General features: G+C 43.0%; 8 protein-coding genes and 2 non-coding genes across 18 annotated transcripts in view; 5 read left to right on the forward strand and 5 right to left on the reverse strand.

Annotated features, from left to right (window-relative positions):
* Positions 1-195, reverse strand: part of LOC114700049 (zinc finger protein with KRAB and SCAN domains 3-like) — a 12715-nt gene extending 12520 nt beyond the window's left edge. The window contains exon 1 of the mRNA XM_028879469.2: positions 1-195. This exon is cut by the window's left edge and continues 712 nt beyond it. The gene's annotated coding sequence lies outside the window, so the exon portion shown is untranslated.
* Positions 196-10788: 10593 nt separating this feature from the next.
* Positions 10789-15396, forward strand: Nkapl (NFKB activating protein like). Its single transcript, XM_028879459.2, has one exon. The coding sequence runs from the start codon at positions 10881-10883 to the stop codon at positions 12084-12086; it is 1206 nt and encodes a 401-aa protein (XP_028735292.1). The 5' UTR covers positions 10789-10880; the 3' UTR covers positions 12087-15396.
* A 6617-nt stretch (positions 15397-22013) lies between these two features.
* Zscan26 (zinc finger and SCAN domain containing 26) lies at positions 22014-34231 on the forward strand. Of its 2 annotated transcripts, none has more exons than XM_028879437.2 (6): positions 22014-22170; positions 26947-27022; positions 27130-27189; positions 28012-28329; positions 28579-28843; positions 30969-34231. In XM_028879437.2, exons 2-6 carry the CDS (start codon positions 27008-27010, stop codon positions 31868-31870), a joined length of 1560 nt encoding a protein of 519 aa, XP_028735270.1. In that variant the 5' UTR covers positions 22014-22170; positions 26947-27007; the 3' UTR covers positions 31871-34231. The 2 variants fall into 2 exon arrangements, with proteins under 2 accessions (XP_028735270.1, XP_028735276.1); XM_028879443.2 differs by having other exon boundaries at positions 22015-22123.
* A 3436-nt stretch (positions 34232-37667) lies between these two features.
* Positions 37668-47423, forward strand: Pgbd1 (piggyBac transposable element derived 1). The gene is given in 9 exon segments (XM_037206454.1): positions 37668-39910; positions 39912-40113; positions 40116-40144; positions 40963-41084; positions 45218-45272; positions 45275-45380; positions 45383-45495; positions 45895-46254; positions 46256-47423. Coding segments are annotated over 9 exon segments (2109 nt in total). The 5' UTR covers positions 37668-39712; the 3' UTR covers positions 47180-47423.
* A 6066-nt stretch (positions 47424-53489) lies between these two features.
* LOC114702242 lies at positions 53490-53594 on the forward strand. The gene has a single exon (XR_003735944.1). It is a non-coding gene; the product is annotated as a U6 spliceosomal RNA (small nuclear RNA).
* A 5137-nt stretch (positions 53595-58731) lies between these two features.
* On the reverse strand, positions 58732-63756 carry LOC114701973 (zinc finger and SCAN domain-containing protein 31-like). Its single transcript, XM_028882197.2, has 3 exons — positions 63432-63756; positions 61867-61931; positions 58732-59433 (listed from the first exon to the last, which is right to left on the reverse strand). Exons 1-3 carry the CDS (start codon positions 63754-63756, stop codon positions 58732-58734), a joined length of 1092 nt encoding a protein of 363 aa, XP_028738030.2.
* Positions 63757-75038: 11282 nt separating this feature from the next.
* LOC114702245 lies at positions 75039-75141 on the reverse strand. The gene has a single exon (XR_003735945.1). It is a non-coding gene; the product is annotated as a U6 spliceosomal RNA (small nuclear RNA).
* Positions 75142-76881: 1740 nt separating this feature from the next.
* LOC114699987 (zinc finger protein with KRAB and SCAN domains 3) lies at positions 76882-89346 on the forward strand. 8 transcript variants are annotated; one of them, XM_037205912.1, is made up of 7 exons: positions 76951-76966; positions 77383-80155; positions 82771-83248; positions 84362-84509; positions 84808-84872; positions 85135-85258; positions 87625-89346. In XM_037205912.1, exons 3-7 carry the CDS (start codon positions 82832-82834, stop codon positions 88530-88532), a joined length of 1662 nt encoding a protein of 553 aa, XP_037061807.1. In that variant the 5' UTR covers positions 76951-76966; positions 77383-80155; positions 82771-82831; the 3' UTR covers positions 88533-89346. The 8 variants fall into 8 exon arrangements, with proteins under 8 accessions (XP_028735241.1, XP_028735257.1, XP_037061807.1 ...); XM_037205913.1 differs by lacking the exon at positions 76951-76966 and adding an exon at positions 77012-77245; XM_028879408.2 differs by lacking the exon at positions 77383-80155 and having other exon boundaries at positions 76882-76966.
* A 13852-nt stretch (positions 89347-103198) lies between these two features.
* On the reverse strand, positions 103199-111581 carry Zscan12 (zinc finger and SCAN domain containing 12). Its single transcript, XM_028879320.2, is given in 3 exon segments — positions 103199-105188; positions 106766-106910; positions 110439-111581. Coding segments are annotated over 3 exon segments (1821 nt in total). The 5' UTR covers positions 110844-111581; the 3' UTR covers positions 103199-103917.
* Positions 111582-128459: 16878 nt separating this feature from the next.
* On the reverse strand, positions 128460-129404 carry LOC114701600 (olfactory receptor 2B11-like). Its single transcript, XM_028881721.1, has one exon. It carries the CDS (start codon positions 129402-129404, stop codon positions 128460-128462), a length of 945 nt encoding a protein of 314 aa, XP_028737554.1.
* Positions 129405-143246: the final 13842 nt, after the last annotated feature.

A 143246-nucleotide genomic window follows, 5' to 3' on the forward strand; every position in this document is an offset into this window, starting at 1 on the left:
GCTCTTCTCAGTGGTTCTATTCGAATTAACTCATTAGTGACTCTATCAGTACCTCCGCTTAAGGGAGGATTGTTGAGGAAAGGATTATAGCCCCTGAGTCCTACAGGAGTGGAGGTTTAAGCCCGGGATGTAGTGGTATTTGCAAAGTAAGTTACCAGAAATCTTTGATTCTTTCCAGTCTAAAGCTTGCCTTCATAGTTGTCACAATGCTGACACGAAAATTCGGTTGGGAAGTACATTTGGCAGAATGCAAAGGTGAAACATGGTAGGAAATTTGGTACCTCTTAGAAACCACGAAAAAAGCAGGGCACTCACTTGTCTGGAGAGTATGCCTACCCCTGGTCCTGCCCTCTTCCTGCTGCTCTCTGTCCTGCCTCTCCAGGCCAAACTACCTGAGAGAAAATCATCTAGACCCCGACTTTAGACGCCCCCCACCCACTTCCCGCCACTTCATAACACACTGTAAGCAGTAAAGCGCCAGTGCAGCGGCTGCTATGGCACCTGCCCAAATAACTAGAGTCCCGACTCTTCTGAGCTCTTCAGCAACAAAGCTTGCACGTGACAAGCATCCAAGTTGCCTCTGTGCACTTCCAGAAACTCTCTAGTCTCCAGCCTCGGGGACATCCCCTTCCTACTTCATTCCTTCCTGGTTTCTCTGCAGCCCTGACCTACCGGCAGGCACAAGTGTAAGATGCAGAGACTCCCTAACCTGAGAAAGGCAGACTGTCGTCAGTTAAAAGAAACCCAATAGACGGATCAGCCAGGTGCTGATAAAGATGATAAACTTTATTTCGACCCTAATTCGAACAAAACAACTGCTGTGGTGGGGGCAAGATAGGGCATGAGTTCCTCCATCTTAAGTTCCTGCTGAGGCCGTTTCCAGGTGTAAGTAGAATCTGATCTCCTGGGGGTATCCCAGGAAACAGTACCCACCTCTGTTCTAGGAATCAAAGGTCAGGATGTCCTATCTAACTTACCTAACCTTTGTTGGAATTCCTTGTTTGTGCGGAATCTTCTACAGATAACTCTGTCTTAGCTGTTTGTTTGTGCGGAGTCCCCCTCGGGTGGCCAGCCGCTTAGCTTAGCTTCTGTTAAACGGCTGGCTTCAAACTGCTTACTCTGCAAAGTCCCCACTGCAGCTGCCCAAGGAGATGCCTCGATGAGGTCTCTGCCCTTAAAAACCTCACGTTCTGGACACGACGGGCCGTACCTAGGTCCCAAGAACACTTGGGCATGGTCCCAGCTAGCTGAATAAAGACTTCAGTTGGCTATAGGCTGTGTCTGAGTGGTCATCGCTGGTAAGCTTCCCATAATACTGTAAAAAAAAAAAAAAAAAAAAAAAAAAAAAAAGATACAGCCTAGACAATGGGGAAAACTAGAACTCAGTAATAGTAAGCAATTATTGGCAATTTAACTGTTAGAACGATACTATCATTTTTATAAGATTTACTTTTATTTATTTGTGTCTGTGCATATGCCATATGTACGCTGGTGCTTGTACAAACCAGAAGAGGATGTCAGGTCCCCTGGAGCTAGAGTGACAAGCAGTTGTGACTCAAACTCAGGTCCTGTCATAGTTAGGGTTTCCATTGCTGTGATAAACAACATGACCAAAAACAACTTTGGGGGGAAAAGGGGGTTATTTGCCTTACAAGTTCCAATCACAGTCCATCGTGAAGTCAGGGCAGGAACTCAAGCCAAGAACCCTGAGTTGAGAACTGGAGCAGAATCCTTGGAGGAATGACGTTCACTGGCCTGCTCTCCTGGTATGTTCAATTTGCTTTCTTATATACCCCAATACTACCTGGCCAGGGATGACACAGCCCACAATGGGTTTAGCTCTTTCACATCAATCATCAGTCAAGAAAATGCCACACACACTTGCCTACAGGTCAGCATAAGGGCATTTTTTCAGTTGAGGTCCCCTCTTCTTAGATGACTCTAGTTTTTGTCAAGTTGGCTCAGTAGTTAAGATCATTTACTGTCCTTCCAGAAGACCTAACTGCTGTGGGTGTCCTTCTGTACAATGTGAATATGTGTTACTCTCATTGGTTCATAATAAAAGCTGATTTGGCCTATAACCAGGCAGAACAAGGCTGGGCAGGAACGCCAAAGAGAGATACAGGAAGACGGGCAATCGAGAGGGTCGAGAGCCAGATGGAGAATGAGTCAGACATACAAAATGGGATAGAGGTAAAGGGTACGAGCCTGGGGCAGTACATGGATTAATAGAAATGGATTAAGTTGTAAGAGCTAGTTAGTAATAAGCCTGAGCTAATGGCCAAGGATTTATAAGTAATATCAGCCTCCAGGAACTGGCGGGCAGGAAAGAACCGTCTGATTACAACTACCCAACATAGGTCCTCTGGAAGGACAGTAAATGATCTTAACTACTGAGACATCTCTCCTGCCTCTCTATCATTTTTAAAGTCCTTCCTTAGAACTTTATATTGAAATACCTGTACAGATGGATGAGCCAATACAATGTCTGAGATTTGTTGAAGCAGATACTTAGCAAAAAAAGAAAGGAGGAAAGAAATAACACGAACATGGTAATTGTTGAAGCTGGGTGAAAGGCATATGGGGATCCGTTGTAATGTCTCTATAGACTTACAAAAACAAAGTTTCCAAAGTTATTTTCTTTTTAATTAACTCTACCTTCCTTCACTAGTGAATAATTCAGCCCAAAAACTATTATGTAGATCTAAAAGAGATGGGAAAGTCGATGGCAATTCAGCCCTGAGTGACATCCCATTCTGGCTTAACCAGTTGTGATATTAATCTTGTCAATTTGAGTGGATTCAGTGTGGGGGCCCACATGTGACTCAGTTTGAATCTGGAGTCCATTCTGACTTACAAGTCAAAAGAGTTCAAGCTTGATTGCTCCATTCTCCTTGAGAGCTGTGAGAATGTCCTGATTAGCCCATGGGAAAGAACAAATTATCTAGCTAATGTGCAACCCTAGGCAGGCTGCTGATGCTAGCAGGAGGCGCATGATGAGATAAGGAAACTGCCTGTTCCTTGACTCCAAGGACAGAATAGGGATATGGCTTTTTTTTTTTCTTAAGATAGAGTCTGACTGTCTGTGCTGTGCATTGTTCTACTTCTGCCTTTCAGTTTGTATGTAAGCAGGCTGTGAAATAAACTTGAGACTGTTCAGCTTTGACTGGCAGTCCTCCCAACTCTGTTCTGAATCCTTGTCTCTTCTTTAATCTGCACGCCTCTACCCAGCAACTCAGTGGACCCGTGTGAAGGCTCTGATGATTCAGGAAAAGCTAGGAGATTAATAAAACACACGCCTTCTGGACTGTGGTCACAAAGGCTAAAACCCCTCAAGCAGTGTAATGTCTTGATGGATTCGTTAGAAGATGATATAATTTGGGAGGAGGTAAAAAATCAGAGGCAAAGCCTAACTGGAGGAAGTAGGTCTTGGCGGTTTTGCCCTCAGGGGCCATATCTTTCTCTGGCTCTCTCCTGTATTCCTTTCCTTTGCTTCCTAGTCAGCTGACATGTGAAGAGCCCCAGCCTCATACAACTGCCATCATTCCTTCCCTGCCACGATGGACTGAAATCCACCTAAACCCATGAGACAAAATAAGTCTTTCCTCCCAAGCTGTTTCTGTTGGGGATATTGTCACAGTGTGACAAAATTAACTAATATACCAGTGTTATTAGTTAGTTTCTCATAGCTATGATAAATACCTGACAATAAGAAGCAACTTAAGGAAAATGTATTTGGGCTCTCAGTTTAAGGGGATAGTCCATTCTGGCAGGAACATGACAGCAGAGACCTGATGAAGCTACTTGGTCATGTCTATATCTTGGCATATCAGGAAGCAGGGAAAGATGAATTCTGATGTCCATCTGCCTTTCTTCTATTTCTCAATTTATTTGGTCTAGGATTCCAGCCTAAAGAATAGAGCCACCCACAATCATTGTGGTTCTTTTTCCCTCAGCTAATCCTTTTGTGAAAAGCCAGTACAACAGACACATCCAAAGGTATCCTGTATCGGGGACTAGGGGGTCCAGCCCCTCGACAGTCCCCTCCCAGGGTCCAGGAAGAATGTATAACTAGCTGGTGATTAATCTCTGATGAAAATCTATGTGCACGAAACTCCTTAGTCCATACACTTTATTATTCTGTGTCGGTTCTCTCTCAACAAGCTTATACTCTGCTCTCATTTTTAGTTCCTTTCTTGCCCAATTTTTCTTTACATTTATCTGTTGTCCCCTCTAGGTTCTATCTTAATTCCTTCATCTAGTTCTGCCACTTCTAGGTTCTCATCCATCTAGTTCTTTCCCATATCAGTTCCTCTCCCATCTCCTTCTCTCTCATCTTGTTCTTCCCCATCTGGCTCTTCCTCATCTTCTGTCTTGTTCCTCTAGTACTCTCTTCTGGCCTTTTAATCTAGTTCTTCCCATCTCATTTTCTTCCTCTCAATTTATTACCCATCTAGTTCTTCCATTCTCTCTTCTCTTCTCTTCTCTTCTCTTCTCTTCTCTTCTCTTCTCTTCTCTTCCTCTCTCTCTTCCTCTCTCTCTCTCTCTCTCTCTCTCTCTCTCTCTCTCTCTCTCTCTCTCTCTCTCTCGCCCTGGGAGTCCTAGTATATATACACTTGTATATATACCTAGTATATATACAAGCAGTAATCCCTTGGCAGTGCAAAGTCAGGCTTCCAGGCTCAAATGGAGAGGTGATAAGAATCACATAGAGGGGCAATAATCATTAATTATCATTTGCAACCCCAAAGGGAAGTGACCAATGGGGAAATGAATTAACTAAAGGCTAAATTCGGGTAATATCTAAGAAGAGGGATCTTATATGCTCCACTATAGTCTTAAACATGATTGGTAAAAAAAATGTTAAGAATCTATGTTACTAGGTCAATGGGAGAAAATAAAACTGCCTTCTTTTTTCCTGTGGCTCCTATCTGTCCAAGCTATCTGCCATTTTTCTGCAGGGTTTCGAAAGTGTGTTCGGTCACTAGGCAACCTGTGTACAGCCAGATGCCTCTGGTGATAGTTAAAGTGAGATCTGGAACTAGAGGTAAGGTTTGGGAAAGGAGGAAGTTAAGCTTAATTGGCACAGCCGCCAGGCCTTCTTAAACAGGTAGTCTATGCTGCGAGTCTGGACGCTTAAGTCTGTTCTTAGAGAGTACAGAGGTATCGCTGATAAGGTACTTTCCTCTATCTGGGGATGGACCTGGCCTCCTCTATCTGGGGATGGACCTGGCCGGATGCTGCCAATGATGATAATTACAGGGAGACTTGAACTGGGGTTCTGGCTGAGCATAGCTGTTAGTGCACAGGTTATCTAAATATTCCTAGAAGTGTTTAGGTAAGGAGTTAGAGGTCTATAAAGTTAGTAAGGCTGTAAGAAAGGAGGGTCTGAGCTAAATTGTGTAAAGCTATTACTGAACATCCACCTGACCTAGGCAGTGTCTCCTTGTGGAATTTGTCTTAAATCAGGAGACTTGCATGTGGACTGTTATTACTGTTAGTCCTTGAAAGTGGCCAAGGGAGGTGTCTGATTTCAGAGAAAGCCTTTCCTGAGGCTGTTCTCCAAATACCTGGAATGTGTATGTCCAGAGAGTGATCAGTCCACACTGTTAGCTCTTCTTAGGGAAAAGTCAATTGGGAAAACCATGAAGGCACACATGATTTTCATAACAGAATACAGCTGATATATAACAAGCCAAATAACACCAAAAGCTCCTTGGAATTTGGCTTCCTTTGGAGGAATTCCTTGATCTCTCTGGGTAGTGACTTTGCCATAACCAGCTGAGTTCTTATGATATATTCCTGCGGCCTGCAGCAATCCTGAATTTGTACCACAAGTTATTTATTTACTTGGGATAGGTGTGTGTACACATGCTTGAGCACATGTTCCGGGGTGTGGAGAGCACAGAAAAACCTTGGCATTTAAGCTCTGTTGGTCAAGAGCTCACCAAGTAAGCTGGGTTAGCTGGCCAACGAGCCTCAGGGATCCACCCATCTCCACCAACCCAGCACGAGGATTACAATTATTTTTACATGAGTTCTGGAGATCAAACTCAAGTCCTCGTCTTTCACAGCAAGCGCTTTGCTGACTGAGCTGTGCTGACACCACTCACACATACATGCATGCACATGCAAATGTGGTTTTCTGCACAGTTTTAACCGCTGAACAGACATAAGACTGATTCAAGGTTTTATCAACTTCATATTCTAAACATGATTCAATATCAGACTTTTTTCATTTTTATAAATAATTCTCATTAGCAAATGTCTCAATTGAAATGTAAAACATTGCCTTTATAGATTTTTGTGAGAAAGTATATTAAATTTGCATATTTAACATAATATATATTGTATAATAATATAATATGTAGATGTTTTGTGTGCAAGCATATTAAATTACATTAAATATACCAGTGAAAGCAGTCTAATGCAATTTGGAAAGCTGAATTCCAGCTTGCCCTTGCCCTTGCTATTAATTTGTTCATTAATTTGCTTGTTAGGAATTTCTTAATGAATACATAGTCAGATAAATTTGTAGGAGATTTTACACAACAGTCAGCCTAGACTACTCAAAGTTAGGTGAAGAAATGAAGTTGAGTCTTTTTTTTTTTTTTTTTTCTGAGACAGGGTTTCTCTGTGTAGCTTTGGAGCCTGTCTGGAACTCACTCTGTAGCCCAGGTTGGCCTCAAACTCACAGAGATCTGCCTGCCTCTGCCACCTCAGTGCTTGGATTAAAGGCGTGAGCCACCATGGCCCGGTGAAGTTGAGTCTTTTTGATTGCTATAACTAAGTATCACAAACTGAATGACTTATAAACAACAGATATTTATTTCTCATGGTTCTGGAATCTGAGAAGCTGTAGGCCTTTTTCATTCTCAACTGAAGGTATCATCTAGCTACAGAAAGGGCGAGGCAGCTCTCTGAGATTTCTTTTATGACTGCACTGACTCCAATCATGAAGGCTAAGCCCTCATGCTAACTTCCAAAGGCCTCACCTCCTCAACACCAACACATTTGGTGATAAGATTTCAACATATGAATTTGAAAGGACAAACATGCAAGCCATTTATGGAGGTACAGGCAGAGAAACTGTTACAGATTAAAGAGATTATATGTAACCCACAATCATTAAATGCATTTTCAATTGTTTTTTATTTTTACAGTTATTATTATTTTATGTGTATGGGTGTTTTTCCTACATGTATGTCTGTGTATCAAGTGAGTACCTGGTGCCTGAGAGGTCAGTAGAAAGCATCAGATTTCCTGGAACTGGAATCACAGGCTATTGTGAGCTACCAGGTGAGCACTGGGAACTGAACTCAGGACATCTGGAAGAGCAGCCAGTGCTCTTATCCACTGAACCACCTTTTCAACCCCTGATTCTAGATTGTTTTTTAAAAAAAAAAAAATTATTTGAAGGATATTTTTAAAACAGACGTCCTGTCCCGTTTCTATTCAGTTTCAATTTATTTTATTGTCTAAGAGTCCTAGTATTAGAGCTGTGTGGTGACATATGCTTATAATCCAAACACTTCGAAGGCAGAGGTTGGAAGATCAAGAGTTCAAGGCTAGCCTCGGCTACTTACTGAGTTTGAAGTCACTCTGGACTATGTGAGACTTTGTCTTAAAAAAATCAAAAACAGAGGGCTCAGCAGTTAAGAGTACTTGCTGCTCTTGCAGAGGATCTGAGTTGGTTCCCACATCTGGTAGCTCAAAACTGCCTGTAACTACAGCTATTGGGGAGGCCCCTGCAGGCACTCGCTGATGTTATACACTCACACAGACACACACATAAATAAATAAAATCCTTTCTGAAAGAAAAAACAAAAACAGGTATCGCTTCAGCAAAGCGTCATTCCTAAATTTTGACTTATATTACTTGGGGAGTTTTTCAGCTGAGCTTGTTGTACCCACAGTCCCCCAAAGACCACCAAGAGACTGAATCCGATGCAAAAGCAAAGAGTCTCTGTACTATTACAAGTTAACTCAGGACTCTCCATCTGTCTGATGCAGTAGCAGAGCAGGAGAGACCCTGAGTAGCAATGGGGCAGGGTTTTTAAAGCAAGGGGGACTTGGGTGTCTATAGACTATGTAGGAACAGACTCAGGATTGGTTTATACGAATGGCAATCATATTAGTAACTTTTAATTGGCTAAGGTTAGTTGGAGGTTACAGTTACCATTTGGGAGCAGGCCTGGACAAATTTCAGGCTTTGTCCTTGAGCTGCCATGGAGACTGACTGGTGTAGCACTTACTGACTGTGGGGGCCGACTCAGGGGCCCAGGCTCTGTCCTTGACTCATGCACATAGCTCTAAGTTGGTGAGGAGTCCCAGACAGTAAACAATTGGCTGAACCTTGAGCAGTCAGAGTACGAGCAGAAAGGGAGCTACTGCAAGGACTGTGTCTTTTGTTCATGGCCCTCCCAGAAACTGCTTGCTCAAGTCTCAGGAAACTGAAATTGAGGCCTGATCTCTGAGAGAAGACTGAGCAGCCTGTTATGGCGTCTGCTGGGTCCTTTCAAGCTCAGCCTGCTAGACTGCAATGGCTGTTTGCATTTTCAGATTAGGGAATACTTATCTTACATGAAAGTTTGCCATTTCAGATTATAGGATGTAAAGTGGTCTCCGGAGGTAACTCCAAGTGAAGAAATGTCCTTAAATAAAGAAGAACCTTCCAGACTAATGTGTCTATATCTCTGGAGCAGAAGTCTGTGAACCTAAGTAAAACAAGACTCTGGAATTACCTTTTACCTATTTACTTATTTATTTTCTATTATCAGAAACTTAAGCTCAAACTTTGGTTCTAGAAGCAATCTGGGTCTTGCTTCTAAGAGGGACAAACAGGACTGCTTGCTGAGTCACCAGCCACTGAGCCTTCGGCTATGTGAACACCAGACATACTCCACCGCTACTGAGCAACACTCCCAATGCTCTTCTGCTGTTTGACGCCAGATCTCAAGTTGCCCTGAGACCCTGAACCAGCCATCCTCTTGCCTCCGTTTCCTTGGTTGCTAGGATTGTAGGCCTGCCACACCAGGCAGCTGACAGGTGCCTTTGGAGCGGGCAATAGGAGTAAATAGGAATCCTTCACTAAGCAGAAAAAGTGGAGGCAGAAATGAAAGTGGTATGGTGAGCCCCATGGCGGTAAAACACAAAAATCCGGGGGACGAGATGGATGTGATACAGAGTTCGAATCCTCTGAGAAAGACTCAACTACCCAAATTTAGATTAAAATCAAATGATTTATTCTTCCCTGTAGCAGGAAGGACGACTGCCTTATAACCAAATCAAGAGCCATAGATGGCTAGGGGAAGCATATTTAAGGTGGGCATTATGATGATCTCCCTTCGATGGGATCCACGGCTGCATGGGAAAATTGCTCTGCTCCCCTTAACTGTCTCTCACTTCTGCTACACAGGGATAGAGAAAACTGCGTGGTTCCCTTTCCCACCGGGATAAGAGGGTTTACAAAAGCCAAGGCAAGCAGTTATCTCACAGCACACTCACCATTCTTTCATTCTTATCTCACGGCAGTAACAGCATTCTGGGGAGGACTCAGGCCTCTAGGAGACCATGGGAATTTTAGATCAACAACTATTGAGGAGGTGACTGGTACAGAGTTAAATGTTATTAGCCATCACCGGTGTGGTGATGAAAACTTATAATCTTAGTGCTTGAGTGGTGGAAACAGGAAGACCAGAAGTTCAAGATCATCTTCTCTGCCTAGCGAGCTCCAAGCCAACTGGGGCTGCATATGCTCCACTTACTAATAATAGAAAATAGGCAGGCAATGGTGGTGCATTCCTTTAATCCCAGCACTCGAGAAGCAGAGGCAGGTGGATCTATGTGAACTCGAGGCCAGCCTGGTCTACAAAGTGAGTTCCAGGACAGCCAGAACTACAAAAAGAAACCCTATCTCAAAACAAAAGATAATAATAGTAATAATAATAATAATAATAATAATAATAATAATAATGTTATGCCCAGATCACAGGGACCCCCAAAAGACCACCACAGAGACTGAATCGAATCCCACATGTAAAAGCAAAAAGCCTTTATTCTCTTCAAGCTCTGAGCTTGGTTGGTCCCTCTGTCTGTCCAATGAAGTGGTGAAAGCAGAGAGCCCCGAACCCAGGCAGGGTAGGGTTTTTATCATAGCAGTGGTTGGGGTGAAGGGATATCCAGGGTTCACAACCCTGATTGACTGACAATTGTCTAGGGGTATCTGTAAAACAAAAACATGTGTGTGCTAGACCCAGGGACAACTGACCACCTTATCCAATGGTTGGAATGTTTGGGATGTCAGCTACTTCCTCATCCCTGGGTGGATCCCTGGGTGGTGTCAGCTTAAGGCTTTTCCTGGATCTGGGGTTGCCTGCCAGTAAGCCTGTCACAGAAGCTGTGTCTAGGCCCCTAAGCCTGTCATGGTGGCTGTGTGGTCACGCTGTTTTGGGGCCCCTCCACAATAGAAAATACATACATACATACATACATACATACATACATACATACATACATACATACATACAGCAGAAGGACTCATTAATTCCTTTTGTTACCCTGGCGGCTCAATGGAGGGAATGTAAATCAAGAAAAGTGGAATGAGTGAGTGTCCATCTCCCAGAGGCGGAAAAGGGTTCTTGAGCAGCTTCCCGACCACTTCCGCTTCCCTCAAAGGCTCTGCGCCTAGGAACCGACTAGGACCGCTCTGGGCCACCGGGCGGAATTGCGTCCAGTGGCAGCCGGCCAGGCCGTTCCCAGTGCGCAACCCGCGCGCGTCCCTGTGCGCCGGCGTGCGTGGCAGTGGCGTGTGTGGCAGTCGCGCTCTCCGTGATGTGGCTTCCGTAGTAACCGCGCTGCTGGCGGTTTGAGGTCGGCCCATGTCGCCTGTGTCCCGATCCCGCCCTAATGAGGACCCTCTGGGCTCTCCGAAAGGCGGGCGTGGCTCGGGCAGCCCACCGTCGGCGGCGTCCCAGACTCGACGATCCCCTCGGGGAGGCGGTTTCGGCCTCGCCCTCGGCGGGAGCGAGGGGCTCGGGCCTCCCCGGGGTCCAGAGGGGCCCCGCTCAGCGCACGCCGTCAGCCGCCCCCGGTCTGGAGAGCGGCCGCCGCCGCCAGGGATCTGCACGTTTGCCCCTTCGTCTTCCTCTTCCATCTGTGGCGGGCACCGCTACCACCACTATGCGGGAGACCGTTTGTGGGCCGAGGACCAGGAGAAGGAAAAGGAGGAGAGCTATCGGCAGAGGAGGCTGAAGGAGAGAGAGAGGATTGGAGAGCTGGGAGCGCCCGAGGTGTGGGGATTGTCACCCAAGTTTCCTGAGCCAGATTCCGATGAACATACACCACCTGAAGATGAGGTGAAGAATCCGAAGAGCAGCGGCTCAGATTTCACCAATGAAGAAAAAAGGACAAAGACCAGTCACTCGACAAAGAGAAAAAGGAAGAAAAGGCCCTCCAAAAGGAAACGTAGGAAGTATTGTGATAATGACAGCAATTCAGACTCTGACGTTTATTCTAGCTCTGGTGGTGATAAAAACAGAGCTAAAGCCAGGAAGAAAGAGAAGAAAAAGAAACACCGGGCAAAACAACCCAAGAAGAAGAGGAGGACTGAAAAGGAATACAGTGACGTAAGCTGCAAAGCTTTAGAAAGGGAATTGCCAGAAGATGCGTGGATGGAACAGTCGATGAATGCAGATGCCATGGATTTAATAGGCCCAGAAGCACCCGTGATACATACCTCTCAAGATGAGAAACCTTTGAATTATGGCCACGCCCTGCTTCCAGGTGAAGGTGCAGCTATGGCTGAATACGTAAAGGCTGGGAAGCGTATCCCACGGAGGGGTGAAATTGGGTTGACGAGTGAAGAGATTGCCTCATTTGAATGTTCAGGTTACGTCATGAGTGGTAGCAGGCATCGCCGAATGGAGGCTGTGAGACTGCGTAAAGAGAACCAGATTTACAGTGCTGACGAGAAAAGAGCCCTTGCATCCTTTAACCAAGAAGAGAGGCGGAAGAGAGAGAATAAGATCCTAGCCAGTTTTCGAGAAATGGTATACAGAAAGACAAAAGGGAAAGATGACAAGTGAGAACTTGTTTGTTGCAATGCAGGACTTTTAATAACAAAGGTTTTGTATGACAAAATAATAGTAAATGACTTTACCATTTACCAGTGATATTGTACTTACTGTGTAACTAAGTACCCTAGAAAAACACTTTTTGAGATGTCATTAGAAATTTTTACAAACGTTGCAGGAAATAAGTAAAAAGGTGAACGTCACTCCAGTCCCTGATTTACACCCCCCGCCCCCCCCCACCAAGAGCAAAGTGTCTTCTGTATCCTTCCATGGTTTTGTGCATTTACAAGGTGCCTGCTACTAAATGGGAGTGTGCCCCACCCCATCTGCTACTGTGATTTTAGCCCCCTCGCAAGAAGATTTTACCTTTTGGAGTCATTTGTCCCAGGAGGATGAAAAGAACTTGAGCACAATAATACCCAAGAAGGCAAACATTTGGATCTATTTGATTCAGTGGACTGTTTCTGCTGGCTGTAGTTAACAGACTTGGTTAAAGACTGCAGTTTGTAACTGAAAAGCCGGGGAAACTGTTTCCAGCATAATGTTAATCGAACTTAGGACTTTTCTCTATCTTCCTTTTCCACCCCTCCTTTTCTTTAGAGTGGTTTCCCTTATAGAAAAAAAGAGCTGCCAACTCTCTTGAAAGAATATTTCTTTTGAAGAAGTTGGACATTTTCTTACTTTGATACAATGCTATTTCTTCATAGTACAAAGTAGCACCATCAACTGCAGTACATTGTAAAATTAAGATAGTATTGTTCTTCATCTGACCCTAGGCCAGTTTCCCTCTGCTCCCACTTATTGCCAATGGGAAGATCGTGGTTTGGGCCAAAATGGGATGCATATAGGCAAATTACACTGGTATACAAGGCTAATGATAACAATATCCTGGTAATCTGTTAATATGTACTGTTGCTGAAATTATTGATGTAATAGAACTTTCATAACCAGTTTTTTAAAGTGATGTGTTCATAAATTCTGAACATCAGAGCCTAGTTTAGTCTGAAAATAGATACAAAAATATGTATATTGTGTTTATCTGCAATCACTAGCAAGTTGAGGTATTTTCTCCCAGTAGCAGTATCTGAGTTATTTCTGCTCTATGTATATTACTAAATGTTACTGAAAGTTTTATCCATTATTAATTTAAGACAATCATATTGAAGTAAGTTGCTTCACAGTAGTTTAAGATGTCATATTCATTTCCATATTTTTGTGTGTTTCTCATATGTTTCTTCACTGAGTTCTTCTAGTGAACAACTTAGAGCCATCTTTATGTGAAGCGTTTTAAAACAGGATCTGCTGAGACACTCTGGGTTTTCTGCAAATTCTTCATTAACTACAGTTAATGAAGAATGATAGAGGATAGAAGAGCTCACTGGCAGCCTTCACATTTTCCAAAGCACCATCATTTTAAGTCAAGTCCCAACTTCCGGTAGACTATAGTAAACATCTCCCAAAGATTGCTCTGCAGAACTACCTATTCTCACCATTTTAATACCATTTTTGTTTTCCATGTGTTTCGTCACAGTGAGAGAAGTGTGTATCTTGTGTAGTTTCCCAAGGGCCCCACCCTCAGCTACCAGCACCCAGTGAGCACACCATAGGCTGTATAGTCCATGCTTCTTACCACAGTGCCACATTTGTATGGCTTCTGAGATCACTGTCAGGAAAGAATATTTCTGACTTGGTATCCTTAACAATATTTTGCCTTAGTTGGATTAGTGTAGATAACATATCTGCTTAAAATAGTACTGTTGTCTGATGAACAGAATAGCTTACCCTGGGGTCAGTATGGAGGCTACATAGGAGGACATGACTTTCTTAAAATGCCATGTTGGACAGGGAAGATAGACAGCCAATAAATGCCTGCTACAGTTCTGAATTTTAAAATGTGTGTGTTCATAACATGTGCTGGTAGTTTTCAAAGAAAAGCTTGATTTTATCGGCCAAATCCTGATTAAAATGGATGCAAGTTTTATCCATTGGTCAATAGAGAAAAGCTGAAGATCCAAGGTGCTGAAGTCTTCCAAAGAGTAGATTAGGGCCACCTAGAAGGAAAAAACACTTACGGAGATGCAAGGAATGAGATGCTTGCAAAGCATGTGAAGGAAGACCTTGGAGTGAGCTGCCCTTAAGATCTACAATAAGGCTTTTTGTTGTCCATTGGGATGATGATATTTACTGACCCCGATATCTCAGCACTACCCAAACTAACTCATCTCATTTGAGAAACTTCCTTTACAAGGCTCAAAACACTAGTAAGCCCCATAGAATTGACAGCATGGAGAGAGTTCCAGAATCTTGAAGGACAGTATGGTATGGAAGGACACCTTCATTCAGTGTTGTAACTTGCTCCAGGCTGCCCCAAAGGAGGTTGAGGGAAATTAGTGAAAGCTGTTCACATTCCATTTATGGAAACTTTACCTCACTATAAACAGGGGTGAACACTTTTTTTCACTTAACAGTAAATAATGAAAATGTTTTATATCAATAAATATGAATCTAATTTTTAAATGATTTTGTAATTTCCATTGTATGTAAGAGTTTCTGGACATGTGGGACTCTTCTGACTTAATGTCAAGAGAAATGAACTCAAGCCAACAAGACCTGTTGGTTCATGACATGGGTATGAGGAGAGCACTGAAGAAAGTCTGAGCAGGCTGGTGCCTCCGGCAGGGCCAAGGACGGTGGAGGCTTTCAGAAGTGGGTCATGGTCGCTCCTTTTCATCAGCTGTGAGCACCAACCTTGAAAGGTATTTTCTCTGTACAGATATTTATTGGGTAAAGAGGAAAATAGTGCTTTGTGTGTTGTAAGTACCGTAGATAAATCTGTAAGTTAGCCTTAGCCACTGCCACCATGGAATTTATGATCAACTGGGGTCAAACTGGAAAAAGTTAATTGCAAATTGCAGCACACTATGAAAACATATAAGGCTAGAAATCTAAGAAATTGGCTTCCTTGGCCAATTACTAGTGAAAATCTAAATGACACATTTAATCTCCATACTTTTGATCTTTAGGTTAGGGGATACTGCAATGGTGCTTTCTGGGAAGATTGACAGACCAACATCACCACCAGCATTGTGCTTTTCAAAAAGCTTTATGTCTTTGTTTTTCTGGTCAATGAAAGTGGCTTTTCACTGTTAATTTATTTTCCCTCTTCAAGAGTAAGGTAAAGCATCTTTTTCAGTATTTCTGATTTTGTAGTTCTTTTCATATAAAGTATTCACACTAATGTTTGGTCGATTTATTTGGGGAATGTTGACTTCTTATTCATCATAAAAGCTCATCAAGTAATAAAAAGTTAACTTCTTATCAATTGTCTTGCAAATGTATCTGTCACTTTTCTTTTTACTTGGTTTTCTGATCTTTGTCTTTCTCGCTTGAGAAAATAAACCAACTGGGCAACTACCAATTTTTTATTTATTTATTTATTTTGGTTTTTTGAGATAGGGTTTCTCTGTGTAGCTTTGCACCTTTCCTGGAACTCACTTGGTAGCCCAGGCTGGCCTCGAACTCACAGAGATCCGCCTGCCTCTGCCTCCCGAGTGCTGGGATTAAAGGCATGCACCACCACCGCCCAGCCCGCAACTACCACTTCTAAGTGTGTATAACCTACTCACCATGGGATGTTGCCATCATAGAGAGACCAGGCTAAAAAATCTGCCTTCAAAGAAATGTGAAATTTGGTTACATATCACATTTGCCTCAGGGGACTATGATATAAACAGAGAACAGCTTTTTCTTTGAAATGATTTTTTTGAGGAATTATGTAATTGTGGGTTATAGAATAAAAATAGGACAAAATGTCTAACATTTTGATAAATCATTAGAATCACACACACCTTCCCTGAGGCAGAGTTTAATTATATAGCCCAGGCTTACCTGGAGTCTTGAACTCACTCTATACCCCAAGCTTGTAACCAGAGGCTTTTCTCTGTCCTGCCTGTCCTGCCTGTCCTGCAGCCATTTCCAAATAATCACTCAGAGGCTTATGTTAATTGTAAATGCTTGGCTGATGGCTTGGGCTTATTACTAGCTAGCTCTTACATTTAACACATTTATATTAATTTATGTGTCTCCACATTGCCTGTGGCTTACCGGTTCTTTCACATCTTGCTTTTTGGGCAGCTTGCAGCATCTGCTCTGGCTCTGCCCTTCTTCACCTACATCTTCAGTTCGAATGTTCTGCCTTGCCATTGGTCAAACAACTTTATTAACCAATGAGAGCAACAAATATTCACAGCATACAGAAAGACATCCCACACCATATGTAGGCAGAAGTTTCTGTCTTGCCATCAATTCCCAAATACTCAGCAGCTGCTTCCCAAATTACCACACAGAGGTTTATATAAATTTATAAATGTTTGGCTGGTAGCTCCGGCTTATTACAGATAATCTCTTACACCTAAAATAACCCATAATTCTTATCTACGTTTAGCCACATGGCTTGGTACCTTTGTACCTTGGTACAGCATTCTCATCTTGCTTCCTCTGCGTCTGGCTGGTGACTCTCTGCCTTTGTCCTTCTTCTTCCCATAAGTTTGGCTTTCCCACCTAACTTCCTGTCCAGCTACCAGCCAATCAACATTTTATTAAACCAATTCCAGTGACAAATCTTTACAGAGTACAAGAGGATTAGTCCATAGCACAAGCTAGCCTCAAACTCAAGGTGATCCTCCTGCCTCAACCTTAGCTTTTAGAATCAGTTCATCACTCTGACTCAGCCTTAGCTTTTAGAATCAGTTTATCACTCTGCTGATACATGAAGTTGATCAAGTCTCCAGAATTATGCTGAGTTTTAGTCAGTGTGGAGAAACTAAATTAGTGTCACTACTGCTGATTAACTTATAATTTGAAGCATAATTTCTCATAGACCATTCATTATTTTATGAGTTCATAAAAATACAGTATTTCACAAAATATAAAAATCACATAGGGTGACCTAAAACAAGTGTTTTGTGGTAGGAGTGTGTGTTGTGTGTGTGTGTGTGTGTGTGTGTGTGTGTGTGTGTGTGTGTGTGTATTTGATTTGCTTTTTTGAAGCAACGTTTCTCTGTGCATTCCTGGCTCTCCTGGAACTTACTCTAGAGACCAGCCTGGCCTTGAACTCAGAGATCCACCTGCCTCTGTCCCCTGAGTGCTGGGATTAGAGGCATGTGCCACCACAGCCAAGCAATTTTTTTTTCTTTTGATATCTCAAGCATTAGGCTGGAGAAACGGCTCCACGGTTGAGGGCACTAGCTGTTCTTTCAGAGGACATGATTCAGTTCCCAGATCCACATGAATGCTCACAGCTGTCTGTACCCCAGTTCAGGAGACCCAGTGCCATCTTCTGTCCCCTTCAGGCACCAGACACAAACATGGTGCACATACATACATGCAGGCAAACACACACCAAAAAAACCCATTCTTTATGTATCTACATCACAGGGAAAGGTATTTCTGGTCCTTGGCTATAAACAGCTTGTTAAGAATTGGGCCTGGTAAAACATACATGTAATACTAGCACTCAGGAGGCAGAGGGTCAGGACTTCTCAAAAAAACAAACAAGCAAACAAAAACAAAAACAAAAAACAAACAAAAAACCCCACGAATTTGGTAAAATTCTTTCTTGATTTTTTTTTTTACATTTATTTATTTTGTATGTGTATGTACATACAAGTTTTTGTTCTTCCTTCCAGAAGTGGGTTTCAGGGATTGAATTCAGTTCGTCAGGGTTGGCAACAAGTGCCTTTAATCCCACCCCCACCTGCCACGGCCCCCTGAACCATCTTGCTGGCCCAGAGTTGTCAAAATTCTTACCTTAGGCCTGTGGCAGGTAGAACATCGTAACAGGAGAGCCTGCTTTTCCAAACCTGTCCCTGCTGCTTCCCCTAACAAAGCAATTCCAAAGGCTTCTGTACCACATCATCAGGAATACTCACAGCAAGTCTATCCCTCATTACCAATGTTCTGCTAGATTTGCGTGGCGGTGACAGATGCCTAAGGCAGCTTAGGAGTAGGAAAGATTTGTTTTGACTTACTTTCCAAGGTTTCTGGCTTTGGGCCGCTGACAGGCCAGAGCATCATGGCAGAGAACACTTGGCAGAGGTGTGCTCCCTTCATGGCATCCAGGAGACAAAAACAAGTTGAGGTCCTAGTATGTCCTCAAGGGAGTGCCCTTGGTGACCTAGATGTTTCCATTAGGCCCTTCATGAACGTTTTAACACAACCCAATAACACAGGCTGGGAACGAAGCCGTCAGCACATGAGTCTTCGGAGAACAAAAGACAAACCCCTGTATGTTCTAACAAGTTCAGCTGGATTTTTATGTAGGTGCTTTTAATACTTCACCATCAAAAGGGAGCGTGGGTTGACAGTGTATTTATTTTTGCTTTATACAAGACGTGTCCCCTAATTCTTACTTTACTATTTCCTCTTGGTCATAAATGCATACTGAGTTTTACTAAAAATTTTAGCATGAGAGAAAGTCACCCAATTTTATTTCATTTGTATGATGACTTAAAGTTACAGATTTGGTAATGTTTAACTTTGAACTAAATGTATTAGGCTCATTTGTAAGATTTTTACTATTTATGATAATTATGGGTTCCATAATTTTCTGGGTTTTACATGTATTTTTATTTATGTGTATATGTTTGTGTGAATTTATGTCATGTCTGTGTGGGTACTTATGGAGGCTGGAAGAAGGTGTTGGATCCCCTGGAACTGGAATTACAGGCACTTGTGAGCTGGCTTTTGGGAACTGAACTGATCCCTCCCCTTTAAGATGTATTTATTAATATGTATGTTTTTGTGAATATATAGCAACTTTCTTTTTAAAAATTCAGAGTATTGGGGGCTAGGGAAAACAGTCCACTTGATGAAGAGCTCACTGCCCAAGCATGAGAACCTGAGTTCTTACCTAGCAGTGGTGTAGAAAGCCAGACATGGCGGTGTACTTTTGAATCCCAGCACTAAGGAGGCAGATCCCTGAGGCTCACTGGCCAGCCTGCCCGGCTTAATTGGCAAGCCTCAGGACTCGGTTATAGACCCTGTTTCAGAAACCAAAGTAGACAGCTCTTGAGGAACAACATCTAAGGTTGACCTCTGTTCTCAACATGTACACACACACACACACACACACACACACACACACACACATTCAGAATAGTGACTGAAATACTGCTGTATTATAGAAGTTGAGAAGACAGAAAACGTGTGGCTGGCAGTGCAAGGTAGTGCCTGGTAGATTTATTTTTAGCTTTTTGCGAATTCTCCCCCACTGACTTGACTCTTCACATCATGGAAAGGAAGAATGGACTCTGCAACTTGTCCTCTGACCTCCATTTGCATGCTGTGGCTCACATGTGCTGATCTATAACAAGCCAAGTAACACCAAAAACTCCTTGGGATTTGGCTTCCTCTGGAGGAATTCCCTGATTCCTCCAGGTAGTGACTTTGCCATAACCAGCTGAGTTCTTATGATATATTCCTGCGGCCCGCAGCAGTGTAGGACAAGATTAACAGCCATGGGGGTATCACTAAGCCCATACACTCCTTTCCACCTGTCACCTCCTGAATTGAAAAAACTCAGGGCCATCTTACTAGGAAGAGCACACAAGAGGGCTGATTCCCTTAGCTACATTTTGCCCTTCTTACTTTTGCTCTAATTGGGCAGGCATGCAGGCCCTGCTTATCCTCTCAATCCGACTTGAGCAGGCTGGTACTGGATAAGAGCAGAAGAGGAAACTGGATGCCTGCATCAAAACAACCTGGTCAGGACTCTTTCTCTAGCCTCGAAGACAACTGGAATTTAAATCGAAATGGGCAGCAACATTCAGAAAGATATTGGAGATGTATCCTCAAAGGACTTAGACGGGGGTCCCAAATCTGGGACTGAACAGAGTTCTGATGTTACAACAAAAATCCAATGAAGACCAGGTTCTTGAAGCAACTGTATGAATTGTGTCAGAAATTGCCAATATGGATCCTAACCTGCTGGAAATTGTCATGATTGTGAGTATGATCTAGATTTCACAAAGTATCCCTGGTGTTAGAAAGAAATTACAAAAGGTAGGTTCTGGAAGAATGGCGAGGTTCCGACTGAGGTAAATCCTGAGGTCTGAGCATCCGAGGAGCTAAGGGCCAATGGTACAGCGAAGGAATCAGTCTGGCAATTTAAAATTTCTTGCAGTAGGATTTATTAGGTTATTTTCTGAAATCAGACTTATTGGAAATACACCCACACATTGCCAATAGTATCACTAATGGAGAAGGCCCAGTCTCATGAGTGCATTTGTATAGACCTCAAGGCCATTCTTGATGTTTTGCCAACTATACACTCGGCCCTCCTTTCCTAAGGCAGTCTGATGAACCACATTCCCTGAGACGACTCCCATTTTTATTATTGGAATTGGAAGATCCTTTTCATTCTTAAGTGGTAAGACCAGACTCAACAATTTACAACTCTAAATTGTACAGCTGCTAGTACTTTGGGGGATTCGGTGGGGTGACTTAGAATTCAATGATCTTTGGAGAGATTCTGGGTCAAGATGTGCCAATTTCCGTGTGTGTGTGTGTGTGTGTGTGTGTGTGTGTGTGTGTGTGTGTGTACTGATTCCTGCAGGAGGTCAGAAGAACCACTGGATCCTGGGCAGCTGGAGTTACAGGCTGTTGTAAGCTGAGAACCAAACTTGTGAACTGGGTCCTCTAGAAGAGCATCAGAAGCTCTTAACTGCGCGACCATCTATCGAGGATAAGATTTAAAGGCCTAATATTGCAGGGAGGCATGTTACAGCATGCCATTCTGGTAACTAGAAACTAGGAGACTTTAAACCATTTACTTGGACTCTTAGCCTGCAAGGCCCAAATCTGTCAGCAGGCTGAGAAATTATTGGGTTTCCTCCTCCAACCTGGAAAGAGGAGCCTGTTTGGAAATCAGTAACAGACAATGAGACAAATGGAAAAAAACTATTGCAATTCTCAGGCCATTAAAAGTATTCCTAGGCATGGCAGATTACTATAGAATTTGATCCCAAATTTTGATCTCACAGCTAAACCCTTTATGAAGTTTTCAATAGATCCAGGAATATTTGTCGGTTTTTGAACCTTTAAGAAGGGCATTGACATCTGCTCCTGCTGTGAAAATTACAAGCTTGCAAAAGTCTTTTCGGTTATATGTTCATGAAAGAGGTAGAGTCTTATTGGGAGTTCTTACTTTGATGATTGGAGATGAACCTCAAACTGTAGCCTATTTATCAAAGTAAATGAATAATAATGGGGAATGATGGGAAGAAGAGGATGGTAGGGGACTTTGTATTAGACACCATAGGAAGGACTCTGCACTTACACAAAATGGTTTGTTTGTTCTGAGTTAATCTGCACACAAGCCATCTTAATGCCCTGTTTGTTCTGAGTTGACTTTACATTCCATTGGTCTGGAAGACTGTAGAGCTCGTATCTAACACCACGGGACATTAACCAGACTAAAAGCATTGTTGGGTGCCTGGGTTCAGAAGTCAAGCAACGAGGAAGGCGCACATAGAAGTCTTTGGAACTCGGTAGTGAAAAGGTGAGGAATAAAGAATAAGCTTGAGCACTAATAATTAACTTTGTATGCTTCACTAGGAAGCTTCTGGTTTGAGACGGGGTATTAAGGTGACTTCTTTGGAGTGGTGGTATTAAATCCAACCTTCCTGATCACACCAGCCGTTGACTAAAGTCCAACTTAAAGTGTCAATTCCTGCCTCTGTTCGTTGGTGGCTGGAGTTACGGTGCGAGCTTGGTTGTTCCAGTGAGAGATGACGCTGTACGTGAAAAGAGTCCAACGGAATGAATGGCCTGTTTCGTGTAAATGAAATGTTTCAACTAGACCCCGCCAAGGCACCATCGAGTTGAATCGTAGTCCTCCCACTGTCCTAGAGAGGAGCCGGAAGCTACTGGGCTGGAACGCGGAGGGGACATGTGACTGACCCTGCAGCCAGGGCGGGTGGACTAGGGTGATCGGGTGTCTGCGGGGTCAGAACGGCAACCTTGGGACTCTGGAGCGGCGCGCCTGCCAGGTACACAGAAGCCGTCCACACCTCGGAGCGGGGAGAACCAGAAGCGGGTGCGTGGCGGAAGCCCGGGTTCTCGGGCATGGGAGAGGGATGCCGCCGAGGACGTAGTGAGCTCGCAGTTTGTTGTCGAGACAGTTTCGTACTTACCCTGGAACACACTATGTAGCTTAAGCTGACCTCAGACTCCTGGATATCCTCCTGCCTCAGCATCCCGAGCGCCGGGATTACAAACGTGAGCCAACACGCCTGGCTTCCGTTGGTTTTATTTTTGTTGTGGTTTTGTTTTGAGAGCGTTTCGTGAAGCCCAAATTGGCGTCACTCCAGTGGTGGAGGACAGCCTTGATTTGAACGCCTGTTTCTCCTTCTTCCACCTCCAAACGCTGAGCTCATAGGCCGGCGCTCCCACACATGGTTGAAATGGTGCATGTTAAGTAGTTTCCACTGTAAGTAACCAGAGTGTTTGAGTCGATAATCTGAGGAAGATGGATGGACGCAGGTGGCTTTAAGAGGCATGCGCGAGAGAACGGCGAGCACAGAGGCCCGGAAACGAGAGCTTGTTTGTCTTATTTAGGGAATTACAAGGTCACCACAGTGTTTCGAGTACAGTAAGATTGCCAGAAAGAATAAGTGTGTGGAAAAAGAAAAAGTGGGCATTTTGTTGTGTGAGAAAGTTGGTCTTGGGGTGAAAGACATAGTATGACATGTTTTAAAGCGTTTATAATTGGAAATTCATAATAGGAATAGATGGGAAGGCGAGCAGAAATGAAATCAAGAATAATTCAAAGTTGGGTGCAATTAAAAACCTGCATCTGAGCATGGTAGCTAATTTCTATACTACTAGCACTTGGGATACTGAGGCAGGAGGATTGCCTTTAGTGGCTACAGAGGGAGGCCCTTGGAAGGAAGAGGAGAATTGGCAGGAATTCTGGTGGGCAGTGAAGACTGACTGTTGTGGTGGTTGTGGGTAGGCAGAGCCCACAGCATTCACTTCTGGATCAGATGCACACCAGCAAGAGAGAAGGGGAAAATAAATTCAAATTTTTGGGTCTGTGGATTAAAAACAATTTTTTTGGACAAAAGATCTAAAGTTCAGCTTTAAGACCTTATGTAAATTCTTCTCTCCATGTCAAGTTTCCTCTGTAGTATATGGTTAAAAGTAGTTGGGTTTTTTGTTTGTTTGTTTTTGTTTTTTCGAGACAGGGTTTCTCTGTGTAGCTTTGCGCTTTTCCTGGAGCTCACTTGGTAGCCCAGGCTGGCCTCGAACTCACAGAGATCCGCCTGGCTCTGCCTCCCAAGTGCTGGGATTAAAAGCGTGGGCCACCACCACCCGACTAAAAGTAGTTCTTAATAGGCTTCTGTGGAGATAGAATTAACAAGTGAAGAGCAGGTGGAGCACCTCTGTTGGACTGTTTATTATGCTGGGACATGAGGCATGAGTGGTCATTAGTAAGAAGAAAAAAATGGAAGGGGTTTTCCATTAAGAGTGAGATTTATATTATAGCCGAGTGGAGGTGGCGCACGCCTTTAATCCCAGCACTTGGGAGACAAGAGGCAGGTGGATCTCTGAGTTCAAGGCCAGCCTGGTTTACAGAGCGAGAGGCGCAAAGCTACACAGAGAAACCCTATCTCGAGAAACCAAAAAAAAAAAAAAAAAGTGAGATTTATGTCAGGCGGTGGTGGCGCACGCCTTTAATCCCAGCACTCGGGAGGCAGAGCCAGGCGGATCTCTTGAGTTCGAGGCCAGCCTGGGCTACAAAGTGAGTTCCAGGAAAGGTGCAAAACTACACAGAGAAACCCTGTCTTGAAAAACCAACCAAACAAACAAACAAAAAAGAGTGAGATTTATAAGGACCCAGGAAGAACAAACAAACCAAAGTATTGGAGAAACTGAGAGTAGTTCGTTAAAGCATAAGAAAAGTTTTGAGCGTATGAAATGTTTTCAACTTGATCTTAGTGGTGACGGCCAGTCATTATGTGCAACAGGCACGATGGAGATATGATTCATTTCCTCCCTAGGAAGATCACAAGTGCAGTGTGGGAAATAGGTTGGTGTCAGGAAGACCGTTCAGAGCAGTGGGTCTCAACCTTCCTAATGCTGCACCCCTTGAATACAGTTCCTCATGTTGTGGTGACCCCCAACCACAAAAGTATTTTAAGTGCTACTTTGTGACTGTAGTTTCACTACTGTTATTAATTGCAATGTAAATATTTTGGAGATAGAGGTTTGCCAAAGGGGTCATGACCCATAGGTTGAGGATTGCTGGGTTAGAGTCTTCCAAGTAGAGCATGTCATCAAGAAACATGTGTTTTCTTGAACACAAGAAGGATGTATTTATTTGAATGATATGAAGCTGTGGAATCGAAAGAACTGGGGCTGCTGGAGAGATGGCTCAGCAGTTAAGAGCACTAGCCAATCTTCTAGAAGACCCAGATTCAAATCCCAGTGCCCACGTGGCAGCTCAGCCATGGGTAATTCCAGTTTCAAGAGATGTACACCCTCTTCTGGCTCTCTTGGGGCACACATGCATGCAGACAAAACACCTATACACATAATTTTTTAAAGGAACTTGATTAATTCTATACATACAGTATGAAAGGAGGAGGAGGGAATGGACCGTTTTCTGGCTTAAATGTCAAAAGTAGATGAACCCTCCCAAAGACCGGTTAAACCACTGCGTATTGTGTTGTTATGTTTAACCACATTTTTAATACAATTATTTATCTATTTAATACATTAACCCAATTATTATAATTAATCTAATTACTAATCACATATTTAATCTGATTAATTAAGAGTCACCGTTAATTTATGTGTTATGCCTGTACTAGAGTTCTTAGTGCCTTTAAATTGTCTATATATGTCTGGGCATGTGCACTGAGTACAGTTGTCCTTGGGAGCCAGAAAGGTATTCAGATCTCCTGGTGTTGAAGTTGCCAGTATTGTGAGCCACCCAGCAAGGGTTCAGGGACTGACCCTCAATGGTACCCTCTGTGAGCCATCTCTTCAGCCCCTTTATTAGAGTTATTTAAAGAAATGGGACCAAATTTTATATTAATTTTGGTCAGTAGATGTCTAAAATGAGACTTATTTTAAAAAGTGAAAGTAGAAGGGGGCTATTGGGGAACAGGATCATTGGGGGGGGGCAGTTAATCAAAATACATGTGTTTGACATGCCCTGATGAGATCCTTTGTTGTGCATAGTTAACCAATGCTCATTTTAAAAAGAACAGGAAAAAAGTCAAAGATTTATTACAAAGGTTACCTCATGATTATGGCAGCTATCAAGTTCTAAGATCTTCAGGAGGAATTAAGCTAACAACAAACTAGCAAATGATTTCATTTTAGTGTACACTGAAGACCTCTGAACCCCCAAAACTGATTATTTAGTTCAGATCTGAAGACCAGAGACTTTGGACCCAGAGGAACCGAAGTCTCAGTCCAGAGCTGAAGGCAGAAGGAAAACACTGGTATCTGCGTTTCAAAGCTGTTAGAGAGGAAGTCTTATTCCCTTACTTGGAGAGGATCAGTCTTTCTGTTCTCAGACCTTCAGCTGATCGGGCGAGGCCCACTACATTATGAAGGACAATCTGTTTTACTCAGCCCACAGTCTATTAATTTAAATATTAAATCTCATGCCAAAACACAGAAACATCCACAATAATGTTTGACCAAATATCTTCACACCATGTGTCCCAGAATTGACATATAAACTAGCCGCAATAGCAAACCATATTTTATGGCTAATAATCATCACTTTCTTGGACTTTTTCAAACCTCTACTGATAGGACAGTAGCCTCTCACATCCTTGTTATTTGAGAGGTTGAAATAGAGAGCCTCAGGCACATGAGGCTACATTGAGTAACATAACCAGACTATATCAGAAACATACAAAAGACGATTACTAGTAGTGGCTTTTACATTTAATCACGTATTAATGCAGGATCCCGTTATGTAGCCTAGGTTGGCCTCAAAACGTGTAAGCCTTCTTGCCTCAGCCTCTGGAGTGTTTGAATATAGGCCTGAAGTACCACCTCTGGTTTTAGATGTTTGGTGTTTTGTTTTTAATATAAGCACCAATTCTATATGTTCCCTTTAGTTATATCTCCTTAACCTAGGCAATGATATCCTAGCATCTGCTTTTTGTGTGGGGGAAATTGGATCCATGCCTATTGTAGATGAACTAGAGTTCTGGATTTCTCAGAAAGTTTCCTCAGTAACTTCATGATAAATAATATTTATTAAAGTGTTCTCTAGGTGATAGGATATTTGGTGTTGTATCCTATCACCTTACTATTGATGCTGCTAAGTTTGATCATGTGTTTACCTTTGCAGCTGCCAGAAACCTTTATTTTCCCTTCATGAATGTACAGTGTGGTGGTTAACACAGAGAACATTCTGTTCTTCCCTCTTTTACCACAGTGGTTTTAGCATTCATTTGTGCTTCTCAACTGAAGCGTTTATTTTGAGATTTTAAAAGTGGTGATTTTTCAAGCCAGGCCTTGGTGGTGCTTGCCTTTAATCCCAGCAATGGGGAGGCAGAAGCAGGCGGATCTCTGAGTTCGAGGCCAGCCTGGTCTATAGAGGAGTTCCAGGACAGCCTCCACAGCTACACAGAGAAACCTGTCTTGAAAAACAAACAAACAAAAACTGGTAGTTTTTCAGATTTCTTACTATTGCTAGGCTGTATGGCAACCTATAAAAGTTTTTTCACTTTGTTTATGTACACTTAGAAATAGCTGTTTTAGAGAAAACAACCTAAGGAAAGATCACTTGTTGCTGTTATTACTACTAGCACTGCTGTTTCTGTGACTCTTGTGTTCTTAGGAGTCCCTCAGGATACGGTGGAGAAAGTTCTCCAAAACAAAGTGCCTGAATTCAGCAAGGGATGGCACTGGCCTTGGTGAGTGTGTATCCATGTGCATTCTTCTTCTTTTTTTTTTAAAGTTCTTTGAGATTTTCAACAACATGTTCTGATCATATTCTATTCCCAAACATACCTCTTCCCAGATCCACCCTAGCAAGCGTGCATACTCTTTGGCTCCCCTGGGTCTGAAGGAGGAGCTTCAGGTAATGAGGGGATCACTTCTGTTCATGGAATCAGAGGGCTGACCTTGGGGGTCCTAACAGACTAAATTTAGTGACTTACCACTCAGTCCAATGAGGGAGGTGAGTGGAAGTGAAATAAGAAAGGAATTTATTACTTAGCATGTCCATATTGTAAAGCAACAGGAAGAGAGTGTCCTAAGCCCTGTCTTAGGGCCCTGACAGGAACTCGAGGGTAAATGGGAAAAGGACAGAAGCTGACAGGAAGTGGGGCAAACAGCATACATAGATAGTCCTTGCCAATCTGACTTGGACAAATGGATCAGTCGTTATTTCATGCTGGTTCTGTAAGGTCCTGATAGCTCCAGCGAAGTGGTTACTGCTGAGGCAGCCAATGCTGGTACCTGTGGATCCCATCATGGGTGATCTATCTGCAAAGTTCTTGGTCTCTTGAAAATAACTTAGTTATTCTTACCTTGGTGACATTAGCCTTAAAGGGGGACTAGAATTGTGATTTAGGACTTTAATCCCAGCACTCAGTGGCAGGTAGATTTTTGTGAGGCCAGCCTGATTTACATACCAAATTCCAGGCCAGCCAGAGAGCTGCATAGTGAGGTCTTGTTTCAAAAAGAAAAAAACGAGGAGTGGGGGTACTAGCAAGGCTGGATAAATGAGGAGCTATCAAGCTTTGTTTGCCAGTTGTCAGAGAGACACTCCTTAAATGATTATCTGCAGAGCCGAGTAGAAATCTGACTCAGTTTAAGTTTAAGGTCGCAAAAGAGATTATAGTTGCAGATCCAAGTCTGTGATTTGAGCCACTGTTAAAACTACTGTGCTTGGGAACAGGGATTCAGAGTTCAAGGAAACAGAAAAGGCCTTGGGCAGGAGCCATTGAGCAAACAGTTCAGGCAGCTGCGCTATGAGGAAAGCACTGGACCTCGAGAGGTTTTACGCCGACTCAGGGAGCTCTGCAGACAGTGGCTGCAGCCTGAGACCCGCAGCAAGGAGCAGATCCTGGAGCTGCTGGTGCTGGAGCAGTTCCTGACCATCCTGCCAAGAGAGCTGCTGGTCCGGGTGCTCGAGCACCACCCAGAGACTGGGGAGGACCTGGTGGGAATACTGGAAGATTTGCAGCGAGACCGTGGAGAAGCAGGACAACAGAAGGTAAGGGGTATAGGTGTCCTTCTGCAGGAAAGTAAGAAGTGAGCCCCCAGGTCACAAAGGTGGACATGAGCACAGCAGTGGGAGGGCACTGCTCACTGCTGGTCATTCAGCCTCACCTCACCCTTCCGTCCCCTGGTGTGAGGAGGCTCTCCATTCCTCTGCCTCTGTAAAGTTCCTCTTTGTTCTCCTTTCTAATACTGAGATAGCTTCTTGTAAACCAGTTTCCTAATTATCTGTACTTATCTCTAGGACCCAACCCAAGGAAACAGACAGACTGTGCTGGTCCTGCCTGAGCGGGAGGTGCGGAAGCCTGAGCCTGAGGTTCGGGCGCCTGAGTGGGAGGTGAAGAAGCCTGAGCAGGAGGTGCAGAAGTCTGAGCAGGAGGTGCGGAAGCCTGAGCAGGAGGTGCAGAAGCCTGAGCAGGAGGTGCAGAAGCCTGAGCGTGAGGTGCGGACGCCTGAGCGGGAGGTGAAGAAGCCTGAGCGGGAGGTGCGGAAGCCTGAGAAGGACAAGGGTAAGAACTAAATGGAATTCTTTTGCATTTGAGTTAGGGGAGGCCATGCAGTGCCCTCTGCCTTGACACTCCTAGCTTTTTGTGTTTTGATTTTATCAGATCTGTTGTGGAATAATTTATATACACAGTCCACACCGTAGCCTCGCTAGTCAGTGAGTTGTTTTGTATATACAATAAACCTAGTCAGTACCACAGTCAAGATTTAAAAGATGAACCACAATTTAAATAAACAGCATGCCAAGGAGAAGTGGACCTGGACCTCCCTTCTTTTCTTATCCAAGGCACAGAAAGAAGCTCAGGCACAAGTTTCCTCATTCATTGTCTTATCTCTTGCACATCACTATAAATGGAAGTGGTAAGGGTGGTGACTCAGCCTAGTGTTTGTTTGTTTGTTTGTTGTTGTTGTTTTGGTTTGTTTTGGGTTCTCCTTTGCTGCTGTTCTGTTCCTTATATTTTTCTCTGTAGACCCTTGTCTCTCTCCCTCCCCTACTTAGTGTCCTTTTTTTCTTTTGTGGAGATAGGGTCTTCTTCCTCTGTAGCCAAGTTGATAGTTGATCGCAACTGCAACTATGTAGACCAGGCTAGCCTTGAAATCTCCGAAGTGTCTTCTTGATACTTCCACTAAGTTACCCTCTGTTCTTTTCTGTTGCTTAAATACAAATGTATGTTTCCCCCTTCCTGAAAACTCATAGTGAATTGGGTAATGCTCTTCTGTTTTTTCACATGAAAAACTGTGACCATGGTGGGAAGAGGAACAAAGAGATGCAGCTCACCCCCCAACTTCAAAAACAAGTTGTCCCCTGCCTCCCATTCATAGGTATTTCCATTGTGCCCCATTTCATTTCCTGTTTTCTCCTTCTAGTTTCTCTCTCTTCTGGGTCTCCCCTGCCTCATCCCTTCTGTTCCCTGCTTTTCCAAGTCCCCTCCTTGCTCCCTTTATCCTTCCTCTATCTGGTCAGTGTCCCACGTGTGCTCTCTGTTACATTATGTTATTATAGTTTCTGCCTGGCTTCTCTTTGTCTTTCCATAGTTAAAGGGCAGGGTTTTGTATTGTGCTCTGAATCTGTTACAGCCCCTAACCTTGAGTAAACAGTATCTATTGATGATTGGCTATTCTTATTTTTAAAGCTGACCTCTGCTGTCTTCTCTGTTCAGTATTTTAGAAAAACTTGCAGTATATGAATAGGTTAAGGAACCTCTGTTCCCCTCTTGGAGGGCAATACTTCATATTTCAACAACATGATGTTTTTGCAAATTCATTATTCTCAGGGTCTTGTGGCCCAGGTGCTATTGATTTATTGAGAAGGACTTAAATTACTTTTCTAAGATTACATTTAACTCAGTGATAAATTGTCACTATGCCAACACATTTTCATTTTTCAAAGTATCATCCCTTTTTAATGTGATGGTCCTCGGGTGACCTAGTTTTATGCTTTTTGTTCCCCATGTGACAAATTGTGATCAGGAATGTACAGTCATGCTTAGTAGCTTCTGTGTGTGTGATGTATATCACATAATAAAACTTAGAACATTTAAAATAAATTGCCTCCTACCACGACCCCTATGCTTCCATCAAGGCAGTCATGGTTAACAATTTTTTGGATGTCAAGCTTGGTATGTTGACACCTGACTAATCTCCGGACTTGAGAGGCTAAGGGAATAGGGTTTATGTTAGGCCAGGTTATTCTGCATATTGAAACCTTACCTCAAGAAAAAACAAAAATCAAAACCACATTTTCTTATAAATCATCCCATATATATTTTAAATAATCATAAGCAAGCAATTTTTTTAAACTTTGTAGGGATTAAAGAGAAGGCTCAGCTGTTAAGAGCACTGGCTGCTTTAGCAGAGACTGGTTTCAGTTCTCAGCACCCACATGTCCACTCGAAACGTTCTGTAACTCCAGTTCCAGGGAACTGGGCACCCTTTTAGGGTCTCCATGGGCACTGCATGCATGTGGTACACGTGCAGGCAAGACACTCATACACATAAAAGTTTTTCTTTTAATCCTTTTAAATTTGTACACATGGTTTGACTTAAATATTTCTTCCTATTTGCAGATTCCTTTTCCTGAACATGAAAAATTAAATAAGTGGTGATGTATATATATATTTAATGTTTCAGGTAAGGAAACAAGGAATGGGAGTGGGAAGCTTGTTATAGTGACAGACCATTGTGGAAGAATCAAATCATCTTGTACAACATCTAAACCCATGGAGGCCCACAGTGAGAACTTGCACTTCAAAAAGCAACCAACCATGCCCAAGGAGAAAACTAGCAGCCAATGCTTGGAAACTAAGGAGGGACTTGTCCAGCACTCAGCCCTGACTGAACATGAAAGGGCACATGCAGGAGAAAAGTCTCGTGAATCTGTAGTGTGTCAGAGTTCTGTTCCTACTGAGCAACAGGAAGTCCTCTCTAAAGAGAAAGGTCACCCCTGCCATGAGTGTGGGAAAGTCTTTCAGAGGAGTTCACACCTCATCAGACATCAGAAAATCCATCTTGGTGAGAAGCCTTTCAAGTGCAAAGAGTGTGGGAAAGTCTTCAGCCAGAATGCAGGCCTTTTGGAGCATCTCAGAATCCACACTGGAGAAAGACCCTATCTGTGTATCCATTGTGGAAAGAACTTCAGAAGAAGCTCTCATCTTAATCGACACCAAAAAATCCACAGTCAGGAGGAGCCCCGTCAGTGCAAGGAGTGTGGGAAAACCTTTAGTAAGGCCCTGCTCCTCACCCACCATCAGAGAATCCACGGCCGTGCCAAAAGACATTATTGTAACGAGTGTGGGAAAGGCTTCAGTTTGACTTCCGACCTTATTCGACATCACAGGATTCACACTGGAGAAAAACCTTTCAAGTGTAAAGTGTGTCAGAAAGCCTTCCGTCTAAACTCACATCTAGACCAGCATGTCAGAATCCACAATGAAGAAAAACCCTACCAATGTAGTGAATGCAAAGAAGCCTTCAGGCAGAAGTCAGGTCTCTTTCAGCATCAGAGACATCACCACAAGAGCAAACTGGCTTGACGAGGTTCTCTGTTTGAGATATCGGAACGTTACATTGACAAGCAAACAGTGCTTTTTAAAAAGTCACCTTGGCATCAGAGTTCTTGGAGGCCAAATTGGAAGCCATTTGCCTCCATTGTTTTTCTCTCCTTTGTTTTAAAGCCATAATGAGACTATAATAATTTCACTTTAGGTGGTGGGATCAGAGTTAAACAATTCTTCACTAGAAGACTTCTCAGAGCTTTTAATGTGATAAGTACATGATTATTTATTTCTAAGTAATAGCCTCATGTATGAATGAAATCTTTGAAATCAGCAAGTCAAGTGCCTACAGATTTATATAGAATGAGAGCAAGCTGATTATTTTTGCAAGTACTATAGCAGCAGGCTCCTGTAAAATAAAACTAATGAGGGTGGGGGATGGTTCAGTGGTTAAACCAGTTGCTATGCAAGTATAAGGACAATATTTTGGATCCCCAGCCCCCATGCAGAAGTCAAATGGGTATAAGTCAAATGGGTATGGTGGCCCGCATGTGGTCCTACCCCTCAGGAGGCAGAATGGAATCTTTAGAGCAAGTGGATTAGCCAGACTAGCGTTATCAACAAACATGGATTCAGGTGGGAGAATTTGGAGAGCAGTTGGTGGAATGATCAAGGAAGACTCCTGATATTAATCCAATTGCACGTGCACCCACACACATGTCTACCCCACACATGCACACTACACACACACACACACACACACACACACACACACACACACACACACACACGAAAAAACAAAACCCCAAGGGCTGGAGTAGTGACTCGGCAGCTAACACTGCCTGCTCTTGCAGAGGATCCATCCGTTTGCAGTTCACAACCATCTGTAACTCCAGTTCGGGGCATCTGATGCCCTCTTCTGGCCTCCTGGGACTCCTGTACACAAATGGTCCACATAAACTCACACAGATGCACACATACACAAATAAAAAAAATGGTTAAAAAAAATTAAGCCCAAAATAAATCTAATAATGCTTGGAAATAGACGTTCTCAAAAGTCTAACATAGGTTAACTAAACGTTTTCCTACTGGTTTCACCCACACACTGACCTTGTATCCACTTTACCCATGAACCATCAGTGAGTGCCCTTCAGAAAGCAAAGATAGTTTTTTTTTTTTGTTGTTTTGTTTTGTTTTGTTTTGTTTTGTTTGCTGTTTAACTATGGAGCCTGCCCCTCCTCGGTTGGCTCCTATCATTTTACATTTCCTACCTATTTTAACCACAGTGTCACACTGTTAAAGTTATAAATCAAAGTTTTACGTGAACTATGCAGGAGACTGAGTCATTTGAGTGACCTGTGTTGAATTAATCTAAACAGCAACTTTCTTGCTTGGCAGTTTCTAGTGCCATTTACAGTGACTATTTGAAAAACACTTTTTAATGAATGTCCCATGGGGGAAAATGACTTTTTCCCTTTGATACCAATGATGACATTTTAAATGATATTTATTTTGAAATAATTTTGACCATTAAGATCATCTTGGAGAGATGATTGTGGTCATTGTGTCATTGACTGTCTTGCTAGGGATGAAAAGTGAGCTTGGAGGAGTCTTCCCAGGCACATTACCAGAATGGTAGACTTGCTTCTGGGTTGGGAATAGCACAGGGTATAGTTCTCCAAACTCTCCTTCGTAAGTTATGCCACTCTGGGAAGAAAAGTGGACCCCTGTAGTGAGTGATTCCAGCTTGGGGTCATACACTTGTCCAACAGAGAAAGCTGGAGTCAGTCAAAGACTGATCCATGGTATCACTACTGTCTGAGTCTCTGGCCTTTCAGCCCCGTCATCATAGTCACGCATCAGTTTTTAAGGCCATGTGATGGCTGAAGTTGCAACTGTCATGGAAAGTGTGGACAGAAGAAGGTTAAAAAGAGGCTCCTGGTTAAGTCGGCCATGTTGAGCAGCTTTCCCCAAATTTGATTAGCATGTATATCTTAGGCCAAAACTTTGGCAAAGGAAGCAGGCGAAGGTCTTGTTTTGTGCAGAGCTAAAACTGTGGCTGAAGGGATAAAAGGGAAGGTAGATGTCAGAACCGCACCTGCCAGTCCCTGGCCTGTTCCCTCCACTTAGATCTGGCTGGTAGCAAGCTGACTAGAAGCGCAGCACCGTTTTCTATGGGGAGACCAGATGTGTGAGCAGTAGATGCGGCTCTTTGAAACACTGAAAACCTTCATGCAAAGTCAGTCCTGCTGCCTATAAGCTAAGAAACCTAGTTTTTCTTCTGCCTTTACAAGAAAATTAAGTTGAGGTCATGGGTACTTTTCCCAAATAATTTGAGGGCTATACTGAGATCAGTGCCTAAACACTTAGCTCTGTGTTAAAATTTAAAAAAAAAAAAAAGATTCTTTTCAGTTTAATGAGGAAGCATATAGATGTCTTGTTCTTATGGAAAAATTTAAAATCTGAAGCCCTGTATACTCTGAATTACTTGGATATTTGGTCTAGGCTTTCTCATATTTGGTCAGGAATTTCTCTTTGGGTAGTATCTGTCCCTTTAATATCCAAATACAGAGTGAAGTAGAAGACTGGTTGTCGCCACCCACTCAGTTCTCCCATTTATAGAAGATAAATGCAGTTATATGGCTTACCACTACAGAAAGAATATAAGCAAATAAAAATAGGAGGAAGTTGCCAGGCAATGGCGGCAGCGGTGGTGGCGCCCGCCTTTAATCCCAGGAGGCAGAGCCAGGCGGATCTCTGAGTTCAGGGCCAGCCTGGGGTACAGACTGAGTTCCAGGAAAGGCGCCAAAGCTACACAAAGAAACCCTGTCTCAAAAAACCAAAAAAAAAAAAAAAAAAAGTAACTGGTTGTCTACATCATATCTTCATAAATTCTTAATTAGCTTATCTTTACTTCTGCCTCAGCCCCTCCCCCAACTCTGGGATTAAAGGTGTTCACCATCATGCCCAGCACTTGTGATAGAAGATAGATTTGTGATAGAAGTTTATATTGTATTTTTTTAGTAATTTTTAAAGATATATATCTTTTTTAAATAATATGGTGTGGGGGGTGTCCAAGTAGGCCAGAGTTGTTAGATCTCCCTGGGAGCTGGATTTATAGGCAATGAGCTACCCAATGTGGGTGTTGGGAATTGAACTCTGTATGTTTTGCTAAGTCATCTCTCCAGCCCTATAACAATATAGTAATATAATACAACCAGAACACAGCCTGGAAGCTGACATTGTGTTGCATAGGAGACTGAAGCAGGGGGATCACAAGTTCAAATATAGCCTGAGCTACTTGTTAAGACCCTGTCTCAAGACAGACGCTAAGGATGTATCTCAGTGGTAGGGCGTTTGTGCAGCATGTGTATGGGCCTGGCTTAGGTCCCCAGCACCACCAAGTTAAGTCTTAGCATATGACGAATCTCCTTGATGTTTAACTCTTACATCCATACAAAAACCTGCATGTAGGTATTTATAACACTTGTCATTCCTCAACCTCAGAAGAAAGCTAGCTATCCTTCAGTAAATAGAGCCTATTTTAGAACATGCTTTCTGTGTCTATTGTTGAACATCGTTTACATGCCGATCAGTCATTGATCACTGGTTGTGTGAAAGTGATGGTCTTCTTCTGGCTTTTCTATTAACATCTTCTATTCCTAAACAGCATGGCCCTTAAAACTTAGAGAACTATCAAAATTTTAAATGTATATTACTTTTTGTCAGTTTGTGTGTTGTATTTACACAACAAATATATTTAAAACACTGTAAAAACATAATTTAATTATTGATAGTATAAAGAATACTTTCTTATCGAAATGGGAATGTTGACAGTACTGTGAAGAGTCTATAAAGAGTTTAAAGTTTCAAAGTCATTTTTAATAAAATTAAGCTTTAAAAAGAATGTAAAGATTTTTGAATGGTGTTTCCTATAGCATTACTTATAAAGAATATAACCTAAGCCTACGTTAATGAGGATATAGTAAGTATATATTGTAGCCGATACAATGGAATACCGTTGTTGTGATGTCTATAAACTAAGCTTATGGGGCTGGGAGAGGCTCAGTTGGTCAAACGTCTGCCACACAAACATTTGAACCTGAGTTCAGATTCCCAGAACCCATGTAGAAAGGTAGAGATGGTAATGCACAGCTACAATCGCTCTGGGGTGTGGAGATCCCTGGAGCTTTCTGGCCAGCCTGTGAAGCTGCATCGGAGTTCCAGATTCGGTGAGAGACCTTGTCTGAAAAATAAGGTGAAAAGTCGAGGCTTCTGGCCTCCACACCCACGTGTGCAAGCTCATGAGAAGGCATACAAAACACTATTTTTTAAGAAGCTGCTATGGAGAAATTCCACACTATCTCAGAAAAAAACTCAAGTGCACAATTACATTGTGATTTCCATAAGTGCTTCAAACGCTAATATACTGTGAACAACACGTTTCAAGGGGTGTCCTGAAAATTTATAAAACAGGGAGGCTGTGGAAATGGGTCTGCGAGTGTCTAACAGGTAACCCGAGTTCAATCCCTAGGACCTACGTAACAAAAGAAGAACCGACTCTAGGTTGTCCTCTGACCTCCACACGACCCCCAATTCGAACACCCACATAGGAAATAAATGTAAATATGGATAATTCTCGAATTCACGCTACCTGGGTTTTTGTCACCCATATAAAATCTGTATATTTACTTATCCGGCTCGCCGCGCAAGGCCTGGTAAAGGCCGACCTGGCGGCTGTCTCTATGGATGCCAGTCTGGGGAAGAAACTCCTTCTCTTGGGTGCTGGGGACTGAACCCAGTAAGTTCGTCAAGCAAGAGCTCTCCCACTGGCGCATCCCACAGGTTTGGGGTTGAAATGATTTATTACGCGTGATTGAGCGATTTGGAACCACCAGGAGAGGCTAGCTCCACCGGAGCACCAGAGACTGGGACCGTGCTCCTGAGGTGCACAGCGGCAGCCGGAAGTTGCCTCTGGGTCTCCAGCTCCGTCTACAGGAAGTGCCCCCTCGGTGCCCCGCTCCAGCTGCAGGAAGTGCCCCCTGTCCCTCATCCCGCTGAACTGCACCGTCGCCGGCTCTGCTAACAGCAGGCACCACCAGGCTGTGGCGCTCTGGCCTCCTGGCTCCGGTAGCAGCCTTTCCTGAGCTCGGCACATCCTCGTTGCACACCTTCCCTAAACTTTTGAGCAGCAAATAGACACACTTAACTGCTGGGCGCTAGGCGCTGGCTTATGTGTCTTGGCATAGATTGGGCACGCTAGAGCCCTGGCTATTGCACCCCAGGCACATCTATTACATTCGTCAAGAAGTCCATCAGTCTTTGTGGGTACCAGGTAGGGGCTGCGTTTGAAGAGTCTATGCAGAGGACTGCGAGGGGCAGGGATGGCTGTGCAGTGATCTGTAATAGAACCCGGAGAACCCGTGTGGCTGAGTTTTCCCCATCCCTACATTAGGTTTGAGGGTGACCCAGAAAGATTATGCACGTACAGAGTAGGTCGCATGCCAGTGGGAATTCACATTGGAAGGATGGCCCACTACAAAGCGGGGAGGGAAGAGGTCAGAGCGTGGTGAATGAGGAACTGGGAAGACCATGGTTTTCTTGTAGGTGGGAACTAACTTCTTTTATTCCAGGATTAACTTTACAAGTGGAAAATAATTAGGAGCTTAATATAATTGGTGGTAAACTAAAAGTAAGACGCAGGTAAAATCGGATTCTGGGAGTTTGAAGTTAGTTCAAGGAAAAGTGTTTGAAACTCGGTGGTGGTGGTGGTGGCGGCGGCGGCGGCGGCGGCGGCGGCGGCGGCGGCGGTGGTGGTGGAGGCGTCTCTCTCTCTTCTACCCACCCCATCCCAAACCCGTGTTTAATGGCAGTCTGTAGGAAGAAACGATTTTTCACTCCTCTCTCACACTACAACAGTGTGAAACGCTCCTGTGACCTCAAAAGGTCATAGAGATTTGTCCCCACCAAGCACAAGCAATTGTTTGCTGAACACCATTCGATGTCCCCTAAGTCAGTGCAGATGGATGGATCCTATATGTTGAAGCTCAAGTATACAAGACATAAGACTGGTTCCCATTTTCAACATCAGTTGTAAGCTCCAGTTTATTTTACCTGTGCTTCTGACCCACTGGCTGGAAAGCAGGGTTTTTACTACCCCTCCCAGAGCTCTCACAGAACTCAGGAAACGTTCTTACTGGTGTGTTATAAAGTATATTGCAAAGGATACAGATGAAGCAGAAAGTGTCTGAGTGTTGCCTAGGATAAGGTTAAGGGGTGTGGTGCTTCCATGCCCTCTGTGGAGGGGTCAACCTCCAACTGTCTGGAAGCTCCACAAATCCTGCTTGTTTGGTTTTTGATGGAGACTTTATAATATTGGCATGATTAATTACATAATTATTCAGTTTAACTTACAGCTTATCCCACCCAAAGAATTTTAGGAGTTATGTGCAAGAACACAGTAAATAACAAACGTATTTCACACTAACACCCAAGTCATGTTGAAGTATGGTCAAAAGTGTGCTTTAGGAAATATTAATCCAATGATGGGAGGTCAGAAGTAAGAAACAAAATGATCGTAATAGTGGATAAAAACGGTAACTAAAGGAACGGAAGGAAGGGATAGCTGTGGGAGGCATTTTGTAGAAATAATTAGCTGAACTCGATAGTTATATGGGACCTGATGTTAAGCCTGAATACATGGGAAGTGCTGACGTCCATAGAAACGGAGAAATATATAATGAACACCACTCTGAGGGGACTCTGGTTTCCTTTCGATGTGTGATGAAATGTTGGTGCAGGACAGGCGTGAAGCTGGAGGCGTCCTGCTAGCCCGGGAAGATGTGGGTCTGGAGTCAAAAGGCAAGTTGGAGCCAGTAAAGGATGCACATGTCCTTGAAACAGGTATGCTGAAATTGAGGTCACCAAAGGAGAAAGTGAGATGAGGGAACTAAAGAAACTGCTGTGTGTCTGCTGTCTCGGGTGTCTGTTGTTCTAGTCAAAAAGACAATAAAACCCTAAGAATGGAAACTTGGAGTTACTCATGTCGCTGTGTTAGCCAATAAATTATCAAGGCCCTAGGCCCAGGTAGGCTTTAGCTTAGGAGCCCTGCCTCCAAGTGACCTCTACATAACTAGCTTGGGTTTCCTCACAGTGTGGTTGTCTTGGGGCAGTGTCTCAGGAGCTAGAGGGATACTTCCTTATACTGTGTCATGTCATCATACTCTGTTGACTGAAGCAAGTTATGGGCCAGCACAGATGTGAGAAAGAATTATGGGAGGCATGCCTGGCAAGGTCTCACTACAGAAGGCATTTGGTGATCAGAAACTTTGGAAGAACATTACCGTATCTGAACATAAAGTGAAATATTCAATGCATATCGATAAATGACCTTCAAACGGTACTGTGTTTCTGCCAAGACAGCTCTCTGGTTTCTCCGTGTGTCAGCTTATCCCTCCTCTCTAGCTTAAGAGTAATACATTCAAACATCCTTACTGTTTATTAGTTTGGGAGGTCTTGCTGTTTTCGGTTTCACTGAGACAGAGTCTCTACATTTAGCCCAGGCTGACCTTGAACTTGCTAAATAGGGCACACTAGCTTCTGCTCCTGCATGCTAGGATTTCAGGCATGCACCACCATGCCTGGGCAGTCATTCTTATTGTTAGCCTTTCTCCCCTCGAGGTATATCCCTTACCTCTGGGCTCAACTCCTTTCGTGTTCAGGATATGATTTTGGTGCATGGAACCCTATGTGCACAGCATACTGGAGACAAAAATAAAAATATGTTTCATAGGGTTTTGAAACTCTTAGCTTTATGTGTTCAATTTTTAGACTGTAGAGGTTCGTTTAGCAGTACATTTCTGAAGCACAGACTTCAGCCAAATGAGCCTTACTGCACCTTCTAAGTCGGACATGTATGGAGCTTTGTCGGGGTCCCCTGCTGACAATGAAGACAGCCTTGTGACAGTGAAGGTGGAGGATCCCACCTGGGAGCAGCCAGGCAGCTCACAGACGGGCAGGACCCATGCTCGGGAACTTCACCGCCTGAGATTTAGGCAGTTCTGTTACCAGGAGGCCCCTGGGCCCCCGGGAAGCTCTGGCCCAGCTTCTGGAACTTTGCCATCAATGGCTGAGGCCAGAGACCCGCAGCAAGGAGCAGATCCTGGAGCTGCTGGTGCTGGAGCTGGAGCAGTTCCTGACCATCCTGCCCAAAGAACTCCAAGCCTGGGTACAGATGTATCGTCTGCAGAGTGGGGACAAGGCAGCGGCATTGCTGGAGAATCTAGCCTCGGACATGGAGACTCAGGACAGCAGGTGGGAAAGTAATGAATGTGCTAGTGTGAGAGAAATAGGGGGAGGCATGTGCGTTTGCTAGTGCTTAACCTTTTATTCTGAATTAATTAGAGAGGGACTGCAAAGACAGCATAGAGCGCTTTGTCCTCTTCACACAGACGTAGCTGTTGCTAACACTAGTTCCATGATATGCCCCACCTACCCCATCCATTTTCCTACAAGCCAGATTCATTATTTTTGCATAGGCATGCACATTTATGCAGACCTTTCCCCCCTTAACCAACTGTCAATTAATTGTAAATATGTTCCTTTACCTCCAAGTACTTCAGTATATATTTATGAAGATCAAGGAAATGCTTTTACAATCTGAATATGACCACCTCGCTGTCCACTTTGCTCCATATCTTCCACAGAGGGCAGTGCCTTCTCCTGTCAGTCTTCACAGGCACGGAGGGAGGATTTTGCCCTTTCCTCACAAGGTCTTCTCTAGAGAATTATCATTTTTCCCTTTGTAGTTATTTTGTAGTGTGTGGAAGATATTTTGGGATAGTGTACAGACCCTAGTCCTCATTACATTTTTGCCTGTAGCTCATTGTGTGTTTCTGGGGACAGGTCCTTTGTCTGTCTTGCCTGCCTTGATTGCTGAGTCCCTGGATACTGAGGAGGGCCTGTCTGAGTGAGTTTGCTGTGTAATTTGCTGAATGAATGTGTCTCAGTTCTTCTTGCTGGAGGAGTAAATGGAGCTTGTTCTCTGTTCCCTTGAGAGAGTCTCTGGCTCCCCCCCCCCCCATACTTTTTTAAGGTCAATCTTTTGTCGCCAGGCCACTTTCTATGTTCAGGAACAGGACATGCACCTAGTGGTGACCGAGTATCAAGGTGCCTCTTTGGAGTTTCAGAGCCTCCAGTTCCTCCAGCCTGGGGTCCCTTCTCTGGCATGTGAACCTCCAAAGCTCCCCCAGAAGTGAGCGGTGAGTGCTAGAGGGTGAGTTTGCTGAGGACACTGGAAAGAGGTCACTGATGGATACAAGGTTTCCTCAGAAGAGAACTGATTGTCTCTAAGCTCAAGGACTTCTTTCTTGTTTTTGTATACAAAGTAATTTAGTATCAAATCATGCTCCCCACCGTGTGTGTGTGTGTGTGTGTGTGTGTGTGTGTGTGTGTGTGTGTGTGTGTGTAAAGTATTTAAGGGCTGAGAGATGGTTCAGGTAAACATGCTTGACCCTCAGCCTGACAACCTAAGTTGGATCCCCAGGACCCACATAATGGAAGGAAAGAACCAACTTTTGCAAGTTGTCCTCTGACCTCAGTGTGCATGCCTGAATGCATGCATATAAACACACACACACACACACACACACACACACACAAATCCAAAGTTCAAAGTCTCTTCTGAGACTCCAGGTAATCTCTTAACTGTAACCCCTGGAAAATAAAAATAAAAAAGTAGATCTCACACTTCCAACATATTCACACTTCCAGCAACTTACAATGGCACAGAATATACATTACTATTCCAAAAGGGAGCAAAGGGGGTATAGTGAGGAAATACTGGGCTAAAGTAAGACTAAAAACCAAAAGGGTAAGCTCCAAATTCTGCATCTCCATGTCTGATGCCAAAGTGCTCTTCAGATCTCCAACTCCTTTCAGCTCTGTTGACTGCAACACATTTCTCTCTCAGGCCGTTTCCACAGCCAGTCTGCAGCTCTCCTTGGCAGGTATCCCACAGCTCTGGCATCTCCAACATCTTGGGGTCTCCAATGAAATCCAGGTTTCATCTTCACAACTTCACACAGTGGCTCCTTGGGCCTCTGTGCAGGGATACCCCTGACACATGCCTCAGCAGACTCCCCAACCCCCTTCTTGTAGCCTTGACTCTAAAGCCAGAACCACATGCCTGAAGCTGGCAAGTTCTTCTGCTTGCTGGAGCTGGGACTTGGCCTGTTTGTTCAAATACATCTTCTCCAGCTTTCTGCTGTCATGGTTCCTCTCACTGCCTAAGCTTTTTTTTTAATTCCTTTTCACAAGTTGGAAGCTTAGTTGGATGGGCTTTTACTCTGAGGCCACCACTCCCTTTATTCCATTTAAGATCAGGTTTTTCTTTAAACTTTTTAGCTCCTTGAGTACTGGACTTAGCTCCATTATACTTCCTGGTGCTCCTTTTCTCCTCAAATTATACATTCTGTGTTTTTCCTTGCTCCGTTTGTTCCTTTTCATTATAGATCTGCATAAGATCTATAATGAAATCTGAAATCACTAATATATTTATAATCACTATAATCACCACACAGCAGAGTCAGTACTAGCCTGACTTGAAATCTCTCTGCCAATGCCATTAATCCAAAACTCTTCAATGTAGCCTCAGGCAGATTTTTTGGACAAGGGCAGAAAGCAGCCACATTCTTCACCAAGATATCAAAAGAACTGTCTCTAGGCCACTTATTAATCTTCTCCACTGGAACCTCTTGAGCTAGGCCATCATAATATAAATTGCTCTCATCATGACTATCTCCCATGACCCTACTAGAATGTCCCATTAAGCCCCACTTAAATGGAGAAACCAAGAGACAGAATTTAGACAATTGAGAAGGAGCTATCAGAGCTGTGAGGGACTTAGGGAAGACAGCCAGGGCATTTTCAACCTCCATCAGGAGGCCTGAACAAGAAAAGGATCAAAAGGAAGTCTGATAAGGAGAAATGATTTATGGGATTAGGTGTTTCATAAGTGTTGGTTGGGCACACACCTGAAGTGTATCGTAGATACCCCTAAAGCTGAAAGGAAAGATCCGATCCCAGGCAGACGGTGGGCTTCCAGTGAAGCCATCACAACTTGGGGGAGCAGGTGGGGGAAGCAGAAGGAAAGGTGGGATAATTAACCACACAAGGGGCAGGGTGTGGAGAGTCTCCATTTTAGGGAAACAGGAAGCTAATTCTGAGCCAATATAGAACTCTCTCCCTCCCTCCCTCTCTCTCCTCCCTCTCCTCCTTTCCCTCCTCCTCCTCCTCCTCCTCCTCCTCTTCCTCCTCCTCTTCTCCTTCTCCTTCCTGTGCTATGTAGTAAACCCAGGGCCTTGGGGTGCACTGCACCACTGAGCCCCACCACAGCCCCTAACATAGAAGTATCTTGAAACTAAAAGGAAAAGGAGTGAATTTTTAATTAAGCTAGTGAGGACTGAGCTGAGTCCCACTATAGGACAGATGTGACGCCACTAACTTAGCATAGAGTTACACCTGGAGGGTGGGAAGCTGCCCTTTTGCTTGTGGGTATATGCAGCATCAAATGCCTGCAACCATGAGTCACAGCGCCTGTAAGAATAAAAATACTTTATTGTTTCCTGTAACAGACACTTGGAGGTAGCTAGTCTGATGTATCGGTCCTAATGTGATTTCAGAGGTCAAGCCTCTGGAGCCCCACATTCCTCTTCCAGTCCTACGTCCTAACCTTCTCCCTTACCTCACTCTTCCCCGTTTCCCACTCCCAGATCCTGACCTCACCACATCAGCCTTAGTGCACCATGGCTCTTGGGGTTTAGATTACATCATTGAAAGGCTTTAATGTCGTGATGGAATTCATAATAGCATCTCAAAAGGAATGTATTGAGCCGGGTGTGGTTGCGCATGCCTACAATCCCAGGACTTAACGAGGCTTGGGCAGGAAAATAGGATTGTCTTTATTTCAAGCTCAGCCTAGGCTATGTGGTAAGTTTCAGGCCAGCCTGGGCTACAGAGCGAGTCTGTCACAAAAAAAAAAAAAAAAAAAAAAAAAAAAAAAAAAAAAAAAAAAAAAAAAAAAAAAAAAAAAAAAAAAAAAAGCAATAAGGGGCTGGAGAGATGGTTCAGTGGTTAAGAGTTCTTGCTGCTCTTTCAAAGGATGGAAGTCTGGCTCCCAGCACCCACCCTGGGTGGCTCACAACTCCTTGTAACTCCCACTCCAGGGGATCTGACACACCTGGCCTCCTTGGGCACCTGAGCTCACATGTACGTTCCACACACGTATACATGTAATTAAAAAGTCAAATAAAAATCTTTACACAAAAAGCCAGCAAGCTGGCTGAGCAGGTAAGGGTACTCGCCGTGCAGGTCTGACCGAGTTTCATCCCAGGGTCCCGCGATGGAAGGAGAGAGCCAGCTCCCAACGCTGTCTCCTGACTGCCACTGGTTGCCCAGAGGCTCGTGAACTTCCTCTCCCAAGGCACACAAGAGCAAATAAAACGGCAGCTGACTCCGTAGCAGGTGAGGAGTGCACCACCCAAGCCTGATGGCCTGACTTCAGTCTCCAGAACCCACAGAAAGGGGCAAGGAAGGCATTCCACAAGGTGTCCTTTGACTTCCACGCAAGCACTGTGGCCCACTCAGACAACAGTAAGGAGTAAGGTTACTTGTGCCAAATAATACTTTTCATCTTCAGTTTAGCTTGCTTCCTGTAGATCCCGCACAAATTCGTTCAAGTGCAGTGAATCTGAGTTTCTGTTTGTTTCTCCTCAGAGAAATGTATCTACCAAGATGAATATAAAGCTAAGCGATGCTAAGTCCTTCCTTGCTCAGAAATCCCAAGAGTTGTGAGGGGACCTGGTAAATAGTGAATTGACATAAGATCGTGTCCAAGTAAAGAGAAAACCGGGACACAGGAGTGGGACAGATGGTTCTGGAAATCCCAAGTTACTGCTACCAGAAGCTAGCCCGGATAAGGGGGTGGGAGGCGGAGCTAACCGGGCTCTTCATGGTAGAAGAGTGCCTCCTGTAGAGGCCTGCCAGCACAATAGGTGCCCCGAGCAGCCTGGAAGGTCTGCATCCTGCTCCTACAGGACTGAGGGGGCGGGGGCAGGGGGAGGGGACAGGGAGGAGGGGGAGGGGAGGGGGCCTACCGTGCTCAGTGGGCCAGCTTCTCAGATTCTGCGGTTAGTTATGACGCAGGAGTGAGTGAAAGGCGGGGAGAGGTCAGAATGCCAAGTGTAGCAAGTCTTCCCTGGGAAACAAGGAATAGAAAGTAGATCCGCCCAGAAAAACAACGATTCTACTTTGTCTTTGTCATGTGTGGAGAAAGAGATTTGGATTCTTTTGTTTTGTTTGTAGAGCATGTTCTGTTTTCTTTCTCAGAGCTTGTGCGCCCCACATTCCTGGTTGTACTACTTTCCCTACGGAAAAGACAGTCTCTCAAGGTTGAACACTCTCAGGAACTGCCACCCACCCCGAGACTCCCGGGCCAGGATGCACATCACATCCTTGCAGTATGCAGCTGGAGACATCACTCGGAAAGGGAGGAAAAAGACAAATCTTGAGTGAGTGAGCTGCTTCAGGGCCTCGCGTTTTCTGATGACTCAGAGGCAGAGGAAGACAATGAGTCTGAGATGCAGCCTCAGAGAAAGAAGCTAAAGGTGTCTGTAGCTAGAGTTTTCCTGCCTTGCCCACAGTCAGGAAAAATCTTTGTCATCCGCCAGTCCCATAGCCGCTCAGACCCAACCAAATAAACACAGAGACTTCTATTGCATACAAACTGTATGGCGTGGCAGGCTTCTTGCTAACTGTTCTTATAGCTTAAATTAATCCATTTCCATAAATCTATACCTTGCCATGTGGCTGGTGGCTTACCGGCGTCTTCACATGCTGCTGGTCATGGCGGTGGCTGGCAGTGTCTCTCTGCCTCAGCCTTCTGCTTACCAGAATTCTCCTCTCTTCTTGTCCCACCTACTTCCTGCCTGGCCACTGGCCAATCAGTGTTTTATTTATTAACCAATCAGAGCAACAGATTTGACATACAGACCATGCCACAGCAGGTGTCCACTGTCCCTGAGAAGAACTGGACTAAAAGAGACATTAAGCCCAACTTTCCAAGCTGGTCAGCACTGGATTCTGGACTTTTGAATCTCAAGAGTGAGAAGTTGAACCCAGTAAAGCTCTTTGAATTGTTTTTTGATGATGAAACGTTTAACTTGATTGTCAATGAAACCAATAATTATGCTTCTCAGAAAAATGTCAACTTGGAAGTCACAGTGCAGGAAATGCGGTGTGTGTTTGGTGTCCTGCTCTGAAGTGGACTCGTAAGGCATCCCAGGAGGGGAATGTATTGGGAAATCTCTGATGCTGATCAGACCCTGGTTAGAAATGCAATTAAAAGGGACAGATTTGAATTGATTTTTCTCATGCCTGCATTTTGCTGATAATAGCCACCTAGATCAAAAAGATAAGTTTTCAAAATTGAGGCCTCTAATGAAGCAAATGACTAAGAATTTCCTCCTGTACGCCCCCCTAGAAAAATACTGTTGTTTTGGCAGGTCAATGTGTGAATGCTTTGATAGTGACCAATTTCTGAATGGAAAGCCTCTTGGAATTGGCTATAAAATTTGGTGTGGTACAACCACACAAGGCTACCTAGTTTGGTTTGAGCCCTACCAAGAAGACTCAGCTGCAGAAACAGATGAGGAGCTGGACCTTGGGCTAGGTGGGAATCTAATAATGAGCTTTGCTGACGATCTTTTGCAGAAAGGTCACTATCCCTATCACCTGTGTTTTGATGGCTTCTTTACAAGTGTTAAACTGATGTCAGCTTTGAAGAAGAAGGGAGTGAAGGCTACAGGATCAATTCGTGAAAACAGGACCGAAAAATGCCCGCTCATGAATGTAGAACACATGAAAAAGATGAACAGGGGGTATTTTGATTTCAGGGTAGAAGAAAATGATGAGATAATTTTATGCCGTTGGCTTGGTGATGGCTTTATTAGTCTGTGTTCAAATGCTGTAGGCATAGAACCAGTCAGTGAAGTAAACTGTGTTGCTGATGATGAAAAGCTCCTTCAGGTAAGCCAACCATCCATAGTGAAATTGTATGAGGAATTCGGGAAAGGTGTGGCTAAAATGGATCAAAGTATTTCCAAATATAGGGTGGGATTAAGAAGTAAGAAATGGTACTCAGTTTCGGTTAGTTACATGATCGATGCAGCCGTGAACAATGCATGGCAGCTACACAGTGTCTGTAACCCTAGCCCTCCTTTAGATCTCCTGGGCCTCTGGAGATATGTTGCACACTTTTACTTGGGACATGATGTTAATCCGTCTGATTAGGGCAGATAAAATATGTAATAACAAGATACAAAAAAATATAACTAATTAGATTACCAAAGCAAATGTAATAGAAATGGTGTAATTAAGTACCTGGTATTTTGTTAAATCTTGGATTGTTACAGCAAATATGTTTAAAAAAGCATTTTGTGAGTGTTGAATTTGTGTTATATGCCTCTTTTTGTGTCAGATATGTGCAATCACTTACTCATTAAGTTATTTTGTGTATTAAAAGAGCAAAACCCTACCATTTCCCCATTGTCAGTTTCTTTAGACACTGACATTTTAAAAATGCAGACAATATCATACCCTATAGAACAGCACTGAATCCATAATCCAAAATAGATATACTGCTCATGAGGGAAGAAAGTTCTGAACAAGACAGGTGTGAGGGACTAAATATCTCAGCTGAATCACACCGTGTGTAGTTGAGACAGGGCCAGTTGTGAAATTGAAGTACAGGAATGGAAGTGTGAAACTGTATCTTTGAATACTGAAGGAAATGTTATGACTATGAGTTGGAAGAAGTCAAAATGAGAAAGGCCATGAAGCAAGTTGAGTAACAATAGTTATCTTGAGAAGAAAGCAAGTAGAGGGCTACTGGCAAAAAGCCCATGTTAAAGTCCCACAAGATGAATGAGTCTGGATTGAGGTCATCAGTGATTATTTATCCAGTGAGAGACATTTGGAACTATGATTCCATAGTGCTGAAGTCTCATAGGGGTGGCTTAGGCTAAAGACAAACATTCTACATCATTTCTGTGTTTTAGACAATTTTCTCTCAATATTTGTTTTATTATGTATGTATCTGTGATAGAATGATATCGTAGTTACTTTTCAATTGCTGTGACAGCTTATAAAACAATGTGTTTATTGGGGGTTACAGTTTCAGAGGTTTACAGTTTGTGACCATTACCATGGGGAGCATGGCTGGCAGGCGGGGCACTGAGCAGTAGCTGAGAGTTTAAACCTTTATCCACAAGCACAAGGCAAAGTGCCAATTAGGAATGGTCTGGGCTTTGAAACTTCAAAGTCAGTCCTCGGTGACACACCTCTTCCAACAAAGCTACACCTAATCCTTCCCAAACAGTTCTACCAACTGGGGACCAGGTATTCAAGCATATGAGCCTATGGGGACCATTCTCATTCACATCATCATTTTTTTTTTGTAGTTTGTTATTATTTTCAGTGCATGAGTCTTTTGTTCGACATATGTCTGTGTACCATATGAGTACCTGGTACCCAGGGAGGTTAGAAGAGGGTGTTGGATCCTCTGGAATTGGATTTACAGGTAGTTATGAGCTGCCATGTGTGTGCTAAGAATTGAATTCAGGCCTGCTGACAGAGTAGCCAGTACTCTTAATCACTGAGCCATCTTTGCAGTCCTCTTGAGAGGCAAATTTAAGCCATGTGTAATAATACATTCATCCATGTTTCAGAATATTTCTTTACACTGTGTGAAGATGTGTCACTGTGATTGGTTTACTAAAGAGCTGAATAGCCAATAGCTAGGCAGGAAGAGGATAGGTGGAACTTCCAGGGACAGAGAGGACTCTGGGAAGAAGAAAGGTGAAGTCAACAGCCAGACATGGAAAGGAAACAGGAGGCAGAAGATGGAGGAGAGGTAATGCCATGTAGCAGAATGTAGATTAATATAAATGGGTTAATTTAAGTTACAAGAGCTAGTTGAGACAAACCTAAGCTAAAGGCCAAACTTTCACAATTAATAAATAAGTTCCCATGTCATTATTTGGGGCCTGGCTATCCAAAGATAATACTGCTACACATGCATTCCAAAAGTTCCTGCCGATCTGTACAAAGGGTGGTCGTGGTTTACCTTGTTGTGCCCCTGCACTAAACACATGTGATACTTCTATCCATACTGTGTTCACTATGCTGTGGGAACAGTGCCTTACAATGTGACTATTTTTACTTAGTGTTTGTCCATTACTAGAAAATAAACTTCCAAAATATGTCTTCTACAGCCACACAGGACATGGAATTAAGTGCTATGTACTATTCAGGGTACTTAAACTTCATTGTCACTTAATTGAAAAATTTAGCTTATCCAAAAAAAAAGCTGTATCTTTTTTTTTCCCAAATAGTCAACTTAATTCTTTTATTACATTTATTTGTGTGAATGTATGTGGGTATACACATGGTGTGTATGTGGAATTCAGGGTACAGGGGGTCCATTCTCTCCATATGGGTTCTAGGAATCAAACTCAGGTCTTCAGGGTTGGAAGTAATCTCTAACCTACCAAGTCCTCTTATTACCCTGTCACTCTACTTGAGGACATCAGAGTAAGATAACTTTAGTGAGAAAAAAAAATGCAGGGATCTAGTCTTGGAATTCTCTGAGTATCAGTCAGTGGTTACAAAACTTGGATTTCTAGTTTGCCTATCTGCTTACATATCCTGAAATAAGGTCCAGACTTAGACCTCAGGCTGGGACATCCTAAATATACAATATAAGTAGTAGGGAGTAATTTCTTTACTAAGGCTTCCTTCCCTTCCTTTCCATACAGGGAAATCACAAATGAACATGGAACTTTGTACCCACATGGAATGTCACAAAGGAATCTGGATCTACATGATAAAATTGCTCTCCTGGTTGTATTTACCAGAGTCCTAGGGTCAACTAAGTTTATGATGATGCTTTATACATACCTTAAATTTGTCTTTCAAGTTCAAGCTTGAGTCAGTATCAAGGCAATCTCTGGGTCTGTTATTTATCATGTGGCATTCCTCACCTGTATGACACAGAAGCCTTTGAAACATATGCTGGTACAAATGAGTTCTGATGTCTAACAGGGTCCTGTGCTGTTGTTCCCTTTAGGGGAGGGGACCAAGTAGGTGCAGAGCCAATGACACAGACTCTGGGAGAATGTTGAAACAACAAGCTCAGTTAATCTAGGAAGAGGCAAGCCTTATATACCCTCTACCCCACTGTGGGGGTAGGTCTGATGAATATGCATCTGCTGGTGTGACATGGCTGCCTCTTATTGGTACAGGTCATCATCACATCATGTCTCCTGCTGTTGCTAAGGCCCCTAGGCAGACCCAGGTTGGCTCTCAGGAAGTATCTTATTACGGGTTTGGGCCTGCTGGCCCTCAGGCCTATTAGGGATGAGTCATCCCACACTGATGAAAGACAATTTTTACACCAACGGATCATTCCAGTTGTGAGGATTAGGCTCTTCACTCTTTCACTGAACAATCTAGCTTTACCTATGCTTTTTCTAAACTAGGAAGTGTTGTACTCTGAGAGCATTGCTGGATTCCTTATGCCAACAGTCCCCTGGTTCTTGGGACCTCTCTGGTATTTCACAGTGCTAGAACTCTGGTTGAAGGAAGGTTTAGCCTCTCTAAAACTTACATATTCTCTCATCTGTGTTTAGTCAGTGCTGAACAAGCCATCCCAGTCTTCTCATGGTGTGGCCTGCTTTACTTGTGACACACTAGTTGTCTTAGTTAGGGTTTCTATTGCTATGAAGAGACAGCATGACCACAGAAACTTTTATAAGAACAACATTTAATTGTGGGGCTTACAATTTCAGAGGTTTAGTCCATTAATCATCATGGCAGGACATGGCAGCATGCAGACAGACATGGTGCTAGAGAAGGAGCTGAGAGTTCTACATCTTGACCTGCAGGCAACAGGAAGTGGTCTGAGACACTGGGTATAGCTTGAGCATAGGAGACCTCAAAGCCTGCCTCCACAATGACATACTTCCTCCCACAAGGCCACACCTCCTAATAATGCCACTCCCTGTGAGCTAATGAGGGCCAGTTATATTCAAACTACCCCACTAGTAAAGCAAAGACAGAACAATGAGAGTAGAGACAGCAGTGGTCGTCTGGCACTGCACTTCACATTACTGCAGTGCCACTGTAGGACTGGGCAGGTGTGTCAGGCCTCTCTGTCAGCTTCTGAGGTATCATCAGGCGAGGCTGCCACCGCCACCCAAGTGCTCAGTCTAGTCAGAGGCTGTGCCAATACAGCATGGCACAACTTTCTCCTGGTGTATATCCTTAGGTGGGTTTGGAGGTCTCATGGCTGTATAAGATCTTCCTACACTTACAACAGGTGGACCTTTTCCATTGTGTATTTGTCCACTGACCACTTCTGCCCCCTTTGGAAATCTAAAAGGTGTTTGAAGTCTGCCTGGAGTTGCTAAAGGGAGTTCTGTGTCTTCAGATGTTTTCTGCTTGACAACCAGCTCATTTTCTTGCTCTTGGTCTCCACATTTTTGACCTTGGGAAGGTATGGGTTATAGCTCAGTGCTAGAGTGTCTGCACAAGCCAAGGTTCATTCCCCAGGACACAGTCGGGGTGGGGAGCAACTTCGGATTCTTCATCTGAAATAAAAGAAATTTGTCAGCTGTTCCCCATTCTGAGAGTGGGAGAGATGATTCAAATGAAGCTACTGTAAGCGTGAATACCAGCAAAAGACTGCAAAGGGGCCCTGTTGTAGGAACCAGGGAAAACCAGGAGGGTGGGCTTGGCTAGGTGTAGAAGTCTGGTAGATGTTTAGATAGGAAGGACACCACAATGCAGAGAACTAGAGATCACCTAGAATGAAGATGAGACGAGCTTTGAGACTTAGTCATAGAAAAGGGGCTTATTGAATAAAGCTTAAAAAGAAAAAGGGGGCAGAGACATGGCTCAGTGTCTAAGAGCACTTGTTCTTGTAGAGGCCCCAGATTTGATTCCAAGCACCCACATGGCAGTTCACAACCATCTGTAATTCCAGTTCTAGGGGATCCAACAGCTTCTTCTGATCTCTTTGGGCAGTGGACACATACATGCAGGCCAAAAAAAAGTAAAAAACCCAAAGAATTGTACAGTATAATATCTGGGTTACAAGTTGGTATGAGCAGTACCCTAATGCCAAACAAACAGTTGTTGCATAGAAAGGATGAAGACCATGAACAACCTGATGGTGTAATACAGAAGACTCCCAGGAGGGAAAGAATGGGGTGAGTTGATCATACAGACTAGAAGGCACTGAGAGATTCTTAACCAGAGGAGCCAAGGAGGTGTAGAGGGGGCTAGTGGGCTACATAGTCTGTAGGGCTACAAACGAGATGAGTTAGAAAAGCATTTAACAAATTATCTGAACCAAAAAGCTAACAGAACTGTTGTGAGACAAAGTGAGAATAGGCAACTTTGGTTCCTCTGACAGAGGTTGGAGTCATCAGGGATGTGACTTAGCACCAACCTTTGTGTGTTTGTGTGGCTGTGTCTCTGTGTGTGTATCTGTGTGGTGTGGAGTGTTTCTGTGTGCCTGTTTATACATACGGAGGCCAGAGGACAACCTTCAGTGTCCTTTCTCAGGCACCACCCACACCTTGCAGGCTCTCTCACTGGCCTGGACCTCAGCAGAAAGGCTAGACTAGGTGCCCCGCTCCAATCCCTGTCTTCCGTCACTGGGATTACAAGCCCAGATTAGTAAATATATATCCTTAAAATATATATGTTTTAAATACCTATTAAGTGTATATATTTTTAGATATATATTTTAATAGGTTATGGGGATCAAAGTCCTCATGGTTTCAGGGCAAGCACTTTACCAACGGAACTCTTCCCAGCCCAGCACCTAGCTTCCTAAGCCATAGGTTGCAAATGCATATGAGAGTCATATAATTTAATTGAATGGGGACTGCAAAAAAATGCAATCATACATGTTTCTGAATGACCAAAAATTAAATAAAAATGCATGAGTGGGAGGAGTTTCTTGTAAATGAAGGTAGAATTTTTCTGTCCCAATGGCCCAGTCCCAAATAAATGCCTATATTAATTACAGAATGCTTAGTCAATAGCTCAGGCTTATTACTAACTAGCTCTTATATTCAGATTAACCCATTTCTATTAATCTATGTATTTCAACATGGTCCTTGGCTTTACCCACCTTCTGGCATCTTATTTATTAGACAGCTAGCTCACATCTCTTTTGACTCTGCCCTTCTTCATCCCAGTCCTCAGTTTTATTGTCCCGCCTAACTTTATCCTGCCTTGCTATAGTCCAAACAGCTTTATTATTAATCAATGAGAGTGATACATATTCACAGCATACAGAAGAATCATCCCATAGCAGTTTCTGGTAACTCTTGCCTATATTATACTGTACAGCTTCACCATGGTCTTGGTTTTGAACACACAACATGAATATTCCATTATGCATATGTAATACCAATAAACATTGCCTAAAATGCCTCAGCTCAGATTTGAAAATACTCTATGTTATACATTGAGGTGTTTTTTACTGCACATATAAAGCGTTCTGCTCTTATAGAAACACAATGGTTATGTTCACATTGGCAGCACATACATAAAAATCAGGACAATGCACAGAAGATTAGCATGGCCCTTCTGCAAGGATGACACTCAAATTTGTGAAGCGTTCCATACTTTTTAGTAAGGAAATGGAACCCGCCTAGATGTCCATCAACAAAAAATGGATAACAAAACTGGGCATATGTACACTTTGGAATTTTACCCAGCTGTAACTAGATGGGAGACCATGAGTGGGGAGCAAGAGATGTTGAGGAAGTTTGGGGAGGAGGGCAGAAGCACTTTCATTATGAAAGGGGAATGAAGGCTTCTGGGAGTGGGTTGTGAGAGAGGGGACAGAAGAAAAACAACCCAAACAAAATTTATTTGAAAAAAGAAAAATGCTGTAATAGAACCTAGTTCTTTATATGCTAGTGAAAAAAAGGGGGGGCAAACCTGGTTATAATCTAAAGAACTATTTTTCAAATATACAAAACTTTGGGCCTTAGAAAATAAAGTGGATTGAGGGTGTATTTGTGATGCTATCTGGATTAGAAATAAAAATTAGGTTTTTTGTTTGTTTCTTTTTAAGAAACTCCCATTCATATACACAGTGGAAATACAACTCGCATCTGTCCCCAGCAAGTATAGTAGGTTGGATGTAAGAGAAGCGGGTAAAGAGACTTGTTGCTAAACCTGATGACTTGGGTTTGATGCCTGGGTTCCACATAGTCACAGGAATTAATCAACTTCCACCAAGTTATTCTCTGACCTCCACATACATGCTGTGGCATTCATTCACCCACATATTCACATAAACACAAATAAAGAAATGTAATCAAAAAGAAAAAAACCCTATTGGCTTAATTATAGAATACAAAGACTTAATATTTTCCTGCTATCATTCCTCAACATGTAAGTATCAAATTTATGTATCTTTAGATTATATTATACTGTATTATAGAATTGCTGCGGGATAATGCTCTTGTACACTGTAAAGACTTGTCACTTGTATTGGTTTAATAAAACACTGATTGGCCAGTAGCCAGTCAAGAAGTATAGGTGGGGTGACCAGATTAGGAGAATTCTGGGAAAAGAAAAGGCAGAGGCAGAGTTGCCAGACAGAGGCAGAGGAAATAAGATGAGACTGTTGGACTGAGAAAAGGTACCAAGCCATGTGGCTAAACATAGACAAGAATTATAGGTTAATTTAAGCATAAGAGCTAGTTAGTTATAAGCCTGAGCAATAGGCCAAACAGTTTATAATTGATATAAGCCTCTGTGTGTTTATTTGGGACCGAATAGGCAGGACAGAAACTTCCATCTACATAGAATATTTGGTTTTAAAAACTGCTGTTTGAGTTATTGATTTGAGTTTCTTTTTTAAAACCTTTAAATTAATTTTCACTTGGGATTAGAACATAAATTTCAGTGATTTCCCAGGGGATCCTAGATACACTTCTGCCATTTTGTATTATGTGAAATAGTGTTCTCGGCATTGACAATTATAAAATCAAACTATATGGGCCAGCAAAATAGTTCAGGAAGGGAGCTGGAGAGATGGTTCAGATGTTCAGAGCGTTTGTTGAAGAGGACCTGGATTTGGTTCCTATCACCCATATGATGGTTCAAAACCATCTATAACTTCAGTTCCAGGATATATGATGCCCTCTTCTGACCTAGGCAGGCATGAGGCACAGATGTGGTGCACATACATACATACATACATGCCAAATTCTCATATAAATAAAATAAAATAAAATCCTTTTTAAAAATCAATGGGTTAGCCAGGTGGTGGTGGCGCATGCCTTTAATCCCAGCACTTGGGAGGCAGAGCCAGGCAAATCTCTGTGAGTTCGAGGCCAGCCTGGTCTACAGAGTGAAATCCAGGACAGGCACCAAAACTACACAGAGGAACCCTGTCTCGAAGGAAAAAAAAAATCAATGGTTTAGTGGGTAAAGGCACTTGTCAAATTAGCCTGAAAACATGAGTCAATCCCTAGACTCTACAAGGCAGAAGGAGAGAACAACTTCTGAATGCATAGATTAAATGAACTAGAGATTCTCACAAGAGGCATCCAAACATGACAGTTAAACACATTCGTGATGAGGTCAGAACCATTGGCATATGCCCATGTCACACTAGAGAAACCTGAAACTTCCTTCTGAAGTAATTTGTCCCAAGAGTGAGGCCAAATTTGAATTTGCTACTTCTCACCCTATGTCTTCCACCTCTCTATAACTTATCTGTATATTCTGAACTTGTCTGTTATCTACTGGCCTGTCTGGACTCTGTTGTTTGGGTCTGAATCTGTGTCCCCATGCCTGCTTGATGACTGGCCGTCTAGTCTGTCGTAGGAGTCTGAATCTGTCCCTGCCTGAATGTTGTCTTCCTTACAGATCTCTCCCTAACCAAGGGCTTTTGCTCTGTATCTATTGAAGAGATCATAGAGCATCACATGGGAAGGAATGAAGGATACTTTACAGAAATCTTTAGTGAAGTTTTATGAGGGATTATACTTGACTCACTTCAACTAACCCAGAAGCACTCAGAAAGGCAAATATAACTGTCATCATCAAGGAATACCCACATGTTTTTTCAGCATTTATAGAAGGTATTTATTTTATAAAGTTGCTTCCATCTTGCTGTTTTCAAAACATGATTATTATAACACAAAGACATATATACATATATATGCATACACACATACACACACACACACACACACACACACATATATATATATATATATATATATATATATAGAGAGAGAGAGAGAGAGAGAGAGAGAGAGAGAGAGTTTTCTGAGTCAGGGCCATGGAAGAGTACATGTCTTGAGATTACAGCTATGCGCTTAGGTTGTAGAAGGTGATAACATGGAAAATTCATGGCAAGTAAGATTGACTGTTACATTGTTCTCTTAAAGGCAAGTTAAACAGATTGAATATACAGCAGGAAATCAGTCTTAAGTGACCTCAACATGTATTATTAACTCAGCTATGAGGTCCACCAAAAGTTCCAGTCTCTTTAGACATAAGAGATATTTTCATAGTAATCTATTGCCATACGTGAAATTTGTCCTCTGATCTCCACATGTACACACACATTCTCATACACATATACATGTTAAATAAATAAAAATTCAAACTGTCAACCAACTCTAAAAAACTGTTGCAGATGGTGCTGGGAAAATGGCTCAGCAGTTCAGGACACTTGATACTACTTACTGCAGAGCCCCTGGGCTCAGTTCCCAGAACCCAAGTCAGGTGGCTCACAACCACCTGTACCTTCAGCTCCGGCGGATCTGATTCCCTCTTCTGACCTCAGAGGCCACTTGCAGGGACAGGGTGCACATACACTAAGGCACACACGTATGCACATAAATAATTACAACTTTAGAAAATGTTGAACATATTGTGTCCTACAGCATCAAACATTCAGCCAAGGTTTAATTCTTTACATAAAAGTAAGCAAACACATCACTTCACAAATTTCCTTTGTTTTTTTTTTCCATTGAAAACATATTAAAATGATTAGTGTGTACGTACATAATGTGTGTGTGGGGGGGATGTGCACTATGGCGTCTATGTGGAGGTCAGAGGACAGCTTTGTGGGGTCAGGTCTCTTCATTAACCTTGTCGCTCTCCGGGGTTGAACTCAGATCACCAGTCATAGGTGGTAAAAGCCTTTTACTGACTGAGCTACCTCACTGACCCCACCCTGCTCATTTTAATAAGGATCTTATCTACATGAAAGCACTGTTTTAGTCTTTCATGGTTTTTGAGATGGGGTGGCAGTGTTGCCCAGGCTGGTCTTGTGCTCATGGACTAAGCCATCCTCTCAGCTCAACCTCCTGAGTGCAATGACTATAGGCAGCCACCACCACGCACAGCATGGGGACCCACTCTGGATCCTGGCCTTCTCTGTCTAAAGCTCTAGAGTTAAAAATAAAATGATTTTTGAGTTCTGAAAAGTTATGTGGATGCACCGGGCGGTGGTGGTGCATGCCTTTAATCTCTGTGAGTTCGAGGCCAGCCTGGTCTACACAGAGAGTGTTCCAGGACAGCCACAGCAGTTACATAGAGAAACCCTGTCATGAAAAACTAAAAAAAAAAAAAAAAAAAAGGGGGGGGGGGGGGGGGGCCGGAATTATGTGGGTGCTTAAAATGTAAGTCTATGGGTTTGTGGGTGTGAAATGAAAGTTCCCTGAAAAAGCCATACCTGGATTAGTTTGAAGATTATGTCTCCCATTCTTCACATCTCCACTTCCCAGATCTTCATTCCATTTTTGCTTCAGCTAGCTCCAGAATCCCTGCACTTCCTCTCAGTCTCCAACTGTCCACCCTCAAACTGCACCCATCACATTGATAAGGGAGACCATAGTAATGACTTCCTGTGTAAATGTGGGTAACTCTTACTCCCCAAAGCATTAAGTCCATTTATATCTTACAGAAAAATACCCAACTTTATATTATTTTTTAACTCACCCAGTCTTTACAAAGTGCACACAAATACTTACAGAGTTGTTCAATATTTAATACTATTCAAGAACAGCTTCTCTATTCAAATGTATTTCCAGATTTGCTTGCTTTAAGAGAAATCACTAGGGATGAACCAAAAAAAAAAAAAAAAATAGAGGATAAGAAAGCTGACTGGAGGATCCAGAAGACACCAGTAGCTGATTCTTAGACAGCTATTAATTTTGCTAAGAACAGAATAGACCAGATGAACATCTTATTTTCCAAGATGGCCCCATTTAGACGACTGTTAGGTCCCAGAGGTAGTCTATACTATCCAGAAATGAGCAACGTGGTTAGATCAAAACCAGCATTCCTCGGGAACTTGAGAAACCAGTTCCCACCTGCCACAAGGAGTCATTTCCGGTCGTCTGGCAGAAGGGGCATATGGCTACCCGTGGTGCCTATCAACATATCAAAGCCTGCGCTGCCGCCTGGCTCCCTCAGCATCACAAGTAACGGTTACACATTTCAAAGCCCACACTAGCATCCTAGCCCTTCTCACCTCCTCTACCCTGAACCCCCTTCAGCTCACAGGCTTTCCTCCCCCCAGCTACTCCCCATATTCTTAGAATCCAGCTTTTCTCACCATGCTCCCTCAAGTCTCTGTCCCCTGCCATTCTCTCCTCTCTCACAGATCGCCCCGGCCAGTCCAGTCTGCGGGCTGTGTTCAGTCTACTTCCCTCTCTCTCTGCTCGGGACTCTTCCAGGTGCCTCTGGCTGCTCTCTCTCACATTTCTACACTAAAAATCTTAACCATATCATGGAGCTGTCATGTTGGCAGTTTCTTTACTGAACCCCCTCACATAAAAGGACTGCAAGTCCACAGGATGAGTCCAATTCAGCAACTGTACGTGCTCTAAAATGCCTAGTGAGGTTCCAGTGATGACTGGAGCCTTGCCCACACTTCTCACATTTGTAAGGGCTCGCTCCAGTGTGGCTTCTCTGGGATTCATAAGGCGTGCCCGGCTACTAAAGCTTTTATTGCACTGACGACACTGATAAGGTTTCTCACCAGTGTGGATACGAAGATGCTGAAAAGTCCAGCATTCTGAATGAAGGCAGGCTTTGCCACACTCGGTACACTGATAGCGCTTCCCTCCAGTGTGTATCTGCTGATATTGGACAAGGCGTGAGATAAGGCAGATAATGCATGCTTCACATTCATTGGGCCTTTCCCCTCTGTGGATTCTTCCATGTCTAATGAGATCACTGCAGGTACTGAAGGCTTTTCCATACTCCTTACATTGATAAGGTTTCTCTGCAGTGCGGCTCCGCTGATGTTCATTCAGGCCTGATTTCTGGTTGAAGGCCTTCCCACACTCTTTACATTCATGTGGCTTCTCCCGGGTATGGATTCTCCGGTGTTGAATGAGGCTTGAGCTCTGAGTGAAGCTTTTCCCACATTCATTGCACCTGCATTGTCTTTCTTCAGCAGGGGTTGATGCAGCCTTTCCATCCTCCTGTATTTACACGTTTCTCTGTACTTAGAATCCAGAAGAGCATCTCTTTGGAGTCTGCTGTCCCCAAAATGTCATGATTCTTTTAAGACTTCTTGCTTTGCTGTCAACCCCTGGTTTACAAGTATAGGTTCACTACCTGGAACAATAACCAGAACAAAAATAAATGGATCCTTATCAGAAAGATACTTTCCTAGAGTGTGGATAAGTTTACATAATGTAAGGATGACTTCAACAGGGCTATCGGAGTGACCACCTCTCCACAGCTGAAATTCAAGCTGGAGAAAAAGCAAGACTCACAGAGAGACTATGCAAAGGCAGATGCTACGGAATATTCACCACAGGAAAAGCACTATTCTAGGTGTTCCACGCATGTTAACTTGTTAAATCTTCAGTTAACTCTTCACTTGAGGTGCTTCCATGTTTCTAAGTCAGACACACATAAACTGAAGGCACAGGAAGTTTACCTAACTTGTCTACTGTCAAAAGCTACTTAGTTGCAATGCTTAACTCCAACCCCTGTAATTTGGCCCTAGAATCACAATCTTAACCCTGTTCAGAGCTACCAGAGCTCCCTTTGAATGGAGGACATGTGCCTTATTCTTGAAACTGGTGGAGGCCAGAAGGTTCACATTTGAGCTGTGTCACTGTGGAATGGTTGACTGTTGATTCCTGCTTGGCCTTCAAAAGCACTACATCTTCTGAGGGCACTTCAGAACGTTCTTGCTTCTGACCTAGCAAATAGTGGGTTTATAAGAGAGCTATGAGAGCCCAAGCTAATGATTCATGCAAGAGATTATGTGGAACCATATGAAACATTCTGTAGAAGGATGGTTCAATGGAAGGACCAAATTCTATAACCCACAAGAGCAGAAAAGAAAGAACAAAGTGAACCAATAAGATGTGGTCATTTTATACAGGTCAAATTATTTGACTGATTGATTGTCCTTTAAACAGGGAAATCCAGCTGGGCTTGGTGGCACAGGCCTGAAGTCCAAATTACACAGAGGGCTGAAAAGGATTACAAGTTCAAAGTAATCTGGAGAACTTGGTGAGACTTTATCTTAAAATATGTAATTTAAAAGGGTGTGGGGATAGAGCTCAGTTGAAATGCACTTGCTTAGCTTGTACAAGGCTATGGGTTCAATCCTCAGTCCCAGAAGGAACACAAAGGGGGTCAGGGTGTGCGGGAATCTGATTTCTCTCTCCTTGAGTGCATGCTGTATTTGATGGCTCCTTTCTACTGAAATATGGCAGAAGTGATGGTATCTAACTTCTATATAATAATAGTTTTTAAAAAGCTTTGTGGTTTTTCCCTTTCTCTCCACTGGAGAAAACTAGGTGAAATGTCATGAGAACAAGCAATTCTATTGTAATATACCTTATTAAATATAATTTACGTTAGTAAATTGCCACATGCTGTTTGGGCTCACTAAAAAGCTGGTTTTGGAGGAGGGCTTGGCTCCTCCACTTCAGGCCCAAGCATGTTGGTCTAGAGGTATCCTTCGAGACCGCTTGTCGGAGACAGACAGACTGTCCACTCCCGGCCCTGAGGCAGGAGGGAAAGAGAAAAACAGAAAAAGCGAGTAAAACAGCCCAGAGTAAAACAACCCTGTCCTTGACAGCCTGCCCTGCTTCCGAACTCACAATCACCCCAGTTCCAGGGGATATTGCACCCTCTTCTCACCTCTGTGGATGATAGGCATATACATGTAGGCAAAACACTCAATAAAATGAAATAAATATAAAATAAAAATTTAAAAAACAAATAAATGCATGTGATTTTTTTAAATGCCAGTGGTGGGAAGTCTCACCACAGGAAGAAATTCTGCCTGGGACCTTCTTTGTTGATCAGAGGCTCCAACTGACTGTGTATGACTGGGCCTCCAAGTCCTTTCTAGTCTTTTCCTGATGTTCTATATCTGCTGCTTGCTGTTCTGTGCTCTTCTGCTTGCTTATGTTTAATAAGCTCACTCATTTGGAAACCAAAAGCATGACTATGCTGGATCATTCTCCATGATGAATATAACTGGGAAAGTTGTAAGAATCTGCAAAATGCCATTACTGTTTCTAAGGAGTAAATGGTCCAATGCTGAGGAAATCCCCAGATAGGAATATCTCTCCTTGTGTGTATTGGCTCAGGAATGAGCAAAGTGGACTAATCTTAGTGAGCAGTAGTGGAAGCTACACCATGTGGCTGAGGCTTTACCAATGGCTACTGGGAGAAATAATACGATCTTTTTAGCCAGGTGGGAAAGCTATTGAGGAGCAAGATTGAATAAGACAGTAAAAAGTTCGATCAGAAAAGGAGATGGTGGACTTCTAGAGCTGTCTGGTAATGTTGCCAAAAAACCTGAGTCATAAGCAGAGGAAAGGAAGGGGAACATCGTCACTGCAAGAAAATTTCATTTTGAAATTGGCTCTGTGAGGGGATACCAGGGTCAAAGACCTGACTGATAACTCTCGGCTCTCATCTGATCTCCTATGGTACTCCTTAAAGACTGTGTGCAAAAAGTTAAGGAACCTATGAATCAGGAAGTGTTCACTGGTGCGGCTGGTAACTTCACGGCAAGGATGTGGATCAGGATTATTAAAGCTGCTGCTCTTGTCAATAAACAAGTTACTATGACTCTCATAGTGAATGAGACAAGGAATCCAATCAACCAAGTGATTAAAAAAATATAACTGGGGGAGCTGGGCAACTGATGCATGTGAAAGTGACTCAAGCCACCACCTTTACACCCCTGGTGAGCAGGAGAGCCCTGGACAAAATACATGGAGTGACCTCCTGAGAACTATGGCAGATTCTTCAAAAGAATGGATTGTGAGCTTCAAGGGGTCTCAGTGGGTAAAGGCACTTGGGAAGCAAGCCTGATAGCCTGGGTTTGACCCACAGAATCCATGGAGTTAGATACAGTGGCTCACTTACACTCCTAACGCTGTCCATGGAAACTGGACATGGGATTGTCCAGAACGTTACAGACCAGCTAGCGTGGAGAACACAGAAGAGCAGAAGCAGCAAGAGAGACCACGTCTTAACAAGACCAAAGAAAGAACCAACTCCCAAAACACTGTCCCCTGACTTCCACACCACACTGTGTACACATATACAGTAGTAAGTATTTTTAAAAAAATAAAGGCTAGAGCCCCTGACTGATGCTTCCCAGGCCATTTCTGCTGGATGATGCATCTGACTTGACATTCTACTGTTTATCTGCTGCTTGTCGTTTTGTTCTTTTACTTCTGCTTGCTCTGTATTTAATAAACTCATTCGAAACTGAAAGGCCATTGTGTGTCATTCTCTATGTGGAACACCTGGGATGAGTCAACGTGGCAAAGACCTAAAACTTCCTGTCAGCAGACCAAGAGCAACTGAAGTTACTAACAACCACAACTGGGTTGTCCCAAAAGGGATCTGTCAGCCTTAGTTATGCTATCAGATGGCTATACTAGTCTTGACTGACATCTTCATTGAAAAACTCAGGAGATCCTCCTAAGCAGCAGGCAGATTCCCAATTCACAAACAACACTGTTTTATATATATACATATATGTGTGTGTGTGTGTGTATATATATATATATATATATATATATATATATATATATATATAATTAAGATTTAGGGGTTACAGGGCAGTGGAGGCACACGCCTTTAATCCCAGCATTTGGGAGGCAGAGGCAAGAGAATCTGTGAGTTGGAGACCAGCCTGGACCATAGAGTGAGTTCCAAAACAGCCAGGGCTACACAGAGAAACCCTGTCTTGGAAAGAGGAATGAGGAGGGGAGGGGAGGAAGGGAAAGGAAAAAGGAAAAGAGAGGAAAGGAAAAGAAGAGATAAGAAAAAGAAAAGAAAAGGAAAAATATTTAGGGGGTGATTGTTTACACAGAAGCAGAGAACTCAGACTTGTAGCCATAGGCAACGGAGCTTCGCTCTTTGTTCAGTATTCAGTGTCTAAAACCCCAGTCCTCCTCATCCCACCTTAGTGAGTTTCCAAGCTCACTAAGCTCTTGCTCCAGATCTTCAAGCATAGCCACTGCTTCCTCCCCACTGTGTGGGCTCTGCTGTTGCACCCAGGCCTGCGGCTCCTTGGGCAGGATGGCCAGGAATGGCTCCAGCACCAGCAGCTCCAGGATCTGTTCTTCGGTGTGGGCCCCAGGCTGCAGCCACTGTCTGCAGAGCTCATGTAGCCAGCTCAGAGCTCTCCAAGGCCCAGGAGTCTCTTGGCCAGAAAAGCTGTTCCCTGGAGGATAGCTTTCTTGGTCCCAGAGAGGACCTTCCTCTACCTTCACAATCTTAAGTACATCCTGTCCTGCTGTTGAAACCATTCTGGGATTCATTTAGAAGGTTCATAGCACTGTGAGTTAAAAGAAAAATTATGATTGAGGACTCTTTGATTCAATCTTCCTAAGGAACTTTAACTTGACAACAGAATATTATATATCAATGGTAAATAAAAGTAGTGAGAAACATACAATAAATAAAAACAATGAATAGAATTTATATTAGTAAAAAGTGGCCAGACATGGTGGCACAAGCCTTTAATCCCAGCATTTGAGAGGCAGAGGCAGCCAGATCGTTGAGATGTGAAGGCCAACCTCATCTACATGAGTCCTGACTGCCTCTGCCTCTCAAATGCTGGGATTAAAGGCTTGTGCCACCATGTCTGGCCACTTTTAAAGTATATATAATCATTACTTATATATGCTTGGGAAAAGCATATGATAAAATGCATATTAATGGTCTCAAGTCTCCATCCTTCCCTCTAGCCTTGTATTTCTAATGCCCTCCAACCCTGAATTGTGACTCTGAGCTCAACCATGTGGCTATCGGCTCATGTGGTATTGGCAAGCCAGAGACTTGAGAGGCACTTGCGTGACTGGGGCTTGGTTTGCTTTTTCCCCTCTCAAATTGTCCTAAGGTTATGACTAGGCAAGTCTTCAGATGATATAAGACACAAGAAGAGTTAAGTCATTCCACCAAAAATGACAGCACTCTAGACCAGCTAAAAATGGAGAGGCTGATGATCACGTGGGTAGGCCTAACTTAAGACCTGTAGAATTATGTGGCCACTCTGCGACTGACAGCAAACGTACAAATATGTCCTACCCATCCTTGTGCCCCAAGACCCAGTACCATTTATTCCACCACACTGTCATAGCAACAGGTAACAGATACAGAAGTGAGGATGCAGTGTAAGTGTGGGACAAAAGAGGAAAGTGAGTAAACTTTTCACTGCACAGTTTGTATATCTTTATACTTTTCCTTGATTCTTGTTAAGATTTGGGATAAAATATATATTCCAAGGAGAGAAGGAAGGGGCTCAAAGTGTAGTGATTGAAATATCTGGTAATATATGGTAGCTTCAGGTAGAAATAATGAAGGTCAAAAGGAGCTAAAAAATTCTCACCAGCCATGAAATGTTGAAAAAAATATGGATTAGAAGCAAGTACATTAGGATTAGTTTCAAATAATCAGAATTGCCTGGCCAGAAAAGGCAAAAGAGTTGGAGCCACTGTCATGGACCAGACAGCTGACATGAACAGAAGCATTTCAGGGTACACCTCACATCTCTAAGGACAGGCAGGGGTTCTGGTGACTTAGCTATAAAATGGAGTGAAAAAGTGGGTGACATAGGTCAAAAGATTCATTAGAGGGCCAGCAGATGCCACCAATCGAAGTGCCTGCCACCATGCCTCACAACTGAATTAGATGCCGAGAAATAGCCAGCTCCTAAAAGTGGTCCTCTGGTTCACTGGAGCACCAGAGTGTGTGCACACAAACACATGCATACCAGATTCAGTATACCGAAATAAAAAGCTAAACATTTTAGACTCTTATGGAAAACTGCGGGGTGGAAGGCTGGGTATCATTTAAGTGGAATCCTTAAGTGCAAAGGGAGTGAACTACACATTTGGGCTGAGGGTACGAAGAACACTGGAGACTGTTCAAAGACCTTGCCGCAGGCCAAAGGAAGAACAGGAGGCTGGAATGTCTACAGCCAAGTCAGAAGAAAGTGGCAAAGCATTAGGCTGGCAAGACATACTAAGAACACAGGAGCTTAAACTTTATAAATGATCAGGAAACTCTAAAGCAATGGTTCTCAACCATCCTAATGCTGCGACCCTTTAATTCAGTTCCTCGTACTGTGGTGACCCCCAACCATAAAATTATTTTCGTTGCTATTTCATAACTGTAATTTTGCTACTGTTATGAATCATAATGTACATATTCTCAGAGATAGATAGATAGGTTTGCCAAAGGGGTCTAGGCCCACAGGTTGAGAACCATTGATCTAAAGGCTTTCCAGAAGGAAAGTGATAAGACTGGATTATGTCTTGAGAAGTTCTGTACTGAGTGGAAAAAATGAGAACAAAAGCAAGAACAGAAGCCAGAAGGATGGTTGGACAAAGGTAAGAATGGAGGTTATTGCACTTAATCCAGAAAGACTTCCATGTGCAGTAAAGGAATTTTGAAAAGCAGATGCAACAAAAAGGAGAAGCAGTGTAACATTGAAAATGCAGTTGCCTCCTCCAACAGATGTCACTGGGTCTGGGACTAGCTTATAGCTCCTGGATATAGTTAAAACACACCAAAAGAAAGGCTGGAATTTGGAAGGTGTATTCAAGGTATATTCCTGTAAGAACTACAAGTGTCCTTCCTAAATTTAATATTCAGTTTCTACAGATTACCTGCAATCCACAAAGAAATCATTTCATAAGTATTTACTAAGTGCCTAATGTGTGTCAGGCGGTGAAACAATTGCAGTTTGATGTGTTCATATTTTCCTCCTCCAGTGAACTAAAAACATGAGAGAAAGTATAAGAACTTTTTTTTCATTAACTTTGGTATGCTTAGCAATAACAGAAAAACAGTAACGTCAACCACCTGTGTTGCAACATAATTCCCAAAGGATACTGGGTCACAGTTACAAGGAAATAGAGGAACAGCTCAAATACCACAAAGACTCAAGCAAATCTGTAAGCGGATAATTTACAGGAGAGCCAGTGGAGTCTCCTCAACAAGACGACGGATTGGAAAGAATGGAAGGGAGGGGTAGGGTTATAACTAAAAGAGATTGTAAAACTACATACACCAAGTGGCCTACAATTGCATTCTAGTTGGAACAAATCAATTGCAAAAGAAATCTGTGGGACGACTGCTGGGGGGAGAGGGAATTTGCGTGTAAACTAGGTGTTAAAATAGTATTAGGGAACGCCCCTGCTCATAATTGTGTCGGCTAATAATATGGTGATGTGGGAAAATGTCCTTCGGAATCCATTGTGGCTCAATGGTTCTTGCAGAGAACCCAGTTCTCAGTATCCATGCGGCAGCTTACAAAATGTCCCTAACTCTAATACGGTACTCAGGGTACCATACACCTTCTTCTGGCCTCCGTGGGTATCAGGCAGCACACACTGCCCATGCACACGTTCAGATGAAACATTCAAACACATACATAAAAATGAATAAATCTTTTAAAAAAATACTGGGGGATGACATGTCGTGATAATTGTAGTTTATTGTACAATAAAAAGTATAAGAAATGCTGCCTCAATGGATGGAACTAGAAAAAAATCATCCTGAGTGAGGTAACCCAAACCCAGAAAGACAGTTATGGTATGTACTCACTCATTGGTGGATTCTAGATATAAAATGAACAATCAGACCACAACCCATAGAACCATAAAGGCTATATATATATATATATATAGCATGGAGGTCCCTAGGACGACTGTGGCATATAATAAATTTCAGTTTTACTCAATTATTGAAAAAAATAGCCAAATGAATGGAAACACATGAACTATGAACCAAAGGCTGAGGGGCTCCCAGCTGGATCAGGCCCTCTGAATAGGTGAGACAGTTGATTGGCTTGATCAGTTTGGGAGGCATCTAGGCAGTGGGACCAAGTCCTGTGCTCATTGCATGAATTGGCTGTTTGAAACCAGGAACTTATGCAGGGACACTTGGCTTAGTCTGGGAGGAAGGGACTGGACCTCCCTGGACTGAGTCTACCAAGTTGATCACAGTCCTCGGGGGAGGACTTGTCCTGGAGGAGGTGGGAATGGAGGGTGGGCTGGGGGTAAGGGGAGGGCGTGGGAGGGGGGAGAATAGGGGAACCCATGGCTGATATGTAGAACTGAATGGTATTGTAAAATAAAAAATATATATCAAAAAAAAAAAAAAAAAGAAAGAAATGCTGCCTCGTGTTAACATTTATGAAATAAGAGTGATGGTATGTATGGCTAGAGGTCTAGCTCACCGGCAGAATGGTCTCACCGCTGGAATGGTGCTTAGCGTGTCCCTGGCTTCAATACCCAACATCATAAAATAAAAATAAGAGAGCTGGAGCTCGGCGGCAGAGTGCTTGCCTATGATAAGAGGATGCCCTGGGTTCCACTCCCAGCACAATTAATCAACGTCTCAGGTACCTCGGGACTGGGTTTGAGCCGGGAAGATCCGGACTACTCCGGATTTACCCCAGTCTCTGAGCCCCGAATCAGGGTCGAATGGCGCAGGAGAAACTGTTCCTTCATCCCTTTCCAAATAAGGGCTTTAAATCTCCTGGAAGCCTGGGATTCGGCAAAGCAGCCCAGACTCAACGTCCCAGCTCCGGAGCAGCTGACCGCCACAAAGACGGGAAGTGCGTCATTGGTCCTGAGGCCGGGCGCCAAGTAAGCCTTCCTCCCCTCTTTCTAAAAGCGGCCTTTCTCTGGGAATTACAAGACTTTCACGCCGCGGTGACCCGCAGCTACCAGGCTTGGGCCTCAGATCGCAGCCCCACTGTCGGGGGCTGACATCGAAGGGGCGCTGCTGTGGGCACGGAAACAAAAAGAGGACCGGAAGGGACTGCTGGTTCCCCACCTGTATTTCTTACCCTTTTAGTTCCGGAGGCGAATCTGTCCCCAGCCTGGACTCTGGTTGACAGTGTGAAGAGAGGCGGCGAACGAAAACAAACTTGTTCCTCTTTGGGTTGTTGTTGTTGTTTGTTTGTTTGTTTGTTTGTTTGTTTGTTTTCTCCTAAATCCTTCTGATTTCTCTTCTGGAATCTCAAACTCTAGAAGACGAGTGTGTAGGCAAGTAACTGCGGAGGACTGACTTGCATTTGAAATGAATTAGAAAAAATATTTGTAAGTCGATCAGAGGAGTAAATTCCGTGTGTGCCTAGCAGGTAGCGTAGAAACTGCCTTGCTGAAAAGTAGTCCTCACTGGACTCACGAGGTCACTTAACCCACGATAAAAAGCCTGCCACCTCTGCCTTCATTTTGTATGTCTCTACATCAATCAGTCCTGCTCAACTCTGCAAATAGGTACGGTAATCATTTAAGTAGGTTCTGTCTAAAACATGATGATACTCATCCCCCATCAAGGTTGAAGCCACATGAGTAAGAGTAATAGAAGTACTTATGGCCAGCCTTTGCCATTTCTCATCCCAGATCCTGAAATGGCACCTGAAAGTCTTCAACCATGGTCCAAAGTCTGCAGTCACGTGGACAACAGGGCAAGCAGGGCCCTACAAACAGATAATTCCACGAAGATGTATGAGGGGATATTTCCTGGGTGACAGAAACAGGAAGCTGAACGGCCTGCTTTATAGCCAGAACGATGTAATGGTATAGCCAGAACGATGTAATGGTGTTTTGATACGGTAACAGTATAGTCCTTTTGTTGGACCACAGAAGAAAGCACTTGCCCTCTGGCCTGGGTGAAAATGGCTACCAGAGTTCACCAAAGTGTGTGATGCTTAAAAATTTGCTGCATTAACTAAACAGTTACAGCTGAGTAGTGCCTTCTGAACTGGAATTATGTTTTCGAAGCAAGCAGCTAAAGTTGGCATGTAGTTTCTTAAGGCGCCCTTGCAGAGCTTAAAGCAGATGGATTTGGCGTTAGATCAGTCCTCCTGGCTGTGGCTAATAGTCCTTGCTCAGGGCAGCTAGGACCAAAGGGAACGAGAAAACAGCTTTAATAAGTGAAAATTAATTTAAATAGTGAAAACACTATTTTTTTATGTAATTAGTGAGTCAAATAGCCCCAACTTTGAAAATCTCCGCTTAAAGAAAAAATTACTAAAAGAAATGGTAATAATAAAGCCCTGTTGTTAAATTTTAATTTTGCAGTATTGGTAGTGATTTAACAATACTTCAAACTCTTAAGCATTGTTTGGGGAAGTTAAGTCATTTTTATCTACCAGAGTGTACTGAGATACTTGATGCATCCAAAGAGTTGAGCAGTCTGCATGACTAGAAGGTAGAATCTGTGGCAAAGAGCACCAACACTTACTTTCCCTGTATCCCTAACAGAGGAATCTGGGCAATATGATTAAATTCCCTAGGAATGTCATTGCAGCAGTTTTGTGGGAGACAGACTCTAAGGAAGTAAGAATATGAGCAGGGATATCAGTAAAGAAACTGCAATAGAATCCTCAATGAAAATAATGCGAGTGGGATCAGGATAGTAACGACAGAAAGAGAGAACAGATAATATGGCAAAAGCTTAAATTGATGTATTTTCATTTTTGAAACAGGGCTTCATATAGTTCAGTCTGACCTCAAACCCACTGTTCAGCCTAGGATGGCCTTGAACTCCTGATCCTCCTGCTTCTGCCTCCCAAATGTGGGAATTACAAGTTTATGCCATCAATTTATTTTTAAATTTTATTAATTACTCAAAGTTTGTTCAATATAGTATTATGCTAAAGATTTGTTCTTGGGCAGTATATAATAATCACGAACACAAGTCCCTCATTCTCATGTATGTTATAATACAAAATAAAATAAATAAATAAAATACTATTTGGAAGATCATATGTATGGAAAATAAATCAAAATTATAAACATCAGTACCAAATGCAGAGTGGAAAAACCATGTCATATGTTTTAAACTTTGCAGACATCACAAGCAAAATCAGGAAAGCAATAGTTTTATTATGAAAATCATGACACACATCTGCAATATTTTTTCAGTATTTCTTTGATTTTATGTCCTTGGACCTCTTCTTTATATATGAAATTCTTTTTGATATCCTAGGCTGGCCTCAAACTCAATATGTAGCCAAAGATGACCTTGAATTCCTGCCTCTATCTCCCAAGTGCTGGGATTACTGACATGTGCCACCATGCTCTGTTTAGGTGGTATTGGGGACTGAATCCAGGGCTCTGCACATGTTAAGGATGAACTCTACCTACTGAACTATGTCTTCAGTCTCTGTATATTAACTATTTTTTAAGAAATTTCCAGAAATAGGTGATGGAGAGATGGCTCAATAGTTATCATTTACTCCTCTTGCCAAAGCCCTAGGTTTGGTTCACAGCACCTACATGGCAGCTCTCAGCCACCGGTAACTCCAGTTGCAGGAGCTCCAAAACCCTCTTCTGGCTTTCTCCAGTGCCAGGCATTCACATGATGAATAGACATACATGCGGGCAAAATACTCATACACATAAAAAAAAAAAAAGTGAAAATAAAAAGGAAGAAGTCATTTACACTGGGTTTTACCCTTCAGGTGCTCATTATTTCCCCCTAAAGACTGTTTTCAACATTTTGCTTCAGCCTGATGTTCATGTAATCTCAACACTGAATATCCATATGTAAGAGAATAAAAACAGATCCTAACTGATGATCTTGTACAAAAACCAACCCTAAATGAACCAAAGACCTTATTGGAAGGCCTGAAACTCTGAAACTTTTAGAGGGAAAAGTAAGAAAAATGCTTCATCGGCAAGGAATTTCTGAAGGTGACTCCAGTCTTCCAGTTATAAATGCCAACAATCCACAAATGGTGTCTAAAGAAATTAAAATGTGTCCTTACAGCAAAGGAATTTAAGTGAGGAAAAAGACAGCCTACAGAATGGGAGAAAAATCTTCATTAGCTATATCATTGACAAGATTAATATCAAGAATATGCAAAGAATTCAAGAAACTACATCTAACAACCCAATCAATAAATAAGCTAGTGAAATCAACAGTTCTTAAAAATTGAAATAGAAATGTCCAATAAGCAAATGAAAACTCAACCTTGCTAGACATCAGAAAATACAAATTAAAACTAGAATGAGATTCCATTTTACTCCAGTCAGAATGACATTAAGAAAAAAGCCAACAAATATTGGTGAGGATGCTGAAAAAACAGACCCTTAATCACTGCTGGTGGAAATTAAAACCAGTCCAGCCACTATGGAAACCAGTATGGAGGTTCTCCAGAAAGTTATACACAGATGTACCACATGACCCAGTTACCATTCTATTATCCAAATGACTCCAGCTCAATATAACACAGAGATAATTGCATACCAATGTTTACTACATCACTATTCACAATAGCTAAGTTCTAGAACCAACCTGGCCATCCAACAGAGAAATATGTTAAAAATGTAATATATATTCACAACAGACTTTTTTCAGTCATAAAGAACAAAATTATATCATTTACAGAAAAATGGATACATTTGGTGATAATCATACTAAGCAAATTCAGTTTCAGAAAGACAAATATTGCATGCTTTTATTTGTAGTTCCTAGATTTCATATAGATATTTAAAATCATGTATGTGCTTTTGACAAAAAGAAGCAAAATTCTAGAGCAGCAGTTCCTAGCATGTGGATCGCAAACCCCTGTAGGGGTCGAATGACCCTTTCACAAGGGTTGCCTAAGACCATCGGAAAACACAGATATTTACATTATGATTCATAACAGTAGCAAAATTACAGTTAGGAAGTAGCAATGAAAATAATTTTATGATTAGGGGATCACCACAACATGAGGAACTGTATTAAAGGGTCACCACAGCATTAGGAAGGTTGAGAACCACTGGTCTAGAGGAACAATATTAAATGCAGATGAAGGGAGGGGGAAAGGGACTTGTGGAGGGCTATACTCAAAGTACAGTATATAGTTGTATGAGAAATGTCCTTATACAATCCAATGTCCTGTGTAATGAATATTCACCAATGGAAATATTAATTGGGGATGCAAAGTTGTCCTCATCATCCCCCCCCCCCTTTTCCTCAGCTGCCTATTCTCTCAAAACCAGACAGATCCTAGGGGATGATAGTTAAGAACTGCAAACCAAACAGTTGCCCCAGTCAAAGCTGTAATGCCAAATGGGGTATGTTTTCTAAAAAACAGGCTAGTAGGACCTCATGTATATAATATGCAGTTGTTGAATTTGCAATTGCATTCTCCTATCTCTTTGGAAAGGTGAATAAGAAATTCATATTTGCAAAAGATGGGCAAAATTTTAGTTTCTGTTTTCCAGAGTTCCTGTGGTGGTTTGAATAAGAATGGCTACCATAGGCTCATAGATTTGAATGCTTCTTCATCAGGGAGTGGCACTACTTGACAGGGATTAGGAGGTGTGGCCTTGCTGGAGTAGGAGGGGCTTTGTTGGAGGAAGTGTGTCACTGGGTGTGGGCTGTAAGGTTTCAAAGGGCCAAGCTAGTCCCAGTGTCTTCCTCTTCCTGCTTCCTGCTGATCTGGATGTGGAACTCTCAGCTACTTCTCCAGCACCATGTCTGCCTTCATGGTGCTATGCTTCCTGCCATGATAATAATAGACTAAACCTCTGAAACTGTAAGCAAGCCCTAATGAAATTCTTTCTTTTATAACAGTTGCTGTGGATGTGGTGTCTCTGTACAGTGATAGAACAGTGACCAAGACAGTTCCTCTCCTATGCATCTTATTATAGTGAGAAGGACCTGGAGTAACAGGACACTGTTTTTATTAATAATTAATTTTTTCCAGGCCCTATCACATTTTCCCTCCCACCCTCCCGCCCTTCCACCCCTCCCTCTTTCCATCCCTCCCTTTCTCCTCTCCTCCCATTCCTCTCCCAGCACCACCACCACCACTCTTCCTCCTTCCTCTTCAGAAAAGGGCAAGCCTCCCATGCATATCAGCCAGCCATGGCATATCAAGTTGTAGTAAGACTAGTCACCTCCTCTCCTATTAAGGCTGGATGAGGCAACCCACAGGAGGAAAGGGTCATAAAAGCAGCTAACAGAGTCAGAGACAGCCTACAGGACAATTTAAATGTGTTGTGCTTGTTCTTAGTATTGATGATAAATCTCTCAGAAAATGTGAGCAAAATGTGATATACTGAAGGCCCTGATAAAAATATATTTGCGCCGGGCAGTGGTGGCGCACGCCTTTAATCCCAGCACTAGGGAGGCAGAGCCAGGCGGATCTCTGTGAGTTCGAGGCCAGCCTGGACTACCAAGTGAGTTCCAGGAGAGGCGCAAAGCTACACAGAGAAACCCTGTCTCGAAAAACCAAAAAAAAAAAAAAAAAAAAAAAAAAAAAAAAAAAAAAAAAAAAATTTGCTATAGGACAGAGATATTTCCAGTGAAGACACAGGTGCCACCCACCTAAGTTAAGACCTGAGGTATGTCATCTGGGACATACCAGACCATCTCTTCCAAAGCAAAGCAATCACTGTATCATGTACATTAGGTTTGCCTATTCAGGTTCTAGATGCAGCAATATAGCCATTCAAAATTTCTACTCTGTGAATAGCCTGAACATACCCATTTTTCTTATCTTATCCATTTTCCCCATTTGGCTATGATTTTTATATTTATGTGCATATATTCATTATATATTCAATGTAATGCTCTTTTCTTGATACTGTGTGTCCCAAATAGATTCTCTCAGTCTTTCAACTGTTTTTCCTACTAGCTTCTGGCATTTCTATTTCTATATACGTAGTTCTAATTTCTAATGAAGTAAGACACTTTTTTTCTTTAATTTGTACTTTGTCCAGTGTCTCAGTTACTTCTCTATTGCTATGATAGACACCATGACCAAGGCAACTTACAGAAGAAAAAGTTTATTTGGAGCCTACAGTTCTAGAAAGTCCATCACCATCATGGGGAACATGGCAGCAGGTGCCAGAGCCTCAGGTGAATACTCACATCTGCATCCACAACTCCATTCACAGGAAGCAGAGAGCTAACTCAAAAGGACAGGAATCTTTTGACTCTCAATGCCCAACCCCAGTGACATACTCTCTCCTGGAAGGTCACACCTCCTAATCCTCCCCCAACAGCCACCATGTATTCAAATGCAGGCACTTGTGGAGGTCATCTCCTTCACACCACTACATTTAGTTTAAGAGAAACCCTGCTTAGAGTTCATAAAGAAGCAATCCTATATGTTTTTAAAAAATGAAAGTTTTTTTTTTTTTTACTTTACTGTGGAATTGATCTTTGTGTGACATGTTAAGTAAAACCCAATTATTTTTTCCCTTCCCTTAGCTACTGAAATGTCATCTATTTGCCAAGTAGCTCCTTCTTTCTCCAGTGACTTAGAATGCCACTTTTGCCATGTGTTGAACATCTGCACATATGTATTTGTTTCCCCATGCTCAGTGCTGTTCCACAGATCTCCTTGTCTTTAGTGGTGTCTGTATTACAGTGTTGAAACTCCTTTGCATTTTAAACCAGTCTTTATTTCAGGCAAAGCAAGTTTTGCATTACTTCCATTTGCTCAAGAATGTAATTGCATATTCATGACTCTCATTATTCCATACGAATTTAAAGTAGACCAATTGGGTTCCATTGGATACACAGGATTGGGATTTCTAAGGACTCTGGATTGATTTTTTTTTTTAAGAATATGGAATGCTTCATGAATTTGCATGTCATCCTTGTACAGTGGCCATAATAATCTCTGTACCTGTCTAATTTTAGGATATGGTACTGAAGCAAGCACTCTGCATAGAATTTCTGTATTAACTTAGGAAAGAATAACACTCTAATGATGTTGAATTCTCAAATACACAGATATGGTATATTATCTTTCATTATTTGGTAGGGGTATCTTTCATTAGGTATATACTTTTATGGTTTAAAATTCTATTATTATTGGACAATTTCATGCACATATTGTGAGTTTTGATCATCTTCACCTCTCATCACCCTCCCCCTTCCTCACTGAAACCATCTCCCACTGAAATCCTTCTTCCCAAGGTCTCTCTACCTTGATGTCTTTGTGTGTGTGTGACCCACTGAGTTTAATTATGGTTGGTTGCATGATCATGAGTGGGGTTGTTTTGTTTTATGAGGAAGGATCTCACACTGATTCAGGACTCACAATGTAGAGCAAGCTGGCCTGGAACTTGAACCTGTTACTTGAAGTGATTCTCCTTCCTCAGTTTCTCATGTGCTGGGATATGAACCCACATAGCTGGCTCTTTACTATCTATCCTTAATAAATAAAGCCATATGTTTCCATTTATATTTTCTTGCTACTGTAATGGTTGCCTTTTTAAGGTGATGTTTTCTTATTTGGGTTGGTTATGAAAAATGTTATTAAAAATCAATTTTTAAAATTTAGTATCTTAAGCCTAAATTTGCTAATTATGATAATTTGAAAATTATATTATCTTGGATTTAATATGAAAGTCATTCAGAATGGTCCTTAAAAAGTTGTGTATTTATAATTAATATTTTAATCAGAAAATGCAACTAGTTGTAAAATTTTAAAAAACACATTCCCCTCATCTTTCTGTCCCTTTTTCCTCCAGTTTCTAAACATTTGCATAATTTTCTGATGCATTTCCTTAGGACTTCTTTGTGATGATACAAGCAAATATCACTTTCTTTTTACTTTTTTGTATTCACAGAGATGTCAGACTGTACAAGGACTTATTGTTTTCCTATCTTCCCGTGGTTGTCCTTGGGAAAATCCTGTTTTGAAAGTCTCTTGGTGTTAGAGCCATCTTTCCTAGACAAATGTAGCTACCGCCCCTCATCAAAGACGCCTCTCTTTACAACAGAGATCATCCCAGGAAAACGCAGCTGGACACAATGCAGAGATCAACAGATACATCTACATCGAAGCTCCTGAATCTATGGCTCAGAGGACATGGAGGAAGAGAAGCCAAAAAAAGACTGTTAAGAGCCAGAATACCCGAAGTCAGCTGTGAAGCAGTTCCTCCTAGAAATGGCTGCATACACAAGACAGGAACAATAGACATGTTAACTTTCACAGGGTACCACCCCTAACCAAAGAACCACAGGCAATTATTGACTGCTGGGAAGTGGAGAATTAGTCTATCCCAGAGATGAGAATGGTCAGCCTTGAAATCATATATACACAAACAACAAAAAAACCGACTTAGCAGGTTGAGTTTATATCTATAATGTGTGTATAAATAGTATATAATTACTATATAATAATATATTATATATATAATGTGTGCATGCATATACCTATACACATACATGAATGTAACAAAAATAAAAGGCTATCAACTTGAGAGTGGGAGGGGATGGGAGGGTTACTTGGAAAGAACTGGAGGGAGGAAAGGGAGGAGAGAAAGTGATGTAATTCTACTTCAGTTAAAAAAATATTTTTTTTTTAAATTTTTTTTCTTTTCCGGAAGCAACCACGAACAGGAGGGAGAAGAGGGGAAGGCAACCATAGAGTGTCGCTGTTGCCTAGAGAGGCCGGAAGTGGCCCGTGCTCCGCCCCCCAGGGTCGGACTTTCGGACACTTTTGTGACTGCGGGGTGCTGCGCGGTGCTGCGATCGCGGGTGGGTTTGGGTCTCGTCTCGCTGCGGTCCTACCGCGGGCCCGGCTGCTTGTGGGTGGTGAGGGTGGGACAGAACACCTTCCTCCGCGGCCTAGCGGCGCCGGGAAAACAAACTCGGTGGCCACCTGGGCCGAGCGCCCGACAGGGCCTCCGGCGCCTCGCCTCGGGCCGGTTCCGGGTGTCTGGTCAGTCTCAGGGCCTTTGGAGATGGGATTCTTGGGTCATAGACTTAAGCTTTGAAAATGGGAGACGGCAGAGTTTTGCTTTTCCTGGAGACAAGGTCAGTTCCAAGGTCTTTATTCTGGGGTACTGGAAAAGAGCCAGAACTTTGGAGTCGGGTTGCCTGGTGGATTCTGGCCTCTGCTACTTTGTGACTTTCTCCCAGTCCCTTAACCTTTCTGTGTTTTGCTATTTTAGGGGATAACGATATCGCCTAACTTACTGGATTGTCGTGAGGAGTAAATGGCTGCATTTGTGCAAGGTGCTTAAAATAGTACCAGGCACGGGGTAATCTGCACAGCGTAAAGATGCTTTATTACTGTTGCTGTTTCTAACTAGGACGGCACTTTCTCTTCAGTGACTGGCCTTGGTACTGGCTGTTGTCTTTTGAATTTTAGTGCTGTTTACCAGTTCTCTTTGTAATGGATAATTTCTGTATTTTAGGAGGGAAAATAAAACGTTCTGGAGAAGAGCCTGTCCGAAAGGAAAAAATTAAAAGTGGTTTGTGTAGTGTGTTGTGGTGTTCGGACTCAGAGTTTTAAAATCTTGGGGATGCCATTTTTTAAGGGGAGGAGGAGCAGCAAGAGGTATCTTAACAGTGAAGAAGCATAAGGAAGGACCCTGGTGTGAGCTGACATTGCTGTTTTGCTCGTGCTTCGACCTGCCAGCTTTCTGACCCTCAGCAAGAATCCTCACCTGCATAAGGATGGCATGGATGGATGATAGATATGATTGACAGGTAGACAGGTAGATTGGTGGTAGATTCAGAGAGACGTAAATCTGACACCGAGTCACTAACACCCTTCATTCTTTTTGCAGGTTGTCAAGGCTAATATTGACCATATGTAGTTTACCATTGTCCTTGAATTGACATCTCTTGCAATCTCTGACAATCCTTTCATCTGCCTCCTTTTTCTTGGAGAATTTGGAGTTTTTAACATTCTCAGGACCTACAGGGATCCCTGTAGCATTCATTTTTCTGTTTGTAACTTAACAAAAGACTGAAAACCATGTCTTTGGTTTGCTTATTTGACAAACGCAGTCCTGATCCTGTACCTTTGTGCTCGGCCCAGTTGGGCTGAGACTCCAGGTAGGACAAGTGATGAGACGTGAGTGGTTGAAATGACTTTTAAGAACGTACCAATGTTCATTTCCCTCCCTACACCCACCCCCTTTAATCTCGGGTTTACCCTTACCTCCCTTGACCCCACCGAAATGCTCTGGACTGTATTTAGGAAAGAAAAGATAGGATTTTGAGTAATATTTACGATTGTGCTGGGAAAGGTTTAAATGCAGGTCAGAGAAAAACGTGAACTAAGTGCGGCCGGCAGCCCCTCAGCAGCAGTCACTTTGAGTTATTTTCACTCGTTTGCCTGCCTCTCCCTTTCCTTCACTTCCTCTCTCCCCATCTGTCCTTCCCTGCCTCCCTTTCCCTCCTCTTCCTCCCTTCTTTTCTTCCCTTCATTCATTGTACAGCAAACTGGAGGCCAAGACATCCTAACATTTATCTGCAAGCGTGTCAATGCTGAGATAGGAACTTTAATTTAGCCACACTGTCACAATAAACAGAATTGACGGCAGCTCTTTCATCCTGTGTTCACGGTTTCCTGATTGACCCACAGATGTCTTTTTACAGTCTGGGAATGTTGTTTAAACTGCGTGGTGTGTATTGAATTGCTATCTCTTGTAATCTATGATAGTCTTGCCTTCCCTTTGCTTCCAGTTTAAAACTCCATTTATTTATGGGAGAATGTGCATTTTCATTATTCTCACATCAATTGCTTTATTCTACTGATACTTAAAAACAACCCTTTATCTTTAGCTTCTTAGTTCTTGCACTTGGCCGCACTTTGGATCACACCAGGAGGTTGTCAAATACTGAGGCCTGTGGCCCACCCCAGCAGCTTGTCCAGTTGACCTTGGCTGCCCAACTATCAGGAGGCTTTAAAAGCTTCCCAGTGATTTTCTTGTGTAGCATAGCTTTAATACTTTTAGTCTGCTCTTGTGTTGTTACCTGTATTTGAGTTCTTGGATCTAGAGGTATGATTAAATTTAGATCTGCTTATTTGAGAAAAAAATTAGGAGTATCCCAGATCTCTTGTGACAGCTAATAAGGAGGAAGTATTTTCTAACAGTTTTTTTTTCTAACAGTTTATGTAATATTCATCCAGGTGTGATAGTTCACACCAGAAATCTCAGCTCTTGGAAAGTGGAGTCAGAAAGATTGCCATGAGTTCAAGGACACCTTGGGCTATGTGGTAAACTCAAGGCCATCCTGGACTGGGGTGAGACTCTGTCTTATAAAACCAAAAGAAAAAGTACAATTAAGTCAAGGTTACTTAACTTCCATCTGTCATCTGTGCTGTCCCTTGAACTGTAGGAAGCTGGGATGAGAGAAATTCAAATGGGCACAGACTTGGAAATATCTTTCCCTTAGTAACTCTCCCAGCCTTACTCATTCTGATCTCCTTGTTCCAATGGGTAAAGAGGCGTGCTCTGACATCTCAGTGTACTCAGAGAACTTGGCAGGCAGGTCTAGCTTAAAATCTCAATCCTGATTCACAGGAATCAGGTCTTCCATCCCTTTTAGGAAGCCCAGGTCATACAGCTGATAGTGGTGAGGAAGGGCTTCCATAAATGTCTTATTTCACTGCCCATGTTCTAACTCAGGTGGGATACTCAGGCAGCCTTCTTTGGCATGGGTTATGCCCACTTCAGCCCTTGTGAGGCACATTGGACAGCCACTGAATGCTCATCTACCACAGCTTTTGAGATCCACAGTGAAGGAAAAGGAGGTGTACCTCTTTTAGTCATTCTGCATGGGTCAGATGTCTCCAGCACATCCACTCATCTCTCTGCTGTCTGTTGTCCAACCAGGGGAAACAAGCCTGCCTGCCTGTGTGCTGTGGAGGCAGCCTTTGTCCTTACCTTCTTAACCAGTCGACTACCTCCTCTGGTTTCTAAGTTTCCTGTAAGTTTAGAACACGGAGATGAGTCAGCATGTTTTCTAGTTTTGAAGTTTATTTCAAAAGTGAGTGTATGTGTGTGTGTGTTGTATGTTTATGTTCAAATGTGTGTGCACTTGTATATACTGGTACATGCACACGTATACACATGGAAGCCAGAGATCAGTATTTAATGTCTTCCTCTAATGCTCTCCACCTTTATTTTTATTTATCTATGTTTCTGAGACAGGTCTCTCGCTGAACCTAGAGCTCACCGATTAGGCAAGAGTTAGCCATCAAATCTAGGGATCCTTGAGTCTCTAGGTCCCCACTGTGAGAATTACAGGTCCACTTTCAATTTCTCTCTTTAGAAGTATGAGGTGTTTAGATCCATTTACAGAACATCGTTTGGAGAGCTTATTGTAGGGTTCAGATTTCCTAATTACTCTGGCAAAGTACCTAACAATATCACTAAAAGAAGGGTTTATTTGAAGATCCTGTCTGCCATAGGGGGAAGTCAGAGGCAGAAGGCTGGGGTGGCAGGTCACATTCTGTCTGTAATCAGGAAGCAGAGAGAGAGGTTGATGCCGGCACTCTTTGTACTTTTTATTAGGTCTAGGACCTTACTTAGCCCATGGAATGGTACTACCTATACACACAGTGAGTTTTCTTACCTTAGTTAAAGCTCTCTAAAAATGCCCTCACAGAGTCTAAGTGACTCTAAACCCTGTCACGTTATCAAGATTAACTTGTGATAATTAAGACATCACTTAAATCATAACATATTAACTCTGGCCCCGTAGTCACATTCATCTCATAATGTAAAATGTGTTGTTGTCTGTCTCCAAATGTTCATATAGTATTTAGCAGTCCCAACACTATATAAGTGCAGAGTCTTCTCTGCAACTCAGGCAGTCTCTTAACTGTGAGCTCCTGTAAAATCATACAAGTAATATGCTTCTAATGTGCACTGGCACACAGTAAACATTCCTATTCCAAACACGAGGAATGGGAGCATGGCAGGGAGAGACTGGACTAAAGCAAGACTGAAACTCAGGAGGAAGACACCAAGTCCTACAGTCTGGGACTCCTGATGGGCTCATGGGCTTAACACCTATGGGCAGCTCTACCTCTCCACTCTAATGTCTACAGCACACAACCGCTCTCTGTTCCAGCTCTGCGTGTGCCTTGGCTTTTCTCAGCAGATGACCCGTGATCCTGGCATCTCCTATAGTTTGGAATCCCCATTGCAATTTAGGCTCTCTATCCCCAGCTTCATGCAATGGCCTTCTTATGGGAAATCTGACCACCACACAGCCTAGTCAGAGGGTCTTTCTGGAATTGTGCAAGCCTCCGTGATCCCCTAACTTTTATATCTTTCATGCTTGCAAAACCAGCACTACATGGATGATTCTTTCAAGTATTGTTTGCTTGAATTGTAGCTTGATTCCTTTATACCACTGTTGTAGTGGTCTCCGTTGCCTCTGAGGCTAATGGGGGAGGGAGGGCAGCATATGTCCATAAGGCGCCATTTTGAATCAGTAAACTCTTGTGATATTCTCAGTTTAGGTTCTCCCTTTTAAATGAATTTCACAAGTTAGGGTTTGGAATGGAGTGGATGGATGGGGTCTTGCTCTCAGAGAGCTTTCCCTATTTTCCAGATGTAGAAAACAAGATTTATCGTTCATAATGCTAGTGTGACAATTACAGAGGCTCTACCTGTCTACACCCTCATTATTTCATTACACTAGAACACACGCCTTTCCAGAAGAAACCACACTTTTCAAATATATTTGGTTTCTCTGCTTACTGATTTGAATAAGAGCAGTGAATACTAGTCATGCCATGGCCTAAATGCTGTTTGTAATTTTTTTCTGCCAAATAAATTAGTCTGATATTTTTTTAATGCAATCTTAAGTTCTCATGGCATGGACTGAATGCAGCCAGATTCTTTGCCAGGATGTAAATGTAAACAGATTCTATTCCCGTTCCTGAAAAGGTCTTTTTCCACCTGAAACCCCATCAGCTAGGCTTCCACTGCTTACATGTTTCTGGCATTCTGGAATTCCCAGCTCTCACCAGAATGGCCTATTAAGCTTTACTTACATCCATCTAGGGCTTTAGCCTACAGCTCCAAACTCTGGCCTTCCTCTCCATAAACCAGTCGATAGATAAGAGACACACGGTCAAGTGTGTCACAGCAGTGGCCGCCCTCTCGGGTCTAGTCATGTCGGGTACTTTGTCTTTGCCGTGACAAAGCCCTCACCAGGAGCAAGGCTAGCAAGGGCTTCTCTTGGTTGGCAGTTTGACCGTGCAGTTCAACATGGCGGCAGCGACGCGCATTCTGTCTGTAGTGAGGGAGCAGAGATGAACGCTGCTGTTCCTTTCTGTGTGGGACCGGAGCCCGTGCAATGAGGCCACGGTGGATCTTCTGACTTAAGTTTAGCCTCTCCAGACCACCCTCACAGATATTCGTAGTTGATTCTAAGTCCCCCAGGATGGTACAGAATGAAAAGCTACAGAGGCATTTGAACAAGAGGATCTCCTCAGTTGTTCCATGGCAGCTTCCCCGGGGTCCTGGGTATAGGAGGAGGGGAGCATTTGCAACTACAAGTGGCTCATAGTCATCTCCACCTCTCAGTAGTCTTTTGCAGAAATACAACTCAGAGCTACAGTGAAACGGAAGAACGACTTGGCCCGGGATGGCTAGAGAATCAAGGGAAAGCACAACCCTGGACTCGCACTCTGCAGAGGACCAGATGGAATTACTGGTCATAAAGGTGGAACAGGAAGAGGCCTCCCCCTTGGCAGAGGAGGCCAGTTGGCTGGGCAGCCCTGGGCCCGACCGCTCCCGCCAGCGCTTCCGCGCTTTCCGCTACCCCGAGGCCGCTGGGCCCCGGCAGGCGCTGAGCCGGCTCCGGGAGCTCTGCAGACAGTGGCTGCGGCCAGATATGCACAGCAAGGAGCAGATCCTGGAGCTGCTGGTGCTGGAGCAGTTCCTGACCATCCTGCCAGGGGAGCTGCAGGCCTGGGTGCGCGAGCAGCACCCCGACAGCGGGGAGGAGGTGGTGGCGCTGCTGGAGTACTTGGAGAGGCAGCTGGACGAGACACCTCCACAGGTAGAAGGAACAGGCTTAGGGTCTGAGCCCTGTGCTCTGTGCCTTCCAGAAACCTCAAGCAAGATCCGAGGGAGGCATTGGTTAGAGCCTGAGAAGTCTCAGTCTGAACTGGGAACCTGAGGCAACCAGCGAAGTGACCTGGACCCCTCAGAATAGTTAAGAGCACAGAGGAAAGTACGAGGATTGGGAAGAGCGCAGTCCCAGTGAAGCTCGGTAGAATGTGTTGAGCAGAGTGGTGACCGGTTAGATATGCACTTCTTAGCTCGTGTGCTGAGTAAGACCCAAGGACAGGGCGGAGCAAGCGATGCTAGGCACACTGGACTCTGTGGGAGTTTTCTTGGTTTGTCACGTGACAGCATCTTGAGTGCTGTGGTGCTTCTACCGCCTTGCTTTGTTGTTCTCGTTGACAGTGGAGGGAATCTTAGCATCTAGAAAGGTTTTTCCTGTCCAAATTCATGGACCCCTAGTAGAAAATGGGCTGCTTTTAACCTCTACCTTCTGGCCTATTTCAGGAGACAGTTTCCTCCCTGCATCCCTTTGTGGTTTCATATTCAGGGGACACATGGCTTTCTAACCAGTGGCCAAAGTCAAAGTTCTGGGCTTAGAATTATTGCCTAAGTTTATAACAGTGAAAAGTCGCCACAGTCTCTGACCTTCATTCTGTGTAAAAGCTGTGGGAATGCTGAGCAGTAGAAGAGAACGGAACTTGGAAACTAACTTAATGATCTAGAAGCAAACCTGCATAGGACAGTACATGCCACACTGTACTGGGTGGTTTCATACACTGTGTGGACTAAACTAGAAACAGCATCCTCAGTGTTCTGATAAGCAGTTAGCATGTAATGGATTTCTATCACCATTTTCCTAAATGGGTTCATAAGTCTACGTGTGTGTGATAGGAAGCATTGAATGGACTGTGGAAACATCTGCCTAATCTACCATCTTAGCTTTGTCATTTAGCTGAGTGATTTTGGATAAGCTGCACCCTCATGAAGTTGTTGTTTACATTAAATGAGAACCAATTTGTAGAATTTGGAGACACTGTCAAGCTGAAAGTACTTTGAAAATGTCTAATAAATAGATGAAAAATACGAATAAATGAATGACTTCTAGGTTCCAGATGATGACGATGGGCAGGAACTCCTTTGTTCCAAGGCGGTACTGCTGACATCAGCTCAGGGCTCAGAAAGTAGCCAGATGGAGCCCATGGAGCCTCTGCTTAAGCAGGAGTCTTTGGGATCCCTGTCCTCAGAAGTCAGAGGTCAGTATTACTAAGCTTTGTCTTTTCCTTTTGGTGTTGGTGCATGTGATGAATGAAATCCAGGACCTCACACATGCTAGTCAAGTGCTTTCTCAATGAACCATAGTCAGGGTTCCAAGAACTTTTGCGTATCTTCAGAGGACAGCTTTGGATCTGGTGGCAGTCAGGTATTTTGGAAAGGAAAATATTTTATAAACTTGTATTTGCATGAACTTATTAATCAAGCTTTTAAACCTGGGTTCACAATGCGAGGAGGCTGGCTGCCTGTGTGAGTCTCACCCAGAGCTCTTTGTTGCAGTCACCCAGGGGGTCCACTGTGGAGAAGATGGAGTGACAGTTCCCAGGCTCCCTTCAGAGTTGCAGGTGAGCTACAGCTGCTCCCCCCCCCTCAACATCCTTTACTCCTCCTGTTCTTTCTTCCCACTCCATCCCTGTCCTCCACTCTCCACCCCTTCCCAGTGGGTGGGGGTGTGAGTTTCCTTATTCATCCCAAGATCGGTTTACTGTTAAACTTCCCATAGAACAGTTTGAGGCTTTGCCACTTGGGGGTGGAATGAGTGAGCCTGTGAGCTTGCAACCCAGACATTCCCTGTTCCATCTCTTTGGTGGACTTTTATTCTTTTAGGGGTTGCTGAAAATGGAAGATGTAGCCCCAGCCCTTTCCCCCAGATGGACAGAGCAGGATCCATGTCAGATGAACCTCTACAAAGATGAAATGCAGGAGAACTCTGGCAGCCTGGTTTCCCTAGGTAAGACTGATGGGTACTAATTTCTTCTCAGGCTTCTTGCTATCTTTTCTATAATAGAACCTACTTCCCCTGTTAGGTGGTTAGAAGCTGTTGAGCCCATTATGTTTGAAATCATAGACACACTTTGAAAGCCTATTAATGACAAGCTCCTTAATGCTTGTAATCGTGATTCTTTGTCTTCTGTCACAGCTAGGATTTCTGTTGCTGTGACAAAACACTGTGACTAAAAGCAGCTTGGGGAAGAAAGGGTTTATTTGGCTTACAGTTCCACATCAGAGTCCAACATCGGAGTCAGGACATTAACTCAAAGTAGAAACCTGGAGGTAGAAACAGAAGCCAGAGCAGGGTGCTGCTTACTGGCTTGGTTTTCATGGCTTATTCAGCCTGTTTTCTTGTATACTCCAGGTCGACCTGCTCAGGAGAGGCACTGCCATGAGCTAGGCCTTCCCACATTTCTAATTCATCAAGAAAATGCCCCACAGACTCACTTACAGACCAGTCTTCTAGAGGGATCATCTCAATTAAGATCCCTTCTTTCCAGATATGCCCAGGCTTGTGTCAAGTTAACAAAAACCAAGCAGCACACCCCCTGAGCGGTGTAGTCAAGATGAGTGGGATAAAGTAGATCCCATCCTAGTGGTGTTCTGGTTCAGAGGAGATGCTGTATAAAGATTGAGTACTGGGGCTGTGTATCTCAGAGCTAGAACACTTGCCTAGCATGTATGAGACCATGGCTTCAATGAACTGGGAAGAAAATCTTCCCTTCCCCTTCCTATTCCCATCCTTGACTAGTGAAAAAGCTGAGGAGCCTCTCCACAAGAAATGGGTCATGGGGTCACAGTGTGAGAATTAGAAGCAACATTAGATACCAGCTATAATAGGTCCTGGCCCTAGAGGCAAGGACACAGAAGGTTGTCCAACTTGTCAGAGGTCACACAACATATTAGTGGCATGTTAGTGGCTCCAGTTTTGTCTCAGAGAGCTGATGCTCTATTCTGGTGTGCCTGCCACTGCCAGGGCACAGTTCACCATAACTCCCTTTGTCTGTGAACACTGCAGGAATCTTTTCACTTGCCCTGTGTTCCTTTACCTCCTGTGCTCAGTCCTTCTCGCATCTATTCTAGTTTGTTTTCTCGTGCTATAATAAATACAATGTGACCCAAATACTGTGGCTCTTTGAAGAAATCAAGGGTTTATCCCCATGGCACAGTTGAAAGAAATCAGAGCAGGAAGCTCAGGGCAGGAACAGAAGCAGGGCCACTGAGAAATGCCACAAACTAGCTTACTCTCTTACTTTCTTTTACAGTAAGAACTACCCTCCACAGTGTGCTGGGCCCTCCCACATCAGTGACTAAACAAGAAAATGTCCCACAGCCTTGCCCACAGACCAATCTGATGGAGGTGGTTCCTCAATTGAGATAACCTTTCAGATGTGACTCTAGTTTGTGTCAAGTTGACAAAAAGTAACCAGCACAAATTAGTTGACCCTTGTCAACTTGACATACAAAAACATCACTATTAAATCATAACCTTTCCTATCTTGTTTATCCCCAAGATCTTACATTAATATCCCAATACAAAACAATATAATTTTTTTTTTTTTTCGAGACAGAGTTTCCCTGTGTAGCTTTGCGACTTTCCTGGAACTCACTTGGTAGTCCAGGCTGGCCTCGAACTCACAGAGATCCACCTGGCTCTGCCTCCCAAGTGCTGGGATTAAAGGCGTGCACCACCACCGCCCGGCAAAACAGTATAATTTTTAAAAATCTCATAGTCTTTTTAAAAATTTCAACACTTTAGAATTCAGAGTCTTTTAAAAATATCCAGTCTCTTTAACTGTTGGTTCTTATAAAATTAAGAACATGTTAAATGATTCTTTACTCCAAAAGGGAAGGACAGGGGCATAAAAACAATCACACTTAAGCAAAGCCAAAATCCAGCAGTGTAGCTTCAAATCTTGTAGCTCAGTGTCCAAGATCTAATGACTTTTTGGCCTCCAAAGGCTTGGTCAGCTCCACTTCTTTCCAAGAGAGAAAATGTAGTATTTAGGTTTATGTCTATGTTGCCTTTCTATTATTACAACTTATAGGTTCCCATCCACCTCCACTATGTATCCACCGAAGTCGTTAGTTCTCATTATTTTTCCTCTGTTCCCTCCACTCTTGGTTATACCCTTCTTCCAACAGCCCCATTCCTGTCTTCATGTTTCCCTAGCTTTTCTGTTACCCTCCTTTTTGTCCCATCCTAATTTCTGTATTTAAATGCTTAGCCTTGGTGTCTATATAGACCTTTGTAGTTCATGTCTCCATTCATCACAGTGCTCCTATGCAGCACACAATTAACAGTTGTTGGCATTTGTGTTTCAGATCAGGAGATGCAGACTAAGATCAGGGACTTACCTCCAGCTGAGGACTACACAGAACAAAAGCCTGAGCAGACACTGTGCTTCCTGACCGAAGACACTGCTCAGATTCCTACAGGTGCAGAAGCCAGTGAGCAGGAAGGCAAGTCACAGACAGCACAGAAAAGTGCCACCGGAAACAGGCGGTTCTACTGCCGAGAATGTGGAAAGAGTTTCGCTCAGAGTTCAGGCCTAAGTAAACACAAAAGAATCCACACTGGATTGAAACCCTATGAATGTGAGGAGTGTGGCAAAGCCTTCATTGGAAGCTCAGCTCTCATCATTCATCAGAGAGTTCACACTGGCGAGAAACCATATGAGTGTGAAGAATGTGGCAAGGCCTTCAGTCACAGCTCAGATCTCATCAAGCATCAGAGAACCCACACTGGGGAAAAGCCCTACGAGTGTGATGACTGTGGGAAAACCTTCACCCAGAGCTGCAGCCTCCTTGAACATCACAGAATCCACACTGGAGAGAAGCCATACCAGTGCAATATGTGTCCCAAAGCCTTTAGGCGGAGCTCACATCTCCTGAGACATCAGAGGACCCATACTGGGGATAAAGATTTCTTTGTTCCAGAACCTTACTGGGAAAGTCAGAGTAGGGTGGAAAGCCATTGGGAAAATATTGAAACTCCTGTGTCTTATCAATGCAATGATTGTGAGAGAAGTTTCAGTAGGATTACAAGCCTGATTGAACACCAGAAAGTACACACTGGTGAGAAACCTTTTGAGTGCAAAACATGTGGAAAAGGCTTCACCCGACCTTCATACCTTATTCAGCATCAGAGAAGACACACAGGGAAGAAAACTTCGGTCACAGTGACCCCTGCTGTACATTCCGAAGTTGGTGTTCAACTGTCATTGAACTGAAGGCACCCGTGCGTGAGCTCCTATTGACTGTAGAAGTCACAGGCTAGGGCTCTATTAATAATGCGCATCCTCAGATATTAGGGATCTGGCTGAGACTCATTATCTTCTACATGCTAGGAGGTAACTAGAGAAAAACAAAAAATCTTATTTCATAGGAGGTGATGAGAAAGAGTTGTCTGCAAGAGTCCTCACCCATGGAATCAAATGGGCTTCCTGACTGGCAAATTGCCTTCCCTGGGCCTGCATCTCAGGTCTCCTGAGGGATGCTTATGCTTTGGGGGCGTTCCTCTGACCCTTTGTTAGGCTAATGAGCCCTTCATAAGTGGTCAGACTTGGAAATCTTATGTCCTGCTTTGTGCCTTGTATACAGGTGCTAATTAATAAACACTTATTAAATATACTGGTGAGATTTCCTACATAGCTCTGAAAACCCATTATTATCTGGAAATTTTCACCAAGGCCATTTGTATATCTTAAAAAAAAAAATGTTTTAGATTGAGTCAATGTAGTACTGCTTTGTTTTTGTTTTTGTTTTTGATTTTTGCCAAGTACTCTGACTTGGCAGGGGAGGGATGAAGGTGAGGTTATTGTGCTAGAATCCTTTAATTCTTTACCTAATTTGGAATTCTGTGAGAGTGCCTTAAACAGCTTCCTTAGCATTAAGTCATTGTGAATGTGCCACCCATGGAATTCCACTAATATTTTTTTTTTCTGTTAATTTTGTTACTCTTGGGAGAAAAAAAACCAAACAAAAACCCTTTCCTACTCATGTAGTGTGAAAAGCAGTTTCAGAATAAAGTGATCAATGTCTAAAGCTTAGCCTCTTGATTCTCACTTTGGTGGTTATCTGGGACCTAACCCAGAGCTCCGGCCTCCTCTCCGTATGTCATACCCACAGGCTCACCTGTGCTAAGGCAGTGGGTTATGTCACCAAGAGACCAAGGCAAACAAAGCCCCTCAGAGCTGGGGGAGGTTCAAAAGTGCATGTGATGCAGCAGGGTTATTCACAAGATCCTGTGTGTGGAGCGAGAGTTCACAGGGCGTCACTGCTGGATAAACAGCATTTGGTCTCGTCAGTGCTCTGTTCCACACTGCTTCCTACAGGGAGAGGGATTCCACAAGCCACACCACAAGAACAGTGACACTGGTCGTCTGCTGCGTTCTTGTATGACCAGCTTCCCAAGGAAGAACTAGAATCAGACATTTGCTGATTCATATCATATCCTACAGTACTGCTGGGGAACTAACTATGTGAACATTCTCTAGCTTGGCTCTGTCTTTTACTTAAGAATATTTCAGTAGCCAGGCTTAATCCCAGCACTTGGGAGGCAGAGGCAGGTAGATTTCTGAGTTCTGATCTACAGAGCAAGTTCCAGGAAAGACAGGGCTACACAGAGAAACCCTGTCTCAAAAATAAATAAATAAAAATAAAAACAACAAACAAACAAAACAAAAAAGAAGAACCTATTACAATAGAGCACTTGTTCTTGCGGAGGATCCAAGTTCAATACTCAGTACCCACACGGTGGCTTGAAGCTATCCACAATCCAGTTCCAGGGAATCCAACACCCTCTTCTGACCATTGAGGGCACTACTAAGCACACGGTGCAGACATACATATGAGCAAAACACTCATAAATAAATCTAAACATCTTTTAAAAGAGATTCAGGAACATGGTGTTTGATGTTCTACTTTTCTCAAAGATCATTCACCTACAACATATTGATAGTAAACTGCACAAAACCTACCCCTGCTAAGTCCATATTTCATCAAGCCAGTAAATTCACACCAAATTTTTAAAATAAGAATTGCTTGCTTTGGAATCCAGAACTCCAGTGTGAGTGCAAGTCTTTGCTTTCTTACTCCAAATCACCTGTAACCAATGCTACTTAATTACACAGGTGAGTAATTTATGCTCACTCTCAGTAACTCCCCCTGGACACTGCAGATCAGCATTTGGTTGGTTGATTGGTTGGTTGGTTTTGGTTTGTTCATTTGTTTGTTTTGTTTTTTAATCATGGTGGAAATTTCAGGCTTGTCATTTGAAGTCAGTACTGTGAAAGTGTTTATTACATATATTTCAAATGGAGTTGCTTCTATAAAGGTCTTAGGACGCCTGCTTTCTTGCAAACTTTTGTTAGTCTATGGCAGTGGTTCTCAACCTTCCTAATGCTGTGACCCTTTAATACAGTTCCTCATGTTGGGACCCCCAACCATAACATTATTTCCTTGATACTTAACTGTAATTTTGCTACTGTTACGAATTGTAATGTAAATATCCCATATGCAAGATATCTGATATGTGATTCCCCAAGGGGGCTGTGACCCACAGGTTGAGAACCACAAGTCTATCACTTCTTAGGATAAAAATACTCTCATTACTATATCTAGTTATATTTCTCAATTGATTTCTGGCATCAGCAGGCTTCCATAGTTATAGCAGCAATGTTGGGATTCTGAAGTTTGGATATAGCAAACATTTCTAGTTTGATTTCACGATGATTTTGCTTATGTGATAAATTCTCTCTCACCAAATGCATTTTTTTAAAACTAGGAATCAAGTTATTATCTAACTCCCTCAGAGACTTATCTAGATCTGTGCTTATGAGTTTCCACGGTCTGGTATATCAAGGTTTTCAGAAACCTACAGACACATGTTTGACAAATCCTAATGTAAGTGGTTTGCGTTTCAATAATAAATAAATAATATTTAAAAATAATAATGGTTAGTTTTAATTAATTTATTAAATTTGATAATATTTAAAAATAATAAATGATAAATAATAATAAACCACATTTTTATAGTGTGAGTTCTTAAGTGTAAAAATACATGGCATGGTTTCTAAACTCTCTCAACATGTATTTTCCTGCAGAAAATCAATACAATGTATGTGTGTGTTGGAGGGAGCATATCTTTAAGGAATTGGGTTGTGTGATTATGGACCTACTTTCTGTAATCTGGAGGGAGACCAAAGGTGTAGGTTTCAGTTCAAAAGCTACATGGCTCCAGACTCAAGAACAACAATGTTCAGTTAGCATCCAAGGCCTAAGAAAGCCAGTGTCAGGCTCAAGACATTGGCCAGAATGGTATCACTTTTCTAGGGAGAGTCAGCTTTTTTGTTCTCTCAGGCCCTTAACTGATTGGATGAGAGCCGGGGTGGGGATGGGGCAGTGTATTTACTGAATTACCGATTCAAATGTTAATCTCCAAAACCACCTTCACAAGCACACTCATGATGTGGGACCAAAATCTGTGGCCCAGAGGACACATGAAATTAACCCTCCTGATGCTGTAGGTGAGTATTAGAGCATTCGAATTTTGCATCACACTGCCACATGTTTGGTGTGTATTTTGTAACCCAGACTGACCTCAACTTCTCTTTGAGCCAAGGATGGTCGTAAACTCCGGCTCCTCTTGCCTCCACTTCCCAGGTGCTGGGATCACAGGTGTGTATTAGCACAGCTGGCTGGCTCCCACCTCTTCCCTCTGTAATTCTTTCTGTTGGTAGTGGAGCTGAGCAAGGTTGTCTGTAGTCTCTCTAGATCAGAACAGAAGAGCAGTTTGAGGCTGAGATAAATGACTGTTCTACAAGCACCCAAAGTAGACTCCGATTCTAGAAGAGTTCCTGTTTAACTCACAAGATTGACTGCTTCTATTTTTCTTTTGATATAAAATACCCAGGCACTAAATGCTTAAGACTAAAGTGTTTTTATCCTGTTTTCAGAAATGGGGAGTTCTCTATTTCCAAACAAACTGTGTCTTTAAAACCATCCTGTGATGTGACCATGTTGGGACAGGTTAAAAGGAATCAAAGATGGACAAGAGCGTGAGGAGTAAATTTTCTTCCCTCTAACCGATTCATTTGTTTTCATTTTCTTGTCCACCTAACAGGGAACTGACTACGTGTATCATAGCTGCCTGGCAACCAGCATTGCCTGCGTGTGCCACACAGACTGGCATTTCACACAAGATGGCCTAAGCCCTGTAGTAGCCTACCCTGAACAGAAGTTGATATTCTGAGTAACACGATCACTTCTCATTTGGCTTCCTGCCCACCAGGAGGCTTTCATGAGATACATGCTTTCCCATATTGAGGACTGAGGCTCTGTACCTCATTAAAGGTGTAATTTCAAACTTAGGAAAACTACTTATCTGCAGCATGACAAGAGCTTCTTAGCTACAGAATGGCACACGCCTGTATAATGTCTTTTGTGCCACCCTGCATGTGATGGTTGGCCTTGGATGTTGACTGTACCAAGAGATGCCTCTAACACCAAGGCTAAGTCTTCATCCTTGTCACTGCCGCCGCCACTGCCAGGTCCTCCTGGGGAATACACACACAAAATAAAAATTCAAACAGGGAGATGCCTGGACTTGTGAAAGGTGTTTCTATCTGTGTATCTATGAGGGTGTTTCCAGATCTGAATAATTACATTACTTTCGTTGCTGTGATAAAATACCATGACCAAAGGCAACTTAAGGAAGAGAGTTTTATTTTTTCCTTTTATTGAAAATAGTTTTTTTTTTTCATACAGTATATTCTGATTATGGTCTCCCCTCCCCTCTTCCTTCCAGTTCTTCCCCACCTTCCCTCCCATCCAGACCACTCTCTTTCTGTCTCCTTAAAAAACAAGCATCTAGCCAGTGGTGGTGGTGGTGGCACATGCCTTTTATCCCAGCACTCTGGAGGCAGAGGCAGGCAGATCTCTGTGAGTTCAAGGCCAGCCTGATCTACAGAGTGAGATCCAGGACAGCTAGGGCTACACAGAGAAACCCTATCACAAAACAAAACAAAAACAGTAAAATAAGATAAATAAAAAACCAAACAAATTGGAATACGACCAAACAAGAAAAAGAGCCAAAGAAAAAACCTAAGAGACACATACAGATGCATAGGCGCACGTGTTCACATTCAGGAATCCCATGAAAACCCAGAATTGGAAGCACAGAATATATATGAAAAAGGCCTACAAAGTAAGAAAAACAAAACAAAAAAAATCCTCCCTGACTTAACATTATGTGACAAGGAACCTCAAAAGATGCTGGTGTTGGCCATCTACTGCTGGACATGGGGGCTACCCTTGGGAGTGGTTTGTTTCCCTAGTGAAGCCCTCTTGGAGAAAATAAATTTTTGATTTGCAAATGGCCATCAGTAGGAGCTAGCTCCTGGGTTATGGATAGGAGCATGTGTCCACTTCTCCTTTCAGCTCTAGGAGCCCATGCGGTGCAGACCAGTGCAGGCTGCCTGAGTTCATCTGTGCACCAGCCCTGTTGTGTCCAGAAGGCTTTGTTTTCTTGGTGTCCTCCATCCCCTCTGGCTTTTACACTGATTCCTTGTCCATGGGATTCCCTGAATCCCGAGGGGAGGGGTTTGATGGAGACACCCCATGTAGGGCTGAGTGTTCTCTCTCTGTATATTGTTTTGCTGTGGCTCTCTGTATTTGTTCCCATCTGCTGCAGGAGGGAACGTCTCTGATGATGATAATGAGCAAGCACAGCTCTATGAGCACAGCAGAATGTCATTAGGAGTCATCTTATTGCTATGTTCTTTAGTAGAACAGTAGCATTTAGTTATACCCTCAGTGCCTGGGCTATCTAGTTTGGGGTTCTTGGCCACCCAAGAACCACTGGGTATGGGTTCCATCTCACGAAGGGGCCTTAAATCGCATTGTTGATTGGTTACTCCCTCAAGCTCTGCACCACCCCTGCACCAGTGTGTTCTGCAGGCAGGTCACCACTGTATATTGAAGGGTTTGATATTTACTGGGTTGATATTTACCTTTGTCCCTTGGTAGGGTGCAGAGTACCTTCCAGGACCATGAGGGTGAAGGCTCTAGGTAAGCACCAGCTCAACTTCTCCATGTTCAATGGGTCTTGTAGGTGTTGTCCAGCAATAAGGCCTTACTGTAAGTTTGTGAAGAATAATCAATAGTCTTGGCAATAGCCTGGGTTGTTTGGGGGTTCTTATGGGGTCCCTTTGGCCAACAACTCAATTAGATGTAACCCATTCCTGGTAGCAGAAGCTTCATTTGGTGACAGAAGATGTCCAGTTGGGGCTCTGTCTCCCGTTATTTGGAAGCTTCTATTGTATTAGGTTTCCATAGGACCCTTCAAATGGTCCTTAGCTGTCCTGCCTTATATTCCCTCCCTGGACCCCTTCTCTTTTCCCTTTCCCTGTTTGATCTTCCCTTTCCAGTCCGTCCCCCCACCCCCACCCCACAGCCTTGTCTATCCATATCTATTCTATTTCCTCTTCCTAGGGAGATCCACCCCCAGCTTCTCACTCTCTACCTAACCTCTATGGTTATGTGGATTGAAATTTGCTTAACAATGACTTAACAGCTAATATCCACAGATCAGTGACTACATACCATATTTATCTTTCTGGGTCTGAATTATTTTCTAGTTCCTTGCAATGAGAATTTCATTTCATTTTTAATGGCTGAGTAATATTCCTTTGCATAAATGGAAGAGAGTTTACATGCCTTACAGTTCCAAAGGGAAAGGCGTAAGAGCAGTCAGCTGGACCAGGAAGCTGAGCGATCACATCTTCAAACACACGAATGAAGCAGAGTGAAATCTAAGGGAGGCAGTGTAGTGCAATCCTACTTGGTCTTAATAATAAAAACCTGGAGTCAGATATGAGGGTAAGCCGGGCGGTGGTGGCGCACACCTTTAATCCCAGCACTCGGGAGGCAGAGGCAGGCGGATCTCTGTGAGTTTGAGGCCAGCCTGGTCTACAGAGCGAGATCCAGGAAAGGCGCAAAGCTACACAGAGAAACCCTGTCTTGAAAACAAAACAAAACAAAAAAAGATATCAGGGTAAAAGCCGAAAGATCAGAGAAGCAAAGGAGCAGCCACAGTCACCTCTTACCTCTCCGACTCCTCAGACGGAAAAGGGGCCGAGCTTGTGACTCCAACCCGCCTTATCACTTCCTCTCTCCGCCCAGCCATATCACTTCCTGTCTTCTGTCTGTACAGACCTCCAGACCTCAATGGTAAACTAGTGGCTAGCTCCATCCTCTGATCCTCAGGCAAACTTTGTTAGAACACAAACAAAATATCTCAACAGGGCAGGGCTACCCACTCTCAAAGTCCACCTCCAGTGATGTATTTCCCCCGGCAAAACTCCACCCCCTAGAGGTCCCTCAACCTGCCCAGCGCTTCACTGCGGAGGCTTGACTGTGCAGTTAATCCTTGTTGCTCAGTTGGTAGCTGAGGAGGCTCGGGATAGATGGCTTTGCTGTAAGAAGTATGTCACTGTATGTTGTGGGGGTGGGGGTAGAGTTTAAAGACTTGTTCACTTGTTTCTGTGGAGGGGCCCCAAAACAGCGTGACCACACAGCCGCCATGACAGGCTTAGGGGCCCAGACACAGCTTCTGTGACAGGCTTACTGGCAGGCAACCCCAGATCCAGGAAAAGCCTTAAGCTGACACCACCCAGGGATCCACCCAGGGATGAGGAAGTACCTGACATCCCAAACATTCCAACCTTTAGACAAGGTGGCCAGATGTCCCTGAGTCTAGCACACACCTGTTTTTGTTTTACACATACCCCTAGACAATTGTCAGTCAATCAGGGTCCTGGACCCTGGAAATCCTCTCACCCCAACCACTGCTATGATAAAAACTCTGCCCTGTCTGAGCTCTGGGCTCTCTGCTCTCACCACTGTGTCAGACAGACAGAGGGACCAAGCTCAGAGCTTGAAGAGAATAAAGAAGGCTCTTTGCTCTTACATGCGGGATTCAGTCTCCGCAAGTGGTCTTCCCCCCCGCCTCTCCCCCACGATCTGGGCATAACAGTTTCCTGCTTGTGGTTCCTGATAGGACCTCTCAGCTGCTCTCCGCCATGCCTGGTGCTCGCCGCCATCGTTCTCCGCCATCGTTCTCCGCCATCGTTCTCTGCCATGATGGTAATAGACTCTTACCCCTCTGAGCTGTAAATCCAAAACAAGTGCTTCCTTCTAGAAGTTGCCTTGGTCATGGTGTTTTATAACATCAGTAGGAAAAATAACTAAGACAGCCACCAGCTGGGGACCAAGTGTCCAAATACCTGAGCCTCTGGGTGACATTTCTCTTTCAAATGGCTGTAGTGACTTTATCTGTCATTGACATCAAGCTCCAACTCTTCATCCTTTCAGTGTAGCTTCAATGCCACTGACTCTTAAGTGGATTCCTGGCTGGATTGAAATTAGTGAGGCACCCAGCCTCCTAGACTGGGAGCTGGTTCTCTGCCCCTCCAGTGTATAAATCATTTGTTAATTATCCAGCCCCCTACTCTGTAGACCAGTCTTTTTATAATTCTCTCTCTCTCCCTCCATCCCTCCTCCCTCTAGAGAACCTTAATGTACTGTAAGGGGACACAAGGAGATTTCACTCTAGGTTAACTTTCAACCCACAGGTCTGTTTCCTTTATAACTTGGTATCAGCTTTTCAATCACAAATTTGACGCCAAACAAGGGACAGTAGTTGGAAAAAAAGAGGTGCAGATATACAGGTAAAGGTATGTGACAGTTCCCTGGGAGATATATATATATATATATCTCCCAGGTTTTCCCTTCCACCCTGTGGGTTCTGGGATTCAGACTCCGGCGGTCAGGCCTGGCGGCAAATGCTCTTTACCCACTGAGCCATCCTGCTGACAGCTCCACTCCAGCTTTCTTTAGCTTTGCCTCACATACTGCAATTCATTATATTTTAAGTTCTTTTAAGAATATTTGTGGTATGTGACCTTTTCCTTGACTTGGGCATTACTTAGAAGTATTCTGCTCAGCGTATAAATGCTTATGGATTTTGCATTTTTTCTATAGTTTCATTTCACTGTGGTCAACTGTGATTTTTTTTTTTTTTTTTTTTTTTTTTTTTTTTTTTTTTTTTTTTGGTTTTTGATTTTTTGAGACAGGGTTTCTCTGTGTAGTTTTGGTGCCTGTCCTGGATCTCGCCCTGTAGATCAGGCTGGTCTCGAATTCAAAGAGATCCGCCTGGCTCTGCTTCCTAAGTGCTGAGATTAAAGGTGTGCGCCACCACCGCCCTGCAACTGTGATTTTTAATTCCTGGTTTTTTTTTTTTTTTTTTTGGTTTGTAGTATGGTCTGACATACAGTATATCTTTACTAATCTTTTATGTATATTTCCTGAAAGATTGATGGCATTCTTCACTCCCATATCATTACTGGTTTTCTGTCCAGCAGGTCTGTTGATTATTGAGAGTGATATATAGAGGAAGTTTACTGAAACAGAAAAGTGAAATAATATCCAAACTATTGTAACATTCAGGATGCTTTTTTGTTTACTTCTTTGTAGCACTGGGGATTGTGTGTTAGGCAAGTATTCCACCACTGAGCCAAGTCAGTCCTAGATACTTTAAGAACAAGGAGAAAACAAACCAACAAAACCCCACCTGTATTCCACGACTTGAAGCTGGGTGTGGTGGCTGCTGCCTGGAGGTTCAGGTTTTAAGGTCACCCTCAATTACATACCAGATTGGCCGCCAGCCCACGGTACATAAGATCCTTTCCCAAAAGACAAAAACAGAGACTGGACAGAAGGCTCAGTGATGAAAAGCACTTGCTGCTCCTGCAGAGGACTCAGGTTTGGCAACTCCAGTTTTAGGGGCCCAAGGCCCTCTTCTGACCTCTGGGGGCACTAGAGACATACACGCAGACACTCACACATATGCATAAAGTGAAATCAATAGATCAATACATCTTGTTAAAGAGTCAAACAAAAGACTCAAGAATTCAAAATGAAAATGCTTCAGGGAGTATTTAAAAATATTTGAAAAGTCTTCAGAGGGAAAGCCTCCACCAGAAGACTCCAATCGGGACTTCTGAGAACAGTAAACACCAGACTGGGGCGGCGCTGGAGACGGCAGCTGTGTTCTTGCTGCTCTTACAGAGAGACTCACAACCACCTGTAACTCCAGCTCCAAGGGATCTAACACACTCCTCTGGCCTCCATGGGTACCCAAATGCATAAGTACACTTACACACTTACACTTCACACACACACACACACACACACACACACACACACACACACACACTAGTTTTTCTTGCTGGGGCAATGGTGGTACACACCTTTAATCCCAGCACTTGGGAGGCAGAAGTAGCTTGATCTCTGGATTCAAGGCCAGCCTGGTCTACCTAGTGAGTTCCAGGACAGCCAGGGCTACACAAAGAAATTGTCCCTAAAATAAGTTTTCTCTTTTAATTAATTAATGAGATGTATACTAAGTTTAGAGTGGAGTAAGAAAGATTTAAATGAAAACAGTCTCTACTAAGGAATCCTCTACTTAGGATGACTAAAAGTGACAGAATCATAATGACAGTTCTGAGAGGCTGGACTCAACAGCTTCAGATACACAAAGTCCTAGTGTGTATGAAGAGTCCCTCTGCAATCAAAGGAAAACTAAAGGTTCTCAATGATGCTCTTAAGAGGTAAGCTGAGGAGTCAATCAAAGTACTCACATAAATGGAATGCTATGAACATTCACAAATATGAACTGTTTATATAAGACATACAGAAACACTGTATATCTACAAAAATATGCAAGGATGACTTACCAATCATTCTGAGGAACACTTTGAAGAGATACAAAAAAACTAGTAAAATGGGTTTTTGGAGAGGTTGTAGTATGAGAACTTTCCATAGGCTGATTCTTAAATGAGAGCTCACTTTTGAGGTAGAATGTCCTCTGCAAATCTTCACTGTTCAGATTACCACTAGGTTATGGGACACTGGCCAAATCACACAAGACTTACTATAGAAAGACAATGATACCATAATACTGAGGTGTTTGGACCAAGGTCTGGGCTTTCCTACTTAGACTAAAAGGAGTTGAAAACTTTCTACAGAAAATTATGCAAGGCCCCGCATACCACTGCAACGCATGGTTTGTCCAACTGAAATAAGCACCGTGTGTAAGAACTTCAAAGTATATGCTTTGGAACACGGCTACTTGTGTTCCAACCTGACCCTACCATGTACTGTGTGACTTAGAGCAAGCAGAATCCGATCTCAGCTTGTGTTTAAGATTACATCTTGCCACTGCTTCAGAGACTCAGCTCTGCCCATCCACTCATGTACTGTGTTTTACCACAGAATCTCTTAATGTGAATTCACTGTAAAACAAGAAGCCAGACAACCCGAGGAGTTACTTGTGCTTGGAATTACTGTTGAATTACTGACTGCATTACTGGAACCTTGGACCCACTTTGTTCCCCCATTCCTCCCTGCTTCCTATTGTGCATTTCAAAATCTACACCAAGACGCAAAGGGAATCAGGTCCACAGCTCATACCTGTAATCCTGGCACTTAGAAGGCTGAAGTAGGTGGGCTGACAGAAATCTGAGACCACCCTGGGCTACAGAACTACAACCAAGTGTCCTTGTGGCCATCACGGCACTTTCTGCCCAGTGTTGTGTACTGCTGCACCCCATCACACTTGACATCTGTCACGTCCTCCGTTTGGCCCTCAGTTTCTGGGGTGCCAGTCTGGCTCTACCTAGCCACACTCTACCCTATTTTTGAGTCTGATCTCTTTTGATGCATATGTGGAAATTTCATGCCCCTCCTTTGTGGTCCTGTGGATTCTTAAGCACAAGAAGTCAGAACAAAGCTCCCACACATTTAAACAAGTTACCAATTATATCTCTGTAAAACCAACATGTCCCATTGTTCTGGTCTTTGGTCATGGTCTGTTTATACAAAGTATTCAGGATTTACACTGAATAGTGTGTGCAGAAAAGCAAGTGGGAGGACATTTGTGTAATGATGGCACATGGTAAGCAAAGCAGGAGATGGTGAAGACTCAGGAATGGAAAGCAGTTCCACGGGCTGCATTCCAGCAAGCAAGGCAGCTCTGGTTACCATGCAGTTAACTCGGGATGCATTCCAGCAAGCAAGGCAGCTCTGGTTACCATGCAGTTAACTCGGGATGCATTCCAGCAAGCAAGGCAGCTCTGGTTACCATGCAGTTAACTCGGGATGCATTCCAGCAAGCAAGGCAGCTCTGGTTACCATGCAGCTAACTTTCATTTGGATAGCACATCTGTGAACTCTGAGTAGATGAGAAGTACCAACAGCATTAACCTGGTAAGGAGGTATCCTCAAAAGAGTTTCCATGACATTAGCAGGAGGCGGGGTAAGCTCAATAGAGAAGAGGCTACAGATACACAGTTCTCTGGCTTAATCTGAGATTCTGTGTGCTGATGAAGAAGCAGGTTTTGCTAAGCTCACTTGCTTCTGCCTTCTGTTGTGGGGAAAGCTCAGTGCAGTAACCAGTTAGTTTTAGCTTTCAGTACTGGAGATTTAATGTGGAGCCTTATACACACTCAGAAAAGGCTCCAACACTGAGCTATCCTCAGCGCTTTTCTTTCTTTTCAACTTTTTCCTTTTTGAGACAAGGTCTAAGTCACCCAGGCTGGCTTTAAACTTTCCACCTTCCTGAATCAGCCTCCTCAGTAGTTCCCACCAGGCCCAGCTGAATGAGTTATTTCTCAACAGCTCATCTGCTTTTCTGTCGTGAACAGAATGTCTTTTCTGTCGAGATGGATGTCTCAGCTGGTAAAGACATTTGCTGCCAAGCCAGATAGCCTAAGCTTGATGCCAAGGTGGAAGAACCGACTCTTCCAAGTTGTCCTCTATTTCCACACATATGCCATAGCATGTCACCCAAACACAAACTAAACAAGTGTAACTTTAAAAATGTGCTAGCTCCAACACCAAAAGCCAACCTGATACACAAGGAACATAACCCGCAAAACTAAAGCCATTATCATTTCTATGTGAGAGTGTGTCCCCGTGACTAGGGAGGGGCTCAACTCCCGACCTGGTGATGCTGTTCGGTTAAGAGGCACTGGGGAACGAAGTCTTATTTTCATCAGGGGGGAGACTTACTAAGGAGTGGGATTATTATTCTTTCTCCTTTCCCTTTCGTGCCTATGCACGAAATCCACTGACAGCTGGACAGAAGGGAAGAGGGACTGGAGATGTGCTGGGATACAGAGAAATATCAAGTTTGCTGTAGTAAGGGAGAAAAAAATAATGGGCTACCTTAATATGCAGTGGGATATTGCTTTTGTATACTGGTTTAATAAAATGGTGATTGGCCAGTAGCCAGGCAGGAAGTATAGGTGGGATAAGCAGACAAGGAGAATTCTGGGAAAAGGAAGGCTAAGTCAGGAGATACCAGCCCGCTGTCTAGGGAGCAGCATGTAATGGCACACAGGTAAAGACACGGAAAACGTGGCGACATATAGATTAACAGAAATGGGCTGAGTTTAAGTGTAAGAGCTAGTCAGTAGGAACCTGAGCTAATGGCCGGGCAGTTTTAATTAATATAAGCCTCTGTGTGTTTACTTGGGGGACACGAGTGGGAGAGACTTGTCCCAACCACCGGCAGGCCAGGACACAGGAAAACTTCCAACCACATTAATAGTTATTAAAAATGATACAGGAGCCACAAGCTCCATGTGGCTTGACTGCTCCCTAAAATAATCACAAGTTCTCAACCAAAGCAGTTATTTGGGCTCAGAACACAAGGGTAGTGGCAGCCCCCTGGTGGTACAGCAGCACCATCTTCCAGGCACTCGGTAAGGTATGCAAACCAAAAGGCTAAACTAGTTCTCAAGAATATAAACACAACACGATAATGGCAGGACTAGTAAACAAAAAGGCTTAACATTTTGTTGTTTTACAGGCACAGGCCTTATGTTCAGGGGAACCCTGGGAGCCTTTGAATGTCTTTACTCTTATTATGTGTACAGTATTTTGTCTGCATGCATGTCTGTGCATCTCTGTGTGCCTGGTACTTGTGAAGGTTGGAGGGGTACATCAGATCCCCAGCACCTGGAGTTACAGTGGCTGTGAGCTGCCAAGTGGTGCTGGAAATCCAGCCTGTATCCTCCAGAAAAGCAGCCAGTTCTCTTAACTACCGCTGAGCCATCTCTCTAGCCCTCCCCCTCCTTAACACATTTAAATGTGAAATGATGGAAGGACCACACCAAAACCATAGTTTTAGGCCCTGATGGTGTTCACTCCAGAGCTGGGGACAAATGTTCTGAGAATCTATAGTTCATTATGATTCACAGTAACACCCCAGGCATAATGAGCATTTTGTAGGACTCAAGCACAAGCATTTATTAGTTAGAAACAGGTTCTTACTATGTTGTCAAGGATGGCCTCAAACTTCAGGCTCAAGCCATCCTGTCTCAGCCTTCTGAGAGGCTGGGACTATATTATCATGCCCAGGCAAACCTTCAAAGCTTTGGGGATTGAACCCAGGGCCTCATTCAGTGCACACAGGCATTTTAAATACATGGCACCACAGGTGATGTTGTCCACCCATGTTGCGGTATCACAGGTGTTAATAGACATGTTTAGAAGCCAGACAACTTGGTTTCTCTGTGTAGGAGTGTTTTGCCTACGTGTGTGAGTGTGTGTGTGTGTGTGTGTGTGTGTGTGTGTGTGTATGTGTGTACTACCTGTGTGCCTTGTACCCAGAGGTCAGAAGATGGCACTAGATACCCTGGAACTGGAGTTATGGGTGGTTTTGAGTCACCATGTGGGTGATGGGAACCAAACCTGGGTCCTCTGCAAGAGCAACAAGTGCTCTTAACTGCTGAGCCACCTCTCCAGCCCCTAGTATCCTATTTTCTTTTTCTTGAGGTCTCATGTCGCTCAGTCTCGCCTTGAACTCCCTAAGTAACCAAAGATAGCACTGAACTCCTAACCTCCTGCCTCAGCACCACAAGTGCTGGGATAGACAAGCATGTACAACCACATTACTCCTAAAACCTACTCACGGTGTTTAGAGACAGATGAGAGGAGCTCGGTGTCCACGCACTCCAGTGTTGCCTAGCACCGCCAGCATACAGCTCTCCTGCTCTACCTCCAAGCTATTGCCAACTAACACCCATCAGGTGAGACTCAAATCAACCCTCTAGTAGGATGGCTAGTTTCATCACTGACGCTTCCAAACGCCCCACATCCTTGCTTCTGCTCACCTGTTTTACCTACATGTGTTTCTCCCTTCTGCCTTTCCAAATCCATCCATCATACCCTTATTTTCAATCAAATCTTTCAGGAACTCTTCCCTGACCAGGTATACAAATTATCTGTTCTTCAGAATTTATAATACTTACTCTCTCCTATTTTAACTCTAAACAACCTGAGCATCAATTCCACTGTCCTTTTTAACTAGTCTTTTCAATTAACTATGGCAGATTTTCACATCCCAGGCTGGGCTGTAAATGCTCTAAGAAGTCTGGTAACAGACTCTTTCCTTCATTGCCCCGATACAATGAACAGTACACAGTGGGTGCTCATCAAATATTTATGGTCTTCTTACAGTATCATCAGCTGAAGGGTTGCCACAAAGCATTATAAATATAGTATTTCTCGTCGTCCTGCACTCTGAGATGGCTTCCCTGCAGTCCTCACACAGAAATAGTTTTTGCTCCTTTGTGAGTAGTCTGATGATGAGTGGAGTTCTGCCTGAACAATTCCCCACTCCTTACACTTACAGGGAGCACTTCTATTATGAATTCTCTGGTGCTTCCTAAGGCCTGACCTCTGTCTGAAGGTCTTGCCACACTTATCACATTTGTAGGGTTTCTCCCCAGTGTGGATTCCCTGATGCTGAATGAAGCTAGTGCTTCCTGGAAAGGCATTCTTGCACTCATCACATTTGTGGGGTTTCTGCCCAGCGTGCATTCCCTGATGTTTCATGAGGACTGACCTCTGAGTAAAGGCCTTCCCACACTCAGCACATTTATAGGCTCTCTCTCCAGTAGGAATTTGCTCATGTTCTGTAAGACTTCAGTTTTGAACAAAAGCTTTCCCACAGATATCACACATGTAAGGCTTCTCCCTGGTGTGGTTTCTCTGATGCTGAGTAAGACCACTTTGAGTGAAGGGTTTTTCCTTGTGGTGCATTTCCTGATGGGTAACAAGAGATGAGTTATAAACAAAAGCTTTCCCACACTCACTGCACTCACAGGGTTTTGCACCAGTGTGAACTCCTTGGTGCTGAGTAGGTGTGGAATGGCAATTAAAACTTTTATTACACTGAAGACACTAACAAGGTCTGTTTCTTTTGTGGCTCTTGAGATGGTGAAAGAGGCCTGCTTTCTGGCAAAAGGCCTTGCCACACTCAGTACAGTGGTAGTGCTTTTCTCCTGAGTGAAGCCTCTGGTGTTGGTTGAGAGCTGACCACTGGCCAAAGGCCCTGCCACACTCATTACACTTGTATGGTTTCTCTCCAGTGTGGACCACCTTGTGTCGAGCAAGCACAGTCCTCCATCGGAAAGTTTTCCCACACTGCTCACATTTGTAGGGCCGGTCTCCAGTGTGGACCCTTTTATGTTCTACGAGGCGTGAATGCTGACTGAAAGATTTTCCGCAGTCATCACATCGATGCAATTTCCTCCCTGGACAGATGTTCTGGTGTTCAGCACCATTTTTATTACGCAGAAGCCAGTTGTCCTTCCTGGGAGCTCCAGAAGGCTCCTCTCCAGGGCCATGGGTTTCCTCACACTGGAGTGCATCTTTTGCTAATCTGCTTGAAGTATTCTGTTCTGCTTCCATTCCTTCCGAAAGGCCTTGCTTCAGAGTTCCATTCCTGGACTCATTTCCCGTCTCCACACCTGAAACTACAAAAAGGAGCCTGCATGTCACCCACTCGCAGCGGAAGGAAGTGACAGCTTATGAAATCAGCAACAGAAAACTAGTCAAATGCAAGTCACATAACCTCAGAGTTCCCACTACAAACTATAAAACTGCATTAGGATGTAAGATGAATCAAATGTATATAAAGCACTCCAAAAATGAGTAAGGAGGTAATAACTCACTAAGAACTAGGCAAAGGGAAACTACAGTTTCCCAAAGAGACAGACTGCTCCCACAGGGAGAGACACTACTCCATAATCAGGCAAAAATGAGTTAACAGCACAGATACAACTTTTTAAAACGTTTTATTATTTTATGTGTGAGTGTGCACATGCTGTGCCACATGTGTGGAGGTCAAAGGACAACTTTTGGAAGTTGGTTCTCGCCTACTGTGGACTCTGGGATAAACTCAGGTGGTCAGCTCTGCACAGCGGTACTTCTACCTGCTGAGCCATCCTGTCAGCCCAACAAGGTGTGATTTTTCACTCACTGGATTTGCCTCATTACTTTGGTATTACAATGTACTCACAAAATGGGCACACAAACTGCTGGTGTGAATTTATCCAAATTGTTATGGAAAGTAATTTCATAATATCTACTGAAATTATAACAGTACATAACTTCTGACACACAGTACTACAGATAGAAATCTATGCTATGGTATTTATTACAGCACTATTTGTTATAACAAAACACCAAAGACAAATGTCATCAGTAGCAGCTGGCTAACCTGCTTCATGGCTTGTCTACAGTTCTTAATACTAAGCAGCTGTTAAGAAATAAAAAAATGCAAGAGTCTACCATCATGGCCTAAAGGAGAAGAAAATCTTTACTAAAAAGTCTCTGAAGGACACATAAGAAACCAAAAACAGTGACAATTTGCTTCAGAGTTGGGGGAGGAGATGAGATGAATCAATGGCACAGAAACTTTTCAGTGGATAATTTTTATAAATCCTTCTCTTAAAACCACAGGACAGTTTACCTATTAAAAAGCTAAAGATCAGAGGAAGCAGAGATGAGGAAGGTAGCAAGTGCATCTCTTCACCACCTCTAACATTTCTGCCATGTTCTCTTTACTGTTCCTTCACTCATAGGTAAGTCCTTCTTTTCCTCTCAGACTGCTAGGTAGCTGCAGACAGCATGGAGCAAAAACTTAGTTACTAAAAGGGCTAAGGATACAGACCAGGGAGAAGGCAAAAATACTTTTTAGTAGGTCCAAGGCTACAAATAGCAGAGGTCTGAATTACAACTATCAGAAGAATGAAATTAAACCTAAACAAATAGATAGACTTTGGAAAAGTACTAATTTTGTAAGAAGAAAGGGGGCTGTGGATGCACCTTAGAGAGACCCAGCACTTGTCTGGCACGCGTGAGGTTCTGGGCTTGAAGGAGGGAGGGAAATTAACTGAAGTGACAAACCGTGATATCTGGACGTCCACACACGAGCATCAGGTTTCTGGACAGGCCCTCCTGACTTTAATGAGGAAAACGGTGGGAAGCACAAACCAGCCCTCAGGTCCTGCCTCAGCCCTGCTCTCCCTCCTGCTCCCTTCTCCTTTACCTTGCTCCTCTTGGGCTTCACATTCTGCAGGTTCACACCTCAGCTTGGCTTTCACAAGTCCAAGGGACGCACTGGGTTCTAGCTCTGCCCCTAAAGGCTTCAGCTCCTGCAAAAATATTTTCTGTTCTTCAGTTTGTGTTGAAGCCTGAGGGAAATGAGAGAAGTACTCTAATAACAGCAAACAAGACTATAGTGTTCCCAGCGTTGGCACCTGGCCTGCTCAAGCCTGAAATGACCTTTTTCACAGCAATCAGCCTGCCTCCATCCCACTCATTTTTCAAGGTCATTTTAAAACATCACCCTCTCCAGGGACCTTCCTTTCCCCACTACAGCTAAATTGTGTGGATTTTCTATTTTTACATCTTCGTCTAATGCTCAGAGAATGAAGTGGAAAGAGGTGAAAGGAGAGATTAAAAGAAGGCAGAAAGGAGGAGAAAAGGATTTAGGAGGAAGGGGCTGGAGAAATGTTCAATGTTAAGAACATTTGCAGCCGGGCGGTGGTGGCACACGCCTTTAATCCCAGAACTCGGGAGGCAGAGGCAGGAGGATCTCTGTGAGTTCGAGGCCAGCCTGGGCTACCAAGTGAGTTCCAAAAAAAGGCGCAAAGCTACACAGAGAAACTCTGTCTCGAAAAACCAAAAAAAAAAAAAAAAAAAACATTTGCTGCTCTTCAGAGGACTGGGATTTGGGGTTCCCAGTATCTACATCACGTGACTTCCAACTGTCTAGTTAATAGGTTCAGCTTCCTAAGATGATTTCCACTAATTCTATTTTGACCTATGGGCCTCGCTACCACCACTATAGAATTATCAAATATAGCAACCAGAGTCATTATTTTAAAATCTACTTTACATTTCTCTTCTACTCAAAGCTAGGCACTGACTTTCCATCTATAAAATCTAAATTCTTTATAATGGTCTGCAAGTCTCTATATGACATAATTTCTTCAATTCTTTCATCTTCTTTAAGAGTCGCCTCTACCCTAGGCACACTGGCAACACTTAAGGTCTATGCAGTTAGCATTTCTTCTGCTTGCATGCTCTGTGGCATGTCTACTGAACGGCACGACCTTCAATTCCTTCACTTCTCTTTTTCTCTATCGTTTTAGTAGGTTTATCAACATCGAACACCTTATTACATACATGGAACCTTTTTTCCTCTATCTCTTCTCAGTAGACTAGAATCTACATAAGAACAGTAACTTGTATATGATGTTCACTGCTGCATCCCAACTACTTCTGATTGTGTGTGACACAGAACTGGTACTCCATAACTGCAGAATGGCCACCTACAGTCTTAACCGTTAGAAGTGTCTTTATTACAGTTCTCTTAAAAGCTTCAAAACCTTAGTGCACAGCCCACGACAGAGTCCTCAGTAAGGACGTCTCCACTGACACAGACCCTCCCCTGTCGGAATGTAGCCTAGGCTGCCTTTAATCTGCTGATCTCCTGGCCTCCTATACCTGACTACTGGGATTAATTTCCCTTTCCTCTTGTGTGTGTGTGTGTGTGTGTGTGTGTGTGTGTGTGTGTGTGTGTGTGTATCAGAGGACAACCTCAGGTGTCGCTTTCAAGGTGTTATCCACTTTTTTTTAAAAGACAGTGTCACTCACTGGCCTACAACTCACCAAGAGGACTAGACTGGCTTGTCAGTGAGCCCTCTGGAATAGTCTACTTACTTTTTGAGACAAGGTATCACTGGCCTGAAATGCAAGTAGGATGGGTTGACCAGCCAACGAACCCCAGGGAACAGCCTTTCTCCACCTTGCCAGCACTGGGATTGAAGACGTGTGCCACCATGCCCAGCAGTTTCTATGTGGATTTGGGGGATCAAACTCTTATCTTTGTGCTTAAAAGGCAAAGACTATAAATACTGACTGACCCGGGACTACAGCCATGAGCCACAATATCTGGCCCCAGAACCTTCCTTATAGATCCTATCTATCATCATTTCCACTCGATTCCTATCCAAGTCACACCCTGTACGTTGTAGCCAGGATTTCATGATGCTGCTTCAAACTTTTTGACACAAGCTCCTTTTCTCTCTCCCATCTATTTTATAACCAAATGTCAGCTTAACATTTCTTTTATTTCGCAGGTCCATACTCTTTATACTGAGATCTCATAGGTTTAGCTCTTCTGACACACTCTCAGTAAGATCGTTTATTGCTATCTGAAGCTGGCTTGTACACTATAAGATGTGTAGAATCATATCTGCCCTCCTCAGTTATAACACCCAAAATTTTCCTAAGAAATTGCCAAATATCCTCTTTGGCTAGAAATCACCACTGGTTGAAAACCAGTCTTGTCATAGTTAAGACAAAAATAACAAAGGAATGATTCTCTCTTATGCCTCCTTTACATGATTTTTATAGCTCACTTAGACTGTGGAGAAAAGATTTTTAAAAAGCCTTTGTACGAGAAGAAAATTTAAACCAAGAGGTTGATGGTCAAGGTCATGAACTCTGTATCTCAACTTTTCTACACAAACTTCACCTTTCCAACACAAATGGGTTTTCTATGCCTCAAATATGCATTGCCCATCCTGGCCCTCCCATCTAACTTTCCATTTGCTCCCACATCTCATTCATTCAAGACAGTAACTTTGATTTTCTCATTTTTTAACTGTTTAATGCAGAATTAGGGTAGTGGATTTATGGTGTAGGACTTTTCCTGGGGAGAGGTGAGTAAGCTTCTATTCACTCCAGAGAGGGCATTGATAACAGACCAAATAAAGAGCCCATCTAAGTCTACCTTGACCAATCAATGAGTTTCTTGAGCTTGCTTACAGTCCAGGTGAGGGGTTTCTTACACACACACCAGGGTGGAAGTCCCACCCTAGCACTAGTGAGGAATTCATCAAATTTGCAACACTTGGGTCTTGCTGCTCACTAACAGCTCCCGTGTGTGTGTGTGTGTGTGTGTGTGTGTGTGTGTGTGTGTGTGTGAACAGGTGGTATTTCTACTAGGGAATACTAACAGCCCCACCACCATATGCACAGCTATCACAGGACTCGGGCCGAGGCACAGGACCTTGCACACACTAAGCACGTCCTCTAGCACTGAGTTACATCTCCAGGTCCTGGTATTTTTGAGACAGGGTCTTGCTATGTAGCCCAGATTGTCTCAAACTCTCAGCCCACCTGCTTCCACACCTTCTGAGTGCTAGTTGACAAGCATGTGCTCCTGTCCAGCAAAAAAAAAACAAAAAAAACCACCTTACTTCTTAATGATTTGTTTTATATTACACAATACCCTTTACAAGAGGCTGCTTTCCACCTTAGGACCACCACCTCTCTAATACCGTGTCCTTCTACTGTCTTCTGAGATCTTCTCTCTGGAGTATAAATCTTGTGTTTCTGAACCAAGCAGCATATTCATCAGATAGAATTTTGTAGCTCAGCACAGAACTATACAATCTCTCTGATGAAAAGGCATAAATAAATATGCTAAGATCGGACAGGAGTGGTGGTGCGTACCTGTAAGGAGGTGAGATGTGAAGATTACAAGCTCAAGGCTTGTAACATACAAACTCAAAGGGGCTGTAAATTCAGCCCCTTTTGGATCCACCTAAGTGTCAATACACTTTGTGAAATAATGGTACAATTCACTACAGCCTACAAATCCACAATTAATTTTAGGAAACAGAAACCGTATTTTTTTTTTTCCTTACCCGGTATCCTAGTTCATCAAGCTCTCTCTCTAAATCCTCCAGCACAGTCACTACCTCCTCCCCATTCTCCAGGTTCTGCTCCTGCACCCAAGCCTGCAGCTCCCTAGGCAGGATGGTCAAGAACTGCTCCAGCACCAGCAACTCCAGGATCTGTTCTTTGGTGTGGGTCTCGGGTCTCAGCCACTGACAGCAAAGTTCTCGGAGTCGGCCCAAAGCCTCCCGGGGTCCAGATGTTTCCTGGTAGCAAAACTGTCTGAAGCACTTTCGAAAGACTTCTCTGTTGTAAGTGTTCTTTTGTAGGCTCCAATCTTGTCTGGTGGTATACTTACACTCTTCTTCCATCTTCATTTTCAAAACTTCCTCCTGGTTCTTACAGATCTCCGTATCACCAGTAGATGCCATCATAGCTTATACAAAAGATTTACAAGTGTCTCAAGTAATAACTCCTTTATGGAGTGAACCTAAGGAATAAGCCATCATTATTAACACAAACTACCATAAGTAAATACTACATATTTTAAGAATTTAAGTGTGACAGTCGAAAGCCTGCCCTCCAGTGAATTGCCTGTTCTCGGTGGAAATATAAGTACTTTCACAAAAATAGACAAAAGCGAAAACGATGCCAAGTTGTTTCAGGATTTCTGGGAGTAAGGCTTGGTAAGAAGCTTATCTCCATTTATTCCTAAAGTAAAACACAACTAACTGAAATAAAAACTTCAGAACGAGTAGACGGCGTTGGGGAAGAGCAAGTGCTGCCTACCATGCGCAAGGTTCTATACCAGTATCACAAAAATAACTGCACCAGTCGAGGAGTAGACAATTACCACGACTGTCTGCTTTTGAAATTTTTCAGAATACCTCACGCCTAGTGGAATAAAATCATATACACACAACAGTCACGCGAATTGGATTATTCATAAAGGGTGAAGGTTGGAGGTGATTCTGTCCGTCTGCCCCTCCAGTTCTCTGACTGTAAATCTAAGCTCTGCAGCGCTGCTAGGTCCCGGCCGGCTCTGCGCCCCAGGCGTACCACGGGCGGCCACCCTGCGGTCCGGGTGGCCTCCCCCCCAGCTCCAGCCATCTTTTTAAGATCACAGTCCAGGCCGCAACCCGCGCCCTCCCACCAGCCGGGAGCAGCAGCTCGCTCACCACGGCGCTCCTGCGCAAAGATGGGGAATCCAGACGGCGCAGGAACCGGAAGCTATCCCGGACCGCCACGAAGGCCGGAACGGTGGAGCCCGGGCGCTAGGCGTGCGCACTCCCAGGGCCACTCTACCGAGGCGCAGCGTTCTACTCTATGGTCGTGCCCCCCCCCCTCCCCGCGCCTGCGCGAGAAGGCTGGGATTTTCTATCTGAGCGTACTGAACCGTGCGGGAAGTAGAGGATTCCCATCCTTGCCGGTTTTCGAGTTTGTGTTTCGGTATCTCTGAGATGAGTGATGCGTCAGTGACACGTTCTCCCGGACCCTTCCCGACTCAGCTATACTTCCCCAGCGTGGATGGTCTCCTCAAACCCAACCTGTGGGGTTTTGATGGCCTTTTCAATGATTCTTCTCTGGTGTCCTTTTTTATACTGGTAATATAATCATAAATTTGAAAAGCCACGATGGCCAATGGGGGAAATATACTAAAAGGATAACTTAGTAAGTTAGGATATAAACAACACTAAAATCAGCCTTCATATATACGTTCGTGAATGAAAAAGCCACAGCTACAAAAACAAAAAATAATCAAGACCAAGAAATGTGCCACATTTACTTCGGAGGAATTTTAAAACACTCTTTAAAAGGCCAAATATAAACATAAATAGCAATTTGCTTTTCTTGGGTAGGAAAACTCAACAAAAGTATCGAATACTCCTTAAATATGATATCCCAATAAACACATTTTTCTAGAACTAAAAAATATTTTGAAATTAAAATGGAGAAGAATCAAGAACCCTCTGAAAAAGAATAATGATTAATGGTCTTATCACGTACTAGAACATTCTGTTATGGAGTGGGGGAAAATCTCATCCCATTCTTAGGGAGCTAATACTAGCACATGGGGAAGGTGATAAAAAAAAATGTAAGCTCTCAAAGACAGTATGAGTTTATTATGGAGCAAAATATGTGTGGAGCATGGCTCAGGAACTTGGATTTAGGTTACCAGAACAAAATAAATCAAGGCAACTATAAAAGATAATTGGTGGAAATGTGAGGTAGGTTATAGCTCTCTGAAACAGCCTTGGATTGGTGGAACCAGGTGACATGTTAGTACATTTCAAAGGGATTTACCTAATAAGACCAAGGACATTAAGTCAGACATAGAGGCAGGCAATGAATGGCTATAAAGAGAGCTAAATGTACCATAAGATAATTTGTCTCTGAACTCTGCAACATTGAAACTCTCCATAACCACCTAAGTTCTAATCATTCAATCAGTCTTGTAGATAACACAAACTGGCTACTCCCCCCCCCCCCCGAATATCTATTCACACTAGTTAGGTATTAGGAGACTTGGATGTCATTAGGGATGGACCCCTCCCTTATAATCAAGAACTGAAACTGCAGGACTAGTCAAAAGAACAGCATTAGGTCACATTTCTGAGGCTGGGTGGAACTACCCGGAAGGTTGCTAGTAGATGACTATGTAAACTTTACAAGATAACTAGCCAGAGGCTTTCTGGTAAAGAAGAAAGATAGGACATTGTCCTTTCATAAATCTTAATCCAAATGAGCCTGTCAATCACCTGAATGGGAAAGCACCCCTCAGGAAAGGGGAGTCAGTTCTGGAATCTTTGTAAACAGCCTTCCTACCGTGTAGGTTAGCACGGTGGTCTCTTTAGCACTGTCTACTCTCACCTCTTAAGACTGTGCTAGCTTCTAGTCTACAGTAAACTTGTCTCTCTGCTGCACTTCTCTGTGTGTCTCGGAATTCTTTCTTTTTTATTTTGTTTTGTTTTTGCTTTTTTGCTGGTTTTGTTTTGTTTTGTTTTTTTCTTCGAGACAGGGTTTCTCTGTGTAACTTTTGGAGCCTATCCTGGAACTCACTCTGTAGACCAGGGTGGCCTCCAACTCACAGAGATCTGCCTGCATCTGCCTCTTGAGTGCTGGGATTAAAGGCGTGCGCCACCACTGCCTGGCTCGTTTGCATTATTTCAATGGAAATCCAAGGATGGAGAACCCAAAAGGATCCAGAATAAGATCCTGGTGATACCATAAGATGCCTTCATGTTTGGTGGGTCACTGGAACAGATTAAAAAGGTTTCATATCTCTGTCTTCATTGTATCTATTCCCACTTTCTGCTTTAACTGTTGGGTCATATTCTACAACATTCTGTGCTTTGGTATACTGATCATTGAGCAATTTTTTTTTTTTGTCCAAAACTATAATACAAGGTTACCTTACCTAGACTTGCTTAGGATTCCTCCTCGGCACTCATTGGTAGTTATCATGACTGGAAACACAAAGCCATGAGGGAAGTGAGACAAGTGCCAGAAGAGCTCCTACTTCTAGAAAAGATGAACATTCCTCCCTTTAACTAGTCTCTTTTGCTATTCCATTCCTATATCTATAACTGCTCAGTTTCCTGTCCCCTTTTTCTATTCTTGTTCTTAATTTTACGTTTACTGTGTATATTTTGTTTATATGTATTATGGTATTCATATCAGGATGTTTGGGTGGAGGCCAGAAAACTTTCAGTAGCTGTTTCCCTCCTGTGAGAATTTTTTCTTTTAGTAAAAGTAGACAGCCCACCAAGGGCCAATATCCACAGTCATCATGGCAGGCAGGCGAGCAGGCAGGCAGACAGGCAGGCATGCAGGTTGCAGACAGGCAGGCAGACAGGCAGACAGGCAGGCAGGCAGGTAGGCAGGTATAGTGCTGGAGAAATAGCTAAAAGCCTACATCTTATTGGCAAGATGGAGGCACAAAGAGAGACTGGGCCTGGCCACCTCAAAGCCCACCCCTAGTGGCACACTTTTCCCAGCAAGGCCACACCTCTTAATCCTTCCTAAACAGTCCACTCACAGGAACCAAACATTCAAATATATGAGCCTGTAGGGAACATCCTCACTCAAACCACCACAGGTATCATCAGATTCCTTTCAGAGTTAATTTTAAATGCTCCATAGATGACCAATGGGGGGAAACTCAGTACACAGTATCTGCCCATCCATGAAGGTTCTTGCTGGTTCTCTAAGTTTCTGCAGGGTAAGACTAGATGTGCATTAAGCTGAGCAGTTAGCAGAAATGGTGTCATAGTTACATTAACCACCAAGATTCCCATTATCTTTTCTCTGTAATAAACAGATTAAAAACAGTTCTTCCTTAATCTTATTTTCAAAGGGTTTCCTTGTGGTAAGATTGTCCATTTTCTCTGGACACTGTTATTAGTAGCCTTCTTCATTTGGTTATAATGTGTCCCATCTCTTTCAGCTGTCTTAACCATGTTTTTAGTGGTTAATAGCACCAAAAATCATCCCCCAGACTAGTTCCAATTTGTTCTCTTTCCAGTGTTGATCAGCACTTGGTCCCTAGCTTGTAAAGGATGGGCTGAAAAACTGAATGGAGGAGTCTGAGCAAGAAGGCCTTGTAACCTAGAAAAGAGCAAAGTGGAGGAGAGATCTAGTATATAATTTCTAAGAAACTGATTCTTTGTTTCCATGGTGGGAAGGTCTATGGACATACTAAGATATAGGAAGCCATGCAAGGCTTTATATGCATACAGCCCACACCTCTTCTTAGAACTATTTTCATTCTGAACAAAAGCTTAGGGAGATAGTTATGATAGTTATGAATTGGTACAAGATACATTTTGTGGTTGTTTCGTTTTGTTTTGAGACAAGGTCTTTCTATGTAACTCTGGCTGTCCTGGAACTCTCCACATAGACCAAGCTGGCTTCAAACTCACAGAGATCCACTGTAGTCAGATTTTTCTTTTGACTACCAGCTCAAAAATAATAACACGGAGACTTATTATTAATTATGAAAGCTTGGTCCTAGCTTAGGCTTGTTCCACTAGCTCTTAGAATTTATATTAACCCATATTTTTATTAATCTACGTTCTACCACATGGCTTTTACCTCTCTCCAATTCTGTATGTTGAACTTGTTCTGTATCTCAATGGCATCTTCCCTTTCTTCCCAGAGTCCTCTCTGTTCCTGGAAGTCCCTCCTAACTTTTTCCTGTCTAGCTACTGGCCATACAACTCTTTATTAAACCAATCAGAAGAAGCCTTAACAAAGATTTATCTTCACAGTATAAACAAATATTCCACAACATTTCCCCCTTTTTGTCTAACTAAAAAGGAAAAGGTTTAACTCTAACACAGTAAAACTATATATAATAGGAACAGTTATGAGGTAAGAATTACTGCTATGGAACAATCCTTTTCTATACTATGAATATGAATTACCCTCATTGATTAATAAAAAAAACTGACAGGCTGGTAGCTGAGCAAGAAGTTAGGTGGGAAAGCCAAACTGAGAATGATGGAAAGAAGGAGGACAGAGTCAGGAGAGCTGCCATCCAGCCGCCAAGCAGGATGTGTAAAAAAAAAAAAATGAGGTAGCAAGCTAAGAACCATGTGGCAAAGCATAAATAGAAAAATTAGTTAATTTAAGTGTAAGAGTTAGCTAGAAACAAGCCTGAGCTATTGATTGAGCATTTATAATTCATATTTGGCCTCTGAGTCAGTTATTTGAGACCAGATGGACAGGACAGGAAATGTCCGATCATAAATTACATTTGCAATATACAGTAAATTTGTATTTGGCAAATTTGGAGAAAATACCTTGTTATCTATCCTATCTTATTGAGACCAAAGTTTTATACCTAAACCATTATCTATCAAAACTTGGATTGCCATCCTAAAAATAGCTTTTTAGACCTTAAAACATTTTCTTAGATAAACAGCTTAAGCTTTTATGTCTCTCAACCTTATACACTTTACACCTCTTTTGTTGGTTTCTTTTCTGAATTTTGTAACAAGGAAAACTGTAGTTAAAACTATCTGGTCTTCAACCCCATCAAAGACCTGAGAAGGATATAATACCACCTGAATAAACAGGAAGTGCAGAGCAAGCAGCTTCTAAAACTATAGAAATGACAGAAACATCAGGCTGCCTGGACCCAAGGTTTCTCTGCATCACTGGGGCATCCATTTTCAGCCTACAGGCCTTGAATATCTGACAGACTTTTTGTGAAGCAGGAATTTTTGAAGGATTGTCCTACTTTGTTTTGACAATGTCTGGTGTCCTCCTTGTCCAATGTGGACAGCATACTGCAGTTTCTTGCCCAGTGGCTAACTTTACCACAATGAAAGCAAACTCCATATGGAAGTTCTTTGATGCCCATCATATTTTTTTTGAAGTAAATTGGTATTTCTAGGATCAATCCACTTGCCTCTGCTTTCCAGTGCTAAGATTAAAGGAGTGCACCATCATGTCTGATATACAAGACACTCTTAAGCACATTAACAACAATAGCAGCTCGGAGGGGGAAAGTCTTTGTCCACCTAGAAAGGTAGTCCATTTCCATCAGTAAATATCTGTGTGTTTGACTTTTGTTTTGCTTTGCTTTGCTTTGCTTTATGCATTTCTGTAAAAGCTGCCTGGATACTTTTAAAGGCTCTCAATTCAGAAGATCTCCTATCTGTTTCCCCCTCCCAATTACTCTCCTCTTCTTCCTTTGAAAAGTTACACATCCCTCACACACCTGTTTATCAATGGTGTAGACCCCACATAATGATAACTTCTGTATTGCATCACACATAGCCCGAGGTTCCCAATAGCTCCCCTTCTTGTAGGATGTATACTGGTTAGTGTGTAATCCCTGCAGATTTTTTGCCTCTGCAACCAGGGGGGACAAGCATTTAGTTTATCGGAGGGAGTATCGTTGCCCCTGAGGTCCTGCCTGACTCTAGAGAGTGAGGACTAAAACACTGGTTATCCTCCTCGACCCTCTTGTCCTCACTTGTGCGGGCTTCCAGGTTTTGCTGACCTCCCAGAAGAGTGGCTTTGCCAGTCCTGCAATTTTAATTTCTGGGTAAAATACAGCTTAGAAAAACAAACAAACAAACAAACACACTAGTATTTAATAAATTTTGATTTTGTTGTGACTCAGATTTCTCAAGTGGTTAAAATCTAACTAAAGCCGGGTGGTGGTGGCACACGCCTTTAATCCCAGCACTTGGGAGGCAGAGGCAGGCGGATCTCTGTGAGTTCGAGGCCAGCCTGGGCTACCAAGTGAGTTCCAGGAAAGACGCAAAGCTACACAGAGAAACCCTGTCTCGAAAAACCAAAAAAAAAAAAAAAAAAAAAAAAAAAAATCTAACTAAATCAGCAAAAATATATTTAATTATCTTGATTAGACACACATGTTTTGTTCTTTTAAGTCAGTTTTTGCAAATGTAACCATGAGTAGATAAGCATAACTTTTGAGAATTTTAATCATCAGACATGTATCATCCTTAAGCACACTGGGGATACAGTAGAAAACAAAACAAAGTCCTTAGTCTCAAGGGAATTTACATTCTAATATACTGGTGATGGCTGACATTTATAATGCCTTTAGTGTGCAGGAGCCCATTTAATCACCAAGACAAAGATGAATAGGGTACTATTATTACCTCCATATTACAGATGAAATCATTGAGACATAGAGTTTGAGTCACAGGTAATGAGTGATTCAGATTCAACCAATCTGCGTACAAAACACATACTGTCTTGCCCAGCACGGTGTAATACAGCTGTAATGACACATTTGGGAAGAAATGGTCACAGGCTTGCAAGAGGGTGGTCACCATGGAATACAGAATAAGATCCTATCTCCAAAAGGTAAAGAAGAATCTCAATGTGTATATTTATGTGGAGTGAAGAAGGTACATGTAAAATGTTGATAAGTGTATTAGAGAGAGCAATCTAAAAGGATATAGGAAATATACATAAAGGACAAAAAGGAGGAAATCTTCCAATTCTCTGTGATGTAGTGAGGGAGGTTGTGGTGGTTTGAAAGAAAATGGCCCCTATAGGGAGTGGCAGTATGAGGAGGCGTGGTTTTGTTGAAGTGGGTGTGGCCTTGTTGGAGGAAGTATATCGCTGTGGGTGGGCTTTGAGGTCTCCTATGCTCAAGCTATGCCCAGTGTCATACACCGTTCACTTCCTGTTGCCTGCAGATCAAGATGCGGAAATCTCAGCTCCTTCTCCAACATCTTGTCTGCCTCCATGCTGCCATGCTTCTCACAGTGATGACAGTGGACTAAACCTCTGAAACTGTAGGCCAGCCCCAATTAAATGATTTCCTTTGCAAGAGTTTCCATGGTCATGGTGTCTCTTCACAGCAATAGCAATTCTAACTAAGACAGAAATTGGTACCAGGGACTGGGGTATTGCTGTGATTGGCCTGGCCATGTTTTTGTTTGGAGGAATATGGAACACCTTGGGGCTTTGAACTAGAAAAGCAGTTAAACACTTTAAGTGGGGCCTAATGGGTCATACTAGTAGGAACATGGAAGATAGTGTTACTGAGAGTGATTTGAACTTTTGTCCTGGCTCAAGAGGTTTCAGAGGAGAAGAATGTTAGTATGTGGCTTCTTCCTCACAATGCACACTCCCTCATCCCCAGATCTAGCCTGAATTCCCCAGCCAGTCTGGTCAGTCTTGACTGTACCACTCCAAACCTACAAGCTTAGACCAGGACATGCATTTAGGCCCCTGTATCCACCTGACTTCATCCTGCCTATGCCACAGCCAACTTTCAGGTCAAACTCAGCCTACACATCCTGTGCTTTTTCCAAGCCTGCTGTGTCCACATCAGAAACAGAACAAAAATGTCCACATGCCCAAGTCTCATCTCAAAAAATAAAAAGATAAAAAAATCAAGACACTATTTCCTTCCCCCTAATCCGTCAGTGTTATAGGAATGTTCTTCATGAGCAATCATAAACTTCAGCCAAGAATTCAAGGAGTTGAAAGAAGACAAAAAGAAATAGCTCAATGAACATAAAGAGAGCACCTAATGGTGCTCAAGAAAGCACCAACATGAGGTGGATGAAAATAATGAAGACAATCCAGGATTTGTACAATCCAGGATTTGTAAACCAAATTCACTAAAGAGATAAAATCATTGGAGAAAACTCAAGCTAAATGAAAGTGGAATTGGACAACTTAATAACCCAACTAGGAAAGAGAAAGTCTTACAAGTAGAATGGACTAAGTAGAAGACAAACTATCAGGACTTGAAGATAAAGTGGAGGATTTAGACCACACAAGCAAAGAACAAAAAATTTTAAAAGGAAAGGAGTATGTTGAAACTGGAGGACATTGTGTAAAGACTAAATCATTTGAAGACTAATCAATTGAAGACTAATCAATTGAATTGAACTATAGATGAAGGAAAAGAATCATTTTCTGAATCAGTATTACAGATCAGATCTTCAAAAAAATCATAGAAGAAAACTTCTCCAAGCTAAGGAAAGACATATTCATTCAGATACAAGAAGCACACAGAACACCAAATAAACAAGACCAGAAAAGACCCATGCTCACACTGTGGTGTCACACAGTTAAAACACTCAGTACTCAGAACAAAGAGTGTTGAAAGCTGCAAGATGGGGAGAAACACATACAAGTCACATATAAATAAAACCTCATCAGAGCAACAGCAGATTTCTCAACAGAAAATTTGAAAGCCAGAAAATACTGGAGCAATGCACTCCAAGTTCTAAAAGATCACACCTGCCAACTACTGTACTTGGCAAAATTATCTGATATAGCTGAAGGAGAAAAAAAAAAGCTTTTCATGATCCAAACAGCTTAAAAAATTAATATCCGGCAGACTAACCCTAAACAGAATACTGGAAGCAATACTTCATACTGAAGAGGAGATCAACCACGGCCAAGAGACTGTAAAAAGAAAACAAATGATGCTGTAATCACTGAAATACAGAGTATGACTAAGAAAACAAACAGTGGGAAAAATGACTGCATCAACATAGACCTTTCAATAATGACTTTAATATTAATCATCTTAACTCTCCAATCAAAAGATATAAGGTGGCTGAATGGATTAAGAAGCAAAACCCATCTTTCTATGGTCTATAAAAAATTTGTCATTAAAGAATGAAAAAAAATTACTCCAACTAAATGGGATCAGGAAGCGAGCAGGAGTCACTGTCATAATATCTGACAAAATAGACTTCAAACTAAAGCTAATCGGAAGGGGTAAAGAAGACCTCTTCATTCTACTGAAGGGAACAATTAAACAAGAAGACATTATAATCCTCAATAGAACTCTGGTGCACCTGTTTTCATAAAAAGCTACTACTACCTACTGGAATTGAAGACAGATTAACATCAGTCCATTGTCAATAGGAGATTTCAACAATCCATGTAGAACCACAGAGCCGGCAAACAGCCAAAGTACTCTTCAGAAGGAAAAATGAAACTGAAGGCAATCTTCTTCCTGGTTTCAAAATATATTGTAAAGCTATAGTAATCAAAACATCATAGCAATAGCAAAACAAAACAAAACAAAACAAAACAAAACAAAAACCAGACATGAATCAGCATAAAGAGCTGAAAAATAAATTCACATTTACCATTAATTGATCTTTGACAAGAGGTCTAGGAATACACAGCAGTTAAGAAAGAACTTCTTCAAAACTGATGCTGGAACAACTTCTCAATGAAAGCAATTCAACTAGATTTCTATCTCATAATGTAACTAAAAACCAACCCAAATAGATTAATGACTTAAATATAAGGCATGGAACTATAAAACTAATAGGAGAAAACATTAGTGAAAAAACTCATGATATTGGTCTGAGGTTAGTTATATATTTGGATTTGCTTTCAAAAGTAATCACAAACAACCTCCCCCAAAAAGACAAATACTATTACATTGAACTAAGAGGTTCTGGACAGCAGAGGAAGCAATCAATAGAGTGAAGAGACAAGCCGGGCGGTGGTGGCGCACGCCTTTAATCCCAGCACTCACTCGGGAGGCAGAGGCAGGCGGATCTCTGTGAGTTCGAGGCCAGCCTGGTCTACAAAGTGAGTCCCAGGAAAGGCGCAAAACTACAGAGAAACCCTGTCTCGAAAAATATAAAAATAAAAAAAAAAAAACAAGCAAAAGAGTGAAGAGACAACCTATGGAATGGGAGAACATATTTGCAAGTCATACAACTATAAATGAGCAAACATTCAACACACACACACACACACACAGACAATACACACACATACACTCACACACATACACACACACACACATACACACACACACACATACACACACACACGAAACTGAATGGCAAGAAAACAAAGAATCTAACTGAAAATTGGTGGAAGGACTTGAATGGACATTTGCCAAAAAGAGATAAATAGTAATAATAAGTACATGAAAAAAATGGTACCTTGAAGAAGATCTATCTGGATTCCATGTAACATTATTGAAAATAGTCAAAATGTGGGATCAACCCAATCAGCATAGAAACCGCAAATAGAAAAAGAGATTACATGTGTATGAATATATGTATACCTACATATATGCACACTATGTAATACTGTTAATTTTTGTTTGTTTTTGTGGTGATGAGGAATCAAACAAACCCAAAGCTCTGCATGTGCTAGGCAAGTGCTTTATCACTGAGCAACGTCCCTAGCCCTTCTTGCTTGTTGATTTTTACATGGGGCCTCATATGCTGCCCAGGTCAGTGACCAACTCCTAAACCTAAGTAATCCTACCACCTTAACTTCCCAAAAGCTGGAACTACATGCACCCTTGGGCGTGCCCTACGTATTTGCCCTTAATAAAAGAAAATTCTGCCATTTCTGACAGCATGGATGAACCTGAAAGACACTAAGCTTATTAATGTAAACCCATGATCTCACTTATGTATAGACTCTTAAAAAGTTGTGTTCATTGAAGTAGAGAGTATACAGTAGTTGCAAGGACCTGCAGGGTTTTCAAAGTGAGATGTTGATAGAGGGGTGCACAGTTTCAGTGATGTAGATGTGTAACTTTGAGAGATATAACACACAATGTGGTGACTATAGTTAATAATACTGTATCATCACATACTTTTAATAAGAGGGTAGGTCTTAAGTGTTCTCACAATGATAGGTGTCTTAGGGTTTCTATTGCTGTGATGAAACATCATGACCCAAAGCAACTTGGGGAGGAAAGGGTTTATTTTGCTTATACTTCCATATCACAGTTCATTATCAAAGGCAGTCAGTACAGGAACTCAAACAGGGCAAGAACCTGGAGGCAAGAACAGATGCAGAGACCATGAAGGAGTGCTGCTTACTGGCTTGCTCCTCATGGCTTGCTCAATCTGCTTTCTTATAGAACCCAGGACCACCAGGACCACCAGCTCAGGGATGATACCACCAATAGTAGGTTGGGCCCTCCCCCATCAGTCACTAATTTCTTTCTTTCTTTCTTTCTTTCTTTCTTTCTTCCTTCCTTCCTTCCTTCCTTCCTTCCTTCCTTCCTTCCTTCCTTCCTTCCTTCCTTCCTTTCACCTTTCCTGGAACTCACTTGGTAGCCCAGGCTGGCCTCGAACTCACAAAGATCCGCCTGCCTCTGCTTCCCGAGTGCTGGGATTAAAGGCCTGCGCCACCACCGCCCGGCCGTTATGGAAGCATTTTCTAAAGTAGGACTCCCTCCTCTCTGATGACTCTAGCTTGTGTCGAGTTGACACAAAATTAGCCAGCACAATAGGCACTACTTGACAGGAGGAATGGGAATGTAAGGTCCTCTGTAGCCATTGTCTCCCTGGCACCATTTGAGATATGGACATTAACATGTCAGCTTTCTCTGAAACAAGCGGTTGTCGCTGGCCAGTGTCCTGGTAGACACAGGACAGTGAAGAGTTCTAAAATGGAGTCACAGCTCAAACACTACAGTGAAAAGTCTCCCAGCTGCTTGTAACTTATTTTCAAGTGCTGGACTCGCACGGCTAGAACTGGCCTCTCAGTAAGTGACAGGGTCACGGGTGGCTTGTGACTGATTGCAAGGTTAAAGAAGACCGGTTTAAACAATCGCAAAGCTTACAAAGCTGGAACGTAAATTGACAACAATCTACAGTCCGTTAATATCCCTTCCTCCCAGACACATCTGAGTTCAAGGCCACCCAGATCAACTATTCACTGAGTACAAGGCTAACCAAATACTATTCAGGTTAATGTTTGCCCTTGGCTGAGGGGAACCAGTGGAGTGCTGCATTCCAGCTCAAGGTCCACATCTCCATGAAAGGAGGGCAATTTTTTATACTTTCAATAAAAACAAGGAACAAAGGCCCTGGACACCAGATGGCTCTTTTTTTTCCTGGTTTCTTCCTTATCCAGTGAGACTATTTTCACTTGTTCTATTAAAATGTAACTTCCCTCTCCTCTCAGTACCTGCCCACTGGGACCTCCAGGTCACCTGTTGTGCCTCTTGGACTACAGTATGTGGTCCTCCTGTTCCTTTCTGACTTCAGTTTTCAATTGTCAGTAAGACCATAAACCTACAGAGGGGAGTCCATGCCCCAGCCAGCAACACACACACACACACACACACACACACACACACACACACACACAACTATGTCAAGAACATGATAATTAGCTTGATTTTGGCATTTCACAATGTGTGCACATATTGAAATATCATAAGGTGCACCTTCAATAATATTGTGTTCTAGAGCCATTTAAAATAGTGTCTCCCTTGTTGCAATACGCAGCTACCACCTCTCATAGCAGACATTGTTCTGTTTTATTTGTTTGTTTTGTTAGATATGTTGTTGTTGGTGGTGGGTGATTTTTTTTTTCTTTTGGTGGAAGGGCAGGGGTGGGGGTGGGGCCCATGGAACCAAGGCTGGCTTTGAACTCCTGATTTTCCTGTCTCCACTTCACACTTGTTGGGATCAAGCCCGGCATGATAGTGAAATTTAAAATAAACATTTTTTTTTTTTTGCTTTAAAATTAATGGTTTAGGTTAGAACAGATGGTGGGTTTCATCATGGCATGCGTTCTGTGGGGTGGACCAAGAACTGTACATTCTGGAAAGAAGACCCACTCAGAGACAACAAATGTGGCTGGAAAGTGACGCAACAGCAGGCGACACAGGGGACGCAGGAGGCCAAGGCTGCAGAGAGAAGAAGAGCAGAAAGGACAAACTCTTCAGAGGCACGAACAGCTCCGTCAAAGGGATGGGAGGGGCCCCAGAAGTGGGAGCCACCTAAGGGCTCTGGGATGGGACTTTCAGTAGGTTCCCAGGGTCCCCCCTCTCCCTCATTAGTCCTCCACACTTGTCTTTAGCAGTTTGCATTGCTGCTAGGTTCCTGGAAAAAGACTAGGGGAAGAAGCTTTAATAAAAAATCCTGAAAAGTCAAGAAACTTTTACTTATGACTATCCTATAATCACCTTCATTATGTATATTAGTTGGAGGGAGGAGCAGCCTCCTCTCTTAGGGAGGCTAGGCCCTATTTTCCAGGCCAGCCAAGCTCCCCTGATTCACCTTCCGCATCTCCATACAACCTCCCCACTACCACCACCCCGCACCCCCCACCCCGCCGTCCTCCCCTCTCTCTAGCCGATGAATTCTTTTGTTTGTCGTTTCGGTTTGTTAGAACTGAGGAGGGAGCTTTTTTCTTATTCATTGTTTGAGCAGTTTCATTCTGTAGCCCCCGGCTGGTCTAGAACTTGCTATGTAAACCAGGCTGGCCTCAAACTCAGAGAGATCCACCTGCTTCTGCCTCTGCCTCCGGAGGACTGGGCTGAAAGGGGTGTGCCTCCATACCTGGCATGGGACTTTTTTCACCTCCATATACATGTTTATTACTCATAGTCATCAGACTTTCTTATTTTCCATTTATTCAACTGTCAGAAATATACATATTCTTTTTCAATAACTGTGATAGAAAATATATTTATAAATAAAAACACAACTTTCTAATCTTGACATTTAACTTACTATACTTGGTGATATGTGGTACTGATCCAATTTAATTACCAACCACACTAACATTTCATGGAATCAGAACTATTGTTTGATACCATTTCCTTTGCTTTTAATATATCCTTTTCTTTACTTGATACGTTCTCTAAATGCTTAGATGCAAGAACTCATAAAAGTAATTTTATACACTAAAGAAAATATTATACAGTTTTGGCCATTGTGTTTAGGTTTTTAAAGTTCTAACACAGTCAAACATTTTTCAGAGTTATTCCTTCCAGATCTGTGTGTTTGAGAACTTCACATGCCCTTGGCATTTTCGGTAATGTGGTACTGCAAATTCAAAAGCATTTGCACTCCAACTTCCCTGTAAGTATTGTCTTATGAAGGTGACTATAGTATAGTCATAAGGAAAAGTTACCTGACTTGACTTTTCAGGATTTTTTATTATTATTTAAGCTTTTTTTATTATATAGGTATATGAACTTTTTATTTATTCTTTGTGGCTTTCACATCATGGATCTCGATCCGATTCATCTCCCCATCCCTTCCTATCTACCCTCTGCCTTTGCAAACCCCTTCCAAATAAAATAAAATTTAAGAGAGAAGAAAAGAAAAGAAAAAAAATCTCACTGTGGAAAGCTGTAGTGTGACACAGTGAGTCACTCGGTATATTCTTTAGTCCACACATCTTCACTTGCAAGTGTTCACTGCAGAGTCATCGGTCTGGTTTGAGGCCTCTGATTTCTGCTACACTATCAATACTGGGCCCTTACTGGGGCTCCTCTTGGATAGTCTGTTGTTGCCCTGGGTCATGGAGCTCCTGCAGCTTTGGCTCTGCAGGACCGGCCCCTTCACCTGCTCCAGTAGTTCACAGATGGGGTGGATGCTGGGGTAGGCCAACTCATAGCTCTGGTTCTGGGCCTGGGTGGCTGCATGGTTGGTCAGCCCACCAGCTCTTTCCTATCCTCACTACCAGGGGTGAGCTCTCCAGCATTGCCCTGTGCAGCAAGGAACAAGGGGTAGGGCCAGTTCTCCTGTTTTCACACCCTCTGGGCCAGCTCACCCACACCTATACCACCAGACGGCTCTACTGTGTTGCCCCAGTGAAGTTCAGGGGCTGCAGCTGGTGATCTCAGGGCCAACTCTCCCACCTGCCATGGGCAGTGGGGGAGGGGCATCTCTTCCTTGTCCAAAGCAGATGAGGGGCAGGGTCAGATCTCCTACTCTCACATTCTCAGGGCCAGCTTACCCACTCCACCCACCCCTACCCACTCCCAACCACCCCCACTCTCCCTCACCCCTCCCCACCCCCATCAGCAGGGTCAGTTCTACTATGCTGCCCAGGCAAGGTGCAGGGCCCGCTTTCCCGAGTGCTGCAGCTGGTAAGATGGAGGTCATATAATATATTTTGATCATGTTCTTTCCCCTCACCCAGTTCCTCTCAGATCTTTCCTACCCCCCTTGACTATACACTTCATGTTCTTTCCCTCTCAAAACCAACAACAAATGAAAATCACACACAAAAAAAACCTAGTAAGACAAAAAATACTAAAACAAGTCAAAACAAAAAGTACACAAAAAAGTGGGCTCCATTAAGTGTTGGTCAACTACTCCTTGGCATGGAGCCTGCCCTAGAATGTGATTGATATACCTCATTGTCATTCCATTGGGGGGAAAAAAAAACCTAAGCTGATTTTCCCTGACCTAGCAGGTATCAATTGCAAATAGCTTCTTGGTTAGGGTGGGCTGGGATTTTGTCTCGATTGAATCTGTGCAGGCCTTGTGCATGCTATCACAGTCTCTATAAATTCATATACGACCAACCTTGTTATGTCTGGAAGATGAAATGTGATCCTAAGTAGTCTTACCAATAAAATCCACGAGTCAGATATTGGAGTAAAGCTGAAAGATCAGAGAAGCAAAGGAGCAACCACTAGTAATCTCTTACCTCTCTGGATCCTCTGACCAAATGGGGCCAAGATCCTGTCTCCACCTGCCTTATATTCCTGTCTCCACCTCCCGACTGTGCTGGGATTAAAAGTATGAGCCACCACTGCCTCGCCTCTATGGTTAACTAGTGGCTAGCTCTGCCCTCTGATCTCCAGGCAAGCTTTATTTGTCAGAACACAAACAAAATATCATACAACAGGATGACACTGTTTCTCTGGAGTCATCTTTTACCTCTGGCTCTTGCAATCTTTTTGTCTCTTCTTTGGCATAAATCCTTAAGCCTTGAGTGGAGGGATTAGATAAAGATATCTCAGAGCTGAGTGCTCCAAAGCATCTCATTCTCTGCACATTGTCCAGTTGTGGGTTTCTGTGTTAATAACTATCTATTGCAAGAAGAAGCTTCTCTGATGAGGATTGAGCAATTGGGCATAGCAATACGTTGTTGATATCATTTTATTGCTATGTTCTTTCGCAGAATAACAGCAGTAGTTTCTCCCCTAAGCTCATGGTTTATCTAACCTCAGACTCTTGACCTCATTCACTGTCAGGTGTGGGTTGATCTCATGGAGTGGGCCTTCAGTCCAACTCTCTAAAACGCAGCTGGCCATTCCTGTTTGTGCCGCTGCTGCACCAGCGTATTTTCTGCAGGCAGTCACTGTTGCAGGGTGCAGGTTTGAAGCTGGGTGATACTGATTTCTTTTCTCCTCCAGTAGTGTCCACAGCACCTTCCAGCACCACGAATGTTAGTTGGTAGCGGTGAAGCCTCTCGTTGGGCGCCAGCTCAATTTCCTCATGTTCTATGACATAATTAAGTGATACCTTCAGCAACAGGCTCTTACCATCAGGTTGGGGAGGTCAACCAATAGCCTTGGCAATAACTTGTGGTCTTTAGGTGAGTCTAGGGACCCCTTTGGCCAACAACTCGTCAAGATGTAACCCACTCCTGGCATTAGAGGTTTGAGGGTGGTTTTGATGTAAACATTTAAGCTGGGTGTGGTGATGGCCACCTGTAATGCCAACACTCTAGAGGCTCTAACAGGATGATCACAAATTCAAGTTCAGCAATTCCCTATTTCAGACAAAACAAAATCAAAAGGATGATCCATATTATCTTTGGGCCTTCCCATTCAAAATTTTTTTTCAAATCTCCTTAGTTGAAATGGCCTTCCTCAGAAGCCTCCTCATAGCTCCTATGACATCTTTGTTCCTCAGAGTGTAGATGAATGGATTAGCCATGGGAGTGATGACACAGTAAAACAGAGTCAAGACCTTGATGAGGTCTTGGGAGCCCTCCTCTGAGGGCTGCATGTAGATGTAGATACCTGGCCCATAAAATAAAGACACCACCAGCAAGTGTGATGAGCAAGTGTTTAAAGCTTTAAGCCTCCCAGCCGCAGAAGGAATTCGAAATACAGTCTGAGCAATGTAACTATAAGACACAAGTATCATGGAGAGGGGACCCATTATCAAGAACGTGGCCACCACTGATAAAGTAATCTCATTGACTGTGGTGTTCCCACAAGACATCTTAATAAGCCCAGGCAGCTCACAGAAGAAGTGGTCCAGCATCTGGTTCCCACACAGGGGCAACTGGATGGTGAGCGTAGACTGTAGTAGTGAATTGGCCAGGCCAGTGAGCCAAGCTGTGCTGGACAGCTGCAGACAGAGCCTGTGGTCCATGATGACAGAGTACCTCAGAGGCTTGCACACAGCCACATAGCGATCTAAGGCCATGATGCCGAGCAGAACACATTCTGTACAGCCTAGCCAATGAAACACGTAGGCCTGGGCCATGCAGCCTATGTAAGTGATGTTCTTGTTGGGCCCCTGCAGGTTAAACAGCATTTGAGGGACAGTTGTGGTGGTGAAGCAGAGATCCAAAAATGAAAGGTTGGTAAGGAAGAAATACATGGGACTTTGGAGCTGGGAGTCAAGTTGAGAGACCAGAATAATAGCCATGTTTCCCAGCAACGTGAACGTGTAGGAGGTCAGGAGGACAAAGAAGAGAGGAAGATCCAGCCATGGATATTTGGTAAGGCCCAAAAGAATGAAATCTTCTGGAAAACCTCCACTGATGAGCTTCATTGAATTTTCAAAAGAGAGTGACCTGATAAAGAATGAAGGAAGAAAAGGATGATTTGGAGGAAAAAATTACAAGTAGGTAGAAATTCTGAAGACACTAGGGAAAAAAATATACTTTAATGGGGAAAGAGCTGACGTATGCCATCCACAGAAACCACAGCAGTGCCAATGAATATAGTAATTTATAGGTAACATTTCAAACATCCGGAAAGCTCTTCCTGGGACAAAGTTGTTTTATATAATGCTTGCTTTCCTCTCTCTACTCCCTTTTTAAAAGAAATTTCTCACTGAGGCATTTAAAATCCCTGAAGAAATCAGGCTTTGGGTGGTGTGGTAGGTGGGAGCTTCTCTCTCCACTTCTTTGTGTTAGGAGAGCAACTTGTCAGTAGAAAACAACAGCTTTTTTATTGCTTAAACATTTCTTCTGCCTGACGAAAGATGCCAGTGGCAGGTGGACACTCTGTTGTTTTCCCTGGTACCTCAGAGCTAAGGAAGTGTGTGATTTAGACTTAGCCCACCAGATGCTAGTCCCCGGGATTGAATTTAGTGGAATGATAACACGAAGGAATGAAGAAATGATGGGGACTTCAGAAATTCAGGACAGACAACCTCCTGAGTAGCATCCCCGGTGACATCACCAAAGGACAGACCTGTGTCATCTCTCCTGGGGTACAATCCTGATTGTGTCTCCCTTTTCTTCACTTCTTTTCCCATTCTGTGAAGCATTACTTTTCTAACTGTTCTTCTGCTTAAACCATCAGAATCACCGTCATCCCGTTTACAATAAGAACCCTGACCAATAGAGAAAACTGCACCAGAAAACAAGTTTAATGTACCTCAGATCTCTTGTAAGAACCCATGGGGAAGAATCGAATGAACATCTCCAGGCATTGAGAGCATCATGGTACCCACACCCGCTTTCCCACTCTAGTCAAGGCAGTACTGCTCTCTTGTCTGATAAAGCTGCCTTTCTTGAAGTGTAATACCTCTCAGGGGAAGGACAAGATGACACAGAAAAAGACATATCCGCAAAGGGTGTAAGAAAACACAGGGCTGGAGCGCGCCCGGTGGCACAGCTGCTGCCTCGTATGCGCAAAGCTGTGGGTTCAGTTGCCGGAACTACTGCCGAAAAGAACTACGACAATGAGATGCCACAGTACAGCTCTGGAGACGGACGAAACTGAGAACACAGACAGCACCAGGTGCTAGAACAGAGACAGACCAAGTGCTAGAACAGAGATAGACCAAGTGTGAGAACACAGACAGACCAAGTGTGAGAACACAGACAAGACCAAGTGTGAGAACACAGACAGACCAAGTGTCAGAACACAGACAGACCGAGTGTGAGAACACAGACAGACCAAGTGTCAGAACACAGACAGACCGAGTGTGAGAACACAGACAGACCAAGTGTCAGAACACAGACAGACCAAGTGTCAGAACACAGACAGACCAAGTGTCAGAACACAGACAGCACCAAGTGTGAGAACACAGACAGACCAAGTGTGAAAACACAGACAGACCAAGTGTGAGAACACAGACCAAGTGTGAGACACAGACCAAGTGTGAGAACACAGACAAGACCAAGTGTGAGAACACAGACAAGACCAAGTGTGAGAACACAGACAAGACCAAGTGTGAGAACACAGACAGACCAAGTGTGAGAACACAGACAGACCGCGTGCTCAGACCCAGACAAGCACAAATACTAGCACAGTGGGCACCCAATGCTAAAACATGGGTAAGTCCACGCGCTTTTCCAGAGACAAGGACGAATGCCGGGACAGCCTAGGGCCGCAGGCATTCATTCCCCTTTGCACAGATGCACAGTGGTGCAGTCACCTGGAAGACAGTTCAGCAGATTCTTCAGCACTAAACGTAAGCTGTCAAACTTAGCCAGAGATTCTGCCCCTTGCTATTCCCCAAATGTGCTGAAAAATGATGTCTGCCTGAAAACTTGCACACAACTGTTTAAAACTGCTTTACTCATAACTGCAAATACTTAGAAATAGTTGAAATATCCTTCAGTAGGTGAGTGGATAAATAAACCACGGTATATTTAAATAATAGAACATCATTCGGTACTAAACGATGAGATTTCAAACCATGAAAAGACACCAGAGAAGGCAATCTGAGAAAGCTATACACTATATGATTCCAACAGACTGTCATCCTAAAAGGGTGACATCGTAGCGACGTTAAAAACATCAGTGGCTGAGGATGTGAGAACCATTGCAACATCAAGGATTTGGGACAGTGAAACCACTCCATAGCCTCTGTGCACATTGCTCTCTGTAATGACGGTTATGTGCCATGACAAACTCATCCAAGTGCACGTGATGTATAATGCTGAAGGTGAAGTTCAGGGTAAATTCTGAATTTGGGGTGATCCACCAGTGTTGGCTCATTGATTAAAACAAATGTGCAGATGTAAGGGGGTTATGAGAAATCTCTGTACCTTTGCTCAATTTTTCTCTTAGCCTAAAATAAAATTTTGAAGAAAAAAATTCTGTCTATCTAGGAGGTTATATGATAAATGAAAGTGAATTCTCCTTGTTGCCTGCTCAATATGTATAAAAGCTCAGTAAGAGCCAACTAAAAGACAAGCCCGAGGGAAACAATAATGCATTTGAAAATGAATGTAGAAATTTCCTAGTTTAGGACAGAGATATAGATACCATATGTGGGAATTAATTCTGAGAAATCTTAGCCAAAGAAATTACACGTGACTCTATCGTGACTAGAGAGATGTGTTTCACAGCAGACTGTGACACTGAGCAAAGCTTGAGCAAAAGACCTCAAAGCCCATCCCCACAGTGACACACTTCCTCCAACAAGACCACATCTACTCCAACAAAGCCACACCTCCTAATAGTGCCACTCTCTATGAGATTATGGGGGCCAATGACATTCAAATTACTGTAGGAACCTACCTACCTACTTCTTAAACAAAATGGTAATTGTACAGGATAAAAGATGGCTTTAATTATAGCTATAGACTGAACTGAAGATCCACTCTTGTTTGTTTAAAAAATGATTATTGGGCCAATCAGTATTGCTGGATATCTGGAGGCAGCAGGAAAAAAAGTTTTATCTTTCTCCTTTGAAGGGATGAAAAAAAGTCATCTCTAGAAGAGGAAGAGTAATGGAGCTAAGAACACGGTGTGCTGACTTTGCATTGGTATCTGTGATAAAACATGACCAGAAGCCAGAAATGACTGTTCTGTGTTAGCTTTGCTCAGTTCTGAGTCCTGTGAGGAGCTTGGAGGCACATGAAAAGTTTGTAGAACTCATCAGCAGAGATAGGTAAGAAAAGCTGATGAGCCAGGTGCCTTGGAGGAAGTGAGGGGACAGGGAGCATGTGAGTGCTTTCCAGCTAATCTAAGAAAAGAGTATTTCAGGATGTGTTGAATTTGATGATTTCATGTTTTGACATGACATGGTGTTTAATAGGTTACATCATGTGACTTTAGAAGTGGGCATTAGCAAAGTGTCCTGTGAAATTATCCTTGAAATGCTGACTTGTAACTTATCTCTTACAGGGTGGGGGTGGGGGTGGGAGAGAGAGAGAGAGAGAGAGAGAGAGAGAGAGAGAGAGAGAGAGAGAGAGAGAGAGAGAGAGAGCTTTCCTTCAAGACTTCACAAGCTAACCACAAAGGCAAGTACTTCATTAAAATGTACACCAAAAAATGAATACAACTGAAATTCTCAAACCACAGAATGTAGTGTTAACATTTAAATTCAAAGACTACATTAGTTGATTATTCCATTATTTATTCACATATTGGCTCATTAAATAAATGTGTCTATTAAGCATAGTTCATCATGTTATTTACAGCAGGACAGAAAACCCATCCAGACCCATCCTGTCTGAAGAGTCCACACCAAGACCTCTCTACTTCTGCATAAATAACAAGCAACAACTCAGAATGAGCTATGTGCCTTCCTGTAGACAGGCAAATGGTGAAGAGTTTGGGGATGTAAGAAATCTCTCGTGGGTAGGAATCAAGACTCTGATAGTGTCCTGAAGGTGAATGCTATTGAACTGAGTCTTAAAGATTAGATATGGTATATATAATGCAAATATTTGTCTCTGTCAACTAAAATGGTAATGAAAGAATGAAAAGTTTAAGTTCAGGCTGGAGAGATGGCTCACTGGTTAAGAGCACCGGCTGCACTTCCAGGGGTCCTGAGTTCAATTCCAGCAACCACATGGTGGCTCACAACCATCTGTAATGAGATCTGGTGCCCTCTTCTGGCCTGCAAGGACACATGCAGGCAGAACACTGTATACATAATAAATAAATAAATAAATAAATAAATAAATAAATCTTTAAAAAAAGAAAGAAAGAAAAATGTAAGTTCATCAAGAAAAGGAGGCTGAGAAGGAAGATGACAGCAAAGTGATGATGTAAATGACATTTTGTAAATTAAAAAGCAAACAATTGCACCGTAATGGTCAGGAAAGCAGAAGCCTTAGGCAGTGATTTAGAGATTCAGTAAGCAAGTGAAAGGAATGGGAATTCTGGGAACCAGACCTTTGGAGGGACTGGTATGGTGCTGAATTAAAAACAATGGGTTGCCAGACATAGTGGCTCACATCTGCAATGCCAGTACTTGGAAAGCTGAAGCAGGAAGATCACCCTAAAATCAGGACCATCCAGGATTATATAGTGAATTCTAGACCAGCTGGAGCTCCAGAGTGAGACACTGTCTCAAAACACAACAGGCCAAGTGAACCAAAGCAGAGGATGCTCTGGGGTTGTCTGAACGACTGTATGAAGGAGCCTCAGCGTTCAGATACCAATCTCCTCTGTGCTACCCCCTGCTGCTCTCCCACTCTGCCTGGGAAGAAGGCGGTGTGGCTCACCCATCTGCAAGGATGAGCTAAGAACACCTGGACTCTGGGCAGGCGTGAGACCAGGAGTTGAGGAGCTGAATGACAGCAGATCAATTAAACAGCAGTTTAATTCTGCATATTCACACACAGCTTTGTTTGTTATTTCTGAAATAGGGCTTGACTTTGTAGCCTAAGCTGTCCTAGAACTCACTATGTAGCCTCGACTGACCTTGACCTCATGCAAACACTCCTTTTTCAGTTTCCTAAATGCTGGGACTACAGGCAAGAGTGACCACACTTGGCTCAAATTGCTCCATCTTAATGGTAATAAATAATACTTAGAAGTGAAAAGAAAATTCATAGATTAAAGTTTGTGTTATTAAGAAATGTGGGTAGGTAGGGGCTGTGGCGGTAGCTCAGTCGGTAAAGCGCTCCAAGCCGGGGGACTTGAGTTCAGATCAGGAGTACCTGTGTGAAAAACCCGGGCATAGTGGTGCATACCCGCAGTCCTGATGCTTCAAAGACAGACACAGCAGGGGCCCTGAAGCCTCCAGGCCAGCTAGTTTTGCCAAATCAGCAAGCTCCACATTCAGTGGGAGACCAGACCTCAGAAAATAAGGTAGAGGGAGATAGAGGAGACGGCGCAGTGCTGAAGAGCACTTGCTGCTCTTCCAGAAGACTGCGTTTACTTCCCTGCACCTACACCGGGTGGCTCACAGCTGCCTGTGACTTTAGCTCCAGAGGATATGTTGCCCTCTTCTGTCCTCTGCAAGCATACACACACACACACACACACACACACACACACACACACACACACACACAAATAATTTTTTAAAAGGTGAAGGTCAAACACAGTGGTACATGACTATTCCCAGCACTCAGGAGACAGGGGCAAGCAGATCTCATTGAATTTGAGACCAGCCTGGTCTGCATAGTGAGTTCCTGTCCTCCCCACTCCCTGCCCTGAAGCCGGTGTGAGGAACAATAGAAGACAGCTGGCATTGACCTCCACCCCACCAAGGCCTGGCTAGCCACCTACCTACAGAGAGAGAGAGAGAGAGAGAGAGAGAGAGAGAGAGAGAGAGAGAGAGAGAGAGAGAGAGAGAGAGAGAGAGAGAGAGAGAAAAGAAGAAGAAGAAGAAGAAGAGAAGAGAAGAGAAGAGAAGAGAAGAGAAGAGAAGAGAAGAGAAGAGAAGAGAAGAGAAGAGAAGAGAAGAGATGGGAAGCTGGGAAAGCATATGAAGGCAACTGGAGACAGGGAGAGCATTAGCTGGTAAGGCAGTGATGACCAACAGGAGCAAGGCATGGGTGTAAGACAGAGGAGTTAGAAATCCAAACTTTGATCTGAGGTTCTAGGAGGCTAGAAACCAGAAAGGAAAGGGGACATGGGTGTGAGCATTGCATGGGATAGTTTAAATCAAAACTATCTTTAGAAGATAAATTTTAGGTTTGGCTTGTAAGAGTCAGCTTGGGTGTCTGTCTCTTTGGGGGGCTCTTAGAGATCTCTGGGTCAACTTAACCAGCTACTGATTTGAAAAATCATAAAGCACCTGAACTCGTGACTGGGATAGTTTGTTATAATAGTTTAGCACCAAGGCTAGGGACATGGGGAGACAGAGGCAGTGTCGAGGGACTGACTCCAACCAGAGAAGATAACACAGTTGTTGATGGGGACCATGCATTCACAGAGAAAGTAGTAGAGGAGAAGAATGACGTCCTGTCTTCTTAAACATGTCCTCAAGATTTCTGACTTGCTCGCCATTGTTTGCACAATCCAATTCTTGAATTGATCTTCAGTGTGTTATATTTTAAAGAATTTGTTCAACCATGACCTGATCTTTCATTCTTTACTGAAGTTGACACAAACAAATACTAGCAATTACTTTGCTAGAACGAAAATTCAGTCAGCTGAGGTATCTTAACCTGGCTTATCTTGTGTACCTCGGAACTCTCATGTATCCCCCCTCTCAAAACCAAATAAAACTGAGCAAAACCCAGGGACATCTAATCTTGTAGCAGTAGACAGGGACATGACTAGCACATACCTCTGTTTGTTTGCGTTTATTAAGCAGATGTGACCAGCTATAGAAATCTAGTCAGGAGAAATGTTGCTGAAGGGCCAGATGTCTCAGATCTGGAGAGAGGGAAGTGGGTCTGATCAGGGTGGGGACCAATAAGAGCCCCTAAAGTCTTGATATGGCAGGTTGGGTGATACAGAACATTCTCTTCTGGTTCTAAGGCTGACTCGGGGCAGTTAAAACCAACTTTCACTCAACGCACTGGCTATCCCTGAGAGACTGCCATTGTGAATTAATCTCCCTGGAGTATCACTTTTATATTTACCACCTTGGCTACAATTAGAGATTACATCAGTTTTTCCATCCATTAATCTTGCCTTACTATCAAGGGGGAGAAGAATTGGCCTTATCAATTTTCAGAAAGCAAACAAATATATTAATAACATTAATAATAGGGCCTGAGAGATGGCTCAGCAGCTAAGAACACTTTCTGCTCTTGCAGAGAACCCATGTTTGATTTCCAGCCCTCACATTGGGTGGTTCACAACCACCTGTAACTCTGTCTCCAGGGATGACCTCTTCTGGCTTCCATAGGCACCCAAATGTACTTGCATAAACACACACACACATACACACACACACACACACACACACACACACACACACACTAATCATCATCATCATTGTCATCATCATCATTATCATCATCACTTAACACACCTGGACATTTTACATGAAGGTTCCTAATAGCTTCTTAAAGTGGGTATTATTTTTGTCCTCATCTGCAATCTGAAGCCTGAAGAAATGAAATAATTTGTTCAGGGTTTATAAGATGGTCACATTTTTTAGAATTCAAATACTAAGTGAAGGTTTTGCAAACATCAGAGCACATGGACTTTCCTATGTCAGTGGTGTGGGGAGTGAATTCAGATTTCATTTGTTCAAGTTTGCCACAGTCAAGATTTATGTCTTTTTTTTTTAACTGCCTTCAAAACATTAGGATCCTCTTTTTATTTTGTACATGAGCTGGTACAGTTTGAACCCATCTCTATCACATAAAAAGGTTCAGAATAAATTGCTCCTCAGAACAAGGTAGAAGGAAGGTAGCAACTCTAAAGATGGGTAAAGACTCTTGTCCCGCCCCTCCCAAACACCGAGGCTGCCCTCCAAGGTTATTAGATTTCCTGACTGATGCTCAGAGCTGTATGTCAAACAGTCCCTCCTTCTTCTGTTTTGGTTTGAATCTGGTCTTGAACTGACGATGTAGCTGAGGATGACTTCTAACTCTGACCTTCTGCCTCTAGCTCCAAAGCGTTGGGATTACAGGAGTATGCCACCACACCCATTTCACCCCCCACCTCTACTTTTCCACTTGAGGAACTGGGGGATGAACCGGCAATGACCACAGGAGAAGCATCCTGATACAGCCCAAGAGATGAAAAAATGCATTTCTTATGACTCCCTCCCTCCCTTCCTTCCATTTTAGTTTGTGTTTGTATTTTAAGGTATGGTCTCGTGTAACCTAGGCTGGCCTTCACCTAACTATGGAGCAGAGAATCTTGGACTCCAGATTCTCTCCCTCCCTCCACCCCAAGTGCTGGGATTACAGACATGTGCCACCATGCCTGGCTCGGTCTGTTTGTCCTTCATAGAGGACCTCCTGTATAGATAGCTGAGGTTTTGTTTTATATTACTCCTTCAGGAGTAAATAGAATTAAATGACACTTTGCTAGGTTGGTGCACTCTCTTTAAAAGAAGAAATAACAAAACTGTTTTAGAACCCTTGAGGCAAAAAAGGCTAAAATTTGAGACTAGTCTAAGTTACTCAGTTTTGTTTTACTTTATGGCTGTCAACTTTATCCTTGACTCTAAAGAAATAGAAGACAGATACCATGAGAAGGTCATGGGTTCCAAAATGAGATAGTCTTGGATTTGAAACTGAACTTGGCCACATACTGTGTTGCCATGAACATCACTAAACCTGTGTCTTCATCCTCAAAATGCTGCTTGTAATACTTATTTGTTAGAATTATTGGATTAATTAAGTGAGATTCTATATGGAAAAATGAATTCTAGTAAATAATTTCTCTTGTCTATGTGATGATAGGAAAGATATGCAGCTCATGGGGTGGCACACAGTGCTGTTGGTGCAGGCGGGCCTCATTCTAAGATCATCTCCATGTTCATTATTATAGCCCAGTGTTTTGTAAAGTCACTTGTTTCAACAGCACTTGGAGTGATTACTATAAAATACACATTTCTAGTCCACTGGCCAAATAAAATTAAGACTTCTGAGAATGAGTCCCAAAGCAACTGTATTTTAAGTAGTTCCCTAGGCAATTCAAGTATGTGTTTAAAAGGAAAGTCACCACATTAGAGAATCAGACTGCTTCTTCAATTGCAGAACTAAAATTCATATTCCAGTGAGGTTAATTTATTTATCCCCTTGAGGACTAAAAGCCTTCTCTGTAGACTAAAGACATATACACAGATATAAATGACTGTTGTTAAAATTTAGTAATACCTTGTAGCTGAAGTTTTCCTGTGTGCCACCTGGCCCATGGTCAGGACAAATCCCACCAGTCCTGCAGCACGCATGGACCCAAGTAAACACACAGAGGCTTATATCACTTATAAACTGTATGTCTATGGCAGGCTTCTTGCTATCTAGTTCTTAAAGCTTAAATTAACCCGTTTCCATTAATCTATAAGTTGCCACTGGCTTGTGGCTTAATGGTACTTTTACATCTTGCTTCCTCTATGTCTGGCTGGTAACTCCTGACTCAGCCTTCCTCTTCCCAGAATTCTCTTCTCTGGTTGTCCTGCCTATACTTCCTACCTGGTACTGGCCAATCAGCACTTTATTTATTAACCAATCAGAGGAACACATTCACAGCATACAGAGTGATATCCACAGCAATACCTGGAAGATTACATGCAAAACAGATAAACACAAATGCTGCGTTATCTAGTGTCAACAACAAACTATATCAGAATTTAGGAAAAGACTTTAAGTACTGGGGACATTTGTTTTTCTCCGTCTCCAAAAAAAGAAAGGACAAGGAAGAGCCTAGGCCACTATGTAACAAATCATGTTCTGGAAAGACCAAAGATAACTGCTCATGTGTGTGACCCAGTATATGATGGAGGGGTACAGGCAAGTGGGTGCAGAATAAACAGAGGAACTTTAGAAAGCCATGCTGAAGGCCTTCAATAGACCCTGTAAAGCAATGTTATGATTTTCTCATAAAATTATGACATATAAATTATTAATAATCAGCTATTTTCTTACCCATGAGTTCTGCATCTGTGATGCCCCAGCCTTATACTGAAACTATCTGAGAACCAGATTCAGGAGCACACATCTGTAATTCAAGAACTTTGGGAAAGCTGAGGTGGGAAGATCAGGAGTTCAAGTTCATCTTCAGAGGTGTAAGCAAAGTTGAGTCTAGCCTGAGCTACATGAGACCCTGGATTAAAAAATAAAATAAAATAAACTAAGTAACTAAACAAACAAGATTCAGAAGAAAGTCGGATAAAATAAATATATGTCCATCAATGTGTGTAATCTGTCACTTAGCATTTCAAAAAGACCTAAAGAGTTTAGGAAAGTCATAGAAGGGGCTTATAAGATGCCAACCCTGACAACCTCAGGTTAGTCCCTGGGACCTACATATTGTCCCCTACACTAGCTATGGCATACATGTCCCACCCCCAAACTTCCACTCACAAAATCAGTAAAATGGAAATGTAACAAAACCAGGGAGAAGTCATAGGAACTGTGAGGAATTAGCATAAGTAAGAATAATCAAAATGTAGAAGTGAAATGTTTGTGCAAAACAGAGACTTAGAACTGATAACTCAGTAAAGAATTAAAAGTTAAAAAAAAAAATTCAACTAAACCACAAGAAATTCTAGAATAATTGACCAGCAGAGATTAAGCCATTAGGGAAAACAGACTTTTTTAAAGGAAAAATAAAACAAATGAACTCATTCAAGAAAAGAAGCCAAGTAAACAACATCTGTTTTTTTTGGTTTTTCGAGACAGGGTTTCTCTGCGTAGCTTTGCGCCTTTCCTGGAGCTCACTTGGTAGCCCAGGCTGGCCTCGAACTCACAGAGATCCGCCTGGCTCTGCCTCCCGAGTGCTGGGATTAAAGGCGTGCGCCACCACCGCCCGGCTACAACATCTGTTATCTATTGTCTGTCATCTAGCCATCATCAATCCATCTTCTATAGATCTACTAGCTGTTATCTATCATCTATCCTGTCCTCTATCTATTAATCTTTTGTCCTTTATCATCCATCTATCATATCATCTATGATCTATCACATATCTACTCTCTGTTATCTATTTATCCTGTATCATTGATTTATTAATTCACCATCTATTATTTCTCTGTCATCTATCTATATATCATTGTGATGGCTACTCTTGGTTGTCAACTTGACTACATCTGGAATTAACTAAAATCCAAAAATGGAGAGCACACCTGTGAGGGATTTTTGCTTAATTTGAAGTGGAAAGATCAATTTCTGAACAGGACCTTTGAAGGAGGAAGACACACCTTTAATCTAGATCTTTCAAGCTGGAAAAAAGCCTGCCTCTAATCAGGGCCATAACTTTTGCTGGAAGCCTATATAAGGACATGGAAAAAGGAAGCTTTTGCTCTTTACCTGCTTGCTCTTACCTCACTATCAAGTCCATTTCTTCACTGGCATTAGAATCTACTTCTTTGGAATTTCCTCATATACTGAAGACCAGCTGAGACATCTACCCTTGTGGACTGAGCAACTACTGGATTCTTGGACTTTCATTCATAGCCAGACATTGTTATTAGCTGGACCACAACCAAAAAGTAATTCTAAGAACCTTTCTCTCTCTGGTTTTTAGCAAGGCAGAAGGAATCAGGGAAGGAAATCTGGAGCCCTTCAGTAATGCCTCCATCAAATCCCTCTCCTCAGGGTTTGTGGAAGCCTGTGGAAGAGGATGCAATAAGAATGTAAGAGCCAGAGGGGATGGAAGGCACCCTGAAACAAGGCCTTCTAAATGCCCGAAAGGAGCAGAAACCAGCCTGGCTGCCTAGAAGTTTGGACCAGAGTCACCTGGGCAGGACACTTCCCAACTTGTTGAGCCATCTGCAGGCTGTGCAGCATGCTCCAGTTTCTCAGCTTTTGTGAGCTGTCACTCATGCTGGGGGTGGGGGCAGGCTTTGGTGATGCAGTTGTTTTGAGTTATTTTTGCTCCTATAAGTAACCCCTTACCCATATTCCTGTGAGTAACCCCAATAAAACTCATTGGTTCATGGAACAAAAAGGAAGAGGAAGAAGTACCAATAAGATATGTCAGCTTGTGCCATAGTGGCACAAGTAGTTATGGATATAAAGATAGAACTAACTTTCTGATAGGAAAAAACATCACAGCTGGTACGAGAAACTTAAACGAAAAGTGGTGGGGAAGCCATAGCCTTGTAAGAAACCAACTACTATTGCTTTAGTAATGAGTGTGATAACCTGCCTAAGGTACTTCCCAATGTTTGTATTTATGACACAGGCTATTACTACTGTCGGTGTTCATTTCAATGTTTTTCTGTTTCTCATTTTCTGCCTTTTCTTCATTTGTGTTTTATATTAAAAGGAATGCCACAGAGACTTGCCACTAGCCATGCCCACAAAGGTTCAGTTCCCATTAACATTAGAGGATTATGATCAAACGTCTATTACCTCCTCCAAGGTAATAGACGAGCATTGCTGCAAAGAGGACAGAGAGGGAGAGAGCTGGAGTCATTTACAGCAGTTTTTCTCCAAACGGAAACACTTCCTTTAGGAAGTACCAGGAGGCTCATGAGCCTTGGAACGTAATCAAAAGGTCAGGAGTCCAGAAAACAGGAAGTTGGAAGATTCTTGCAGGCTGGAACCCAACAGTATAAATATAAGTAAACAGTTGCTTGGGATGGGAACTCTGATCAACCAGACTGTGAGCTGCCTGCAAGCTGCTAGGTCCTCCATGGATGCAGCTTTCCTGAGTTACCTATGTTGAGATGGACTTTCCAGTGATGCAGCTGTTTGTGAGTTATCTCTTATCCTTGTAAGTAACCCCTTTCATACTCTGTTGGTAACTCCAACTGAAAAACAAACAGACTCAATCAATCTAGCAAAATATAAAGAGGAGAGTTGGAGAGAGATGCAATTCAAATTCAAATAGAAGCAGATTCCATGTTAATTTCACATCTCATCTTTGTGATAAAATACCTGACGAAGCAACATAAGGAAGGACTCTGACTCCCCCCCCCCCTGTCTCTGTGAGTCTCACTATGTAACTTTTGACACTAGGTCTCATGTAACCCAGACCAACTCCTGATGCCCTGCTTTTCACTCTAGAGAGCTAGGATGACAGCATAGGATACGAGACAGAGATGGGAACTACATTCTATCAACGGAACGACACCCCAACCAACTGTCTGTCTCCTTTGTATTCACTGCTAAACCACTGACGTGTCTCCTGTATTCAAGGTTGGTTTTCCCACCTCACAGACATGCCCAGAGATTTGTCTTCTAAGTTGACTCTAAATTCTATGTAGTTGACGATTAAGAGGAACCATCACAAGTTCCAGGACAGACAGGAAAAACTCTGTCTCAAAAAAAAAAAAAAAAAAAAGTAACCATCACAAATGCTCAAAGCATGATGTCAGGATAACTGGACCACTGTGTGTAGGAACATGAAAGCTTAAATCAACATGTCACATGTAACACTGGGATAAATTCTGAATAGATAGAAGTTTTTAAGAATGAGAAAAATGCCAGGGCTACACACAAAGAATCCCTCTCTTGAAAATCTGGAGGGGAAAAGAATGAAAAACCATAAGTATAATTATTAGAAATTCCAAAATAGAAAACTTACATAACTTTGGAACAGAACTATTTTTACACAAAAACCAAAAATAAAGAAATTTGATGTGTGTGTGTGTGTGTGTGTGTGTGTGTGT

This window comes from Peromyscus leucopus, chromosome 5 (genome assembly GCF_004664715.2).
Source record: "Peromyscus leucopus breed LL Stock chromosome 5, UCI_PerLeu_2.1, whole genome shotgun sequence".
Taxonomy (NCBI): domain Eukaryota; kingdom Metazoa; phylum Chordata; class Mammalia; order Rodentia; family Cricetidae; genus Peromyscus; species Peromyscus leucopus.

Bases quoted from the DNA above. Each gene is read 5' to 3' on its own strand.
- LOC114699987 (XM_028879408.2), top strand. From the start codon at position 82,832: ATGGCTAGAGAATCAAGGGAAAGCACAACCCTGGACTCGCACTCTGCA. The intron at 84,510-84,807 runs GTCAGTATTACT...TCTTTGTTGCAG, and splicing joins CCTGTCCTCAGAAGTCAGAG to TCACCCAGGGGGTCCACTGT. The intron at 85,259-87,624 runs GTAAGACTGATG...TTTGTGTTTCAG, and splicing joins TGGCAGCCTGGTTTCCCTAG to ATCAGGAGATGCAGACTAAG.
- Zscan26 (XM_028879437.2), top strand. The intron at 27,190-28,011 runs GTAATGAGGGGA...GCTTGGGAACAG, and splicing joins GTCTGAAGGAGGAGCTTCAG to GGATTCAGAGTTCAAGGAAA. The intron at 28,330-28,578 runs GTAAGGGGTATA...ACTTATCTCTAG, and splicing joins GAGAAGCAGGACAACAGAAG to GACCCAACCCAAGGAAACAG.
- LOC114701973 (XM_028882197.2), bottom strand. From the start codon at position 63,756: ATGGTTTCAACAGCAGGACAGGATGTACTTAAGATTGTGAAGGTAGAG. The intron at 61,932-63,431 runs GTGAGCTTGGAA...TTTTGCACACAG, and splicing joins AGATCTGGAGCAAGAGCTTA to TCTTTAAGGAGTACCATAGG. The intron at 59,434-61,866 runs GTATCCCCTCAC...GTGTAAATACAG, and splicing joins CAGTCAGGTCTTTGACCCTG to GAGGATGGAAAGGCTGCATC.
- Nkapl (XM_028879459.2), top strand. From the start codon at position 10,881: ATGTCGCCTGTGTCCCGATCCCGCCCTAATGAGGACCCTCTGGGCTCT.
- LOC114701600 (XM_028881721.1), bottom strand. From the start codon at position 129,404: ATGAAGCTCATCAGTGGAGGTTTTCCAGAAGATTTCATTCTTTTGGGC.